This window comes from Numida meleagris, chromosome 1 (assembly GCF_002078875.1).
Source record: "Numida meleagris isolate 19003 breed g44 Domestic line chromosome 1, NumMel1.0, whole genome shotgun sequence".
Lineage (NCBI taxonomy): Eukaryota > Metazoa > Chordata > Aves > Galliformes > Numididae > Numida > Numida meleagris.
The window spans coordinates 191,473,635-191,617,813 of NC_034409.1; the positions used below are offsets into that span (position 1 = coordinate 191,473,635).

Genomic DNA, 144,179 nt, shown 5'->3' on the forward strand with positions numbered 1-144,179 from the left:
ACATTTTAGAATCTAAAAAAGTGATATGTAAGTACAGTGGTTTTAATGCACCTGTTTAGTCTTCTCATTGCCATTAGGGCTATTAGCAGGCTTTCTATTCTGTATTTATGCTGCATCTTACCCAGGGAGGCCTTAGCTCACAGTTGGGGTTCCAGTGTATTGTTAAAGAGGTCCACAGCTTGCCAGTCTCTTCTATTTACATTCCTTCAGCCAGCACACCTCAGTTTCCCTAAGATCCTTCATGGAATGGTTTGAAGCTCCCTTAAATGTATTTACTTGGTGTCCCCAAACCAAGATATGGGCCCACTGCTGCAGATTACATTGGAAAACTGTCTTTAAGAAGAGGTAAATGTGTGTCACTGCTCTGCTGGGAGAACTAGCAAATCCTTCCTAAGTCTTCCCACTGGGACTTCCATGGGAATGGGCCTAGAGAGAAAGCACTGGGCCCTCACATCACGCCTGGGGGGCGAATGGAGGGACCATGAAGTCCTGTGGCTTCTGCTGCTCTCTGCGTGATGGCCAAAAACTTTCCTTGTGGCACCTCCTCAACATCTGCAGCACTGAGCACAAAACCTTCCCTGTGGGACAGAGCATGGGGGCAGGGCTCTCCCTTTCCCCTCTCCCCTTAAGCCCTTCCACTTAATTTGTGTCATTTTGTTCAGATGCAGCTGGAAAGAATTAAAATGTCAGCCAGGCACAATTGCCTCCATTGAGATGAAAAGCTGCTGGAAGAAACAATGCTAACAAGCATGGCAAGAAGAAAAAGGAAAAGCCTGGTGCTGTTTAGCCGGTAATAATTAGCCCCAGAAATGGAAAGAGGCAAGATCCAGTATGTCTCCCATTCAGTTCAGGGGAGGTCCAGTTAGGACCAGATTGATGAGCTCTACTTAATTGCTGCTAATTCATTACTGGATGGAGGACTCTGGTCTCCAGGATGTGCCCTTCATGCAAAAGCATGTGGCCAACTGTTTGTAGAGGGCAGGCAGAGATGCACTTGGGACTTGCCTGTGGTGGGAAGTGACCTTCTTGGATAGAGTTACTTGATGACTGGTGGCTGTGGGGTTTGCAAGGTTTGGAAGATCCTTCCATATTGTTATCCCAAGTAGGGTGATGGAAGAAGTTTTCTGTTTTAGCTAAATGACTTAGTGAAATCTCACTTCTCCAGAGCCCAAAGCACCATGGATAAAGAATAACAGATGCAAGGAAATCACTGATGCTCCACATACCTGTACTAGAAGAAGAGACCAGACCTGGGAATTCTTGGTCAGGAGCATGCAACAGTTCTGCCAAAAATCTCAGTACATAAGCCTCCTGGCTACTTTTGGGGAATCAGAAAATGGGACTGGAAGGGTCCTCCAGGGATTTGAATCCTCCTGGAACACGTTATTACGGCTGAATTTCTGCAAGCAATATGGTTTCAACAGTCCTTCTTTCTCCATTATCCTCTTTCTAAACCTTCTTTTTCTTTCTGGACAGTGTGAGGACAATCCAGATAACCCTGTGCCCATTGTGCATCCAGTCTCAGTTTCCAGCTGTATTTGGACCCAACTGCAATATCTCCGTGATACTTCACGTCTTCCCAGAGCACTTTCAGCACAACACACACTTTATAAAGCAAACTCCTTGAATCAGAGCTTGGGGTCAGGGCTTCTTCTGAGCTGCATGAATGACTTCATTTATACCAAGAGTGCACTGGGAAATAAAGGATTAGAGAGTACTGGGAAGGCCATGACATCTGAGTCATAACAGAGGCATTTGCAAGCAAGAGTAGACTCCAGTCTACCCAACTCTTAAAATCTGTGACAATTATATATATAGGATTTTTTTTTTACATGCCCTGGAGTGGGTCAGCATTTGCCTCTGTCACTGTAATGAGATGCCAGCAACTCAGTCTGCATCCACCATCATTTGGCTGAAATGTTTGATGTGCCTGGGAGCTCCTTCTTTTTCCCCAGTTAAAGTGGTTGGCCTAATAAAAGATATGTTTCCTCTCTACAAATGTTGCTTAAGCTCAGCAATGAAGTCCACGAGGAAATATTTATCTCTGTGTACACAGAAAAAAGGAGCAAGATGGGAACTAGACAGGACATGTCCAACACAAGATAATGGAGGTGACAGGACACCCTGGAAATGGCTGTATGATGAAACTGAGGGCAAAGAAAGGAAAACATCTTAAAGAAATATGCAAATCAAATGTACATGATTGAGATCAAGAGCTCGTAGAACACGATTAAATGTTTCCCATGCCTGATGCTCCACATGCTCCCATGTGCTTCCCATGCTCCACAGAGCAAGCTAAGGTATGAGACTGCTGCTAGGCAAAGGAAGATGGCTATGCCACATGCACTCTGAAGACTAAAACTCTTTTTTTATAAAAAGCCTGGGCCTGTGCAAATGGGAGGCTGAGTTCATATTGAAGTACCAACATATGGGTGCTGTTCTTCGCTTTTTGAGATATGGGCTGCTCTTCTATCCCCTGTCTGGTTCAGTAGCTGTGCTTACAACTTTTTTACAACATTGCAAACTCCCAGCTCAAGCAAAGTCCATCACTTCTTGTTTCTGCTTGTACATGCCTACCTCTTAATGCAAACAGCAGAGCATTTCCCAATTTGGTGGGACAGAGAGCTGTGATCTGTTTTGATGAGTGTTTTCAAGGGGGAGGAAAGGGAAAAGAATGAGTACTCAGACAAAGCCAATTTTTACAGCCCAGTGGTCCAGCCAGACCATTGTTCCTGTTAATCCCATCTTCTCAGATAGCAACTGCTCATTGGGAAGATGAGAATCTTCCCAGGATGCAACCGGTGAGCTGTACAATACCCTCAACCGTGTGAAAAATGGCTTTCTCACCCTTTCATGTAAACTTCTTATGCTCTCTGAAGCATAACGATAGATTACCTGAATAATATTGTCTTTCACTAAGCCCTCCCTTTAGGGTGAGATTTCTTCAGTGATGCACTGAAATGAAAATCTCTTCTTGCTGGCCTCATTCTTTCACAGCATACACCCTCTGTCCTTCCCCTGTTTTATCTCTTGATTTGAAAGGGACATTTAAGTCATCAAGTCTAACTCCTCTGCAATGAACAGAGGTATATGCAGCTAGATCAGGTTGATCAGAGCCCTGTCCAGTCTGACCTTGTATGTCTCCATATATCAGCCACCTCTCTGGCCTTGGATGCAAGCATCACATCTACCACCAGCAGCATGAAGTTCCACTGGGTTCCTCTGCTCTCCAGGAAGGGATTGGAGTCCACAACGACCAACAGAATGCTGCAGCTCTCAGTACATAACTGATTAAAAGCAGCAATAACCTCCTGACCTGTTCTGCAGACTCAGTTAGGAAAGATTTGTATTGCTGTAGTGACATCACTTTTACTAGTGAAGCACCTGGAGAACCTCTGCATCAGGCCTATGATTCCAGTTGAAGAAGTTGGGCTTGCTTACTGATAATCCATCAGCTGAGCTTGAATACTGGTTTCTGAGGTTCAGTGGTGTCACTGCATTAGCTTAATGGTAAACCAGGCTCCAAGAAACCTGATCTACCTGTAGATGTCTGTGTTCATTGGAGGAGAGTTGCACTATATGATCTTTTAAGAGTCCAATCCAACTCAAATGATTCTGTGATCCTATGATAAACAGTGCATTATTCCAGCAGTTATAAACCCTCATACAGAGAAACTTGGCCCTTAGATAGAATTTAGATGCTGAATTTCCAGTTTAGTTCCATTTGCATATTAGAAAAACTCTCCTTCTGTCCTAAGTGGCAAAGGTCTGACACCCAGATTTGCTATGTCCCTATGAACCTTTACTTGCCTCAGTGTTCTCAGCAGTAGCTGTGCCCTGACAACCTCACCAGAGATAAAGCCACCTGTTAGGTGTATTGAGACCTCTGAATGCAGGTTTTGTCCCAGTTTCAGGTGGACTTTAATACTATCAGCATGCACTGTAATCCAAACACAGCAGATTTTCGCACAAAGGATCAAACGAGTTGCTTCTACAATATGCCCAGCACAAGAAACAGAAACAACTCCTGTTTCTAGCTTAGCATCCCCAAATGACCACTACATCTCATCCCCTTGCATTTCAAATCCTCTTGCATCCTCTTGTATCTTGCAGTACCGAGAGGAGGCTGCTGCAAAAAGCCTGCACTTCTCCATATAGTTGTGCTCTTTCCGAGGACCACTTTCTTCTCAGTGCTCCTCTCAACCCTTGAGAATCCCCATGGAGTCCCCTGGAAGCTGGAGAAGGAATTTCCCCTCCATTAGCAGCACTCTGTCTCATAGGGTCCCACCAGGAGGCCAGACAAGGAGGGCTTTGCCATCAAGGCGGTCTCTCTCCCGCTCTGCCAAAAGGCCCCAGGGTGCCTCATTAGTCCCTCTGCTCCCTCACTGTGATGGAGCTCATTTCCTTTTTAATGCACAGGCTGACAGGCCTGGAAATATCAAACCCGGCAGCTTCGTATCCCGCTCAGATCTGAGGTGCCGTGCGTCAGAGCTAATTAGCTGGATTTCAAATCAGAAGGGCAACTGGCTGCCTCCTCTGACAGCCTTGTTTCTTCAGGACCTCCCAGGAAGACTATTTTAAAGTTTTCCCTTCTCATGCTTGAAATGAAATCACAGGAAGCTTCTTTTTGAGAGGGTGAAGAGAGGGGGGCAGGTGTAACATGAGTTTTGTTTGCTTTGCCTCACCCAACACATTCAATACTTCCAAAAGGATGGGTAAAGATCAATTCACATCCATCAGTCACCTTTGTTTCCTGATGCACCAGGATGAGAGAAGTATGTTTTCCTCCCTACACCGTCACCTCCTGCCCCACAGATATCACCGTCATCTGTAGAGCTACCTTGGAAGAAAGTTGCTTTCTTCTGCACAATATGGGATGATCACCTCCAATATCTTTACTGGAACTTCTCTTCCTTCTCCTCTGCCTGCTGCTTTCCCTCTGAGAAGCCACCAGGACATATAGGCACCCACAGCACTTCAGATTTTAGGGCCGGAAGAGGTGAGCATCCAACTGGATATCTCAAACAGCATCCGATGTTTCCCGCTCTGTTCCCCATCTTAAACTTCCATTAGAGCCAGGCCATACCCAAAGTCAAGAGCAGAATTCACAGTTTTTGGCTTCTTATGTATTTGCCAATGTAAGATCACTGGTTATTTTGTGCTGATTAACTTTACATCATCAGAATAGATGTTGGTTTTAGAAGCAGGTGCTTTGAGCTTTCTGCAGACTAAGTGTTCATAAATGTTTAATTGCTGATAACTCATAACCCCCTAGTCAATCATAGAATCATAGAATTAACTAGGTTGGAAAAGACCTACAAGATCATCCAGTCCAACCATCCACCTACCACCAATATAACGCCACTAAACCATGTCTCTCAACACTATATCTAAATGTAAATCTGACGCCTCCAGGGACGGTGACTCAACCACCTCCCTGGGCAGCCCATTCTAGCACCTGACCACTCTTTCAGAAAAGTAGTATTTCCTGATGTCCAGCCTAAATCTTACCTGGTTCAACTTGAGGCCATAATGAGGGCAACTTGAGGTCAATGAGGGACTCAAAACTTCTACTCCTCCACAGCCCTCTCTGATGTGCAACAGAATTCCCCTAAAGGCTTCTTGTATGAATTGAAGCCCACCTGGAGTTGCTATTCCCTCCCCAAACAATTCAACCACTCTTCTGCCTTCATCTCTGGACCTTTCATCACCTCTGCAGTGGGTGCTGGGTTCCAACACAATATGTTGCTATGGGCAATTGGCAGTCTTAGAAACTACTACAATAAATTCCCACCTGAGCTCTCAGGCATCAATTCAGCCAGGCAATTTCTTCTTCCTCCCCTCCTTCCACATCCCCAATTAAAAGTAATATGTCATTAAATTGCCTTTACATTTTTGTTGTTGGGCATGTCAAATGCCTTCACAATACCTGCTCTTACAAAGCCTAAGACAAAGAGTCCCACACAAACTGGCTGCCCTCCATCACTTCACTACAAAACCCCTCATTGTACATAAAGAAAACCTAATGAGATGCTGGAGGGCCCCGGGGAGGGGAAAGGCGAGTACTCAGATCTCTGCAGTTTTAGGTAGCAGGAGTTATTTAATGCAGTGAAGCTGCAGCTGAGCTGAAGCAACGTTGCTGGTACTCTCCTCCAGGAAGAGCTTTCTGAGCCCCTAGGAGAAGTATTTCCAGTGCTGGGAGCTTGATATTTCCATCTCTGCAGAGTGATGCTTTTCTTCATCACATGTCTACAGTACATGGGATACAGCTCCACTGGAGCAAAGGAGTCAGAACGGGATTGTGGGAGGCTTTCAGCTGAAAGCTTTGACATGTCCTACATATGATGCCTTTTTAATTCCTTTCAGTCGTCCAGTAGAAGAGGAAAAGATTATTTATTCCCCCTGGACTGAAAGAATACTAAATCATGAAGAAGTTGTAGCAAGGTGAAGGCTGGCCTCTTCTCCCACGTAACTAGCAATAGGATGAGAGGTAATGGCTTCAAGTTGTGCCAGGGGCAGTTCAGATTGGATATTCGGAAAAATTTCTTCTCCAGAAGAGAGGTCAGGCTCTGTAATGGGCTACCCAGGCAGGTGGTGGAGTCATCGTCCCTGGAGGTGTTCAAAAAAGGCTTAGATGTTGTACTAAGCAACATGGTTTAGTGGGGAAATATTTGCGGTAGATGAATGATTGACTAGATTATCTTGGAGGTCTTTTCCAGCCTTTGTGATTCTATGATTCTATTCTATGATTCTAAAAGATGAAAGAGTACCAAAAGAAAACTTCTACACTTTTCTCCTCAATTAGAGCTGAATTAGTGAGTCTGGATGTACCTACATTGTGTGTGGAGATAGAGATGAAGTCACTCTCTTCACAACAAGATCTCCAGACACAAGCAGACCTAGAGCAGAGGCAGGGATCAGATGTTAAGAGTTGTATCATGACCCTGAGATTTAGAATCACAGAAACATAGAATCATCAAGACTGAAAAAGACTTTTAAGATCATCTAGTCCAATCTTCAACCCATCACCACCATGTCCACTAAACCACATCTTGAAGTGCCATGCACTTTTTACATATGGCTTAAAAGTGGAGGCTGCCCAAAAGCTGTTTGATCACAGCAGAGCAGCTTTGTCCTGCCTGTCCCCAGCTCTGCCAACATGTTCAATGAGGCTTTGCACATCTGGTGATGAATTATGGAGCATCTGTGGCAACCCCATGACTGCAGTCTGGGTGGAGATGACAGGCTGAGCACATCTACTGTGGGATCAGGATTCAGGGCCTCTCACTGGATTTGTGCTGAAGTCTGTCCCTGTAGAGGTCTCTAGTGTTGCAGAGAGTTGGGGGTGAGAGTTGAAGGTGCTGAGAGTGAACACTGGCCTCTTGTGGGCCAATGGCCATGGAAAACTCATGTGCTTTGGCCAGGCAAGGCTACATCCAGGATGAACTGAAACTCTTCTTTTCCTGTTAAACACACCCCTCTCTAATCCTGCTGTGCACATGTAACCTGATCAGTTCAGCCTTTGCCAGAGGCAGTGCTGTCTCTGAAGGGACTGTAATATGGGCTGCCTGATGCCACACATGTTGTCTGTGGCTGTGTCAGTCATTACCAATTTTTTCAATTTTTGAGTGGCAGAACTCAACCAGCAAAACTCTCCTACTGGAGGATCAGTAACAGCAATGCAGTTTGCTTGAGCAATGGCATGAAACATAAAAGCTTAAATTATGCAGTAAAACTGTCCTGGCTTTGACTTGCAGGAGCTGGCTATAGGGGCTTTAATCATCCCACTTGTTCACAGCAGAGGAAAGGATGGCCTTGTATTATGTGTGGGCTGTGATAGCTTCGTGACCCTCTTTTCTTCTCCACACTGAGACTGCCCTGAAAAGGAGGTGATGTGAATGCTTTCCCATATCTGTTCATTTCTAGAAAATGATAACTAAAACCTAGAAAGTCCCTAAATAGAAATGAAGGGAAATCCTGGTCCCACTATGTGGCAGATGTGTGAGGAACAGGAAAATTCTGGATGAGGTTGTGTGGACTTGCTTGCATTGCTGGAGTTTCTCATACAATCCTTAAAACGGTCCCCACATGGAAATGGACCAAGGTTCAGCTGGTTGTATAAAGTTACGTGGTGTGATGCTATCAAGCATCTCTGCCAGAAGGCAAGAATTTCAGGACTTCTCGCCCCGTCCCTGTTTTATGAATTAGTGGAGGACTGCATTGGCTTAGCTATCATGTTAAAAATATGTGCTTGCCCCACCCTAGTGTGGAGACTTGAGTTACTTCATCAGATTGAGGAGCTCTTCCTTCTGAACCACGTCTGGAGAAACCAGACTGTTATATCAACTTTACAGGGATGCTGCCAAGCCAAAGCAAGCAGCCAGCCCTGTGGTTTTTGGATATTGTTCCAGCCCAAATCCTACTTCTAGCAATGGTAGAGGCCGGTTGTGTCAAGGAAAGATGCATCAGTGAATGCCACACCCTTCTCAGTGTACTCAGTACATGAGGAGCTGAGCACATTGCAATTCTGGACAGCATTACACATCATAATGCTTGCTATGAGGCCAGTCAGTAACAAGCTCTGCCCAGAAAAACCCGATCCTCCTTCCCTCAGCATGCAGAACTGCAGATGTTTTTAACAGCTGAAGCATTTTGCAGCTTTTAAAACCAACATCCAGCATTTCACTCATCTCCTGCATCAGCTGGTAATCCAGTTAGTACAGATAACTGAGAATGAGTTGTCTTTTTGTTTCAAATCTACCTCCAGTGGCTGACCAAGACACCGGAAAATGCTCGTGGGGAAGGGAGATGCATCCTGGGACTCAGGAATGGAGCCTGGCAGAAAAGTTGTTTAGCTTTCAAGAAACTGCTGATCCTTGCCCCTGTGTGATAATTTCAGAATCTGATTGCTAGCAAGGAAATTCAGGCCTGGTCTGTTTGAAAAGCTCAGTCTTGATTCAGGTGTGATCAGATCTGGTATAAATACATTGATTCTTGCTGACAGAGGCATGGAAGTTTTGGTTCAGGGTAAGCTTTAGTTATAACTATGTGGAATCTGTTGGAGGACTGGATGTTCCTCATCTGAACTGTAAATCACCAGAAACAGTACAATCCACTGTACACGTTTGAAGCAAGCAGGCATGTTCTGCACAGCTTCACATCCCATTTGTTGCTTGTTGCCCCCAGACAGGTGCTGGGCTATCTAGAGCTTTGTCTCCAAGTCTATCCCAGTGCCCCATACAAGGACATGTTTCATTCAAGTGATGCTCATTCCAGAAATTTGGACGCACTTGTAACCCAGTCACTTAAAGGAAAACAAAGCCAGGCACCAAATAATCCAGGTAGTGCATCAAGAGGGACTTGGTTTTGATCCAGCCGGATCCTAGGACTAAGACTATAAGGAGAGACCAGACTGTGCCCCAGGGAGCTCATTTTCTGGCAGTCTGGACTTAGTCTGGAGACTACAGTCCATCAGTTAGTTTTATTTGAAAACTAAAATCTGAAGTCACAGCTATTTAAAGACTGCATCTATTTAAAACACACACACAAAAGGGAGATAGAAATAGCAGGGGCTGTGAGGAAGGGGGGCTGAGCTCAAATTCTTCCTTGTCTGAACACATGGAGTCTTGGACGGCTTCCATGGATAGCTCGCAGCTGCTGTGCCTGGACTGCCAGTGGCAGGGGAAGCAACATCTCCTGCACATGGTGACAGCTCTCTGCCATCACAGCTGGGTCCTTCTGTGTATTTTCAGGTTGTTTTCACGCTATTTATAGCTGGCACCTAGCTCTAAGCTGTCAGATGTACTTGCGCTTGAGAAGGGGTATTGCCACTTCCAGAGTCCCAGGCTCCAGGGATGCTTGCAGTGTGACATCTTTGAGGACAAGGGAACAGAGTGAAGAGAAAGCCTGACACATGATGGAGAGGGCAGGCAGGACATAAGGTATCTCAGGACCATGGCTGGCCTAACAGATGATATCTCCTTCCATATGATACCTACACTTGTTCCTATTTACTTTACAGTCCCATGGTGATGGGAGAGTACCAACCGGTGTTGTATAACCACCTTTTATTCTGTGATATTCTTCCCTCTGTCTCCTGACTTCTTGCTTCAGGCTATTTTTTCTCCTCCTTACCACTGTGCAGCTTTTGGAGACACTGGCTTCTGTCTCCATGGGAGAAACCTCTCTGCACCAAGTGGAGACCTAGCAGTCGGCATCCAGCACTCCATGAAAACTCTGGCTTCTGTCCGAGCTTTTCCCTGCCTGTTATAGCACAGCAGCTGTGAAATGCATTACTCACAGATGTCTATAGTTAGGGTCCAGTACTGCCTTCCAGTGGCATCTGAACCAAAAAGGCCAATGAAAACTGAACATTCTCATTTGAGCCAGTAAATCAAAGATTTATGCTCAGTGCAATTCTGTTTGAACTATTTCGCGTCATCCCAACTGTGAGAACCAATGGCAGGAATCCTGACTCCAAAGGGATTGTATCTGAGCTGTTTCCAACAAGAACTTCCCATGTGGCCAGGAGAGTTTATGTCCTGGAATTGCATAGGATCCTCAATGACAGAAGTAGGTCTCCATTGCTGCATTTTGAGATGATTATTTCTGCCATCCTGTCTACCATGGAAAACTAATTTGCATCTTGACTCGCACCAGCTGTTTGCTACTGTTGATGAGCTTCAGTCATCTGTAAGTTATGTCAACAAAATTGCATTTTGTGTATAGTGCATTTTCCAACAAGGGTCTACACCAAGAACCTTTCCAGCAGCCACAATATCATAAAATCTCCTATAGAAAGAGACAGCACCAAAACCAATAAATATCTTCAGAGTTTCCCTAAGTAAAACCTACTTAAAATGTTGTTGTCTGTGCAGTTTTTGGGAAAGCAGGCTGAGCTTGGTGAAGGCGTTGTGTCCACTGAAGATTGATATATTTCTGCTATGAGTCCACACATTTTCAGGAGACTACGAAGAGCAGCAGAGAGTCAAGCATACATAAAGAATGAGCAGTGAGGAAGAAGAGGTAGGAAAGTGCCAGCACAGAGTAGAGATGGTTAAAATGAGCTCTCACCAGGATCACACATCGGCAACCAGCAGAACTGAAACCAGAATTTGTCTTTGTGTTTCCTGCTCAGATCATCTGGATGCTTCTTTCCTCTCCTTTACTGACAATTTCCCTTTATTACTGCACTTTAGCAGAAGCAAAGAGTAACAGTGTTGGTTTATCATTATTATTATTATTATCATAATATTTATTAATTTATGTATTTATCTTTCATTAGTGTGCTGTGTTAATGTTATACTTGTGGATACTTCTCATTCGTAGCTCTCCTCTTTCCAGAGATGGGAATATCCATCATTCCTGGAGACACATGCTAGCTGACATTTTTTCTGTGGGCAAAATATAATTAGATGTGCACACACCAAGCACAAGGTTACAAAGCACGAAAACAAAAAACAACATTGCATGAACAGGGAAGTATATCTGGGAGACACATCAATCCATCTAGGGACCAGCAAATAGAAAATCTGAATAATAGATTGACTAACACAATGCTATCAGGGCCAGTGCCTGCTTAAATCTACTTCATCAAACATCATCAAGGACAAAATATCCCCTTTGCCCATCGCTGGATGAGTGATGATGAAGAAAAAAAATAATTGTGACTTGTTACACCTTGCTGAGTTTTCCTCTGTATTTTGCTTTCAGAGGGCACAATGCATCTTTGTGCTCTGGACATCAAATTGGTTTGCAAGTACTCCAGTTTCAGGGGTACTGCTATGTCAGATAGCACCTCAAACTGGAAAAATTACAGGCAAGCTCTCCTTTCTTTCCAGTCTATTGCACTGCCTGCAAGTAAATTGAAGGTTGAATAAGTGCTGAGAGTGCTTAATCCCCACATGGCATGCATCCTTGAAGCCATGCACTCATATTTACCTTCATGTTTTTGTGTTTAGTGTTTGTACAGACACTAAATTTAGTGTCCATGAAAGCATGAATCTGTGACCACTGATATTGTACTGCCTGGTCCCAGCCTCAGTTGAGAGATGTGTTGATTTGAGGTCAGTTCTAACCACAAGAAAAAAAAAGTCAAACTCATTCTGATTACAGAGAAAGGGAGACATTAAATCCAGTGGCAGCTGAAGGAAGACTTTGCCAGTTAATTTTAGCTGCTCTGGCAGCCAAAGAGAGCACCTGTACTCTCTGCCTCCTACCCAGTGACTATTGGAGGCTCTGCCTGCATTTGGCACATCCTGGACAAGATGAGCTGGCAGGTAGATTGGAAGTAGTAGGCGAGGCAATAATTTGATTTCTCTCATTGGTTCAGTGAATGGCTTTCAGTTAGAAAGCTTGTGGAGGGATAATTATTCTCCATCAAGGTGCCACAGGTAGACACAGACAGATGGTACACCAGTTTTCTCAAGGTGCTCCAGTAAAACCATGTAGTTGCAGACAAATCTCTGAGTCTGGATGTCAAAGGATGTATCAAGCATGTGAACAAAAGTCTGAGAAAGTCTCAGGAGGTGACCTTGATGAATTCTGATCCAGGTGGGCCTGCAGGAGGCCTGCAAGGTGTACAGACTGAAGAGTGGACACACACTGCAATATAGTACTGGACAGAAATTCAGTGCAAAATCTCTGCCCTTCAACTGCACATGACCGTGCATGGCTCCAGGGAACAAGATAGCCCTCTTTGTGGGTTGATACCATCTGCCCTCCCTCCTGTGCCATGCGAGATGGTCAGGAATCATTTAGTCCACGATCTGATCCATGTGCTGGGTGCTTAAGATAACCTCAGAAAATGAGAAGCTCTACTGATGACAGTCCTTGACGCCTCTTAAGCCAGTGATGTCTCAATGGAGAAGGCAAGAAATCTAAGTCCACGTTCTTTCTACTGCAGAGTGACCTTGAAGAAATCACTTCTGCTTTGCATGAAGGATGAGAGAAGCAGCACAGGCAAATATGCTTCTCTGTTTAGACAGAAGTTTGGAGAAGTCCTGAGGCTAGTTACACTATGAGTCAGCTCAATACAGAAAAAGAGCAGCAGCTTCAGCTTCTGTCTCTGTTCCCTTGGCTCCTTGCTGCAGTTCCCTCCTGCAGCCCAGGGCAGTACAGGTTTGTGTCACAGAGGATTCAGGCATTTTGCTAGAAAATACCTCCTTGGGAGACCAGAAAATCTTTATCAAAGCATTTCAAAACTGTCAGAAAAGGAAATTAAGAAAGGCAGATGTCACTTTCTTACCATTACCATGAGAAAGGTTTCTTGGATGTGAATGTTGTTTTCTCTTTAATTTTTTCTGCATTGTTTTGGCCCATCCTACTGGGTCAGTAAAACTGCATCAAGCACTTCTCAACAACCTCTCCTTTTTCAGCATGAGGTCCTGTCTCCTGCATGCTGCTTGTCATTGCCAAGCTATCCTGGAGCACAGAAATGTCAAGGAGCTCCAGACGGCCTTGTGGGGGTGTGCTGGGGGGGTTATATCAACAGACTAAATAATGGATGCCTTGTGTGGGCAGGCAAAACCAGGGCTGGGGATTTGCTGAGCTTGGTGAAGGAGAGTTTATGCTGACGTCACAGCTGGAAGCACTAGAATGGGCCACTTCAGATGTCTCACAACCATTTGTGGCCCCGCAATTGCTTGGAAGGGTTTGACAAAGAGCTCTTGGACAAAGTTGCGTGGACACAAGGAAGGGACTATCAGAAGGGCTGAACTGGGTTGTGGGGTCACAGAGCATGGGAATACTATGACAGAGGACTTCTTATGCAGGATGGATGCTCACATGAGACTTAAAGGATTGCTGTTAGAAAACATGCTCTCTTCTGCCTCATGACCCCCATTTCTTCAAACTGATGCAAGGAGTAAGGAGAGCAGCAATGTGATACTCTTGAGAAAGAGATGGAATAACAATATACATTTTTAGAGGGTCACGTGTGCCCTGCAAGTACTCACTGAGACCAAAACTCAGCACCACCCCCAAGGCTGGATTCAGTCTCTGTGTCACATACTGGAACCAGCAGGCAAGACGTTGTTGCTGCCTTGGAGGTAGAAGGCAGACACCATCTTGCTCTATAAAAGTCAAACCAAAAACCTAAAGAGTGTAACTTTACAGGAGTTTTAATCTACTGATTTATTACTATCTGGGTCAGCTCCAAGCTAGTATCTTTCTTCCCTGTATATTCACCTCTCACCTTTTGCCCAAAGCCTTGTTTTAAATTTCTTTCAGGATGGCAAGGGTTTGAAGTACTACCACAGCGTTGTCAATGAGTAATGAGTGAAAGCTCTTACATGTACCTCTGACTCCAGCTTTGTCTCCTTTGTAATGCCTTACCCATTAGGCTCCTGGCCAAAAAAAAAAGGCCCTTAGTCAAAATAGGGAAGTGTGTCTGCAAACTGTGCTGAATTTTGTCTAAAGTAAGTTAACTTGAATTAAGAATACGCCCTTTTCCCAATGGACTCATGTCCCACCAGTGTGGACCTGACTTAAAGACTGTGAGGTTGTTTTACTTTTAACTTGCAAGTTACATTAGAAAAATACTATTGCAAACTCAAAGGATGTTCTTTATCCTCTCCGTAAAAAAAAAAAAAATAAGCCAAGAGGTAGACTAGCAATTTTTAAGGTGATATTTAACATTCAAAAGCAAATGAGCACTTTGGGAGATGTGTTCCCATTGCCAGTTTTAGTAGTATGTCTTGGAATTTCTGGTATTTCTGTATTTCTACCCCTCACTCATATTCATTACAGTAACGTGGTGCTATAAAATGTTGCTCTGAGCACTGGGGTTACTGAAACCTACCTTCCCATGGGTCTCTGTCATCGATCCTCTAATGTCTAATAAAACTTGTTGCAATATTTCCCTCTGGAGCATCAGTAAAGATTTTCTCCACTGACTATTAACAGAAAATCTTTAACTGCGGAATACCTTCAAGGCTTCCACCTTCCTCTCAGAAGTGATTGAAATTGGACAGCATGTCCAAAAATTACTGGGTGAAAAAGAACATTAAATGGCTAAGTAGGCAAAAACACTTACAGAGAGGAAATCACAAAGGGAGAATGACTGCATTGTACTCATTTCCCTAGGAAAGTAGGACAAACAGTATTTTCACTGCTTTTGGTTGTGTCCTGCTGTGCATTGCCATCTTCAGTCTGCAAACATCAAAAAGCCACTGCTGTAGTAACTACACGTGACATAAAAAGTTGAACAGGAGGAGATGAAATAGCAAGTAACAGGGGACCTATTTATATCCAAAATTCCCAGGAAATAACATTAGAAAAATGTTTTATAAAATACATAAGGAAACAGGAAGATGAGAAATTATTTTCAAAAAATTCCTTTCTAATCCTCTCTAACAATTGCCATCAAATCTTGAAATTTTATTCTCCCTTCAATGAGAAGCAAAATAAGCTTGAAACAAGGTCCTGGTTATGGCTCAAATGAATCTGGAGATGTTCACATTCAGATCTCTCCCTGCATTGTTTGGAGCAACAGAGTTATGGCCTAAAACATGAGACCAGGCGAGTGATGTCACCAACAGAAGGGGACATTTCACAGCGCTGTCCTTAGACAGCCCCACATCCGTTCCAGGAATCACTACGAAACCTGGCAGACAGCAAGACGCTGAGCAGCACTGTGGAGGACAATGGTTGAAAGGGATTTCAAGGCAGCAGAAATGAAGTGATGGGGAATCATTCCTTTGACAGAAGGAATGATTGAGAGGGATGCATCCAGTCTGGTTATATGTGAATTGGCTTGTCACAAACATTTATGCTATATTTAGTCCCCCAGGTACTTTTATAACTTCCTTAACCAGGAAGTAAATCACTCCTTATGGCAGAAATGCAGAAATATTTTCTTTGAGTGCCACATTAATGGGAAGAATCAGCAGAGAGTTCTTGAAAAAGCCCGACTGACGCAACATAATATATTGTCTGTATCAACAAATCTTGCCTCTACCACTGAGGAATGCATGGATGTCACACCCTTTATGATGCTATGAAACGTGAAAGTCTGATTTGGTCTGTTTGTGCCCATTTGCAGCATTGTTGAGAGAAACAGTAAAGTTCTCTCCTCTTCCAAAATTCTTTCACCTTTGATTTGTTAGTAGCAGGACTCACCATTCCTGTCCTGGCTCAGATTTCTTCTTAGCTGCTCAGCAAAATGTTGAAGAGTTAGCCATCTCTTTAGGTGAATGATTACTTGCCTGGGCACAAGGTTTCCATCAGATAGCATGGGACAGATGATTGCACAGCTGTAAACACATCTGTGAAAACCCCAGAGCTGGAACAGAGAGAAACTTAGTGGCAGTGTCATGAACCATGACTGATTATAGGACCTGAAGGGATGTGTGTCCTGTAGTGGGGATGAACAACTCCCAGACAGTAGGGTGCAAACATGAATGTGCACAGCTTCTAGATCTAATCCAGTGATGCTACACTGAGCCAGGCTGGGCATGGATTTAGCAGGTCTTCGATAATTCGGGGTTGTCTCCAGACTGTGATGCTATCATGGTCTAATAGCCAGAGGATTAAACACAAGATTTAATATCCTTTCCCACATCTCTTGGCATTAATTATGATAACTGCAAACGTCCCTGACAGTCATGTGAATATCAAATTATTTGGAAGGCTGTTTATTTCCTGTCTCCTGAAAAGCACGTTCTCCTCCCTTATTAAGAAATTAAACCAGAAAACATCTTCTCCCTTTGGAGACCAAAGAGGCTACTTGAGGACAGAGACACTTGGCTCTTTTATTTCTGAAAGGCTGAAAGACACCATGTTACTCCCAGAGGGCTATATATGTCATACTGATCACTTTTCTAGAACAATGTCTCTGATTGGGTCAAAATCTGCACGTTTAGAGCAGCCAGATGTATTTGTAACAAATACCATGGATTTTCCCAACCAATTTGGCCACCTTGTCTTCAGCATTATTTGAATGTTCTGGTGGCTGAGGCAGCATTCTTTGGTGAATTTGGTGAGAGATCGAAAGCTCAGCCCACTCCGAAGTCAAGAGTTTGTGTATTCTGAAAATTTTAGGTGTTGTTCAGCCTTGTGAAATCAGCTCATAAGGTAACTGTCATTGCCAGCCACCCAGGCTGGCTGTCATTTGTTTTAATTCAATCAACTTTGACCTTTCTTCGTTCAGATACTTGGACTGTTCTCCTACAAGGAAGACGTGTGAAGATCCTTCCTCCAACATCTGAGGCACTGGTAGCTGAGGTAAGAGCATCTAAAATAGCTACAACCTTTGTTGATACATTGAGAACTAAACCTGGAATCTCCAGGAAGCATATAGGGTCCATCAGAGCAAGATAAGTCGTAACAGACTCACCTAGCTAGGGCTGAAAGAGTTCAGTTTAGAAACAGGCAGGGACAAGTAACCCACACCCATCTCATACAAACAAAGACATTGGAGATAGCAGTTAAGCTATAAAGCAATTAAAGCAACATCTAAAATTGCCAACCAGGGGATCAGGCCCAGCCAGCATGGGTTCATGAAAGGCAGGTCCTGCCTGACCAACCTCATCTCCTTCTGTAACCAGGTGATCCACATGGTGGATGAGGGAAAGGCTGTTGACATAGTACACTTTCAGCATGAGGTCCTGACTTCAAAGCTTTTGACACTGTCTCCCAGAGTATTCTCCTGGAAAGCTGGCAGCCCATGGCTTAACTCTTTCCTGGGTAAAAAATGACTGGATGGCCGAGCCCAGAGAGTGGTGGTGAATGGAGTTAAATTCAACTGGCAATCAGTCTCAAGAGGTGAGGTGTTCCCCAGGGATCAGTACTGGGACCCATGGTGTTTAATGTCTTTACTGATTATTTAGATAAGGAAATTAGTGTAACCTCAGTAAGTTTGCAAATGACAGCAAAAGGGGAGGAAGTGTTGATTTGCCTTAGGAAGGCCCTACAGAGAGATTTGGACAGGCTGGATTGATGGGCTGAGGCCAGTGGGATGAGGTTCAACAAGATCAAGTGCCAGGTCCTGTGCTTTGGTCACAACAACCCCATGCAACCCTACAGGCTTGGGGCAGAGCGGCTAGGAAGCTAGATGGAGGAAAAGGATCCAGGGGTATTGGTCAATGCTTGGCTGAACATAAGCCAGCAGTGTGCCCAGGTTGCCAAGAAGGCCAATGGCATCCTGGCTTGTATCAGAAATAGTACAGCCAGCAGGAGCAGGGAGGTGAGTGTCCCCCTGTACTCAGCTCTGGTGAGGCTGCACCTCAAGTACTGTATTCAGACATAGAGGCTCTGGAGTGTGTCCAGTGAAGTGTAACAAAGCTGTGACGTGTCTGAAACACAAGTCCTATGGGGAGCAGCTGAGGGAACTGGGATTGTTCAGTGTGGAGAAGAGGCTAAAGGGAGTCCTTATCATTCTCTCCAATTCCCTGAAAGAAGGTTGTGGTGAGGTGGGGGTCAACCAAATTCGGGGGCAGAAGTGTGAAAGATATTAACAGCCATCATTGTACTGTAGGTGCAGAGGGCTACAGGGAATGTCTCAAACCAGTCACACAGCTGAGAGGCCCAGCTGGATCATGAAACCCTGGGGCTGTTTTGCTACAGGGAACATCATTTATTTCCTGCTTTCCTGCTGTAAACATATGGCCATCATTCATAATAATCACTGATTACAACATTATCTAATTGAACACAAGACACTTTGGTATGCAAAACTAGATAAAAAATACGTTGGCTGACAATCTAAAAAGACAAAAGTGAGGATTATCTGTGTTCACCCAGGGATATGACGATCTAGAAGAGTGGTAATTTTCTGTAATGGTCACAGAATCACAGAATGTTTGGGGTTCTTTGGTTTGTTTGTCTCAGAGCAGAGCAGGCTGAGGGGAGGCCTCATGGCGGCCTGCAGCTCCTCGTGGTGGCCTGCATGGAGAGCTCCTCATGGCCCTACAGCTCTCCATGGCGGCCTGCAGCTCCTCACAGGGAGCTCCCCCAGAAGGCAGTGGGCATGGAACAGGCTGCCCAGGGCAGCGGGCACTGCCCCGAGCTGCTGGAGCTCACGGAGTGTTGGGACACTGGTCTCAGACATCGGGTTTGGATTTTGGGTGGTCCTGTGTGGAGCCAGGGGGTGGGCTCCATGATCTTTGTGAGTCCCTTCCAACTCAGGATATTTTATGATTCTATGATTTTCTGCACAGCTACTATGGGCATATTTTTTATGGATGCCATCTGGAAGCAAATTTCCAAATGAATAAGAAACATGCCATTGCTGTTTGTTTTAAACTTGAAACCAGAAACTTCTTCATAAGTTCCTTCAGCACAAAAAAGCAAATAATCCTCCATTTCTCTGCAGTGCTCATGGTTGTACAGATCAGCATTTGAAAAGACGCCGAGGCGGGTAATTTCACCTGTGGATTACCTAAGCAGGATTATGGTACTCCTTTTTCCCTCCACATGACTGTTGATATTTACGTTTTGATTTTGGTTTCAAATCAACTTCTTCATCTGATTTGGCAACAGCTTCTGTTGTGCTTTGTTCCTAAGGAAATATTTGAGTCAAACATAGCAACCAGAAGCTGCTGTTATTATTATTTAGCAAACAGCCCAAACCTTTGCTCCCCATCCAAGCATCCCTCTGACTTTGAAGAGTTTGGAAATCTAATCCCACACTGGGGCTTTACAAACAATCCCTCTTTTTAAAATGGGCCAAGCCACAAAGCCAAATCCAATCATCCTGAACCTTCGTTGCTCAACACTTAATGTGAGCTCCAATTGCTGCAGCTTGTTTCCATCTGTTACTCGTTACTGCTGTTACGTCATAACTCCTCCTCCCTTTATCTGTAGGAAAATACAACAGACCAAAACTAATGAGACTTTCTAATATTGTCAATGGTGTCGTTGCACAACTGTATCCATTAGTTAGCTCAAGCCAAACTTATCCATCAAGTGAGTCGACAAAGACCTCTGAGATCTCACCCTTTTCCTATGAGACAACTCTTAAGTTTCTTTTGTGTAAACAGATCTAAAACACCTCTGTTTCATCTGTAGTCAAACTATCACATATGAGATAAACACACCCCATTTATATTCAAACTTTTGCTTGCTAGCTTATTTCATTGTGCATTTTTGTGTTGCATTTTTTTTTCCTCCAGAATAGCACAATAAAAATTTAATGACACTCTGCATATATAATAGACACATATGGAAATCTGTGCTGCTTAAAAGTTAAGCATAAGTGTTCTCCTCATAACTAATTGCTGCAGAGTTTTACACTACCCATAAAAGTAGACTCAGCATGGGGCAGCAATAGCTCGGACTAGCACTTATCCTTTGCTGTCTGGGGATGTGACCCACTTTAACAAATCTTAAATACAAATCCAACCACTGATATAGGCAAGAGAGTGGAATCAAAAACATAATCAGTGCCTAATTCTTAGATAAGTGCTTGTTCTGGATTCTTCCAGCCATCTTGTTATATGACTTACTAGTCCTTGTGGCTTTCAGGCTTTTCTGCTGAAGGTTTTTGGTTTCTTATAGACTTCTGGGAAGCTGTGATATTTCATTGGTGTATTTTTACAAATCTATCTGGGCCCTACAGCCTCATCCGTTCTACTAAGAAATGTGATTGGACAAGTCAGATCAGTGTTAGAGTCTGTGCCCTGGCACAGGTTATTCTGCTGGGGCAGATTCAGACCACACCTGCTGTAACGATATGAGCTGGATGATCTCAGGGGTCCTTTTAGTCAAGTGCTCCTCTGATTTTACCTAAAGAAATTCAGACACTGATGAACAGATCCTTAAAAAATCAGTGCCAGATTCTATTAGTTTAGAGCAAATGTTGAAATAAGCTCCCCTGGACAACCAGCTGAGAGCAGAGCTTGCCATCAGCAGAGATCAAACAACTAAAGCTGAGGTACACTGAGTGATTTATTGCTCTACAGCTGAATTCAGAGCTGGCATTTCCTCCCACAAGAAGTTGACAGCAAACACAGAGCTGCACTGGGCAGCAGGGAACACTGTCCTGCATAGGTGAATGCTGGAGTGGATCTTGCTGCTCTTGGTGTCACTCCCTGCAGCGGTGACTTTGGCACTTCACCCTACAGGGTGACCAGCAGCAGTACAAAGTCAATGCAAAGGAGCTTTATCCAAGATACCACAGCTTGGAAGAGGGATGGTCAACAGAAGATGGCTTATCCTCTTGCACCCAGCACATTGTACTGTATGTCATTGGCTCAGGATAATTCAGGATGGTAAGTAAACTGGAGTCATCAATACCAGTTGTTGAAGTCAACTTCTCCAAGTGTAGCAGCCAGTTATCTATGGCAGCAGACTGTCAAGGAGCAGCAATGGCAGGAGAGGCCCTTCTCTAGCTCTTCCTGTCTTTCCTCATTCCCAACATCCAGGCTAAGCCATGTTCTAGCTCTTAATCAATCCTCAATTTGCTGAGAAGCTTGAGCCATGCCCTGTCTTTGATGCCTCCAGCACTGATGAGAAAGGACTCAAAGACCTTGGTCTAACCTGTTTGGCTTCATGCAACATTACTGAGCTCTGGGCCCTGAACTTTGTGAAGACATTATGTTTTGTTCATGGTACAACAAAATAATCACCCTTCCTTTTCTCCCAAACTAAACGAGCAGTGCCCCTAAGCTAAGTGAGCTTAAATACACAGCTTTCTGGCTCCATGACAGTGAAAATTGGAATTTGGCTAGCAATAAACTTTATTCTCGTTTGCAACAATACCTCAGCCCTGCTTAGTCACTGCTTGAACTGGTGTCAGGGGTTCATTCCCTGGAACAACATGTCTTCTGCCCTAGAACAAGGCTTTGTTGTGAATAGATGGGCGCTGTGAGGGGATTTGTCTGCCTGGAGGGGGGTTCATCTGTGGGTGAGGGCAGAAGAGATGCTTTGATACTGTCCTCTCTCTTACTACAAACGTTTATTCCATGCAAAATTTGGCTTTTTCTTTAGATACATATATTTTCTCTGACCTCCATTAGCATTGGCACAGATGTCCATTCAGGGGAATTGCTTGCTTTTCCTTTATTTATCTGTTTTTCTGGCAGACAATGAAATAATAGGAGTTAACATCCTTGACTGGATGTTTATAGCAAGCCAGTTCCAGCTAAACAAACTCTGGAAGGGACATGTGTATTTTACAAGACCTCAGAAATAATGAGAGCTGATAAGGTTAAATAAAACCCTTGCTAGAGACCATGCCCCATAGACAGGATGTGGTGACTACACTTTGTGTTCAGCTCCTAGGTGGATGCACAATGGGAACACTGGTGAATAAAGACCTATGTATAAGCGACTAGTGAATGAAGACTTACATGTAAGTGTTGAGCAGGAGACACAAATGCATTTCCATTATCGTTTCAACTTGACTCCTTCCACCCCTCTGCAATCATTCAATGACTCCTGTTTCCATGGCAATGAAGGGCCTCAACGTTTTCACACAGTTCTCTTCAAAACACCCCTGTGAGGTGAAGAGGTATTGTCTGCAAGCTGCAGTTGGGGAGATGAGGCACAGCATGGTGTGTTTTAATCCCTCTCCTTTAGCACCTGACTGGAGTGATAGGTTCATTTCAACCCCCACAGCTGCAAGCAAGGAGAGAGCCCAACACCATCACCCCAAAACCCTGCTATGCTCTGGTGTCTCCCTGTTTTGGAGGGGAAAATTACAGATGTAAGGAGTGTTATCCACAAAAAGATCAAAATGTGTTGCTTAGAAGCAGTAAGACTTTGCAAGGGAATGCTAGAAGGCTTCTGGAAAATCACAAAGTTGAATACAGATCCAAGGTGATCCTTCTTACCACATCTCTGATTGCTTGGGTACAGTGACACTTGCACTCCTGTTTACACATGGACCTGGAGGCACTTTATCAAAGGTACTAACATGGGGGCATTGTACCAGGGGGATTAACTAGTAGTGTCAGCCCTCTCATTAGCCCATCCACTCAAGCTGGGGTGCTTTGGGAGCTTCCTTATAAACCTTCTCTTTCTGGACTGCTGTCCTCATCTCAGCCTCTTGCTGAAGACTAAACCACTGATTGCTGTGCACACACACAAACCTCACCTTTCAGAGGACAGAGGATATTGCTTTGCATGCTCAGGAAGTTGGAAGGAACCTTTAAAGGTCATGTAGTCCAACTCCCCTGCAACGAAAAGGGACATGTACAGCTCCATCAGGTTGCTCAGAGCATGGTCTAGCCTGACCTTGAATGTTCACACATAGCCTGGAACAGGAGGAGAACGTCTGGATTCTGGCCACACACCCATACAGAGCTATCTTGTGGCATTTGAGATGCCATGGGGCACCTGAGACATCTGCGTGGGGCTGATAGATATGCCACACAGCCTATGGGAGACCTCTATATCTGAGAGGGTCCCAGGTTGGATGGTACTTGATCGCAGAATCATAGAATCATAGAATGGTTAGGGTAGGAAGGGACCCTTAAGATCCACCACACCAGACAGCCACCATCACCTTCACCCTGCTGGGTCTAAGCATCACTTTAATCACAGCTGAGGACATTCCTGTTCCATGGAGGAACGAGCCGGGTGTTTTGCAAGCATCACACTTCATTAAGTGTTTTTATAGCATTACTTTGCAGCTGCAGAGTGCGGTGAGTGGGGGGCTGCGTCTCTGACTTGCTCAGCACAAGGACTCTTATGCACTCAGCTTGATGAGACCCAGCAATCGTCTGAGCAGGAAAAAACTCAGACTGGCATAAAATGAGGGGTGGTTGCGATAAGTCTGGCATGTGGGGAGTCCTCTGAACTGCCTGTCATCCTCAGACATTCACCACAAGGGAAACTTAATTAAAGTGATGCGTTGTGAGAGGCTCGCCACTCTTCTCACCAGAACAGCTCATCACTTAATCAGAGAAACAAACCATGCTCAGTGTTTTACTGGAATAACTGAGACTCTTTTGGACGGGAGATCCCCAAATACAAAAAGCAAGGCTGAGAGCAATGAAATATATTTTACCAGCACTGTTTTCAGCTTGTCCTAAGGATGAAAATCCTGCTGGTGACGGTTTAGTCTGGATGATGTAGTGTTAAATCACACTTGCACTTGGTAAAATGTGTGGCTGGGAGAGCAGAAAACCCCTCCCTCATCAGGCCCTCCTGCTTTGCTGGTGAGTCCTTGAGTCCTGCAGAAATATATTTCCTAAAACAACCCTGCAACGTCTCTGACAGAGCGGACACTAATGCAGAGTGTCCGATTTCCAGAGAGCTGACTTTGTTGGGATTTGGGGGTGAGCAGGGGATTGGAGAGCAGCCATGAGACCAAGCCACCCCATCTGAGTTGCTTTCCAGTTTAACCAGTTGGAAAACTGTACAGACTGCCAGTGGGGGAGCACACTCTCGTGGGCTATGTGAGGCGAGAGTTTGTGTCAGTTGTTGGCTCAGGGGTGATTAATAAGGAAAAGAAAGGCTGTGGAAGAGGGACATGACAAACCAGCATGGCAGTGAAGCACAACCAGATGTCAGCTTGTTTTGATCTTCTCCTTGAAGAAGCAAGGAATAGGGAAGACAAATAAGCCCTCCAGTGTCAGAGCCACTTTTGGCACCGCTGTAGTGCTTGAGACCAGCTGAGATGAAAGGGAATGTCCAAGGCTGGGGGTTGTGAACTGCAGGATCATGTAGGACATCCTGCTGCAAGGCACAAATGCACTGGGTTTGCTCTGTCTTGCTCCATGTCGGGGCTTTGTCAAAGCCACCACCACATGAGGATGGTGGCAGGGCCAGCAAATGTTGGATATGTGTTATTCTATCAGTGGTGGTGAGAAGGGGGTAAACACAAAGAGGCAGAAGAAGGATGAGAAGAAGAAACTATATGGTGGTGCATGGCTCCTGGCTCAAGACATATGTCTCCTTATAATGTCATACAGCTATTTTTATCTCCCCTTATAATGTCATGCAGCCATGCTTCTTATTGCTGTGTGGATGAAATGGTGTGGCCTATCATCTTTAAAACACCTGTGACAAAGCAGGGAACCTTGAACCCACTGTCCTGCATGAGACTCACCTCTTTGGACATCCCTTGGTATCCAGTGAAAAAGATACAAGTTAGGGTGCTCCTATTGTACCCACATACCCATCTCTGCAGTGAGCCAGGCAGGAAATCCTTTGGCAGACCCTCATCTAGACACTCTAGTGCTCAGGAAGAGCAGTGTAAATTGCTCAGCATGGGGTGAAACATGGTTTGCACATATGTCTACAGTCTCAGGGAAGAAGCAGAAGCGAAAGCTTTCTGCCACACCTGCTGCATTATCTGCTTAGTATTGCAGTCACTGGCACTGATGCTGATCCAGATGCAGGCTTGGAAGCGTTTCATGCTTTCTGAAACACAGAAGAGTATCCCAGGCTCCAATATCATGTTGTGTAACGCAGCATGTTCTTCTCTAGTGACAGCTCCTTTAGAAGAAAAGAGGCAAGTGTGTCTCTTTTTCACAGCATTAATCCCACAGTATCAGTAGCAAAATGTAGGATACCTTCCCTGCATTCTTACCCATAATAAGTCCACTTGAGAAAGAGACAGCCTGAGGAGCTGGAAAAGGGATGTCTCACCAGACCTCTCTCTTTCGTCTGTCTTTGAGCACTGCAAGCCTCACAGAGATACTCTGGCATCAGTCTGAAATGTCAAATGAGAGCCTGGCCAGGGTTGGAGTCTGGTCTTGGACTGCATGTGGAACTTCGTGATCCTGTATGGGAAGTTATAAAGGCTAATGAAACTGAATTATGAAAAGTCAGGACAATCCCACAAAGACATGGGAAGTTTGAGAGGGATCTTTCCTGACCAATCCCTGATTGTCTTCCCTGAAGCTCTCTCTGCAGAAACCCGCAGACATCCGTGTGCCCTGGCCTCATTATTGGCAAGCCAGGTTGTTCCTAGGACAGCAGATCCTTCAGCGAGGTGTCACATAACCCAGTAGCCAGAAAGAATAGTCCCTTCTACTTCTCAGTACTGTTCTGCCTACGTAGCCCAGGAACCCCAGGCCTCAGGTCTTAGGGTGTGATTCTGAAAGCACCATCAGCAAATATAAACACAGGGAAGAGATGGACACAGTCAATGACAAAGCTTCAATCCCGGAGGACCTCATGTTAGTTGAGGTTTGGGCCAACAGAAACCTTGTGTTATTCAGCAAGGAGAAGTGCAAATTTCTGCAGTTGGGGCAGAGTAAATCCACACATGAGTGCAGGCGTGGAGGCCTTTGACTGGTAGGACTGAAGATCAAGGCTGTAATGGAGGCCTGTTTGGATGTGAGCCCACACCATGATTAAAGCAAACAGTTGCATTGGGATACACATGACCAGAAGCTCCAGTGAAGTTCTGATGCATTTCTGCTTTGCATGGGAAAAGCAGCTCCTGGAATAATCATTCTGAGCCCCCCCAGCTGCAATGAAAGTGGAGGTTATCTATGGAAGGCCTTCCTCTACAATCTGTTGAGGGTGATCTGTGGAGGCTTAGTCATGTTTTTCATGACATATGGGGAAACACTGGATCAGACGGGCTCATTTAGACCAACAAGGAAGAGACCTCCATTCAATAGCAACCAGCACTGTAAGGACGATTGGAGAAATGACAGGACCCAATTCTTAGGAGTGCCACATAATATATCAATGGGAATGAGATGCATCATGACTGGGAGGTGCAGGTTCAGGTTGCTCAGTAAGAGAAAGCTTTCTCTGTAGGACAGTAATGCAGCCCTGGTAGGTCACCGGAGAGGTGCTGGACTCTCTGCTCTTGGAGGATATCTATGCTCTCTGGTAGGAGCGTGAGCTGAGGATGGATGACTTAGCTCCAGCCATCCTGTCTGGACCCCACCCAGTATATCCACAGCTCTTCAAATCCCAAAAAATTTCCAAGCCCCAGGTCAGTGGATCTGTCTCCTCAGGAATGTGGCATTTTACCAGATGTGGCTATTTCTCTTCCTTTTTTTCTCCTGTGCCTCCAAGCATCTGAAGTTTCCATGCTGGCTTATTTCTCAGAAATAGGCACAAACATCTCATGTCTGCTGCCCATCCACAGCACTGCTGGAGGCAATGGAACAACACAAAGCCAGTCTGAGAGGCTTACCATTATCAGCTTAGGAGATGTAGGTCTCCGGGGAATTTTAATCAGCAGAGACACTTTCACACCCAGAGAGACAAAGATATTATCAATTCCCTTAAATGGGCCCCAGAAGAGGTGAGCTGCAGGACTCTCCCACCATTCATCCCATCATACAAATTGCTCCAAGGACCACCACAGTGCCATGCTGATTCCCAGCAGCTAATGCTGTGACTTTTCTGCCACAGATGTCCTTTTGCAAAGTTTAATTTCTCTGCCACTAAAGGATTTCCTTATCCACGTAGAATACCAGTTTCTCTTAAATGCACCCTATGTGATGGTAACTCTGTAAAGCTGTGCTGTGCCACAGCAGGCTGCTGCTATTGACTGGTGCCTCGCTGCCTATTTTCAGTGCCTATTTTCACAAGTGGTTCTGATTTGTTTTTTTTTCTCCTCCTCTCTGAGGGCACTTGGCCTACTGTAGTGTACCATGCTGGGCAGCAACAGATAATAAGGACTTAGTGAGGTGTTAGCCTGAATGTGCGTGTTTCAGATGGAGAGATTACTACCTGGGGGCTTGTACAGGACTGACTACTGGAGAACTGGGATTTGAAGTACGGCAATAGGGAAGATTTAGACTGGATATAAGGAAGAAGTATTTTATGATCAGGATGGTGAGGCACTGGCACAGGTTGCCCCAAGAGGTGGTGGGTGCCACATCCATGGAGACATCCAAGGTCAGGCTGGACGGGGCTCTGAGCACCTGACTGAGCTGTAGGTGTCCCTTTTCACTGAAGGGGAGTTGAACCAGATGGTCTTTAAGGGTCCCTTCCAGCTCAAACGACTCTATGATGCTATGGATATTTGCACTGGCATTAATCTTTTGACTTGTTTCAGGCAACACCCTTCATTAGACTCTCCTTGAAAAAACAAATTACGTGGCTGATGTCACCATAGATGAAAGCAATTTATCTTTTTATTTTTTCTTTTTATTTCTTCTTTCCATGGTTAAGTGAGCCGTAGATATTGCTGGTTATTTGATGGCTGGGTCCCATTTAGGACTGATTGTATCTATACCCTGTAGACAAGAGAAGAACCCGAAGACAAAGAGAAGGAAACACTGGGGTGTTTCTCTTTGTTATCTCAGATGTTCCCTTTACTGAAGAGTTAAAGTAGTGATTAGCAGATGAGCTACTCTAGCTGGATTAACTGAGTTAGAGCAAGGGTGTGAAATAACCATCTGCAACTGTCCATGTGGTTTGAATCATAGAATCATTTGAGCTGTAAGGGACCCTTAAAGGTCATCTAGTTCAACATCCCTGCAACAAACAGGGACATCCAGAGTTGAATCAGTGTCCTCAGAATGGACTTCAGAAACAGACATCTCAAGGGTAATCTTTATGAGTGATAATTAAAAGGCATTAAAAATAGGCGTGCACTGAAACAGTGGATATTGACCCTCATTAGAGTTCTGTGCAGGCTCTGGAAAAGAAGTGAAATCAGAAAAGGCTGCTTCAGAGAGGGTCCTCAGAAAGCCTTTAATAAAAATTCCTTCAGATTAGCTTTTCTACCTGTTTAAATAGGGTTGGTTAATTGCCAGCAGGCACTTGCCCAACCCTATGAACAGAATGGCAACGGGAAGGTTTGGGCAGACCCCTTGTTTTTCATGGGAGAAGACTTTGCAGAGAGTCAGGAGAGACAGAACTGCAAGATGCAGTCCCAAAAGACTTGGACCACAGGTGAAGCAGGATAGCTGAAAACCTGGTTCAGATAGCACAGTGGGGATGCTACATCATTTTCTCATGTCATGCTGTAAAATGGCTGAGGCTAAAGCTCGTGGAAGTTGGAAGGAGGTTGCTGCCCAGTAAGACCTTCCACCTTCCCTGGAAATTTCATGCACTATAGTTCGTTTTTTTTGTTTGTTTCTTTCTTTTTCCCTGGCACTCCCCATTATGGATGAAGTGGTATTAGCAAATGAAGACATAAGAAATCATGGTTCGTGTGCTCAAGAAACATTTAGATATAGTGTTGAGAGACATGGTTTAGTGGGGTTATATTGGTGGTAGGTGGATGGTTGGACTGGATGATCTCGTAGGTCTTTTCCAACCTAGCTAATTCTATGATTCTATGATTCTATGGTATATTCAACTGGTAAATTAATAATGTACACCGTGACAGGAGAGTTCTGATGTAGTGAAGATTGGGTGCTGGGGAGCCCAGATGCTGGTAGAGAAGGGAGTTGAGGTTGAGTCTACAGTTAATAGGGGGTATGTACCTCTTGGTTCTTGTTTTATCCCACACCAAAGAGAACAGAAAACTCTATGAAAAATGCACACTTTTCTTAAGCAGCCTAAACTAGGTAGCCAAATTGTGTGTATTCTCAGTTTCTAAACCTTTAAGTGATGATGATAGTCCTGTTCTATCACCAAATATCTTCTAGATGATTGGATAGCTTGTCAGCAGGATACAAAGGTGGGTATAATGATGTGCAGGGTTGGAGGTGGAGGAAGAGAGAGCACCAGTAGTGCATGGTCTGTGCTGTAGTTCAATATCTAAGTTAATGCTTCTCCAGGAAACATTTTAAAGTTCAGATGCATAGATAAAGTTGTAAAATGGGCTATTTCTTCAAGCTGCCAAATTGCCAGAGGCTAGGAGAGAGCTGCTGGGACAGAAGATGTTCTGGGTTTGTTTTCTCCATGGAGTTTGTAAAGCCTTGATGTAAACAAAATGCAAGTTAGTGTTGCGTTCAAACTTTATTTTAGGGAGAAATTCAATTTATCAGATCTGTCAGAATCTAATAAATGCTCCAGTGAGGTTATGTGGTTTCGGGAAGGCTTGCAGCATAGCAAAGAGTAAGTCATCATACAAAACGTCAGCCAGCCATTCATGAGTCGGTTGACGCATTTGGAAGTCGTGTTACCATTCACCGTGAACAGAGCTGGCCAAAACCCATCATTCTTTGTCTGCCAGAAGATTTACTGGGAATATATTTATTTATTTATTTATTTATTTATTTATTTATTGCTACACTGCACTGAAGCCATTCATTTCCAAAATATCCAAAGAACTGCAAACTTCGTGAAACTCTAGAAGTGCTGGGTGAGTTTGCTGTTCTCCTCAGGTTTCCTGTTAAAGCCATCCATGAAACTGTCATTGTCGCTGAGCTGCTATGGCTGTCTTCCAGGCTCCTTTGTGAGGGCTGGACTTGCAGAGTATATATCAAACACTCATTTTTGCTTTCAGCTACCCTACCTTGATGGTCCTTGAGGTCTCTTTCAACCCAAGCCATTCTACCCATGAGATAGACCTACTTGATATCTCTATTCACAAATAAAACTCCTGGCAGTTTATAAGGCCTCCAGACACAGCTCTAGACATTGCAAGAAAAACTTACAGACTCGCTGGGCAAGTGTTTTTCATGAGCTACTCTTATCTCCTACTGCACGTAATTTTAAATTGCTTAAATAGTCCTGCTTCATTAAGCCTCATGTAGAGAAAATGGTGAACAGTATTCACTTCTTAGTTCAAATCAGAGAGAGATTCTAAGATGTTGGAAATGTTCCCTGGAAGAGATTTCTCTATTTATTGCTAAATAATGAGCTTCTGGAGATGATGTTATCAAATTACATGCTCGGATTTTGATGCCTAAATAAATATATATATTAAGACCTCATCTGGTGTTATAAGGCTGTTCTCTGCCAGCTCTAATACCAACAGCCCTAACTACCTGCATTGTCATATATTCCACTAACGTCAGTGCCAGAGACTTCAGATCTTACAAGATATGAAAGCAGCATACAAGAAAGCCAATTAAATTGAACCACTTTCAGATAGAAGTCATTTGAGCCTGATTCTCCAGAACTCTTCAGGGCTGACAAATCTGGTGCAAAACCAGACAAACTGGAGGGATAAAAAAAAGAGCATAAAGGGATTCTATATACTGGCCTACAACTTGAAAACAGGGTAATATGGCACAGCAGGGCGTTCCCTCCCCAAAATACACAGCATTGCCAAAAAACACGGGATGTCAAACCCTTCTGTACCACCCTGCCAAGAAGCTGATGTCACATTGAGTTGATGTCAAGCTTACTCAAAGTCAAGGAAAGGACAAAATGGAGAGGAACTGGTAATGAATTACAGAACGAAAATTAACTAATGCCAGTCAGGGAGGTTGGCAAGGTAATAAATCTTATCAGCTCAATTTTACATAATTTTTTATTGAGTCACAAGTCTGAAACATGACATCAAGTGCTGATGTTGTCTTCTTAAATCCTGCAAGGCATCATCTGACTGAAAGGTGATTATTTGGGGGAGATAATTTGTGCTTCACTGTCATTGTGTCCACATCACAAGGAAATAAAAATGATTAATTGATATCTTGAAATAAAACACTGGATGAGGATGCCTCATTTGGTAGTGTTTTCTAGTGGAGCCTCAGGGGGATCTCATTTTTTTTCCCAGTGTTGTTCAATAGCTCTATCACATTATCTTGGAAGAAACAGAAAAGTCATTATTGATAAAACTTGCAGATTGGCCTGGACCTCTCATTAAGCAGACACATTTAAGCAGTGTCCTTTAAACCAAAAACCAAATGGGTTACACAGAATCATAGAATCACAAAATCGTAGGGGTTGGAAGGGACCTCTGGGGATCATCAAATCCAGCCCCCTGCTACGGCAGGTTCCCTACAGCAGATTCATATACACTGGAACAAAGAATTTGTGTTGTACTTCCAAGGCAGGCATTTGTATTAAGGAAAGCAGAATTGAGCTTGCAAACAGTGTTGCTGCAATGGTGCTCATGTGAATGACATTATTTTAGTGGGCGTGGTGGCGATGGGTTGATGGTTGGACTAGATGATCTTAATGGTCTTTTCCGACCTTAAGGATTCTATGGTTCGATACATGGAGAAAAATAGGTGACAAGCCATGCTATCACCTTTATAATCACCCGTGAAAAAGTGAAGCTTACTAATGGATACTATTTCTAATTTATCCAATAAAGAGATAAGGAAAAGTAAAAAAAAACAATGTCCAAAGTGTTATTAGGACAAAACCCTGGAAGCATGCTCTATGGCAAAAGCCTAAAGGAGATGTTTACTTGTTTTACACAGAGGATGACTAGGATGTGGGCTAATTATGGTTTGCAAATGCCTAAGGGGAGGTGATATTTATTGTGCTTCCTGGCTTTTTGTTTCTCAGGCAAAGGCGAACGAGAGCCTGTTGCAGGAAGCTGAAGCCAGACACGTTAGACATGAGGTGGATATTTTTATGTTGACAGTAATTAACAGTTGGAATAATAGAGAGGAGAACCTGACAGATCCTCCAAGGCTTGGGCTTTTAATTAAGGCTCAGAGGACCTGAACAAAAGCTGAAGCATTGCTATGCTGCTCTCCCTCAGTTTTCTCTATAATCATTGGAGAAGGAGATTTTTCAGCAGGGAGCGTGGTAATGGAAGCCAAGCATTCCCCATTTCTCTCTGCTGGCTGCAGAGGGTTCCAGTGAGATCAGCTGTATTCGGCAGCATCCTCTGGGATAAGCAGTTACAAAATGCATTTTACTTCCAGCATGCCTGGCCAGGCTGCTGTGAGAGATTAGAGCACCCTCTTCTGCTCTAAACACTTAAAGCAAAGTGAGACAGCTGCAGCTCAGGCTTCCCATGGGAAGCGCTATGGATGCATAAATACATACAGCTCTCACTCACTCCAGTGAACACAGAAGCACTGGGAATCTGATGGTGTACAAATAACAGCATGGCAGAGAAACACTGTGTGATGTGGGTGTTGCAGCAGCGATGAGTTTAAGATGTGGGGGAAAAAGCAAGCTTCGGAGGCATAGATAGGATCTTAAACTTTAACCAGAATTAACCATAATTCCAGACAGACAGATTGACTTATTAACATTTTTAAATTATTTTATTTTGCCTCAGCTGTGTGATTATTGGCACAGGCTGCCCAGGGAGGTGGTGGGGCCACCGTACCTGGAGGTGTTCAAGAACCATGGAGATGTGGCACTGAAGGACAAAATTACTGGGAGTGGTGGTGGGATGGGTTGGGGTTGGACTTGGTGATCTTAGAAGTCTTATCCAACCTTACTGACTCTATGATTCTGTGTAGAGCTAGCAAGGTTAAATCCAGCCCTGGGTATCCTAAGCATTGGATGGACAGGGCAGAGGTATAGGAGGTAACCAGCTTCTCATATAGAGAATTATTTGATTGCATGAGGGTCTGCTCTTTCACTGGCAATCAAGCAACAAGCAGAAGGGAGAAAGGGATGGAGGTTTCAATCCATTTGGCTATGGAAAAATATTAATTGTTAAGAGTCAGGGTAGGTATACTAATAAAAACACCTCTACATCAACTACTTTTTAATCTTCCATTGTTGGATGCCTAGCTCAAAACTTTTTCTTTTCAACATGAGATGTTTTAACGCTGTAAACATCCCCTAGAAGTGATGCCTGTGGTGCTACAGCAGGAGACTCTGAAACTGCTGACACGGAATGGAATTCACCTGTGCAGTACCACTGTCAATACAAAAATAGAGAAAACAGTGAATGTGTCACAGATCACAGCATCGTAGAAGCATTTGAGTTGGAAGGCACCATTAAAGGTCATCTAGGAACAGGTATATTTGCATATACATATACACATAAATTAAACTTCTATGTTCACACTCCTAGCTGCACAAACTTTGTATAATTTCATTCTTTGATCAAAACCTGGTGTGCAAGCTTAATTTACTGGTTGCACACTAAGCAGCATCCTGAGTCCGGGCTTGAAGTTCGTGTGCTTTTTAAGCACTTTCCAAATGTGAAGCGCTTTGGTAATTCCTGATAACTGTCTTGAGCTGCAGCGATCACCACTGAAGCAAGTTTCCAAGAACCTTCCTAAATCTGTGCAAGGAAATGAATGAGCAGAAGGAAATGAATGGAGTGAGGTGCTCTGCCCACTGCACCTGAGTGACTTTGTGGCTTCCCATAACTATTAGTCATAAAAGGAGACCTACTACTGAACACACACTGAGAGGAGACGTATGTAATTTATATGACATACTTGAAGTACTGCTGAAGGGTTGAGTTACAAATGGTTCTTTCTAGACCGAGTGCTGGTCCTATGACCTCAGCTAAATTATTGTAAGGGGCCTCGTATTGTAGCTAGGCCAGGTGTGGCGATGTTCAAGGTCTCTCCAGTTTGACATTATCATTGCCAGGTCCACTGGGGAAGGAATGAGTCTAGAGGGGGTTATTGAAGATTTCAGTTGCAGGGAGAATCCTAAAAGGCCCAGGAAAATAAGCAGTAATCTTTCACTGCAAATGTAAAAAGCTCTGTGCGTGTCATGATGGGTAGCAAAGCAAAAAACATGAAAATGTAAAACATCAGTAGCATGGTGGAGCCCAAAAACAAATATCCCACTTAACCCAGACCTGATATAGCTCTTAGCTCTGCTGCTTTCAGGGCACGAGTAGAGCTATCACTGCTGTGGTGCACAGAGACTGAGCTGTTCTGCAAGGGGCAGATCTCAGGAGCTAATCCCACTAATCCAAGGGCAGAGCTTTAAGATGCCATCTCTACAATTGCTGAGTTAGATACGAGTAAGTCTTTGCACAGAGACAGTTCAGAGGGAGGCAGCTTGGGAGTTCTGCAAGACCTTCACTGAGGGCCAAAGATCTTGGGATGATGCACTCCAAGTCATGAAACCGTGGAGGAGAAGCACGGTCCTGACCAAAGGGGGCACAGGAAACTTTTGAGATCGCATGGAGCATCCCAGCAGAAGTGTCCCATGCAAACCGTGAGCTCAAGGAGGTGAGCACCCAAGCACGTTTGCATGGAAGACTGACCACACATTGCCTCTTCCTGGGGCAGGAATCACATCCAAGGAGAGCCATCACCACCAGTGAGAAGATGCTCTGCTGCCTGGTGGCTTTTTCTGGAGACCTCTCCCCTTAAGGGATCGGCGGGTGTATTTATAGCATGTTCTGCACTGCAGTGCTCTGCATTGCATCTCTTGGAGGCTGGGGATCCAGGATAAAAATAATTCTCCAGAAATGAACAGGTAAGCTGGTAAGGGAGATAGTACTTCTAGAGCACAAACCTGTTTGGCTCAGCAAATTTTCTAAGCCCTGGGATGACAATGTCGATGGTTGAGAAACTGTTATGGGTTTGGGATTTCTGTGCCTGGATGTGAAGGGAAAGGTTTTTACTCCCAACAAACACATGGCTCTGAGTCTTTAACCAAGTGTATTTTATGCCAGGAGTGAACACTAAGCTTTTGCCATGGCAGTTGTTCTGCAGTTTTATCTAAATCAAATCATAACCCTCCTTTTCCCTCGTATTGTGATTACCTGTTAATGCATCTTTCATTTTGCCAAGTTTAAAAGACTCTGGCAAGTGAGACAAGTTTGTCCTTGAAAATCTTCTTCAGAAAGTTTTAATATCTTATGCACGTTTATATACACCTGTAAGTACATGCATATATGGATCAATACATGTGTGTATGTATTTATGTATATATGGGCCCTAGTATGTGTTCAAAACACACTGAGGATTTGGGATTGGTGAAAAGTGCTGGCTCAGTGCATTTCACCTTTGTGTGTTCTTACCTGTGTGTTTATCTGTGTGATTTGGGACTTATCCTTCCAAAGAACTGAGAAAATAGCATACCCCTGGGTTGTGCTTTCTGCTGCAAACAAAGCAGAGTCTCTCTTCACTAGCTCATTCCAAAATATATAGCAAAACATTTTAAAAAGTTTTTATAACTGTGCAGTTCAGGACGACAGCAAGTTTAATTGATGATTTGTATGGTTGTCTGTGTGGTACAATGGCTTTTGTGGTGCATGTCCGTGGGTCTGTGCAGGTTTTTGGCACCTCACACACTTGCACCTTGAGAACTGTTGAGTAATTTGGGCTGATTCTGCTGTATCTACATGCACTGAAGAAATCCGTATGCAGGAAGGCAAATGTAATCTGCTTTTCTTCCAGCAGCTGGTAATGCACTGCTTGGCTTCCTGAAGAACTTGATTTAAGTCTCCCCACTTGTAAAACAATGACATTTCTCCTACTGTGTCCTAACAGCTTGTTCTGGGGGCTGCCACAGCACATTGAATCGCATCACATCAATAATAGGAATCCAATGAAGATATTTTTCTGTGCTCTCTGGTGGGTGCTGTTGGGAATAACCATACTTACCTCTCCAGCACATTGCCTTGTTTTTAAGATTGGACTGCTCGGACCCTGGAACTGTGATCCCTTCTTTTCCAAAGCCTTCCCCCATGCAGCTGCCAGGTTAGCAGTGGAACGAATAAGCAAGGACCCTTCAATAGATCTTGGCCACAGGTTGGATTATGTGGTCCTGCAAGAAGAGTGTGAGACATCAAGAGCTTTGGTTAGATTCATTGACTTTGGAAAGACTTCATCAGCTTTCATAGGCCCTTTGAACCCTGGCTTCTGTGAGGAGGCTACATATTTAGCGGAAAACTGGAATAAAGCCATCTTCTCATGGACGTGCATCAACTACAAACTGGATTCTACCACCCGCCACCCTGCATTTGCCAGAACCCTGCCTTCTCCAACCCGAGTTTTGTTTACAATAATGAAGTATTTTCATTTGGCTCATGTTGGCATCATCGCTTCCAATCAGGCTGTTTGGGTGGACACATCCAACAAGTTAGCGAGTGCCCTCAGGAACCAGGGGCTACCAGTGGGCATCGTTACATCCGTGGGTAAGGGAGAAAAAGGCATTGAAGACACTTGGAACAAAATCAAAGAAGTCAGTGGCATTAAAAGTAAGTGCTTTGAATCTCACTCCTTTTTTTTTTATTTCATTATACTTTTTTCTCCATTGTTATCCAGTGAGTGTAGTCTAGAGAATGAAAGTTTGAAGTCAAGCAGAGTTTTGTCTAAACTTCACAGAGGCAGAGCTTCAGGTGAAAGAATGCTGGGCATTTTGTACATGATAGGGATAGACTAAAATATTCTTCTGTGTCATCAAATTTAGGGTCCAGCGTGTCTGAAAGGATAGTACTTAATATAGATGGGTGTTGGTGCTTGACCCTATCAAGTGTAAAGAGGGGTTTGTTGGAAAGCTTTGTACTGTTAGTGTTTTTGATTATGGATTATCAGAAATCTCATGCTTTGGAAATACTATGTCCTTGGTACCTGTGTTCACTGAGGTATTGGAGGTCAAATTCAGTGTTATAGCACTACAGCAATAGAAGAGTCCCTGCTGGTATACAACTCCAGTAGCAAGGAATGATCTGTTTTCTCTTGAGAAAAGTGAGTAGAAGTTTTCCTGGTTCAAAGATCCATTTAGGAAGTCTGTAATGTAGCTCCAATCCTGGATGTATACCTTTGCAACCAGCACTGCAAATCCAGATGATGATGCATTTTAGCTAAGGCATTTTAGCTAATGAAGGCAGAAAGTTGCTGTCTAACCTGGAATTTTATCAGTGCTTAGATCTGTAATGGAAACCAAATCCACCTTGGATGAGTTAATCTCATCACCTTCACAACACTCTATGTGAGTTAGAGATGATGGATTGCTTTCATAACCATTGGAAGGAACAAGTCCCACTTCAAAGATGATTCATCTGACCAGCTTCAACTCCCTGCAGCAGTATGTGATAAATCTCTGCCTAGACATATCTGTTTGTTTCCTGTAATTCAGACACCCAAGGGGGAACTGGAGTCTCCTCTTCAGAGATCTCCAAAAGCCCCTGGACGTGGTGCTGGGCACCCTGCTCTGAGTGTCTGTGCTGGGGCAGAGGTTAGACCAGAAGGACCCAGAGGTGCCTCCAGCCTCAGCCACTCTGTGATACTGTGCTAGAGCCAATGAGTACTTTGGAAATCCCATTATACAGATAGTTATTTCACCAGACACTGGGACACTGGCACCATGTCATTTTGTGCAGATAAAGATGTAGACTCTGGGATGGTCAGCCATAGACCGGATGAAACACAAGACAGCATCCAACCTAAAAACTGTATAGATAGTGGCAGGATGAATGGATGGAGCCTGAGCATTGCAGGTGCAGTCACCTCAGGCCACATAAAGGGAAAGATCGTGTCTCAGTCAATGAGAGCAGAGGGCCATCATTACACTGCATGTTAGCCCATGGCTCACTTCTGTCGAAATTTCTCTGCAGTCATCCTTCTGTACGACTCCAGGAATGGGTATTGCTCACAGCCTCCTTTGCTAGATGTTGCAGACCTGCAGAGATCAAACAAAATGAGCATAATTCCCAACTTCTTTGGCTCATTATGTGGGTAGGGGACCATTAGGATCTGACCTGATACAGCAGTTCAGACAGCTCTTTCACTGGAGGGAGCTATTTAATTTTGAAAAGCCCAAATGGATTAACAACACTGTCTGTGATCCTTATGTTTCAGTTATCCTTCTGTGCATGCATTCGGTGCTCATTGGAGGGGAGGAACAGGCCGCCTTACTCAAAAAAGCACAGGAAATGGGACTAACGGATGGAAGATACGTCTTCATTCCATATGACACTTTACTTTACAGCCTTCCTTATGCAAACAACTCATTCTATGTCCTCGACAATGACAGAAAGCTCAAGGAAGCTTATGATGCTGTGCTGACCATCACACTGGAGTCTGGAAACTGGACATTTTATGATGCATTCAGGGAAGCTAAAGAAAATGGTGAAATAGCCAGCGAGTTAGAAGATACGCAGGTAAATATTCTTTTTCTTGGATTTCCCTGGGGCGTGGTAACAGAACGCATGGGACAGACAATAGCTGTATAGAAAGGACAGTGGAGAGACAACCCAGATTGTGTGCACTTGTATTTTGAGAAAACTATAGTGAAGGTTGGATGTAGCATGCATTTGCTTTGAAAATGTAATTCTTTTCATTGTCTGACAGTCAATTAGTTCAACTGTAGAACCATGATGGGAATTCAAGAGAAAGAGATTGTCTTTGAGGCTCTTGGATTAGTTTTGCTACATGCTAACTGCAGTACACTCAAGATGAAGTGGTCTCTCTTAAAGTAGATACAGTCTGTGGATATTTTAATGCTCCAGAAGGAGAAGCCCGAAAGGCCTGATAATCTGTGTGAATGCAACAAACAAAATAATGGATGCACCTAGATGATAAATATCATTGCTGCCTCATTCTTCTTAGCACTGTTAAAATGAGAGGTGATGGCCTTAAGTTGCACCAGGGAAGTTTCAGGTTGAATATTAGGAAAAATTTCTTCTCAGAAAGAGTGGTAATGCATTGGCACAGACTGCACAGGGTGGTGGTAGAGTCACTGTCCCTGAAGGTGTTCAAGAACCATGGAGATGTGGCACTGAGGGACATGGTTAGTGGCACTGAGGGACATGGTTAGTGGGCATGGTGGGGATGGGTTGATGGTTGGACTAGGCGATCCTAGAGGTCTTTTCCAACCTTAATGATTCTATGAATCTGAGGTGAAAGTTATTTTTTTGAACATGCTAGGACAATTATCTCTAAGTCTATCTAAGAAAACACAGATTCCACCTTGTAGACCTCAGAAGGACAATTGGAGACTCTGTCATGCAGATGAGATACGGGATTCAGCTGTGCTACTCTTCAGATTTCATTATGATCTTTCAAAAACTGTAAGCAATTTTAAGGCACTGTTTATCATATCTGTGTGGATGTTACATCAGAAGCAGATGGTTCATGCCTTGAAAGCATCCATTTCTTTTCCTTCTTTGTAATAGGAGCCCAGGTTAACCATACTGATTGTAGGATTCTTCACTGTAGGTGAAATACCCAAGTCCTCTAATATATACTCCTAGCTATCAGTCTGAGGTTTCAAATGTCAAACCTGGAGAACAAAACCAGGTTTCAATACTTGAGTTTACAGCTAATGCAATGTGACATCTTTTGATGCAAATGTAAAACTAGAGGTTGACAGCACTATATCCTGACCTTAATTTCTCCTGTGTCTTCAGGTTTCTCCACTCTTTGGGACAATCTATGATGCCATTTACTTCATGGCACTGGCAATCAACAGGGCTCAGAGGAATGGAGCCTGGGTCTCAGGAGCTAATATAACAGAGCATACAAGAAACGTCAGTTTCCATGGATTTAGCCACTGGGTAGAGACAGACAGCTGTGGGAAGTGGCTGTGCAACTATGTGGTACTGGACACAGATGGTCACGGGAGCCAGCTCTTCCCAACCCACTTGCTGGACATGTCTTCAGAGTCTGTAAATCCCCTAGGCCAGGACATTCACTTTCCCAGTGGAGCCCCACCCAAGGAAGACTGCAGCTGTTGGTTTGATCCAGATGTTCTCTGCTCTGGAGGTAAGAAAGACAAAGTAGTATGGCCAGATGGCCCATGCCTCTTGTTCATTTCATCTTCTCTCTTACTGGGAGTGATTGCCACGTAAATCAAATCTCCCCAAGGAGAAAAGACTAATCTCAAGACATTCACGTGAATCTGTCTGGTTATTATGCTAATTGTAGTGGTAATCCTATGCAGAGATCCCACTATTGATCTACATTGTTTTTAGGTCAATAACGTTGTTGCCCCTCTTGTGTGCTTGGAAGAGTTTTCCAGATTTAACGGTCAACATCAATTTGACAGCAAGTAATGCCATATAGCAATCAATATATGCCAGAGGCTCAACCCAGCACTGTGTCCCTGTCCTGAGGGACAAAGCACTAAGAAAATTTGTGTTACAACAGCCTTCTTAGACTGCACATCTGCAGATGCTCTCACCATCTGCCCTGGCCCCAGTTTCTTTAGGCAGTTAGGTATGTGGCATTAAGGATTAAAACCTTATCAAGAAAAGAAAATAACCATTAGTCCAAAGAAATCGATTTAAAGTAGGCAACAGAAGTGGTCACTGAAGGCAAGACCTTCCTAGGTTTGCTGGACTGGGTACTAGCTTTTTTACTGTTATTAATATGAGACATTTTTGAAGTTAACGGGAAAACAACTCTCAAGGGAGGATACTTAGCCTCCACTTAACATATTTATTTATAATAACATGCATTTATTCCTGCTTTTCTGGGATATGACTTAGACAAACTCAACCACTTCTACAGAATTCTTCATTCAGAAGCTGAGAAAAACATTCCTCTTGGTTCAGCCATAGCTGGTTTAAATCATAGAATCATAGAGTCATAGGATATCCTGAGTTGGAAGGGACTCATAAGGATTATTGAGTCCTGCCGGTGTAGCTCCATGGACACTGGAGATGCACTGATCTTACAGCCGCTGACAAACTACAGAAGAGGCAAATACAATGCTACCATATATCTCATTCTACATTGTCTCTTGGAAAAGTATAGCAATTCAGATTCTTCTTGCGGTCTACAGAATATTCCAATTGATTTTTAGGGAGGTCGATTTTATGTTCATGCCTTTACAAAAGTATAAACCTCAAGGCATTTGTCAGTGAAGTGGTAATTTATTATTATGACTAATATTTCAGAGAGCAAATTTTGTGACTGGAATTGAAGCCAGGCCTCAGTCTGTCTTATGTAAGGTTTTAGGGCTGGAGGAGGTGTGGATGTGGAACTGCCAAGGTGCTGAGAGAGGGAGAGGACGTCTGGATCATTCACAGATGGCTTCTGAAGATCTCTAAGGAGGAGACTCCTCAATTTCTCTCAGACCCAGTGTCAGTGCCCTGGCAACACATGGCAAAGCAGAGCTGCCCAGGGCCTGACAGACCTCCTCTGGGCCCCACTGAGCAGAGCCAGGCTCCATCCTCTCTGCACCTCCTGCAGGGATTTATGGCCATGGATGGGATCCCCCATCAGAGTCTCTGGGGGCCACCTGAGGAAGTTTAGGAAATAGCACCTTTAAAAAAAAAAAAAGAAAAGCAAATACAGAAGGGAACACGAGCAAACTCCACGTTATTCCAACCACAAAATGGTCTTGCATACAGAATCTCTCTAAAACTCTTACAAGGCCATCAAGAGACATGAGGGGACAGACTGTTTAGCAGGATCTGTTGTGATAGGACAGTGGTTTCAAACTAAAAGAGGGGAGATTTATACTGGATGTAAGGAAAAAGTTTTTTACCATTAGGGTATTGAAGCACTAGAACAGTTTGCCCAGAGAAGTGGTGGCTGTCCCATCCCTGGAGACATTCAAAGTCAGGATGAAGAGGGCTCTGAGCACATGATTGAGCTGTTCATTGCAGGGGTTTTGGACCAGATGGCCTTTAAAGGTCCCTCTAAAACAATTATATGATTCTAAGGGATTTCCAAGCCCCTACACTATAGTACCATTTTGTCCAAAAGCGATTTGATCCTTTATCCAGCAAGAATGGCTTTAAGTTGTGCCAGGAAAGTTTCAGGTTAGATATTAGGAAAAATGTCTTCTCAGAAAAAGTGTTAATGCATTGGAACCAGCTGCCCAGGAAAGGCATGGAGTCACTGTCCTTGGAGGTATTCAAGAAATGTGGAGATATGGCACTGAGGGACACAGTTTTGTGGGCATGGTGGGGATGTGTTGGGGTTGGACTTGATCTTAGTGGTCTTTTCCAACCCTAATGATTCTTTGACTCGCATATCCTAATCCTTCTGGATGGGAGGCACATCTTTGGCAGCCCCTTTGTCTCCAAGGGGTAAACTCTTGCTTTCAAGCCTGCCTGGTGCGATCTTCCTCAGTCTCATACTCAAGGTGACCACCTCCTGTAGAAAGCTGGCCTGGTTTCTACTGCATGTTGGTGGAGTGAAATTTTGGTCTTCATCTATATACTGTCTGCAAGGTTCAAAAATGGTTGTGTAGCACTTCTTATAGTACCTGCATTTCTTCTCAGAGGGAGGTGCATAGGTCTAGTTCCAGGCTGGAACATGAAAGCAGAGTGACTTTTATGCATGATTACAATCAGGGACTGGAGCCTTGGGCTGAAGCAGAAAGTGAGTCCAAATCTGTCAGGAAAATTTCCACTAAAATGCTCTGTCTGTTCATGAAAATTATTCCAATTTCATGCAGCTTTCACTGGGAAGCTCTATGTCTCAGTGCTCCCAAACTGGGTTGTGATTTAGACGCAAGAGAGGCTTAGAGTCTTGAACTTTTTATCAACCCAAATTTCTCCATGCTTCTTTGTGTTTAAGGATCTCTGGACACAGAGAATAAAATAAAAAGAAGACAGAAGAGGCAAAGACAGCAAACACTTCCCACTGGAACTGAGCTCATCCATTCATGTCAGCTTCCCTCAGCACTCTAGCAAAGCAACTCATGAGCTAACTGTCTCCAGTACTTTCTGTCAATGAGCACACTGAGGAAGACTTCGGCCTCCTCTTCCTTCTCTTCTGCTTTTTTCAGCATTAGACATTTGCAGCAGGGAGTGAAAATCCCAGATGGACTGGTGGCTCACAGGGGCAGTCCATTTGGTACCACATGATAAAGCTTTTCCAGGGGTTCAGTTCCTGGAGAGAAGAGGGTCAAATGTTCAAAAGTTATGAACTTTGCAGAAGCTGTCTCTAAAACTTATCTCTTCCTTGCGAGTCCATATTTAATTAAAGAAAAACTAGGGCTCTGGATCTGGTATAGAAAAAAGTGCATGTAAGTAAATAACCAAAGTAGTTTCATGCGGATAAAGCCAACATTTGTGTATTCATGAACTAAAAACAAATAAGAATTATTTTCTAACATTCCTCTAGGTGAATATTTGACTTCGCAGTCTAATGGTCTAATGTTGGTAGTTTTAACGCTATTCCCTAAATCAAAGAGATTTTCTAATCCACTGATTTCTTTTTTTTTAACCTCTCTTTGCACAGGGATTGAGCCTACAATCATGATTTTGGGAGCAATGCTGGTATTTGCCCTGGTGCTGTGTGCTGTGGGCCTGGCTTATCTCATCAGGTGAGAACTGCAGAACATATTTGATTTCGTGCCAGTTTTACTTTCTGTGGGAGGCTTACACCAGCAGTTTGGAGCATGTGTTGCAGGTTTGAATGTGGTCTTTGCTCTCCAGAGAAACATCTCTTCAGTTTATTGATTGTGGCTTGAACGCTGTGGGCATTGGTTCTGCAGTCTCAGAAGGAGCCATTTCACACTTAATCCAGTCCAGATTGCTGTCAGCTGCTGGAAGGATTAAGTGGATGATAGCTTTGAAGCATCAGGAAGATTACTACCACTTAGGAAGTGCAAAGTATGGCACAGGAAGACAAGACAATATAATGCATAGATACAATAAGAATCTGCCTTGAGAACAGCAGGGTGGGGATGGAGTGGGCTGCCATGTTAAATGTCTTTCTTCATACTCCAGATCATTCTTCCCCGCTTTTCTGACTCTAATATGATTGTGTTTCCTACAAAACACACAGGCTGATCCTTTTTCCTTTTTCTCTACGTGTTAGAGAGAAAGAGAGGCTCCCTCTGGAGAGGATTTGGAGCAATTAATTAGAATACATTTTTATTATCAAGCCATTTCATTCCCAAATACGAGATGGAGCCCTGTTTCCTGGTTGCTCACATTTCATATACATCAGTTTGAGCATGAGATTTGCTCTGAAGCAAAAAAACAGTCAGCAGTTTCCACTGGTTATATAAATCACACTTGTGCCCCAGCTTTATGTCCAAGGTGGACATGAGCCAGCGTAGACTTGGTGGGCTGCTCCTTGGCAAGGACAGTGTTGCCATAACCTAATGTAGTCTCCTACTCCAAACTCTCCCATGGGGAAATCTGTCTGTCTGTCTGCCACTGGGGACATCTACATGGCACAAGACTGACATTAGAAGGTGTATACTCAGCAGCAATGATTTCAACAGAGCAAGGTTCCTGTATTAGCCTATCCAGCTCTGCCTGTCAGATAATCCCCAGACACATTTTCTCTTCACTCCTGAATCATCCCTCCAAACTCAGATGATAATAAGGCCACCCAACAAGCACACCCCAACAGCTCCACTGCTTACGACATGCAGCTGCTTCTGGTGCCTTGGCCACCAGCCTCTGCAATTACACAAATAAAAGACAATTTTTTCTGCCTACTCTATGTCTAAGCTGTTCTTTAAGTACCAGACTGTGCCTGGGAAGGCTTAGTAAAGATGTATGACCATCTGCAGAGGGAAATAAAATGTCTAGCATGACTCAGACAGTGATTTATGTCAGAGAAGGGCATGTCTGGGACTAAATTTAAACCACGGCAAGGACTGAGTTCAGATGGGGGAGCACTGGTCTAAGCTCTGCCAGGGATATGCTGCATGACCCTAAATGAGTCACTCCGCACTCTGTGCTTTGCTGTGGGACGTAGAGTGCTTTCCTCCATGCTTGGGGGAGAGAGGATGTGAGTGATGGAGCAAGGTTTACAGGAGGACAGCTGAAGGGTATGTGAGCAATGAGTTTTTTGTGTGGAGCTGACTTGGGTGGCTTGGAACAAAGCATTTAGAGAAGGGTGATAATAAACAAGCCAAAGCGATGTAGATGTGTGGATGAACTCTGAACTCCAAAAAGCTGTGCTATTCTAAAATGTCCAGAGTGATGCATGCAATGAGAAAGTAAATCGTTGTGATCTGTGGATATTTTACAAAATGAATCCTTCCACAATATGGTTAGTAAAAGGAATCCCACTGCCAAGAGGATCAAATATGCTCTTGGGGAATAGTTTTAGTTGTCTTAACAGATGATCACATATTTGCTGGAGCGTGAACAGAGTTCTCTGAACAAAAAAAAAGTGATAACAGGAGCAATGGGATGCTTTCCTTCCCTTTCTCTGTACCTGCAATTTTGCAAATCTAGAAGTCTATAAAGGAGTCCAGAGTCATCCCGTGGAAAACAGGCAGCAGCATCCTGGGGAGGTGCCAGAAGCACATTTGTCCTGTGCTGCACAGTATGCAATAGGCATCCTATCTGGCTCAGATCCTGCAAATTGATCTGAATCAGCAGTCTTCTGCTTTATCTAATCAGTCATGACGGAGAAGAAAAGCACTGGCTCAGCAATACTACTTCCAAGACCTTCACGCTGCACTGTCATGCACAGCAAACTGCTCATCTCTTCTAGCCTTTCCTTCTGTCTGTTTCTTTCCCAGACAGATAGGCTGGTCTGTTAAAACGTAATATTTTCTCCTGATGGACAATGAAAAAGAAAATTAAGCAAAACAAAGTATGCATTGCATACACATCCAGTTTACACTTGAATCATAGAATGGTTTGGGTTGGAAGGGATCTCAAAGTCCATCCAGTTCCACCCCCCTGCCATGGACTGCTCCCTCCCACAGCTGCTCCCTGACATGGGCTTCCCTCTCAGGCTATTCCTTGTTTTAGCATGGAATGCATCCTCCCCAGAGCTGAGCACCTTGCAGAAGAGGCCATTAGTGGTGATTTTTCCACCACTTGTAAGCAGATTGTACACAGATTGTAAGCAGATTGGCTCAAAATGTCTCTTTGTGATGAGAGTCTTTGGGATTATAGCTTTGGCCGTCTGTGATTTGAACAGCCATTGTTGCTTTAATGGGAGGCTTTCAGCCAAGTCAGAACATCATGCTCCCACCCATGTCCAGCCCTGTGCCACCATGCTGCACTTTCCCAATACTACGGTGAAGCCAGATATCCCTAGAGGCATTGAAGACCAGGTTGGATGGGGCCCTGGGCAGCCTGATTTAGCAGCTGGCAACTCTGCTCATGGAAGGGGATTTGGAACTAGATGTTCTTTAAGGTCCTTTCTTTGATTCTATGATTCAGTGTTGTAAGTCACCTAGCTAAAGGTCGTAACTGTGGCTCTCCAAATCTCCCAGGCATAGCATCCTGAACAGCCAGTTATTCAGGGGGCCTAACAAGATAATATTGACACTGGAGGACCTCATCTTCATTAACCCAGAGCTGCATAAAAAGGTAAGTCTGTCCATGCATGCAATTGATCTGGGAGGATACTCAAAGATAGGTTTGCTTATAGTACTTTCATGCCCACTTCTCTATGCTTCATTTCTTTCTTCATGTCAAACACCTTCCATTAGGCTGAGTGGTTTTGAATCTCAGGTTAGGTGCACAAAAAAAAATCAGAGCTGTTATAATGTAAGATAATACTCTTGGTTATATTTATTCTAATAGCTAGGGCTTATTCTCTGTTCCTAGGGTTGGAAAGTGTAGCATTGCTTATGCCTACATAGATAAACCACCTCACTACCTAAAACAGAATGTTTGCAATCAAACTGCTCACTGGGAACGGCTTCTGGCTTGCATTGTCTGGCTCCTTTCCAGCTCTGAGTACTGTTTGGGGGAGTGTTATTTGTCTCAAACCGGACCCATGCCAACCATTTGGACTGCTGTGAGGCCATCTCTCTGCTTAAGCTGATGACACAGATACAGACCTCTTGTCTATGCCAAAGGAGAAATTGCCCGGTGACTTGCTCAAACTGAAACCTCCCTCCTCACTTCCATCACCTAAAGCACTGCTGTAGTGTTTCCACTTAAGAACATTTCAGAGGTGATATGGAGAGTTTGGGAGTGCAGGAAACCTTTCTAGCATGGTGACATGGATGTCCTGAGCAGAGCTAGTCAGATTTACCTCTAGAGACGTTATCTGTCTTACATCTGCTTTCCTTGCATCCAGAGGCTAACCTTGGACAGTCTGACTGATGCAAACAGTGTAGCAGCTGAAACCAGAAGCCAGAAATCCACAGTCCACTCTGGTTCTTTGAAAAGCACAGCTGCCACCCATGAAACCTCCAACGTGGCTTTGTATGAGGTAGGTATGGACACAGTAAAACATCCCACCACTTTGGTTTACTGGGCTACTTAAGTGGGGAAGGTCTTGGGCCACAGTGCTGTAGATCCCAGGGTATGGATGCTGCTGATGGCCCAAGAGGATGAAATGTCTCCATCTCTGGAGACATTCAAGGTAAGGCTGGACAGGGCTCTGAGCATCTGACTGAGCTGTAGGTGGCCCTGTTCACTGCAGGGAAGCTGGACCAGATGGCTTTTAAAAGTCCCTTCCGACTCAAATGATTCTATGAGTCTATGATAAGCTTCTCCCAAGCATGGAGCTGCCGATGTTTGAGGTGACCATACCCCAGCCCACACACTGACACCTGTAGTTATGTGTGGTGGAGGTATTCAACAGGCAGCACCTCTGTCAAGGCATAGTGTTGCCAAGTCTGGTCCTTACTGAGATGTCACCACCTCAAGGCACCGTGAAGAAGCTTTCTTAGAAGACAGAGCCTTTAGGTGTTGACATCTCTAATAAGGACCTTTCCTACAAGACACAGTCCAAATACACTATACAGAATAAAGGCTATCACAAAGTCTTTTGGGCCACTAGGATTATATAGAGTTTAAGCAAAAGCAGTGGCTGAAAAAAAAAACCATTAAAAAATCCTAATAATAAATTCTCTCCATAAGTAAATACCCAAAGCTTTTTGAAAAATGGCGTGACATTTTTTTTTTCTGAAAGGAGACAAAGTACATTGACAAAGATTCTGGAAAGAGTTACTTTCCCCTCTAATCAGTGTATAATTGCTTATCAAATACTAATGCACCTTCCAGCTGTGAAGTTCTGACTGAGGTAAAGGAACTATCTCGCCTCAATTTTGGAGGCTTTCCCATGGGTTCTCACTCTTTCCATAGAAAGAATCTACCGCCGAGAATAACGTGAATCCCCAACCACTTTCAAACTCAAGGATCTGGAATTTTAACCTAGGTCCCAATGTTAACTGTTGCTCTGTCATTCACCAACCTGTATTGTGGACAGGGAGACTGGGTGTGGCTGAAAAAATTTGAGACGGGAGCAATTCACCACCTGCGGCAAAGCTCCACCAGCATCCTGAGGAAGGTAGGAACAGGGGCTGCCTGGGCATCTGGAGGGAAGGTTGTTTGAGGGGGCTTTGCAATGGCACTGAGTTTTTATTCATTTTGTCTCCTTTTTGTATCTATTGAATCACGTTGCGTGGTTGTCAGTAATTCTCACTTGCTTAAATCTATTGGAATGGACCGTGTAGGATTGCATCTGACAAACATAACCATGACCTCTGAGTGGCAGTAACCAAACCCCACCCTAGACCTGATACTTCACCACTGTCACCATTGATGGATGACTTTGGGTACTCCAGGCATGGTTTTGCTTTCCAGATCAAACCTGAGCTGAAGCAAGTCCCCATATGCTGAATTCAATTAACCCCAGCAAAGTCATTCTGTCCTGGTGAAAGATCCAATCCAGGTTGTCTAAAGAAAAACAGATTACTGTTCAGTTTACTTTTGCTATCTTGCTTTCTTTGTCTTAGTGGTTAGATTAAGATGAGCAAAGGTTTAAATAGATAAAAGCAAGTGGCAAAACGGTTGTGCCAGGGGAAGTTCAGGTTGGATGTTTGGAAAGATTTCTCCTATGAAAGAGTGGCGAGGCATTGGCACAGGCTGCCCATGGAGGTGGTGGAGTCACCCTGGAGGTGTTCAAGTCCCATGGAGCAGGGGCACTGAGGGATGTGGGTAGTGGGCATGGTGGGGATGAGCTGAGTTTGGACTTGGTGAACTTGGTTGTCTTTTCTAAACTAAATGATTCTATGATTTTATGATCCTGGTGTGAAAGGTTGTTTGGAAACATAGGAATGGTAAGAGCTCGTGATAATGCTAAGCAGATGTCTGGCTGAGTTGGTCTCCTGTGATTCACTGTCTTGTTTCAGATGAAAGATCTACGTCATGAAAATGTGAATTTGTTCCTGGGCTTTTTCTCTGACTGTGGCATCTTTGCCATAGTGACAGAGTACTGTTCCCGAGGAAGCCTGGAAGACTTGCTGAGAAATGAAGATATGAAACTGGATTGGATGTTCAAATCCTCCCTCCTGATGGATCTAATTAAAGTAAATCCGTTGCTCCTGCTGAGGCCTGACCTGCACGTGATGTTTATATTAGCATAGCTATTTAATCCAGGACTGTGGGATTCATAGACTAATGTAATGCAGGGAAAATCAATGTGAATGTAATTATATTGGTATATACCGGCCTTTAATGGAAACCTCTTGTTCTTTGTTACCATCTGAGAAGCACAGTTTAGGGTAATAGAATTACATCCACTCAACAGGATGAGAGGATTAAACTACCCATCAAGCTGGAACTGACTGCCTAGAACAACGAATTTGATGGCAGTCCTCCTTTCTGAAGCCCTTTTCTTGTCATATATCAAAAATGCTTCCAGCACAGAATGAAACCATAGAAATCTCCTGTCGTAAGATGGCTACAAGCATGGTCACTTTACAGGAGTGCTCACTCACTTCTAGACAAATCCCATGTGTTTATGTCCCATTAAAGTGAGCTAGGAGTCAGGCAAAGGTGGTTTGCAGAGGGTATACTTCCAGAACCATTCATGAAGCCTGTGATCTTCATTCTTGAGGAACCTGGGTCACGGCGTCCAGCTCTCATTGGCTCTGTATCTTCTCTTGACCTAATCATTGGATACCACTTGTGTCTACCTTCTTAACTTCATCTAAAAGTACGGCTTCTGGGCACAATTAGTCCTAAGACTACGAAGAAGGAGGCATCTAACTCCTAAAGGTGCTAGTCCTTTCCAATATTACAGCTAACTCAAATTCACTTTTCTAATCCATTTCTGAACTTTTTCCATTGTTTCTTGGGCTGATCAACACTGGTTGTGTAGTTTGGATTATTCCATAGGGTGGTATCTGAACTGACTTCTGCATTTGGTATAAAGTCAGTGTTGTATTTGATGCCCTCCCAGGTGACTGGTTGACTCAGTGGCTCTGAATCCTAATCGATAATACAGTCTCAAAGAACAGACTCAATCTTTTATATATTTTATAGGGAATTAGGTATCTGCACCACCGAGATTTTGCCCATGGACGTCTGAAGTCTCGTAATTGTGTTGTGGATGGCCGGTTCGTGCTGAAGATCACTGACTATGGTTACAATGAGCTCTTAGAAGCCCAGAAATGCCCTTATATTCAGCCACCCCCAGAAGGTAGGTGGCATGAGGGAAGATTTGGGGGAAATATTTGTCCATTGATTTAGCAGATGTTTGTCCTAGTGCAATTGAGAGCCATGTGAGGATTGTTGTGATCATTCTCACAACATTCAGGTACCTGTATGCAGTGCATTGTAGTAGGAAAGGATATGTAAAGTTTTTCAGACTTCCTAAAAGCTAATAGCAGAGATTTTGTTGTAAGCAATGATGGAGCTTAAGCTCGTTGTAGTTGGGGAAGAATTTAAGTGCATCTCAATTGTGAACCAATCCTGAATTGCTGTGAAAGGCAGAATTGGCTTCATGGTCTTGGCTCCAATCGTATCTCTGAAGTTTTAAGTTAAGCCATATGCAAAGAGCTTTTTTTTTATCCATCTGAAACACAGGATGATACCAGACTCTTTGAATTAGGTCCCCTACATGCCAATCACCAAAGGCTGCCCCATGACATTCCCAGCACTGATGGACTGCATCTCACGGGATTGGGTTTGGAGATTTTGACAGAATTTCCTTCCATGTGAGATGAAATTGGCAGCTGTTGCCTTGGGATCAGATGACAGCCTTGTAAGCTTGTTTGAGGTGGCACGTAGTGCTTCAAGCCTTCTATCACTGGATTCGTTTCCCCCATTTCCAGTGTCTCAGCTATAGCAGTTGTAAGAAGACCTCTCTTCTCCTCCCTTAGAGATGATAGAAATATAGCAGTACCTGAAATGTTCTTTATTCCCATTACCCACAGTTGCCAGGTTAACGATATCCCAGTTTGAAGAAGATTCACTTCCTGATGAGGCTGGCTGTGTTTTAACTGTGTTTTTCACCACTTGAACTACAGGTTTATAAAGATTGAACATACTTCATACTTCTGTAATGGAAACTGCTTTCATCTGAGAAGAATTAGTTAAAATATTTAATTAGCTGTTATTTCATTAAAGAGCAACACCCGTAACAAGCTTTAGCACCAACTTTTTGTCTGTGTGATGCTTTTTGTACAGAAAAGGAGTTAAAACTTGACACTGGTGAGATGACTTCTTACGTTGAAGTTCACGACTGGTGTCATAGAATGTAAATTGTTGGTATAGCAAAACAATTTTAAGAGACAGAGTGAAATTTGGAAAATTCACATCGATTGACTGTATGTAAGCTTAGTATTTTTAGCACATCACAAGAAATAAAAGACCTGATCTAGGAAACAGTGATGTATGTTCCATCCTCTCATCGAATGACTGACATGAAGCATGCAGTTCAGCACTGGGAGAATCACTGAAATTAACAACAGTATGGACCCAAGTGTAAAGAATCTGATGCTTTGATTTATTTAGAATTGCTCTGGACAGCACCCGAGTTGCTGAGGGACCCAGACATGCGCAGAAAAGGCACATTCAAAGGAGACATTTACAGCTTTGCAATTATCCTACAAGAAGTTGTTGTTCGGGGCCCACCATACTGCACTTCAGACCTCTCAGCTGAAGGTAAGCAACAATTTCTGTTCATTTTTAAGCACCCACAAAAGGTCTGGCCAAGCCCCTTGGATCAAATGTTGGTGTGGAAATGATGTCTCAATCTCATGACCATTCTTGTGGGAAAAAAAAAAAAAAGCTGTTTTTATCAAAACATCCATAACGAACATCAAAATGCATACTTCTGACCTCAGACTCCTTGCGTGACTAATCATTCCTATCAGGGGTGTTGGGACAGTGGGTCACCTCCCCAGATGCTTCAAAGCTGTTCAGCTCTGCTGTAGCACTTCCAGTGCCCTTTCACACTTCTGACTTTTCATCATGGTGTGCGGTGAAATCTGTCAGCAGAATTTTTCACAGCTTGGAAATTCCCTTGCTCCCCATCCATCGTTCCTTTTCTGTCTGTCATAAGAAGGGTGAGGTTTTTGAGCTTTTTGGCTTTTTCCTATTTTGTCCATCTATCCATCTAGTTTTCCTTAGTTGTTTCCCCATTTAAAGAGGTTCTCTCTCCTCATCAGAGATCAAAGGGATGCATCATGACTCTGGTGGCTTATGTTGAAGTCTGTTTGCATCAGAAATAGCATATAGGTGAATTCATTAGGAACTGCTCATGGTGCAACTCTCATTAGTTCAAACCTTGTTGAGAATGCATGGGAAGAGCAAATACACTCAATCAAGTTCAAGTCTTAAGTACTTGGATAGGGAGGGGGTGAGAGCAGTCAAAAAAGAGCTGATGTCAATGAATCCCCATTGTAAACCCGTTTTAGGTTGGACAGTCACCACGTGGGGTACAGCCATTAGTATCTGCCAGTTCAGTGCATGGAAAAATGGCAGAGGCCCAGGCTGCTGCAGCAATGCAATGACAATGGTAACTATGGTGCAACCTGCTCTGTAGTTCATACCTGGACTGTGATGAGATGTATGATGTAATTTGCAGGTGTTCTCCCACCTAGCCCCACTGGGCAACCTCCAGCAGATGCTGACCACAGTGCACTCTTGTTTCCTGACTTGTTAAAATGTTGAATTTCTACTCATTTATTCCTAATCCTCAAGGAGCTTTCACTCACGGTGTGAACTTTAAAACTGTCTGAGGAAGGCATTTCCCCTTGGCTGCCCCTGGAAATATTAAGGCCAAGTGTTTTGTTTAGTTCATTTGGTGGAGACTGGTGGGATGGGCTAAAGAGCTTTAAAGTAAACTGTCAACACTGAAAAGCTTTGAGTGCTCACAGTAACAGCTGTGGAAATGCAGGGTCCCTGCCAGAAAGAGGGTGGATTTCGCTCCAGATGACTGCTCAGCCATTTTACGAAATGAAACCTTCGGAAACAATCACAATTGTTGTATTTTAAGCAAGAAGATAGAGTTCTGCCTTACACTTTTTTTCAAGGCACAGTTAGCTCCCTGAAGGCAGCTCTCAGCCTAAATAGCAGAGAGTCAGGCTAAAAAGCAATAACAAAACCCCACTGCCTCTCTGAAAACCTCCTACATACTAGTTCCCAGTTAAAGATGAAGTGTCAACGGCTGGTATCCTTCCTGTCTGGGCTTGGCTGTAACCCTCTGCTGCCTTAGAGGACCACAAATCCTGATGGAGAGAGTCAGAGGCAATTTCATTAAATATAAGCCTGTAGGCTCACACATACCCATCTGTCACACAAGCTTCCCTCATCCAGCCACTTTATTGCTTGTAACCTGGCTCTCCAGGGACAAGAAGGCAATTGAATTTCTTGTCTTGTAAATCCTCCAAGAGACTCCTGACAGAGGAAAGCAGAAATCCCCAGGCTCGTTTGACACAGCCATAGGAGTGTGAAGAATAATAGCGCTGATGAAGGAATGAGCAAGAAACAGATGAAAAAAGCTCGTGTCTTTCACCCTCACCAAGTGCCTCCATCTCAAAATGTGCTTTGGATTCTTCTCTTTATCTCAGAAATTATAAAGAAGGTGAAGAAACCACCTCCCCTGTGCCGCCCGAACATAGCCCCTGAGATGGCCCCCCTGGTGTGCATCCAGGTAATGAAGCAGTGCTGGGTTGAAGCCCCTGAACGACGTCCCACCTTTGAGGAGGTATTTCATAAGGTCGGTGTACAGAGCACGAGGTGCAATCTTTTTTTCGTATTTAGCAGGAAAGTGTTTTTTCTAAGCAAGCTCTCAGGAAATGATTGAGAGAGCCCTAGAGCCCTAGTCTTGCCTTTGCTGTTGGGTTATTTTATGGATTGTGGTGTCTAGATGCTTGTTTTCATCAACTATGCCACGTCTTACACCATATTTCTGAACTTGGACTGCAGTAGGATTACAACATGGGGTGTAACACAGTAAAGACACGGGCCTGGTGTCTTCACATTAGTGGTATGCCTATCCTGATGGCCTCACGGTGATCAAAGAATGGCTGTGAATTATGATGTAGCTTTCAGATCAATCAGTTGTTTGATCTGCTAAAGTCTCGCAGAAAAACTTTTCATTTCTTCTTGGTTACAAGAGTTCCCAAAACGAATGAAAATAAATGACCTTCAGTGCCAAAGCTCTTTGGCCTGGAGAAGAAGCAACTGAAAGAAGGTATGAAAACCTTGCGTGATATCATGACTGTTATAGAAAAGGTGATTAGGGGGTAATTGTTTTCCGTTTCTATTGCATAATACGAGAACTAGAGGCATGGAATAAAATGAGCCAATGATCCAGACTCCAAGCAAACAAAAAGAAGTGCTTCTTCACATGTTACATACATGAAATGGAGAGCTTCATCAAGGGCTGTTAAACACAAAAATACAACATTTGGCATCAGAGATCTCTGAATTGCAAACTGGTGGATTTGGGGAACACATTCTGGAGAAGTATGACTGTACATGCGCCCTGTTTGAACATCTTTTCTGGACATCTGTTACTGGCCACTGGCAAAATAAGCCTTTTGTCTGATCCAGTAATGCCGTTCCCATGTTCTTTTAAGATCTAACTAGATAATCCGATATCCATAATTTGCACCTTCCAATTCTATGAAGCTATGATTAATTTCACACTCATGTCACTCTGTTATTGATCCTAATGAAATATCTGAAACCACAGATGCTCCAAATGGTCCCAAGGCTCATTTTCAGGTCAAGAGGAGCAAGCACAACTCAGTGTGGTGGGATGTAACAGTGCACATACATGCCTGTGTACAAAGGCAATTTAAGACCAGTAAGACAAAAGTAAGTATTGCCAGTGCCCTGGAATTTTCATCTCTGACTGCAAAAGGAAGTTGAGGGGAGACCTCATCACTTTCTACAACTACCTGTCTCAGGTGACAAGTGATAAGACGTAAGGAAATAGTCTCGAGTTGCACCAGAAGATGTTTAAATTGGAAATTAGGAAAAAATTCTTAATGGAGAGGGTAGTCAAGCATTGGGACAGGATATCCTGTGAAGCTCAGGAAAGCTGTGGAGTCCTCATCCCTGGAGGTATTCAAGAGACATATGGACATGGCACTAAGGAACATGGTTTAGTGGTGGGACTTTGTAGGTCAGGTTGATGCTTGGACTTGATGATCTTGAACATCTTTTCCAAACTAAATTATTCTGAGTCTGATTTTATCATAGGATCCTAGAATGGCCAGGGTTGAACAGGACCTCAAAGATCATCGAGTCTCAACCCCCCTGCTGAGTGCAGAGTTGCCAACCACCAGCCCAGGCTGCCCAGAGCCACATCCAGCCTGGCCTTGAACACCTCCAGGGACGGGGCATCCACACCCTCCCTGGGCAACCTGTTCCCATGCGTCACCATGCTCTGTGTGAAAAACGTCCTCCTACTATCTAACCTAAATCTCCCCTGTCTCAGTTTAAAACTATTCCTCCTTGTCCTATCGCTATCCACCCTTGTGAACAGTCGTTCCCCCTCCTGTTTATACGCTCCGTTCAAGTATTGGAAGGCCACAATGAGGTCTCCCTGGAGCCTTCTCTTCTCCAAACTAAATAAGCCCAGTTCCCCCAACCTTTCCTCATAGGAGAGTTGTTCCGGCCTCTGATCATCAATTATGATTCTACAGGCTAGTCTGAAAGAATTTATCATGGGACAAATGAGCGTGCAAACCTGAAGCACTGTAAGACTCCAAAAAATCTCACATACCTGCTTATCATCCCAAGGGAGGTGGTGCTTCTCCTAGCCTTCACAAAAAGATTGCAGAGGAGCAATTTGTCCCCAGGCAGCTTCCAGAGTTAGTCATACAAATTCACCATCCATTTTGCTTCTTTCTTTATTGCTGAAGTTTTGCCATTGAGGAAGCTAGTCTTTAGAATTTTGGCTTTAAAATGAAGTGCTTGCTTTTGTTCTTTTCCAGGCTTAGAGTGCTACAATGATATAATGAGATAGGGAAGTAACTCTCCACTTTGATTTTCCAGTTCAAAACCATCAACAAGGGCAAAAAGACCAATATAATTGACTCAATGCTCAGAATGCTTGAACAGTATTCAAGCAATCTGGAAGATTTAATCAGGGAGCGGACAGAAGAGCTAGAGATTGAAAAACAGAAGACAGAGAAACTCTTATCACAAATGCTTCCTCCGTAAGTACTGGTACTTCAGATGGCAAAAAGCCTTTGGTGTCATATAGCTAGACTGGACAAAATGATTCTCCCAAATTTGAGTAAATTTGCAGGGCAGATCTCCAGTTTTGACAAGCATCTTTCAAACAAAGCAAGAAACTTTTGTCAGTGCTTGCTGCAGCAATGTAAGTCCTATTTATTGGAAGATCTTTTAGGTACTCCAAGGAAAGAGAGTCTGAGCTCTTGGGCATGCCACAAGGGCATTTGCTCTGTCACCCTTCCTTGTGTTATCATTTCAGATCAGCATTTTGCCCTGTCACCTTTCCTAGTGTTATCATTTCAGATCAGTAGCAGAAGCCCTCAAGACTGGTGGCACTGTGGAGCCTGAGTATTTTGACCAAGTCACCATCTACTTCAGTGACATCGTGGGCTTCACAACCATTTCAGCCCTCAGTGAACCCATTGAAGTAGTTGACCTCCTGAATGACCTTTACACTCTGTTTGATGCTGTTATTGGAAATCATGATGTTTACAAGGTGAGGAGTACCCAGGCATGAGGACCAAACCATCCCTGACTCAAATCCTCCTACAGTTTGATTCTACTGCTCTTTCCCATCTTCTTTTTCATTGCTTTTTTGATTCTGTGGTATTTGCTAGGTAGAGACCATTGGAGATGCCTACATGGTTGCCTCAGGGCTTCCAAAACGGAATGGAAACAAGCACGCTGCTGAGATAGCCAACATGTCCCTGGACATCCTCAGCTCGGTGGGAACATTCAAGATGAGACACATGCCAGACATTCCCCTCAGGATACGAATAGGCCTGCACACAGGTAGGCATCTAGATGTCAAAGATCTCCTGCAATTGTATTTCCAGCATTGAATGCCTTCTCCCTGCTTACCCCAAAGCAAGAATCCTTAGAAGATGCTTAACAACCTTCCACAGCAACAAGGTCATTAAAATGGAAGTGCAAACCCAAAGCAGAAATATGGCTCGGTGTCATTAAGGAGAGAAATGTTGTATTCTGTCACTGTCAGGAGCTACATCAGAAATGTTAGTCCCAAAGGCTGCATTGTAAAGTGTGGATTTTTGATGTGCTTCAGGATCTTCACTGGCGTGACATGGAGACATCCAACTCTTTGTAACCCTGTTTTGAAATGGAAAAAAAAAATAGAAAAATCATTATATAGAATCAGAGAATCATTAAGGTTGGAAAAGACCTCTAAGATCACCTGGCCCAACCATCAACCCATCACCACCATACAAAGTGAAAGAAAAGATTGGGGATGCTTATTATAGATAGGATGTAACTGGAAGAACATGATACAGATATAAAAAAAAGTAGTGCTATAAAGTAAATGTTCTCTAATGCAGAAGTCATTATCTGTTCAATGAACAAAAAAAGAAGCTTGTTTAAGAAGAAAGGGAGAAGTTGTTTTGCAGTTCAATTTTTATTAAAAAAACAACAACACAAAAATAGCAACAACAAACCCAGCAAGATTGCAGTCAACATATACCTGAAAGTATGACTGCGATTTTAAACGAAGGAAAAGACATTAGCTGTTATAAGAGTCAGTATTTTTAGAAGAAATATGAACCTTCATAATTTTACAACATAGCCATCCGCTAATAAATTTTTCCCAGTTGTTCATCACTGGACTTCCTGCGTCTTCCTCTCAAGTACAAGCTATCAGCCATTGCTGGAAGCAGAATCATAGGATTGTAGAGTAGACTGCTGAGCAGTCTGATCTAGCATTGTTGAATGATATCCACATTTTCAGCTGTGGCACCACAAGTGTTCTACAGAAGTCCCTGTTGTACACACAGGGAAACAAGAACAAAGGAAGATTCTCACACGGAATACCCTAAGAACAGAGCTGTGACTTGAGCACAGCTAAAATCAATGCCTCATACCTGCTAGACCACGTATTTTCTTCTTTTGGAGCTGTCTCTGAAAACTCATTGTCCCTATTGTTTTCATTGCAATCTGGGGTTCTTAGCTGGCTCTTTACAGAAGTCTAAAGTGTTACGGAGTGACTGCAGACACACTGTGGGTTTTATACTGTGGGCTTTATAGTATGTTAGGAATCAGATGAGTCTGTGACCCAGAGCAAGAGTCTCTGGAGCAACAGCATTACATTTTCAGCACAAGAAGTGAAGAATACAGAGTGCAACATCTGCTGCTGCCCGTTGGCCACAGTTCTGCAACACGCCTTCCATGCATCCAGCCAAAAATCTATCCCTAGGTGACTGGGAGGGAGGAGTGTTACTTGTGTTTTTTTCCTTCTTTTTCTGAACTCTGGGTATCTGGAAATAAGTGCTGCTATAAGCAGTTATGTAGGGTGCAAGAAGAGGGAAAGGAGTGTTTTCTTTTTAAAGAAGCAGAAGCCAGACCTTCTTTTGCACAGACCTGAACCTCAAGGTGGGGAGTCAGGGGAACAGAATCCTCCCCCACTGTAAGAGTGGAGCAAGTCAGAGACTGCCTCATGAATCTGAAGATGTACAAGTCTATAGGGCCAGACAGCGTGGATCCCAGGGTACTGAAGGAATTTGATGTAGTTGCCAAGCCACTCTCCATCATATCTGGAAAGTTGTGGCTTTCAGGTGAAGTCCTCAGTGACCAGAAAAAGGGAAAAGTCACTTCCAAGTCTAACAAAGGGAGAAAGGAAGACCTCTGAGCCTGGGGAGATCATAGAATAGATCCTCCTGGAAGACATGTTATGGCACAAGAAGGACGAGCAGGTGATCTGAGACAGCCTTTAGCAAGAGCAGGTCATGTCTGACCAACATGGTGGCCTTCTATGATGGAGTGATGACTTTGGTGGACCAAGGAAGGGCAATCTACGTGGACTTGTGCAAGGCCTTTGATATGGTCCTGCATCACATGCTTATCTCTAAACTGGAGAGGTATGGATTTGAACTGTTCAGTGGGTAAAGAATTTGCTGGATGGTCGCAGCCAGAGAGAGTTGTGGTCAATGGTTCTATGTCCACTGGTTCTAAGGCCAGTGACAAGTGGTGTCATCCAGGGCCCCATGTTGGGACTGGTGCTCTTCAACAACTTTATTGATGACATAGACAGTGGGATCAAGTGCACTCTCAGCAAGTTTACTGATGACATTAAGCTGAGTGGTGTAGTTGGTACAAGACATGGACTTGTTGGAGCAGGTGCAGAGGAGGGCCACAAAGATGCTCAGAGGGCTTGGAGCACCTCTCTTACAAAGAAAGGTTGAGGTAGTTGGGCTTGATTTGCTTGGAGAAGAGAAGGCTCCGGGGAGACCTCATTTCAGCCTTCCAGTACTTGAAGGGAGCATATAAACAGGAGGAGATCTACTTTTTAAATAATCTAATAGTGATAGGACAAGGGGGAATGGCTTTAAACTAAAAGAGAGGAGATTTAGGTTAGATGTTAGGAAGAAATTCTTTTCTCAGAGGGTAGTGAGGCACTGGCACAGGCTGCACAGAGAAGCTGTGAATACCCAACCCTGGAGATGTTCAAGGCCAGGCTGGATAGGACTACTTGATCTGGTGGGTGGCAATCAGCCCACAGTGTGGGGTTGGAACTGGATAAGTCTCTTCCAACCTAAGCCATTCTATGATTCTGTGATGATCTGGAAATGTCAAACTATCACAGGAGCAGCAAGAAATTTGTGCTCCAAGGCAAATCAGTTCTCTGAATCACTAAGATGAGAGCAGAGTTTGAATAAACATAGATTCCGTTTCTCCTGAGGAAAGAAACATGAAGAGAGAATCACTAACATCATGAAGCAGGAAGACATTGAGGAAATTTTTGAGGAGAAGAGGTCTTGGCTATCACACTGTCCTGGAAAGGATGGAGAAGGGGTGTGAGCACCAGCTTTGTTGACCACCTGCTCTCTGGAAACTAGTGCCAAGAGGAGCACATGATTCCATCTCTGAAAAAGAAGGAAATACTTTATGGTGTGGGCTGCCCACATCCCTCCTGGCTGCTATGTCTTCTCTGACCACAGAGGAGAGCCACAGCTCTGGGAACATCTGAAGGACCATGCATGTGACCATGCGTGGGTAAGTTGGGGAGGACAAAAAGAACAATGTTTGGTCTGAGTTCCTCCCCTGCTTTGAATGCACCCTGGATTCTCCTTTCTCAACTCGACTGTCTGTCCAAAAGAACTTAGCTGAATCAGCTGTTTCCATGCTGACTGTGACTGGGTTGGGGCTGGATGGCTGAGGAGAGTGAGAAGACAAGCATCTCCATGGAGGCTTAAGGAGGTCTGTTTATCGGTCAGGCTCTCTGGCAGGCAGTCCTTCATTCCCATCGAGCTTGTTAACCTCCAAGGCACCACCAACGGTTGCTGCAGAGGCTCAGCCAGCATGACTTATTAACTGACCCTCCAAGCCCTGGCAAAGTGCCATTTCAAAACAAACTGGAGAACCTGTGTAATTAAACAACCAGGCCAAAGCATTCTCATCACAGGGTCTCCGATTTCCTTTAAACTTGTTACTGTCAGAGATTTATCTCTGGAAGTTTTTGTTATCTCTTTGCTGAGGCAGTCTAGACATGGGGGAACACATGCACAACCAATGAAGGCAGCAAATGAATTAACTCTTGGATGTTTTCAACACTGAGAAATTGTTTTGTCATGCTGACATTGTAACATTGGTTTTGAATTAATTCCTTTCTGCAGTATGATGGCAGTGCTCTAGAAAGTTATTATCTTGCCCTGAAAATCTTTCATAGAATCATAGAATCGTTAAGGTTGGAAAAGACCTCTAAGACCATCTTGTCCAACCATCCGCCTCCCATCAATATTGTCCATTAAAGAACATGTCCCTTGGTACCACATCTCCATGTTCTTGAACTCCTCCAGGGATGGTGACTCCGCCACCTCCCAGGGCACCCTGAACACAGTACAGGTGCAGAGCTTTGTGAGCTTTGTGGAAGTGATTGGGTAATTGCATTGACTGATCAGGAATCTAAATTTAGACGTCCATGTGGAGGTGTTTCCAAGAGTGTTAGGGGGGCCTGCTCTTGCTCTGTGATTGGTGGAGATCAGGTGAACACAATATGTTCACCTCCTCTGGTGCTCTCCTGAAGAGCTCAAACCAAACTAGAGTACTGATAAAAGTGAGAACTGAGTTAGAAGAGACTCTGAAGGGCAGTGAGTTATCCAAGGTTGCACAGTGTGCTTTTGGCAATGAAGGCAGTAAACCAAGTCCTCCTGGTCTCCAGCATTCCCTGCATGTTGCTTCAATCCAGACATGCTGTAGAGAAGTCCTTGTAACATTTTTGGTATGAAGCATTCTTCCTCTCTGTTTTTCAGTCTTTAAGCAAGTGATGTCTCATCAAGTAGGAGTAAAAACCTGTCTTACCACTCAATTTTAATCTTCTATATATTGTATTAAAATGCTTAGTCTGCAGCAACAGTTTTTCAGATGTCATAGCAATAGAGTCCTTGTAAAGCTCTCCATAGCTTTCAGTTTTACAAGCAGTATATTTCAGATTGTGGTTCAGTATCTACATACATGCATATATAGGTGAAGGTGAAAGTTAAATTTTTTGCATGCGTGTGCCTTAGTGGTGTTTCATTTTCCTTAATGTGCATCTGAAAACTATATGAAGAATCAGTTTTGTGACTAAGAAGGTAAAAATCTCAGTAAAATTACTGGCTTTTTACATTATTTGCTGCTGGGTATTTATGACAAGTAACTGATCTCACTTCTAAATTACTTTTTAAACAACAGTTTAATCTCAAAAAATTTGTGTTATGAAAAACCTCATATTGAACACATCTTTAAATATTCTTGATGTTGTACTACACTGACAACTCTTGTAGACTTGTGTGACAAAATATTTACTTGATACTGATTTGTGACACCTTAACCCAGAAAAATAATGAAATTTAAAAGGCAGGCAGAGCCTCATAGACACATATGCCATAAATTTATTCAATGGAGAATGCAAAGATGCCTTTTCTCTGCAGAATGTTCCATATCTACTTAGATTGCTGAGACTATTCATGTTTTTACCTTTTTCTTAACTTTTTTTTAAACTTTTTTTCCTAATATTTATTTTGCAACCTTGATATTTTAGAACGTGGGTGTTGAAATTTAGCAACCCATCCTTCAGAGCCCAGCCCAAACATTAGCTGATCCAAGTGCCCCAGATGACTTACAGCCATGCTGCTTGGCTGTCACACTTCACATTTTAGCTCTGTGTGTGTGCATGTTCGTGTGAATCCTACATGCATATCTCTCCCTGAGAACTTGGCACCAGCTCTTTGGGAGCTACTTTGGAAGGGAGTGGATCTTGTCTTTGGGATGAGACTGAGGAAAAATAAACAGCTTTTGGCTAGACAGGATAGCTAATGATGTCTTCCTTTCCAAGGAGGGGACACAGGGTGGTCCAGTGTGTTGCCAGCATCTCTTGACTTCTAATGCTGATTCTCAGTCCTGCTTCACTGGGACGTGTCCCAGAGAGCTAAGGTTGGTCGATCTGGAGAAGGGAAGGCTCCAGGGAAACCCGAGAAGGGGCTTACAGTATTTAAAGGGGGGCTGTAAGAAAGAAGGGGACAGGCTTTTTAGAGGAGTCTGTTGTGATAGAACAAGGGGAAATGGTTTCAAACTAAAAGGGAGGAGATTTAGACTGGATATAAGGAAAAAGGTTTTCACCATAAGGGTGATGAAGCACTGGAACAGGTTGCACAGAGAGATGGTGGATGCCCTGTCCTTGGAGACATTCAAGGTCAGGCTGCACAGGGCTCTGAGCACCTGATGGAGCTGTGGGTGTCCCTGTTCATTGCAGGGGAGCTGGACCATAAAGGTTTAGCTATAAAGGCCCCTTCCTATTCAAATGGTTGTATGATTCTATTCTGTGATTCTATGACACAGGATCTCAACTTCAGTTTTGTCAGAGAGAAAAGGAGGTAGGGGATAACTTTTTAAAATGAGATTTCAGTAGCCCTTAAGCTTTAGCGAACTCTGAATTTCTCCCAGATGACAGTGAACTGGGACTCAAAAGACCTTTTTTAGCCATAAAACATCACTGTCTAATTCAGAGAAATGCCTAAATTTTGACTACTTCTACCAAGCATGAAGGCCAGAGACATATTTAAAAATCCTTCTCTTGTATTCCCAAGTAGTTTTTTGGATAGCAGAGGAGAAGATGTGATTTGCTTGTCTGTGAACCCCATGGTTTGTATAGACACAATGGTTGGGTTATATGGGTGATGTGTTTTCAAAGCCTTGTCTGGGAGGCACAGTAGGCCTGACCATAGAATCGTAGAATCATTAAGGCTGGAAGGACCACTGAGATCATCTAGTCCAATCATCAACCCATCACCACCATACCTCTAAACCATGTCACTCCCTGTGACATCTGCCCTTGTCTTGAGCACCTCCAGGGATGATGATTCCACTGCCTCCCAGGGCAGCCTGTTCCAATGCCAGAGTACTGCCTCTCTGAACACATTCAACACTGTAACGCCTGTATTCTCATTTGGCTTTTGGATGTTGAAGGAGAAGATGAGATTTGTGTGTCGGAGAACTCTGTGATTTGTGCAGTGTCATCACTGGCTTATACAGATGCTGTGTCTTTCAGGGCCCTGTGTGGCAGGTGTGGTGGGCCTGACCATGCCTCGGTACTGCCTCTTTGGAGACACAGTGAACACAGCATCGCGAATGGAGTCCACGGGCCTGCGTGAGTACTTGGGGCAGTGCGTGGGGTGGATTACTGATGGAGTTAGAGTCATAGAATCATGGAACAACTAAGGTTGGAAAGGAACACTAAGATCACCAAGTCCAGCCCCAACCCATCCACACCATGCCCACTAAACTACGTACCTCCGTGCCACATCTACATGGTTCTGGAACACCTCCAGGAACAGTAACTCCACCACCTCCCTGGGCAGCCTGTTCCAATGCTTGACCACTCTTTCTGAGATGAATTTTTTCCTGATATCCAACCTGAACCTCCTCTGGTGCAACTTGGGGTCATTATCTCTTTTCCTATCACTAGTTATCTGTGGCAAGAGGCTGATTCCAACTTTACTACAACCTCCTTCTCAAAGGAGATGAAGAAATGTGCATCTTAAGTTATAGGCACTGTAACTGAATCAGCTCTCAAGAAAAGGGCAAGTCCAGAGACAAAATTAAAAGCAGCCTGAAGCCCTCAGTGGCCACTATTTAAGACAAAGAGATCATTTAGGCTTGCTCCTCTTTTCCCTGCAAAATCTCAAAAGAATGTTTAGTCTCGTCCAGTAACCAATGTGATTCACACCCTGCATTCTAACTACAGTCCTCTGATTTGGATTCCATCAGCTGAAATGAACATGAATCTTGCTCTAGATTTCTCCTGCATGGGGTTGTATCTTTCTTTCAGACTGCTGAGGACCCTTAATTCTGAGCTGTTCTTGTACAGTAAATAATGCACCTACCTGCCATGGCTAGTATAAGGCAAGTGGGGAAGAAAATGTGGGCATTGCTTTCCCCAAGGCAGTGGTCATGGCACCAAGCTGTTCAAGAAGTGGCTGGACAATGCTGTCAGAAATAGGATGTGAATTTTGGATGATCTTCTGTGGAGCCAAGAATTGGGCTTGATGATTCTTGTAAGTCCCTTCCAGCCTGGGATATCCTATGAATCTATGATTCTATCGTGCTACAGAGAGAGAACAGCAGACCACAGATAATAGTGCCCTGCACCATGAGGGGTTTACTGGTGTATTTTATGAGAGCTTCATTTATCAGCAATGGAAACTCTATGAACAAGTGTTGGCAGGTCCTAGCAAAATCCTTAAGATTCCCTTTTCCTTTGGGTATTCTTGATGTCTTTCTCAACGAGTTGGAAAAATGCTGTTTTTCCCTCAAGTTCTTGCCTTAATTCTCCTATGGCTTCAGGTAATAGAAGCCAAGTCTTCACTCCTAGAGCCAATAGGTGCAGCCAATAATGGAATACTACATCACAGCTGTTTCTTATTGTCCCATAAATGGAGGCTTCTAGACATGGAAAAAGGGTGATGGGAGAGGAGCATTTATCTGCATTTCAGTCATGATCATAAACAGATTTACTTTCTGTTGTGTCCTTGACTGAAGCATGGATATGTAAACCATGGTGGATGAACTATGAGTGATACAGTGGAGATCTAGGGACAGCATCAGCATGCTCAGAGCCCAGGATGAGTTTTGAACTCACTTTTGATGTTCAGTCCATCAGTGCAAGTTGATTTCCAGAGGCAAAGTATCTTGCATGTTTTAATCCTTGCTCTTCTCTGCCCTCCCTCTTGATGTTTTCAGTTCTAATAGATTGGTTATTATATCTACTTCACAAACTATAGGAATGTCATATTTAATACTGAAATCTCGAGGAATCGTCATGCTAAAATTAATTTGTAGTATGTACATAACATTTGAAATTTTCTGTTATATAACCACCACATTTCTAATTCCAGTGATTTCAACTTCACTAATTAAGACTAACAATTAAACTTTAATTAAACTTAAGCATGAATGTTTTCAAGGTTTAGAACCTTAGAAATGCAAAGCCCCACTAAGACTGGAACCTTCTAACACTGCAGATACAAGAAGATCTTTGTACACCAATAGAAACTTATACAGATACACAATAATAGGTAGACTGTAGCTTACTGCTAAACTGATTATAGCATAAAGCAAAAAGCAGTGTGGTGTTCCTCTGCATCCTTTCCTTTAAACCAGTATTCTTTTTTTCTAATCATTCTGAAAAAAAAAAAAAAAATTAATTAGTTTACCCCCACATACTTCGTGGGGGAAAGATAATGTGATTGAGACATTTGAAAAAAAAAATAATCTCAAGAACAACAACAATTAAACTGCTTTGGGGGAAAAATAGTTTGGACACATTTCCTGGCTTGTTTGCATCAATAGCACAGCAACAAATTTCAATGAGTTCCAGCAGTGGCTGCAAAACAAATTGGGGAGATGGGAATTTGATAAAGATTTGATAAAGATCTCTGCCTTTGCCATTTTTGTTCATAAATTGTTAAAGGCAGCTCTGGGTGGAATCAATTACTGAAAAATCCAGATGGATCTGCATGTACAGCCACATTCTCGTTATGTCTCATTGCAAACCCCACCTCTCTGCTCCTAATCCCAACACCTGTTTTTCAAATGATGCTGGCTGTCTGGCACAGGACTTCAGTCAACTATTGTTCGTTTCTTTCTTGCTGCCTAGTTTTACACTGTGGCAAAAGATATTAATAATGACATTTTTCATTCCAGCCAGCAATGTTGCTTAAACAGCACTTGTCATCTTTATGGAGAGCAAGGCTTCCCATACTTAACTGTGTTTGTTCTCCTCTCAAAGAAGTCCCCAGTGTAGATCTCCTCTCACCCTATAATTCTTAAGCAACTTCCAGGTTGCCTTACTTGGAAGGATCCAGTCCATTACCATTGTGCTCTACACAGAGGATCACCACACAGCTACAGCACGCCAGCATGCCTAGGAGAAATTTTCCTTGCCAATACAAAGTAGTGGGAATTCACACTGTGTGCTGTGTGGTGACCCAGCTGTTTTGCTTTCCATTCTCAGCTTATAGAATTCACGTCAGCCAAAGTACGGTGGATACACTTCGGTCTCTAAATGAAGGCTATGCAATCGTTCCTAGGGGAAAAACAGAACTGAAGGTAAGAAGGTCTGGTCTGTGTGAAATGCCTCATAAGGGAGTCTTTTTGCTTAAGTAATTTGCATATTTTGGTCTTCTTTGGCCTTCATCCATCACTCTTCCATGCAATCCTTGCTAAATGATCCCCATCGGTTGTTTCAATACATGAGGTAATTCTTGAAGGATCATGGAAAAATCCATGCTAGCAAGCAAAGAGATGTATGCTCTGTATCTATTTATTCTAAAAATCAGAAGGAGAGAAAGCTGTTGAAATATTTGGTAACAAAAGGGAAAGCACTGAACAATGCCATTGCCATCTGAAATCCTCTACCATGAGTAGATCCCTGGTGTAGAGAATGAAAGGAAAGGCAAAAGCCTTTTTAAAAGTTATTTTTTTTTCCTAGTCTTTGTTTCTGAAGTTTGTAATGGGAGTTCATCTGAACCATATATTAAATACCAAAATTCATACCCCTTCCAGCTACTGCCACACAGACAGAGCTCTGCATGACATCAAACTCTGCATATTCAGTCAAGTGCAGTCACCCTCTGTCTCGTTTTAACATTGTACTTGATTCATAGCATACACATAACAAGGAGCCACTCTTTGCAATAGGATTGCTCTTGCTCAGGGAAGATACCACAGGAGAATAAAGTCCTGAGTTGAATTTAGCAGCCTTTTGGTGGTTATCAGAGAAGTGTAGAACAGTGGCAGAAAGAAGGAAGAAGGCTCATGGCATGAAGCAACTGCATTCCTCATTCAGAAAGAGCTTAGGTTGATAAATGCTATGGGGAATAGGGGAGGGAGATGTGTGTTGGAACAATCCATTGTTCCAAAACTCTATTTTTTTGAGGCATTATATAATGATGAGATACTCACAAAATTATGAGGGATTTGTGGAAAAGACTCATATGAAGGCTCATTTGTTCTAAAGTCAATGTCTGTATGCATCTCCACTTGAGCTCTCTATTGTCCTGTCAGTGACAGCTGTAGATACAAGCACAGCATCCTTCCAAGATGGACATGCAGAACAACTCAGAGGAAGTACAATTAAATCTAGAAGTGCTGTCTTCTTCCTCGTGGTAGAAACATATATAAATGTCTGTAAAACATATATAAATGTCTATAAATAGACATCTATATGAATTTCTACTCAGTTTATCCATGAGACAAACTGCGTACCTTACTCCATTGATCAGCCACTCGCTGTATAAAATGAGGATTTTAATATTCAATAATATCTTTCATCATTCAAAATTTAACTACTTTTCAGCCAGAAATACTCCCAATATTCAGGACTGTATTTAATTCAGCCTTGCCAGAAGCTGCTAATTTTCACTGTGCCTAAATCAGACAAAATAATTCATCACTAAATAAAATATCACAAAACTAAATAAAACATCACTTATCTTCTTATAAAATCACTAGAAAGAAGTAGTTCTGCTTATCTTAAACATCTACAGTAAGAGGTATGATTATGTTCCCAGGTCTCTCAATAATCTTTTACATCGAAGAGGTATTTTGTCACCCAAGTTCATATGGCTACAATGGGATATCTGAGGTAATTACTCCAGGTTTAGTTTACGGAAAGAAACCTTTGCATAGTCAGTGAAGATAAAATGGCACTTCAGGAAATTATTAACCTGACTTACTTTCAGTGTCCAGTTTTTGTGAAGATAAACGTCACCCTAGAAGTGCCTGTTTTCCTGCACTGGCTCCAGACAAGGATGGTTGGCTCTGATGTAGTTGGCTGGATTCTATCAGATGCATCTCGTTTTAAAAGCTAAATTATTGATGTAGGGAAAGGAAGTGATTGTTCTGATATTCAGCCCAGCAGCAGTTGTAAAATCTCTCTATTATTGATGCCAGTGCTGCAAAATAAGATGATTAGAGATCCTCATTTCTCTTAAACTGTGTAGTTTCAATGACTCTGATTAGTGAAGGTCATTTGTATATGGCAGTTTGAACAAGGTCCGTTTTTTAAAGGCAGTGAAGTTAAAATTCTCCCCAAGTCACTGCAAAGGAGAGAAGAAGACTTCCAGCCACTCTCTGTGGATATATATGATGCCCTCAGAATGTATTGAGCAGAGAATGGTCCAAAAACTGCTCTTTAACTGGACTTTTGTTTTTATTTTAGGGTAAAGGAGTAGAAGACACATATTGGCTGGTTGGGAAAAAAGGATTTCTGAAGCCCTTACCTAAACCTCCTGAAATAAAACCAGGGTGAGTGTGACTTAATAATTGTTCAATATGTTCATTAAAAGGTCACTGTTGGAGCTCACTGCTTGAATAACTGTGTCTCTGTGGTGTCTGTAAGTCTTTGCATCCTTTGTCTTAGGCGACTTCCATATTTTCAGGCATAGCACTGGGACTCAGAAGTGGTGCAGGTGCTTCTACACTTCTCTTTAATCACAACCAAAATATGGTTTTCAATCAAACCATAAGAAGATATTTTGTTTTAGAGTTGTATCAACATTATGTAATTAAAGACTTAATGACATTGCCTCCACGCAAGAGGGGATGAGCATAACTCATTTTGCAGTTCTGCGATACCTGACTTTGCAGATTGAGTGTCCCTGCTCAGCTGTCATACGCTGAATGCCTGGAAATGGTGTTGTGGTCAGGTCGTGAAAACTAGGAGTGTGATTTGTTTGACAAGAACAGTGTAGTCACCCACATTGGAGTTACTGAACCTTGACTCTCTTTATAGTCAACAAGGAGAAATACATGCTGGCAGGATGTAATTAGACTGGACTGCTTGAACATCTACATTGGAATATGAAAAGTTGTACTTGAAAGCTGCTCGTTGACTATAAAGAGGTCCTGCAGTGTCTGACAGCAAGTAGCATATGTTTTTATTTCAACTCTGACTTCTCTTGAGTAATCTTGTGCTAAGTTTTGCCTCATTTCCTCTTAGTAAAATGGAAAGAGTATTAATCTCCCTTTGCAGATAGCATTTAACTACTGGACAGTGTTCAAAGTGTTTTCTTGTACCCCAGAGTTTTCTTGGGGTAACTTCAAATTAAAAGTATTTTGGGCCATACCTTTTAAGGTATTTGGATGTCAGGTTGGAAGACAGATGGTGACTGGAAGATAAGTGTGAGAGATGCACAATGTTTCTTAAACTTGGAAGCATTTTATTGTTAATATTTGATGGAAATGAGCTATTGATTAATGTGTCCTGATATCTTCGATGCATTTTTGATGAGAAATACAAAACTTGGAGGAGATTTGCCAGATTGCTAGGGTGAATTGTCTCTCCATGCTACCAAAGAAGTATTAAATCTGCTAGGTCCTTCTCATTCAGGTTTTACCATCTTAAAGTCAATTGTCAGGCCTCTGTTTACTGTTGACAGCCCTCAAAAAGTCTTCTGGTAATATATGCCTCTGTTTGGTCAGATTTATGCAGATTAGAGCTGTTTCTAAATATGAATTTTAAATGATGACAAATACATCAGGTCTGGGTAATATGACAAGGAAAAAAAATTGTCCTACATGCCCAAGATCAAGGGATCTTGAGAATCCTTGTGCCCTGATCTTCACTGTTCTTCTGCAGTATTTTTGTCCCCACAGTAGTTGAATGAATGTAAAATATGAGGAAAAAGCAAAGTTAAATGAAACTGAACCTGACCTTAAATGAAATTAAGGGTTCAAAATGAAAACTAGATCCTGCAGAAGAAAAGCGGGTATTTGGAGAACTGTCTCATGCACAGGCACTGCTATTATCAAGCAAGGTTCAGACACAGTGTCCTGTTTTTCCAGCCTTGTCTTGAGGTTCAATTTTTTATGCCAATTTATTAGAGGCTGATAGTTACTCCTCTGTAATAGCTGTGTCTTGGTAAATATGGTGGTTTCAAGCCACTGCTTGATATTCTCCTGAATTTCCTCATCTGTAGGCTTTTGAGCTAAGGAAGGATGTGCTGAACAAATTCCTATTCTATTCATCTTTTCACCTAGTCCTGAAGCAACTCCTCTTCTGTTTAGATCTTTCCTTTCCATGAGGTCTTATACAACCTGGTCCCTCATAACTGGTGGGATCAGTAGATTTTCTTCTTCTGTTCAAAAGAGTGCGGAATGCATTCCTCATCACTGCATTCATCACCATGGCTCACAAGCACTGCAGACTTTCAACTCATAGTTTGGCCTTCTGTCTGAACTCTTGACTTAGACCACCACAGGTCATGAAGTACCAAACAACAAGGAAAGGGGATTTGCTCCAATGTAAAGCTTCAGCTCTCGGGCTAGGAAATTCCCTTTACCCAAATGAGCTTGTAATGCCTATTTTAATGTAATCTGCTTGGCACCCTGGAGAGAGATTTTGCTTGAACTTGTCCTTTATTCCTGGTGCCTACTGCTCTGAAAAGAAATGAGTGCCCACAAGGCTGGATGAGGGTATTTCACACGCTGTATGCTCTGAGGAATTTCACAAAGCAGAATTAAATTGAACTATATGGCTTCACACTTTACCATATGTCAACTGGGTTATCTTTACTGCTGATGTCTGCTTTTCCCAGTCATCCCAGTTAAGAGATAAAAATGTAAACTGCCTGTGTCTCATGCTTTATTTTGCAACTTGAGTGGCCTAAACTGTCAGACAGACAGTTGTGGTGGTCTTGCTGAGAGTTTGTACTTGCAAAGAGAAGGTTAATAAATTAGGTTCGATCTCATGTCTATACTATGGAAGGGCAAGTCTGGGGCCATGGATTTAAGGTTCAAATCCTTGGGAAAGAAGTGCTGTGTGGAGATAGGGCACAAAGTAATCCTAGGAAGACTGATCTTGTCTTCATAAAAATGTGTGGATCTGTGTCTGACCCCATGAGTTATCATATGAACCTGGACAGCTTGATGAACTTAATCTCACTTATGGTATGTTAGTGCTTCTTGCTGACACAAGTCTATGATTTTTGTCCATGAAAATACTGTGTGAAATACAGAGAATTTCAGGCCTACATTGCAGTGTAACATCAAGAAAGTGCTAGCTTTATATCCCATGATGCAGGACCCATCAATCAAATGGAGCTGAAAGCCCAGTCTTTAGCAGGAGGATTTCTTTATATATGTGAAGTCAATTTCCTAGCTCTGGTGGGCAGTCATGAGCAGATCTACGATCAGGTAGCTCATATCGCTGTTCATAGATCTCTAGGGATCAATCAAGTTTCATTATCCTACTTCAAACTATGAGTGTGCTTGTAGTCTTGGCAGCCCTAGGTCTGGAGAATGATCCTGGGCTTACATAGGTGAGCCTGCATATAACGCAGGCTAGAAGCCAAACTTCAGCAAATGTAAAAATGTGGGAGAATATTAAATTATTTGACTTGGTTAATACTAATAGTCCCATAAAATACTGCAAAAACAATCCCTTCTGGTATCGTTGAAATTACTGAGAGAATATATCTGACTGTCTAGTAATAAACCTCAAGCCATATCCAAATGATTAACAAAGGAACCATTACTGCATCTACATAATTTGAATTTAATTGATATTCACCAACCTCTCTGTTTAATCCCAATTACAGTCTTATGGAGGCATTAATTGGAACATTATCATTGAATTCCATTGTCTGCACTAGGCCTTAATATATTTGCAGTCGTGTAAGGAAGTTCAGATAAACACACATAACTCTTAAAAGCCAGGAGCTGTGGGTGACATTTCTCACAGAGGACATGATGCATTTTAATTAAGAAGAAAGTAAATTCCATTAAAGTTCCTAATATGCTTCTTACCACCTCGACTTTCTTCCAACCATGCATAAAATCAAATGAACTAAAAGGCTATTCATAAAATTGACCTTATGTCAAGCTACTAAGGGTCTGTATGTCTGTTTTCAGAAGTAAAAAGCTTACTGGAAGTCAAGGAAGAAACATATTCACATACTGTTTGTATGGGAAATGGGTTGATGTTCATCAGTGTCCCAGGACACAGGGACATAGGGACTTAGGGACGTAGGGAAAGTGAAGGTTTAATGTTCAGACTGTAGTGCTACCCCCTACTCCATAGAGTTTTCTCTTTGAGGGTTAACCTCCCTCTTTCTGGATCTGGTCGAATGTTGGTTTTATCTGCTTGATGTGAAAGCTTAAGGTTTTCTTTCTATTACAGAAAACAGGGCTTGCAGTAAAATAGGCTTCTTGGTCCTTTCCTTACTCCAAGGCAAATTCGTACACCTTCCCTGATAGATGTCTACCTTGCGATGTGGATGTTATTTCCCCTCTTTTCTGGCAGCTCATTAGGATTTGTATTGCTTCATCTCAGGATCTTGTAGGTTGGGACTCCATTGTGCAACAGCAGCATAGGACTAAGAAAAAGGCTCTCTACAAAAGTGTTATACCTTACTGCAGGAAATAATAGCAGATTGGGTTGGGCACAGAGAACGTGTACCAAGATGATGAGACAGACAAAGCAAGCACGCTGAGCAATTGAGCAGCAGCCTAACTGTGCACTTGATATTTTTTGGACACTTCAGATAGGCTTGAAGGAAAGCTGGGAGGTTTCTTTGGGGGTACACCAGGAGACAAGTTTGGGGGCTAAAGAGCAGCCAAAGAAAAAGCACAGAGATGTTGAGATACTGGAAATCAACATGCTGCGATGCTCTCCAACAGGCAGCCACTTGTCAGCACTGGTGGGGCACTCCACTTGCCCCAAACAGAAGGAAGGAGGTTATAGAAATCTATCAAATGCAAGCCTGCTGCATTTGGCACAGCACTGAAAATTATCTAAGACTAGGAAATATTCAATAACAATTGAAATTCAGAGAAAAAGAAAACAAACAAACAAACAAACCACAATCAACAGCAAGAGATGGGATCATACCCATCTGCAGTTCCAGGGAGTTGAGTGACATGATGGCACTTAAAACTTTCCAACTTCTACAGTCCAATTTCAGAAATCTCATGCTTTGCCACTGAACACAGTGTTCTCAAGCAGCTGGAGACTTCTATCCCAGAAGGCAGTTTTATCTGCGAGCTTTCCCTTTCTAATCCTATCTTAAATTAAATAGAACGTCAACAGGAGAAAAAAATAGATATATAATTCAGAGATATTGGATATAGACCACAGATCTTCTCAAGGGTTTTTAACCATGAACACATTGTCTAGGAAAGGAACATAGAAAAGTTTTGTATTGCTATCATCAAACACCGAACCCTGCTCTTGTATGAAATCATGTAGAAGTTCTTAAGTCTGGAAGAGCCCATAGAGCAACCAGTCCAACACCATCATAAGTACTAAGCACAACGTGAAGTGAGAAATCACTAACAGATGAAGATGCAGCCAGGAATTGGAGAAAGCTTTGGGACTTTCCTATCCTCCCATACGTGAGGATCTGCCTTGGAGAAAGCACCAAGAATTTAACTGAAAATGAAATGGGTGAGAAGCAGTGGAGGATGCTCAAAGAATCCAGTTCCAAATACCAGATGAGAAACACCTCTTTGTGAGGAAAAAGGCATCCATGAGGATGACATGACTTCTTATTCTACCCAACAGAAAACTCTCTCATTCTGCATCTGTATGGAGGCACTCTGTTGGGAGAGAATCTGTTGGGGAATCCTTCTTGTTGCTGCTGATTTATTTCTTTGGGGGTCAAGTGAAAGGATTTCCATTCAGGATCCCACTTGAAGTTTTTTACCCAATGCACATTTAAACTTGAAATAAAGAGCTTGTAGAGCAAATAGCAGTTAAAAAAAAAAAAATTCTGTCCTTACATGGCTGGACTTATACAACAGCATCACAAGATTTCATAAATGATCTTTATATAGCATATGAGATAAGTTATTTGGGGAAATCAAAGCACATTCTGGCTCAGAGTCTTGGTCACTCAATGTCAGGACAGACTTTTTTTGCTTTGCAGTCAATGTTTGCTTTTCAAATGATTTCTAAACCCCCTATACAACAGCTAAATGAAGAAAAAGGAATGTTCTGCCCACATCTAAGCCATAAATCAGGTGAGAAAGAAGAATTTTTATCTGAATTCTGATTGTTTTAAAAAGGGAAAGGTAAAGAAAGCCAGTGACTCATCTCCCTTTGAACAAGACTCTGTGAGTTGGAATGTAGTTTCTTCTGCTGACTTATTTAAACAGGCTCTTTATGAGCAAGCTGAGGCTTCTGGAATATTGGAGAATTGCTGTAAGAAACTCAAAAAGAAGTGTTCAGAAAGGAAGCAAATTTAGGTAGCAGCAGTTTTTGACTGTGATTCAATGCACTGCCCTTTCCTTTGCAGATATTTGTATGGATTAAGGGAAGGGCTAGTTACCTGACTGTCTTTGTCCACCACATTCTAGTTTGCAGCTTTGGCCCCAGGCGTGGCTGAGACATGCTGAGATGCACCTGGTAATTTCTCCTGTCCCCCTTAGGCAGGCTGGAAGGATGCTTTTGCAGTGCAAAGTTCTTTTATGAATGACATTGCTGAGAGGCAAGAGGAAAAAGTACTGAGAACACTGGGAATCAATCACGTAGTAGGCTCCAGGGATGGCTGGAGCAGGACCACTGAGCTGAGATGTAATGAGTTGCCCAGGATACCTGGCATTAGATCATGTTTTGCTCTAGTACAAGAGTTTGTATGAGATGGGAATAAGAAAAGAAGACAATGTCTTCACTCATGACTGAGGTCCTGAGGCAATTTGACCATAGTTGTTCTTAGTGAAGGGTGCAGAGTGGCCAAGCCACAATGATGCTCCATCTATGAACCTCATACAACCATGTGAGTTGGAAGGGACTTCTAAAGGCCATCTGGTCCAATTCCCCTACAATGAAAAGGGACACTTACAGCTCAGTCAGGTTGCTCAGAGCCCCATCCAGCCTGACCTTGAATGTTTCCAGGGATGGAATATCTACCACCTCTCTGGGCAACCTGTGCCAGTGTTTCAGGAAGATCCTGTCCAGGGAGCTGGAGTGCAGGACCTCACACGAGCTTTTTTCCCGCTAGCTTCAGAAACAAGGTGGAGGGAAGAAAAGATCTTGGAAAAATAACAGACGATTTCAGGCAGGGTGAGTTGGAAGAGATTAGGATGGAGGATGCAGAATCAGCAGTCTGCAGTTGCTCAGACACTAACAAATTCAGGAGATGTATCAGTGTTGTTTATACTGGATCTTTCTTATTATTGTTCTGTGAGTGAAGTCCAACTCATAAGCAAAAGTTTATTTGATATATATATAAGCAGTGTTTAGAGCTAGAGCTTAGAAAATCTGATACTGGGCTTGGACCACAAAGACCCTGGTCAGGTCTTGGCCTTCTGGTGGGTCACAACCTGCTGCACTGTTGTGCAGAAACAGGCAACAACATCCTCCATTGCCCTGTGGATGATGTTCAGTGGGGTTATCTCAGGGATAAGTTCCTCACACTTAGCCTTATGTGACTGAATTTTACAACTGCTTGCATAGAGATGCTGGAGTCTAAGTGTTCCTCCTCTTGGCCCAGCTGGTAGTACTTCAGCTAATATAAAGTTATTAAGCTCTGGCATAGCCATGTCCTTCTGAACTTTGCAACTTACACAGCTTTTAGAGTCAATGTAGAGATTTGGGCACTTCCAGGTGCTGCTCTTTTGCCCTGTGGAAGACATCTTCTTTGAGATAAACACACGCTCTCATTCAGCAATTTCTTTGTCCCTCAGAAGAGAGCCCAAAATTTTTTATTCCAATGGAAACAGCTCTGTTGCAGGTAGTGGGATGATTCTCACCTGAGTTGTATATTCCCAGAAGAAGCTATTCCGCATTCAACCCATCAGAATTGAGTAAATTGGTCTTCCTTGTCTTCAGGACCCATCCCTGAAGGCTCCAACACTCACAGGAAGGTTTATGAATAGGAATTAATGTTTCTATGAGAAAGAAAGTTGTTGCAGGAGCTGAGGATTTAGGCAAGACATGAAACGACATGTGGTTAAATTATGGTTTAGTGGACATGGTGGTAATGGACTGGTGGATGGGCTTGATGATCTTAGTGGTCTTTCCAATCTTAATGATTCTATGATTCTATTATGATAATTTCTAAGATAGAGCTGGTGAAAGAGTTGAAACCTGATTCCTATTTCCCTCCAGAAAGTCTGATAAAATTTGCGCTAAGCTTTCAGTTACAACTGACAGACTCAAGGGACAGCCATATAGGATTTCCATTTGGAAATATGTCCATAACTTTGAGAGATGAGAATTGCTGAAACCAACACTCCACGTGTGAGCAAAAGGCACTGAGAGAGGAACTACACTAACTAAATGAAAGATCATAGAATCATAGAATATCCTGAGTTGGAAGGGACCCTTAAGATGACTGAGTCCAGCTCCTGGCTCCACACAGGACCACCCAAAAACCAGACCATAAGATCTTCACAGAAGTCTGGTTTTGTTCTTCCTTTTGATGAACTTGGGGAGGATCAGAGGAATAAAAGAATAATTATCCCACTGTTCATGTTGTCTAAAAGATCCAGGATGCAGCCGTCTAGCAGAAATCTAATTTGAGCTCCTCAATCAACAAAGTCATTCATCTCATCCTGGGAGAGGTGTCTAGGATGTGTCAAGAGCTGTCTGGAAGTGCTTAGCTATAGAGATTACAAAATATGCCTGTCTCAGCAACTGAAAATTAAATTAGCTAACCTCGCTCTTTGCAATAAGTCAAGCTGAAGGCCCAACATTTGTTTCCTCTTCTCGCCCAGAAGACACTTACATTTTCACATAGTCACCAGTATGGTCTGTTCTTTATTGCAGATGAAATTGAATTGGTTCTTTCTCTAATGGCCTACATGTTCACTGCAGGTGTAAAGCTCATGGGTTACCCTCGGAAGAAATTGCAGAGTTCAAAAGGAGGAAAGCTGCAAAACAACTTGGCAAAAAGGCCTAGATCTGAGGTAGTAGCTATAGGACAGTCCTCACGTAGCCCTGCTGTTTAGTGTCTGCTTGTGTGTCATTTGTCTGCACATTGCTGGTTTTAGTTTTATGCCTTTTTGGTTTTTTTTTTTTTCAAAATTATGTATTATTCTTTTTAAGTGTCTCATTCAAAAGGTGCTGGGAACTGCACCAGGGCTGTCTAGAAACAGTAGCAGCCTTGCTGGGTGATCTCCTAGTAAATTTATGACCTGCTTTCCCATTCATTCCTGTAAGACATACGGTACTACTGCATCTACTTGCAGTGTATTATTGATCCACTTGATGACAATGCTCACTGTGCCAGGAAAAGCCCAGCCCCTGGTAAACTCAGATGAAGCTGGAATTCAAGCATGGAAGAGCCCACAAGGCCTATTGCTGCTTTCCTTTAGCACACCTCATGAGAGCAGCTCTGTTATTCATCATTATTCTACCAACTGGGATGAGAAGTAAATGCGTAGTTAGGATGATTTGGCTGGAAACTGGAAGTTATGTGGTATATCAGATGGTGTATAGTTATTTATTTATTTTTAACTTCTCCTTCTGTTTTGATGTCTTCATCTATGAGCTCTGCCCAGTAACAGTAGACCTCTCAAGGTCCTTTAATGTCTGGAAAAATACAGTAGCTGCTTCTTGCCGGCCAAACCATAAACTAGTGAGATGTGGTTGATCAGAAGTTAAGATTTGAATTTGAGGTCTGAAATATGATTCAGCACAGAGTATTTGATAAAGATTCACTCAGTACTTGAAAGCAAAACCCGCTTTTACACAGAAGCCCAATAAAAGTACAGCTTACTATTTCTCCTTCAGCCCCACTGTTGGGATAATCTTAGATGATTTTGCCTGCATGATCTCTGTAAATGTTCAAAGCAGAACTTCAGAAACCAAGCGCTCACTTCTATTGATTTCTCTCCCATCACATCTTTCTTCTCTTCCATCTGCTACTCTGCATCAGTTACTTCTTCTGTCTTGGCATGCAGAGGCATATCCCAGCAACACAGTAGAAGGCAAATCTTTGATTAGTGCCAGGAAGGCTTAAAAAAAAAACACCTAAGGAAATTTCTTTTCCATGACTCCTTAGTGGTTGCACAACAGTTCTGATAATTTTTTACTAAGTCATTAGGTCTTTCTCAGAATTTTGAATAAATGAACTGTCAGGGTGAATCCTAAGTCACATTGAGTTGGTACATTTGCAGTTTCTTAAGATTCAGGAATATGCCTTTAGATATCTTTACAGTTTCCTTACACTTGGCTGTCCTTGGTCTCCCACCATGTGTGAGAGTGAAGAGACCACAGTATAGAATCACAGAATTGTTAAGGTTGAAAGAGACCACTAAGATCATCTAGTCCAACTGTCAACCCATCGCCACCATGTCCACTAAACCAAGAGCCACATCTCCACTGTTCTCAAACACTTCCAGGGACGGTGATTCCACCACCTCCCTGGGCAGCCTGTGCCAATGTCTGACCACTCTGAGAAGAAATTTTTCCTAGTATACAACCTCAGCCTCCCCTGGAGTAACCTGAGGCCATTACCTCTCATCATGTGTGCTGAGAATAGGGAGTCCTGGCATTTTCTTACTTCCAAATTGAATAGCCAATCCTCAGGGGCAGGTAACCAGACCTTCAAAGACCATCTGCAGAACCTTAGATCAAACAATAAAACATAGCTCCCCTAAATGACAACACAGAAGTGGTAGAGGGTGTCAGAGTGGTCAATACAGTTCTGGTTCCAGCGTTATTACTATTTGTATATGCTTTGTATATGTTGTATATCCTTTGAAAATAGCTTATCCTGTGCTGTCATTGAGGACAATTTCATTGGGCTGCTAAACAATACTATACTATTAGTTGGTCATTAGTGTGAATACTTTATGGGCCTAATACCATCCTGTTCCTCTCCTTTCAAGGCCCCTTATCTTATAATCTTGGGACCCTTGCTTTATATAGTCAGTTTTACGTGTATTTTTCTTCTAAAGTAGTTGCTTGTTCATTGTTCACAACAGTGAGATTTACAGTTTGAAACCTTATGTATCTGTGTATGTACAAAATAGTTTCTCACATGATTGTTTTTAGTATCTGTATAATGATAACTGATATTGAAATGTGTTAGAATTTGGTACTTTTCAGCTTACAACCCGAACATTTTCTTCTACTATACAGAATGAATTTGATTTCATGGGATGCTTGATGTAGGACAAGTCATAGACAGAGTTGAGAACTAACTAAAGCTCAGCTTCTGGCCTTTGACAAGTCCTTAATATTTGGTTTGCTTCAGAAACTCCCACTATATTACAGTAACTCTGTGCCTGTCAGGTCTTTCTGTTTTACTGTGCCTCCTGTGTCAGACACGGTGGGATCGTGGGGCTATCAGAGCGTCTTGGCCTTCACATTTCCCATAAGTGTCAGTGAATGACCTCAAACCCAAAGAAACCCACCTGATTAACAAGGAATCTCTGCTGCTAGCAGACAGAGAATTTATCAGGCTCATGATGTACAGTTAGAAATGTTCTTCATGAGCAGCTGAAGCCCTTTGGTATTTTTATGGAAATGATGTTTACCTTTATGAAGTACATATCCTTGATTGAAAGCTCTGCATATCTCACTAACCCACACAACTCCAGTGCTTTTGTGGTCTCTTGGGACCACAGCGTCCCTGTAGTTCTGTACCAAAAATCCTCCCTGCTTGATCCTTCTTGATGGCTTTGAGAAAATCTAATGTTTCTGCTTGGTCTGATGCAAAATGATGTAAAATGAAAGGCTGTTCTTCAGTGAGCAGGGCTGCTGACTCCTCCTGTCTTCTGTTTTACAGCCACAACTGGTCAGGCATGTTGACCAGGAAACTGAAATTTGTACTGAGGAACACAAAGAGAACACTGACCAAAAGAACCTTTAAAGAAATGCGGAGCATAAAGGAAGCTGAGATAAGTATTGAAGAGGAAGATATCTAAGAAGAGCACAACAAAGAACTAGAAAGACTGGGATGGATCCTCTGAAGTCAAGCCCAGCAGAGAAGCCCACGCCCTCCATTTAATTCCCTTGAGATAAAGCAAGTAGAATTGCTACAGCCTCATAACTTTTGCAGGTGGATGAATCCTGACCATCATTTTTTGGTTGAAACTGGGCCCTGGTTCATCGTGATTTCACTTGTGCAATTTTGGAAAGAGAGAAATGGTGGTGGTAGTACCACTCCTTCATCAGCGTTCCAGTTAGTCAGAAATTGTAGAACAGGCTAAACATTTTGCAATAAATAGATTTGTTGTTGCTGTAGGAAACTCTGGTTTCATGGGGATCAGTACAATTCACAAGGAAGTGTTTTTCACAACAATGACGAAAAGATGTTTTACTCCCCCACAAAGGCAAATTTTGAATCAAAATATTTTGGTTGCTGTATGTCAATTTAAGCTGAAACAGTTTCTTTTAAATTGACATTTCAGTGGCAAATGCTGTTTTAATGTTATCTTCAAACTGAAATGACAGTTTTGAAACTAAGCAGTTTGGCATGAACCAATATTTGTTTCCAAATGCCAAAATGTGATTCTGATCAAAATGTCAAAATGTGTCATCTTTGCAATTCCAGATCTAAACTGAAAGACCTTTTTTTTTCTTGCTTTGTACACACGCCTACATACTATACCTAAAACATTTTGTGCTCGTCATCCCAAAGGAGGATGAAGAGAGAATATCAAGGTATTGGAAAAATGAGACGCAGAGAATGCTGTTCCGCATTCCTTTAGGTGAGTGATTACAAAGAGACGTGAATTTTCTTAACTTAAAAAGTGAGGCTGAGAGAAGGACAAGTCCATCACTTAATCAATAAAAAAAGCCAGAAGCATCACACTCTTTTTCCTCCCCATTCTCTAAGTAGTTTCAAAGCCACTGGTGTTCAAAGTAAGCCATCAGAGAGCAAAAGCAGCTTTTTGCCAAGGGCCAGCACTTGGCTAGTAGGCACTGCCCACAGAGCACTCTTCATCATTGTCAGATACTTTTGTTGTTGGCCACTTCTCTGCCCATTTTTTTTACTCCTGTTCAGCATCTGGCTTCTAACAAACTTCTGCGAATTATTAATGTCTCTCTTGCCAGGCTGCAGAGAACTGCAGATGTGGTAATTTAATCAATATTACCACCAGAAGGTGCTCACTGAAAGCACTGAGACCTTCCTCAAGCCCAATTTAAGCTCTTCTCAACAAAGGACCCAGGACAGGTCTCTACCAGTTAAATGATAAATAACAATCAATGACCCTCTTAGGTTATTGAAGATATATTTATGAAAGAAAGCAAGCCTGACACACAAAGCTAGAGTTACTGTAAGAGCAGCTAATTCTCTACAGCAAGTATAACACATGCATTGTCAAAGTTGTTCATGCTATGACTATTAGTGAAAATGGGAGGAAATTTCATTCACGCACTTAAAAATCCAGATTTTACTCTGTGGCATTGGTCTTTCTGTCAGTAACTGTTGGCTGTTTTGGATGAAAGCTGGTATTCCAGGTGGGAGAAGCTGGCACTTGGAAGATAGCTGTCAAAGGGCTGATAGGGCACTTCAGTTGTCCAACATTGCTGAGGTGAGCCTTTACCTTCTGAGTTCTACTTGCCCATCCAGTCATAAATTCATCCAAGAATAACCTGCTGTGGAAGGAGGCCAAGCAATTCTCTTTCAATGTACCTCGATACACATTTCCAGGGAAGGATATCATCTGTGTTGCTCAGTGCAAATTTGAGTTGAAAATCAGCTCATGTATATTTTTCATAATTTTCTCATGTTAAAAACATTCATCAGAGCTGTTCTGTTACACAGTGGTGTGGCTTACACCAACTTTCCTCTTGTCTAAAGACACTTCTCAGATGTCATAGACAGAAATGCATGTTTTCTGTGGGAGACTGATGATCTTCTCTACCCTTGCTCTTGATGTGGCATTTCCTTCTGAGTAATAGCTGGACACTGGGTTTGCCTTGTGTATGACTCTGTGTATTCAATCCTGGCCTCCCAATGAAGAGAAACACCCACGGGAACATGACAAAGTGGGTGGCTACCCTGCCCATGGTGGGGGGTTGGAACTGGATGATCTTTGAGGTCCCTTCCAACCCAAGCCATTCTCTGATAGGAAAATTATCTAAATATAGCTCTGTAAGGTGCAGTCACATATTCGAGATACCTGGGAGCTACAGGAATATGCCATCATCCCTCCTGAAAGATTTCCATTGATCCATTTATATTATATATATATATATATATAATATATATAATAATATATATATATATTTCTGATATATGTTAAAGATTGTAAATGCATGACGAAAAAAACCCAACGCAATAAGAACTATAAAACAACTCTTCAGATGACCACAATGCATATATCCCACCTTTAAATATCTACACATATGCATGGATACATAGATATGTTTCAGATTTGGGATATCCTGTTTTTGGTTTCATACTTACCCACTAAAAATGATCTTCTGAGTGATTTTTTTTTTACTGCAAGAAGAGATATTTTAAAGAAAATACTCGACAGCTGTAAACTTTTTCCAGCTGAAGAGCGTTTGTACAAGAAGATTTCGATCTGCCCTTCTGCACCCAGTTTTTGAATTCTTTCTTCAGTCTGTTGTCTTCAAAAATAAACAGCATTCTTTGAATTAATTAAAAAAAAAAAACATTCAATCTGTGGGAAAAGGGAGCAGAAAAGCAAAGTTATGGTCACTGACGACTTGAGTAATCCCAAGATAATTCTGAATTCACTTTGAAGCCAGTAGTGTTTTTTTAACTCTTAATTCCAACAGGAAGAGGCCAAGGACTCATCCCTAAGTGTGATAACCTCTGCTGTTAAAAGGCTGTAACACACATTTATAATTTCCTGACATTGTTCTGCTTAGACTAAGTGTAATTATTGCATCACACTCTTTTCTTGTTATTTTGCTCCTAAAATAGTGTTTGGATGTTATAAGAGGAAGGCATTTGCTGGAAGTAGCAAATGTAAGATTTCTGGCTCTGCAGCCAACATATCAGGTGACTGTGGGCAGATCACTTGGTTGATTTCTTGGACAGTGAGGCATGCGCTCAAGAAACCATTCTCAACCAGTGACTGCAGGAAGGTTTACTGTTCATGTTATAGGATAAATGTTAACGTAGTCATGCAAAGCTGCTGACAGCTGTAGGAGGTACACTTGTGTCCAATATACACCGTCCAAAATTAGTTTATATTTCCTATAGGATCTACAGTATTTTTAACAGTGAATTAAATCCAAATGACAATAAAAATCTTTGGAGACCTATCCCTCTACATGAAAGTCTTGTTCTTCTTTCTGTCTTCTTCAGATTACTTCTCAACACTCGCTGCTGATAAATCCATATAGAGAACCCCACATATTCACTTAACTACTCAAAAATTTAGAGACAGACCCCAACAAAGTCTCAAAACACCCAAACCAGCACCAACACAGTGGAGTAGTGGAGGTGATATGCAGAAGGGCATGGATGAGTGTCAGAAGAGCTGCAAGGAGAGGGCAGAGTTAGATTAGACATCAGGGAGACATTCTTCATTATGAGGTTTGTAAGGCTCTGGTACTGCTGCCCAGAGAGCTGTGGGTGCCCCATCCCTGGAGGTGTTCAAGGCCAGGCTGGATGTGGCCCTTGGCAGCCTGAGCTGGTGGATGTCAACCAACCCACAGCAGGGAGTTGGAACTGGATGGTCTCTAAGGTCACTTCCAACTCAACCATTTTATGATTCTGTGATTTTATGATTCTATGATTGATTCCATGATTCTATGATCTAGGAAGGTTTCCCATGCTAAAGGATGCTAACGTGTGTAGGGAGTCACACCACTCCCTGCAATACATTTGTCACTGGAAAATACCAAGATTCTATGCTGGGATTTGGGTGAAGGCAGGAGAAGGGCTTAGAGCACTTCTGCATTATTACCCCTCTTTGAACTCATGAAACTATGCTGTCTCAGATATCCTCATGCAACAACATCCGCCTTCCCTGAAGCTCTGGTTATTTACCTTGGCATTATAGGGATTAGCCCTTCAGTGGTGAGGTCGGGGACAGCATGGTCACTGCAGCAGGAGCCCTCCTTTCTCTACAACCTTCTGTCCTCACATCAGCAATGGATTTTCCCCTCTTTTGAATGCATGGGGTTCATCACGTCAACCTGCCCCCTTCTAATTGTGCAAGGTCATATGCACAGGAATAACTTTAAAGCTCCCTCTCCCATCTACTCACATTCAGTAGCAGTGGTCAGCAACTGGATGAAAATCCATGGGCATCACAGGTGAAGCTGGGCTATGGATTTTTTTCCTCTGTAGTTGCACATACAATCATAGAATCATAGGATTCTGCAACATGCAGCCTGCAGGCTGTAGGCACTTTCAAAGACCTGTACAACAGACTCTGAAAAAAAATGCATTCAATTTCAAAAAGCTAAATGACTGAAATATTTTTCATTAACATATGTGGACAAGCTCAAGGAAAGTGAAGGACCAAGGACCAAACCTGAAGTATAGAGTTATAGAATCATAAAATATCCCGAGTTGGAAGGGACCCATAAGGATCATCAAGTCAAACTCCTGTATGTTACACCTATTTAGGCCTGATGTCCAAAGGAAGATCACGATTCAGTGCATGAAATTCCAGTTGGTCTTGAACAGAAAACATTTATTAAGGTTGAAGTTTTTCTGTTATTGTTGCTAGAATTTGGCCGAGCTGTGATTGTTCTGCAGATTCCAAATGGAAAATGGTCTGGGTTTCTAACAGCTTGCCTGCCAGACACCTCAGCTGCCTGTCTGTTGGGCCTTCTCTCTCATCCCAGCCCCACTGCAAAGCAGCTCTGGAGGCAGATGTCTCAGCTCCAACCTCCGCATCCAATTTCCTTCTCTATTTATTCATTTTCTTTGTTCAGGAGCTGGAGCTGAAACAGTATTTCAAAATCCTGAAATCCTACAGGAAACCAACTGACCTTTCTCTACAGCAGTCAGAAAGTTGTAGGCAGGAAGAGAAGACAGCAAACAGACTGTGTGCCTTGAGCTCCGGTCTTGAACCTTTTGCTCACCGGGAAGATTGCATTGTCTGTATGATGCATAGCAGAGAATAATATCTAATGGCAGATGTACTACAATTAACTGCTTTAGAAATCAGACCAGATTTCATTATTTTTTCAGTATTTCTTAGGCAGTGGAACCAGAGGGCTTTACTCATGAATTGAGAGTGTACCTGCAGTCTCTGCATGTGATAGTAGCAATATTGGTAGTGAGTGGACGGTTGGACTAAATGATCTTAGAGGTCTTTTCCAACCTTAATGATTCTACGACTCTTTGATCTTTGCTCTGACATATCATTGCTTTAAAGCACAAACCTGAGATTTGTTAACCTGAACAACTCTAAGTTTAAAGGAAGTTCAGGCTTGGATCTGAGCACACGTTTGTGACTCAGGGCTGTTTGTAATGAGAAAGCATCACAGGAGCAGAGCGTTCCTTGCCAATCCTTGTTCTGAGCTGTCTGTGAAATCTTGGCACCGTGTCCCGAGAACACTGTGTGGAAATAAAGCTTTTGTTTAACCTACTTGTGTGGGCTCTGTGCAGAGGTGATCGTCTGCCTGGCCAGATGTGTAACTCTAGCTCTCCGGACACCATCACCACTCAGAATACTCCAGAGAGAATAATCACAGGTTGTTATCCAAGTAAAGTGCCAAAATTTATTCACAGAGAGATGTCATCGAGGTTGCTCTGCTTGACTGCACCTGTTGGGGCTGCAGCACAGCTGGGACGAGAAGGAGCTATGACATAAAACTCATGGTGGATCCAAGCTTAGACTCAGTGTGCAGAGGGACCAAATGAATGCTGCTTTGGGGGCTATGGAGAGCAGGGATCAGCTTGAAAAGGGCAAATATTGCACTGAGTGACATAGTCTCAAGTGGTCACAGGCATGGTTTGACAGTGGGACTAGAGGATTTCATTGTCTTTCCATCCTTAATGATTCTATGATTATTTAGGTGGAATGAAACTGCCATCATTTCATGTTCAGGCGCTGCTGCCCATATGTGTCCAGCCAGCAGAAGATGGTCAGGTGGAAAGGTACTGAGTGAAGAACCGCCTCAGCTAGTGAGCCCTCTGGCTGTGGTGGGACAGTAGGTTTCACATCCTGAAAGATCTTCAGCAAGTCATTCATCATATCTGAAATTTTAAATTTCTTCCCCTCTTGAACACCCGGAATACCCGGTAGGAATATTCTTGCCCCCAGAGATAGAACCATAGAATAATACTATGGAAATGTCTTGAGTTGGAAGGGACTTCAAAGATCATCTAATTCCAACTCCTCTGCTGCAGGCAGTGTTGCCGACTACTAGATCAAGCACTAGATCAGGATAGAGATACCCTCAGATTGTTTGGGATGGGTCTAGAGGACCAGTGGTAGCAATTTAACAGCTGAATCCAGAACCTAGGAATTGATCACTGGCTCAGACAGAGCTACCATGATGATTAGAAAAACACAGACATGTACTGCCACAGTCAGTATGAAGTGTACACTAGTGGGTTTGGTCACTATGGACATTACATCCATGTTGCCTAGGCTGTATGAGTGCAGTGGTGGTGTGCACTCCTCCCTGTGCATGGCCTTGAAACATGATCTAGGGCAAACACAAAGTCATGAGCATAGTCTACAAAAGGATTTGCAAATCTCAATGGCTCCAAGAGCTGGAGGTTGTTTTCCCAAAGGGGAAAGATTTCAGCTTCACCCAGAAATGCGGAGTGTCAAATCATAGAATCCTAGAATGGCTTGTGTTGGGATGGATTTTAAAGATCATCCAGTTCCAACCCCACCGCTGCTGGTTGACACCCACGAGATCAGGCTGCCCAAGACTCCATTCAGCCTGGCCTTGAGCACCTCCAGGAATGAGACATCCACAATCTCTCTGCACAGCCTGTACCAGGACTTCATCATCCTCTGAGTAAAGAATTCTTTCCTAACATCCAACCCTAAATCTCTCTTATTCTCCCCCTTCTCCTATAGCTATCCAACTCAAGTCAAATGAAGGTGTATAAATGAGTTTTTCTGGTTCACATCCCAGTAGACTTAACCAACCTCCATCAACATGAGTAGAGCCTAAGAAGTCACCATTGCCACTCCTCCCACTTTGGGTGATCCCAAAGAGAAAAGTCTGGAAGCATCATATTTAGACAAAGCCCTTTAGATTTATATGTGTCCTGAGAGCTGCTCTGTTGAGCATGCTCATCCTCGCTAACACATGCTCAGGTGCTAGAAACATTAGTACCAAGAGCTATTTCTGTTACATTTGCTGGAGGAGTGTCCTATTGCAGGTCCTCCTTTCTCTCTGTCATCCAACCAAAGGAAAGCCAAATTGGTGAGAAAATAAGAGACAGATTCCACAGCCACCTCAACGGGGAAGCATGACTTTATTGCCATCCAAATTTTCCTTTTCTGTAGGACACAATTCTTCTGTGAACTCTATTGCTTTTGCTCAATAAACATGCCAGCAGGAGATTCCTTTTTCCCAGTATGCAGGTGCCAAAAGGCATGCAACAAATCCCTCTGCTCTTTGCAGCTACGAGGGGAAAAGAGCAAGAAAATGATGTCGAGCCCTCGATGAATTGACAATAAAACCCACAGAGAGGCTAAAGGAATATATCTCCTCCCAGCACTCATGGGCACTCTGCTTTCAGCCCAAAGCCACCTTCCTCCCTGCACCCTCTTGGTCATCCAGACTGGTGTTGCATAAGGAAAAGCATATCCATGCAGTTATTTTTATGCAGTCCTGTATTTGCTGTAAGAAAAGGTCCTGCAGAAATATTTTGCTCTTAATTTTGTGCAGCTGACTCAGTTCCAGCAAGGTTTATTTATAGAGAAGGAAAGGACAGATGAAGAGCTCACAAGTCTCTCCAAGCTGGTAAAAAATATATATATTAGCTATACTTCTGTTATTTTCATGCTGATGTTTTGATGGAGCTAACTGTTAAAACATTCTCAGCCAAGTGTAAAATGTTCAACATGAAAAAGACTGGTGACAGCCCACAACAACTGCTTCTCACATCTGCAGCATTCAGATTGAGGGTGCAATTTGGATGACAGCATTTTTTGCCATATGTCAACACATACACATGTTCACAAATATGTGTACAGAAATACTCATCTGCATGAAAAAAATTAATCAGCAGCCATTCACCACCAGAGGGCAGACAAAGTATATGTAAATCAGCTGTCCTACGTGCTCCCTGCACGTCAATGAGCAAAATGTTCAGTGGCCGGGAAGGTATTGCCAGTGTTTACTTTGACATCTCCAGTGTCAAAGGAGGTCATCACCAGTGACCTTCTTATTGTGAGCCTCGAGTCTTACAGCAGCCTCATGTTGCACAATGTGCTGGCTGTTTTATTACTTTTTTTTTTTTTAGAAGCAGGCTGCATTTATCAAGGATGAAAGCTGGGAGTGGTATACCATGGGGTAACCACAGGGAGCTTCTAATCAGGGAAGTGCTGGAGTCACCATCCCTGGAGGTGTTCAAGAACCATGGAGATGTGGCTTTGAGGGACGTGGTCAGTGGGAATGGTGGGACTGGGGTTGGGGTTGGACTTGGAGATCTTAGATGTCTTTCTCAACCTTATTGATTCTATGATTCTGTGGTCATGTGAACAGTGAGAAGACCGAGTTCCATGGCTGAAAGAGGAGTGGAAAATGTTCTATGCATGTCTGGAGAAAGAGGTAGGTCATTTTTCAGCCAGTGTAACCTAAAATTACTCCTTTGCAATCACTAGGTATTCACTGATGCACAGTAGAAGAATTGGTCCTTTCTGAGGTGTATCATACATTGATCAAGAGCGTATTACTTGACAAGAGAAAAGAAATGAAGTCTCAATCCAGAAAGGATAATATGAAACAATGAGCAATATGGCCATTCCCACAGGCCCCAGTGCTAAAAACATCCTATTTCCAGTATAGACATCCCATATAGAATATCCGAACTGAAAGAGAGTCCTACCCCTGGCTCCATACAGCACCACCCAAGCCCACACCCTATTCCTGATAGCGGTGCCCAAATGCTCCCTGAGCTCCAGCAGCTCAGGGCCATGCCCACTGCCCTGGGGAGCCTGTTCCATACCTGATCAATATAGATAATATAACCCATATCAAGTGCAAGACATCATACAAGTTCAAGAGAACCTCTCTGATTCAACAAAGAATCAATAGAAATGGGGGGAAAAAAAGGGAAAAAAAAATGAAGAAGAAGCATTCAGATGCAATGCATGGTAGAAGGTATACCAACCTTCTGGATATGTAAAAATAGCTGAAAAATTTTATTCCCTTTGCACCCATAATATGCAGAAAATAAAAATACAGTGGTCTAGTCACAAGAAAGTCAATCCTGAAAGTAAATCTCCAAACAGGAGATGATTATGATACGTCATGAAAAGGCAGTTACTTCCTAGATGTGATGGACCATGATCTCTATAAAGACAAGAGCTAATGGCTTGAAGTTGCACCAGGGGACATTCAGGTTGGACACTGGGAACAATTTCTTCTTTGAAAGAGTAGTAGTTCATTGGAACAGGCTTCCCAGGGAGGTATTTATAACACGTTCAGAAACTTCAATCCCTAAGTAGCTTCTCCCAAGTAAATCTGGACAGTATTTTAAGTGATCAATATTCCAGTCTGGGCCGGAAAGCCAGGATTTACACCAGCAGCAGCTATACCCAAAACCAGCAACAAACCCAGGTGGTTCTCTGTCTCCTGCTGTGAGAGGGATTCATTTCCTTTCAGTTTGAGTCTGTTTCTGCTTTAGTCACTCTCTGTTCCTGTTGTGTTTGCAGGAGAAAGTAGGAGCTCTCTGTGGGTGGTTCATCACAGATATCTTTGATATCTGCCAGATAATTAAAAGAGTCACTGACAACAGGGTCTTCCATTTCCCTCCATGAGCTGCGGAGTGGATTGAGATGAGCGGCTCATTTGATAGATGTCAACCTTGCAGATGTCTTCATTTAATCAGTGATATCTCACCTCTTCTGTTTATGTGGAAATCCTGCCCACGACAGGGGAGTGGAACTGGATGACCTTTAAAAGTCCCTTTCCACCCAAGCCATTCCATAATATGATTCTAATATATCATTCTGAGGTTACTGATTTGTATAAGGAAAAGGAGATCAGGAGTTTACTCAGCTCTTCGTTGTTACTCTTATAGGTTCTACCAATTGTGCTTTAAGAAAAATTGCATGTGCTTCTGTATTCTCCATATTTCACCTCCTACTGGAAATGCAGCCACATCAGCTGTAAAGTTTTTGCTGGGAAGAGTTCATTCTATTACTCAGAAAAGGCCAACATTTTGCACAGAAAGCACAGACGTGTTGGAGATAATCCAGAATCCGCTAGTGGGTTATAAAATAAAAAGAAAGAATTCAATCAGTGATGACGTAGGGATGGATCAAGGGGCTATGGGAAGGATCAAAGGGTTTAAGGAACATGACAGAAATAGAGTATTTCTAAGTCATTTCTTCTCTCCCTAGGATCATGATTGCGAAATTCTTTTTTTTTTCAGGGTTTGCTTGAAAAATCAGCAAAGGACAGGTCAGATAATTAGAGCAAAGGACTGATCAGATCACACTCTTGATCAGCAAGAGTTGAAAGATTTTCATGATCACCCTCAAGACCTTGCAGATACAATGCCAACAATTCAACGGCGGTTGATAACTTAATGACATTTTGGCAAGATCTGAGTCAATAGTGGGGACAAGAAACACCAGGGGAAGAGACCAGCTTTCCTCTTGTTTACTCTGCTCAAAACAAAAGGAAAAGAAGGAAGAAGAATGCATCTGTTCTATGCCTTGTTTGGCACCACTCAATTCATTGATCCTCCTGTTACTGCAGAGGTGTGAGAAATATTTGCAAGAGAAATCACATCAGTCCCCTCTTGGGGAGACATTTCAAGATAAACCAGATCTGTCCCATGGAGCACAGTTTCCTGTCTGCTGAATAGAGTGGACATTGCAAACCTCTTCCTGATAAGTCACATCTTGGTGCATGGATGAGTGTGGAATGTCCCAGGAGAACTGGCCATGCATTTTTTACTCTGATTTTCAGATTCATTTTGCAGCTACTTGGGCTTCCAGAGAATTGGTTACTGGTTTATAGCTAGATAAGGTATAATAAGGTATACCTGCATTACAGTTGCAAGTCAAGCTGTCAGTGTCTTGCAATGAGAGTGTCTTCATGGTCCAGGGTCAGGTTGACTTGAAGAAGGTTATGGTTGGTTCCAGAGGAGACTAAACCACTAAGTTTGAGGAGATGCCGAGAATAGTGTATTCCTCCAAAATAACTAATGGCAGTGCCTGAAACCTGCAGCTACCACACAATGAAGCCAAAGACAGGAACCACAGCTAGCCTGATGGTGAGGTCAACCTTCCTGTCCTGCCTTTTACCAGTGTTGGCACCAAGGCAAGCCAAAATCCCAGCATGTAAAACATCATCATCCTCCCAGTGGCAAAATTCCCTAAAGAGCCAGAGGAACAGAAAAAGAGAGACTCTCTTTCTTCGTGCATTTTTTTAAACGAACAGGCTATAATCGGAGCTGGAGGAAACGGAGCAGAAATATCAAACTTTGTTTAGTCTGGGGAAATATCATTTATAATTAGAGATGGGCATCCTGTTGACATGATACAACCTATTTTAAGCATGAGGTGAGCACATGGTCAACTGTTAATCTTTTGCAAGTGATTAATACTGCCAGTTCATCTCTGACTGGCTGGTTTCCATTATTTTTTTTTGTTAATTTGTAGTCTCTGAAAAGCAACTGGGCTAATGCCATTTCAAGATAATGGTGCTTATACTGGCAGTGATGCCTTGGAGCATCTCGGTAGCGGGAAGTTTTGGTTTCTGTTTATGCACAGCTGTTCATCTCCATGCCAGCTCCACCAGCCAAGCTTGCTCTTTTCTCCCATGGAAGAGTGGGAATCCCATGAGATCTGGAGGGGTTGAGCCTCTGGCAGAAGATGGTCCGTGGTTGACCTCATATGACCACGTACAGACCAGTGGTCCTTTTTCTGAAGTGAAATTTGCTCGTTGACACGTCCTGCTGCCTGAGTGTGAGGCTTGCAGGATTTGTGCATGGCAGATATCAGCAGAACTGATTATTCACAGCACTCTGAAGGACGCGTAACAGTGAAACAGTGACCTTAGGGCTGTGGAGACACCACACAGAGCTAGAGATCTGAATGCTGCGTAACGTAGCCAACTTTCTCTAGAGGAGGACCAGGTCTGTGCAGATGGGGCCAGGGTTCTTTCCTGGGACAAAAGTCATTATTGTGTGAGAGATAACCAGAGAAAAATAATCCCTCAGGTGTCACCTGGAATCAGCTATAAGTTGACCCAAGTCTTCTGAGACCCACACACCAGAGCTGGAGGTACAGCAGCAGTAGAGTCTGTGGGAATAATTTCTTCTGTTTCCATAAGAGGATGAAATTTATTTTTGGAAGACTTCTTCCTCTTTCCCATCACCCAGTGATGGATCACTTTCCTATTCATGCTCCACTTGGAATATACAACGGGACTCACTTCTCTAAGTAGCAGGTCCACATGGCTTGCCATGACATCAAATTGGCCATCAGGTCTGCCTGGCATGGTGACAGGAGGTGAAACAACATTTCCTTGTGCTTTAGTGAATTCTCTCAGTGGGTAATTCCTAGCTGACTAAAAGAGCATGGAATTAGAGAAGTTTCGGCTTGAGTGGCAAGTATACCTCAACAAAACAATGTTGATCACATGCCAAACCAAACTGTGCAGCCATTCACTGGGGATGATGTCACAGGAAGAAGCAATAATGGACAGTTAGTTCAGGCATTGCACAAAATGTCCAGGGCCATACTACTTTCAGATCCTAAGCTCACTTCTTGGTACATGCTGTACACTCTTTCTTAAGGAGTCAACATTCTTTAGACATAAATAACAACTGTGTTGTGAGCCATGACTTTGTAGGATGCTCTTAGAACATTAAAGTTTCTACAAGGGCACAAGAGCAGCCCCATCCTTTTATTTGCCATCCAGGGTAATGTTTCTCAGGGTAAGGCTGAGAACGTTGGGATTGTTTAGCCTGGAGAAGAGGAGGCTCTTGAAAGATCTTATTGTAACCATTCGGTATATAAAGAGTGGCTCTTGAGAAAGATGGAGAAAGACTTTTTACCAGGATCTGTAATGAGAGGACAAGGGCAAATGATTTTAAACTGAGAAAGGGTAGATTTAGATTGGCTATAAGTGATGATGATGAGATTCTGAAACAGTTGTCCAGAGAAGTTGTGGATGAGCCATTCCTGGAGATGTTTAAAGTTGTGTTGAACAGGGCTTTGATCCAGTGAAAGATGCCCCTGTCCCCTGGCAGGGGATTGGACTAGGTGATCTTTTAGTTCCCTTCCAACACAACCATTCTATGATTTGGTGATTTATGAAGAGGGTGAATTTATTGTTTGCAAATCATGAGCTCCAGGAGTTGGATCTGTATGAATAATTGACATCCATCTCCATACTGAGGAAGAAGTAGAGGAAACACCACCTGTGACATTCTGAGGATATCACTAAGCTTTTGGGGCTGCTGCACACAAGCAAGTTTCTCTGTAAGATCTACCTCTATTGCTAACAAAAATCAATGATTTCTAAGTGTTCACTGTTACTAATAGTTAAGTGACTTTGGACTTTATTAAATATAAACACAGATATCCATATACAGAGACAATTGCTATTGCAATAACAAAACCATTATTGTTTCTTTTCTATTATACACTCATCATTATTTATTATTTTTGTTGCACACTTACTTAACAGCAACATGTGTAAAATATATTTACTGTGCTAATTAATGAACCACATCTCACACATCTGTCAATGTTTTAATCTAGAGCCTCCCACTACATTGCAGATCTGGAAAAACTCTGACTCACAAGAGCTGGTGTGCTAGAAGAAACCCATCAGCAATCTGTTGTGGAGAAGCAAAGGCTGTATGCTGGCATATGTTGAGCAGAATCCCCAAAGCATTTTGGCACGTAATACAAAAGGATTTGCCTTTTATCTGACTTTATTGAGGGATATGGTTTAGCGGTGTGGTGGTGATGGGTTGATGGTTGTTCTTGATGATCTTAGTCATCTTTCCAACCTTAATGATTCCATGATTTACAAACGGATCCAGGCAAGCAGGACAGAATTGATGCTATCCAGGAGAAAAGAGTCAGCACTACATTTTTACTTCTTTTTTTTTTTCCAGTGGAAATCATTGCAAATCATGGTCTAAAGGTGGGAAACGCCCAGTGCTGAAGCCAAACTTCTCCTCCAAGGGCTTTGCTCAGCACAAACGTGTCCTCAGCACTCATCCCTGGCACTTCAGGGTGTCTTCTTTGCGCAGGGGAAGCAAGGTGACTAACATCCACCAGCACCTGTGACATGCTTCCAGAGTGCACTGCACATCGTCTCAAAGGAGAAGGTCTGTGTCTTCACAGACACACGTGCAGCACTGCAGCTCAGTACCAGCAGAGGCAATGCTGGAGATGCCCCCCATACGCGTAGGGTGTGAGGTTGGCAGTGGTCCTCAGTGCCTTTTGGGACTCACAATATGATGTGCTGGTTCAAGTGAGGTCAGAACTCAACTAACAAAGCCAATACTCAGTTTGCCCCTAAGACATTCAGTCTTAGGAGATCTTAAGGATCGTAGAACCGTAGAATGGCTTGGGTCAGAAGGGTCAACCAGTCTAGAGCTGGCAAAACCTTATTAGAATTGGTATCTCTGCAAACTGGTTCATGGAGCCAGTGGACATCAGCCCAGTGACCAGGGCACTTCTAAGCAGAAGACAACACGGGCAATTCTCAGCTCTCCAACCCATCTACATGACAGCAAGGAAAGAAACCAAATCAATGACCAAGGAAACACCAAGGGAAAAAATGATCAAAGGAAAAGAAATCAAGATCTGCCTAACTGCCCTTTTCAGAAGGTGTTTGTGTTATTACCCATTCAAGCATGAAATTGAGTTTACCCTTTCCCCAAGGGTACGTTTGGCCATATCACCGTTGTGCCACAGAGAGACACTGGAGGGCAAAGTGTTGTGCTCACCCTACTCCAAAATTACCCTCTCCCCCCACGCCCCATCCTACACAGAAGTGGTGAGTTTGTACTTTTGGGGGGGTATGTGGGTCTGTGACCCCTGAACGATCCCATCTTGCTTTTGGGTCCGTAGGGCTGTCCACCTCCGCTTTGTCCCCACGATTTGCCCCAGCCCAGCCCGTGTCACCGAGCTCTGCAGAGGGGATTTTTGTGGTGCTCACAGATTGTTCCATGTGTCAATACGAGAGCAGCGTAATCACCAGCTGAGAGACTGCAGGAAATAAGCCAAGGTTGAATGAACGAAATGGAAAATAAAGAGAAGCGCAGCGGACACACACATTTTAAAACTATTACGGAGGTATGCGTTCACGTGCTCATGGGAGCCTGGGAATATATAAGAGCTCATGACTGCGAAGGAATGAATTCAAGGACCGGTCTATGGGGAGCTTTTTTTTTTTTTTTTTCCCTGTGACTTCAAACTTCTCTCCGAGCTCGCGGAGTTTTAGTCAGCTGGCATGCAACAGAGGTACGACTTCCCCAAGGAAACTCTTCCCCGGCTCGCGCTGGGACAGCTGCTGGGAGCATCCGGGAGGCAGAAGGCTGTGGGCAGAGGCGAATCCTCCTCCTCCTCCTCCTCCGACCCCACATCAGGTACGTGGAGCAGCGCTGGGAAGTTGAGCTGGGCGCTTCTCGGCTGCGGGGACGCAGGGCTGCAGCCTTTAGAAATAGCGCAGATGGGGAAGGTGCTGTATAAATAGCATAGCTGTGTTTATGCGCTGGTTAAACACTCGATGTAAATGTCTCTATCCACACAGCTGTATATTTAAGTTTTCAGGACGTGAGCTGCTGAGAGTTGCACTCTGTAAGTTAAGGAGGCACCGGTTCATTTATGGCAATACAGTCATTAACTCTGTGTCAGCGGTGACAGAAGACGGGGAGATGCGTTTTTGCCTTTCTTCACAGCACTTTATTCTATTTATGGTGTTACTGCATTGTAGTGCTCTGAACTGGGAGTGCTGCAGAGATCGGCACTGTGTGCACTGATTAATGCTGCTCTCTAAGCTCTCTGACACTGCATCCTCATACAGCCTTGGGCAAATCACACCGTCCTGGGCTGTAATGAAATGAAATGCTGCTTAACTTGCTGCTTTCCTTGCTATCAGTGCTGTTATTGGGCTCTCCCCGTTGGAGCGTGAGGTGCAGGTTAGCAGCATTGGTCTATTGCTCCTATCCTCACAGCTTGTATGTCACCTTGGGTGAACAGTGACTTAGTGGTAGTGGCTGTTGTGTTGCGTCCAAACTCATGAGGAATTGATGTTTAGAGGATATTTGGAAATAATAAAGTTCTACAAAATCTCAGTTTATATAAAAGCCACAGACAACATTTTAAAGCCAAGTTCTGTTGTATTTTTGATCAAAGTACACATATGTTTCCCTTAAACAGAATCCAAAGTTTGGCTTTCCAAAAAAAAGAAAAAAAAAGATCTGATTTTTTACCAAGATGTAATTTTTCCAGATTTAAAATAATCTTGTTGACAAAATTCTTTGGACTTCAACAGCAAAAAGTTATGATCAGTCTTCTCTTTCTAAAGCAGATTGGTGACTGGATTACTGCTTGGCCTGTATTAATACAATGATGAATGAATTCACAGGAGGGTATCAGTGTTGTGCAAGTCAAATATACCAGAAATAATTTTCCTCACTTCATTTTATCTCCTGTTGTATTGAGTATCCCCTGTTGTACCATATAAATTGAGTACATCTTTTCTCAAAGACTGACTCCACTGTCAGAAAAATTACTGAATTAAAAACCAATTTCTCACTCTATTTTACTGTGCATAGTTTAAAGCTGGTGAGAAAATGTTATGGTTTGGTTTGTGGGTTTGAGTTTCTCCAAGAATTTTGCTCTCCACAGGGAGAATTTCGTGTTCAGATAGTTTCATCTTCAAGTGCCAGCTCATGTCTCTTTGGGTAGATGGAACTTTTTGCCGTCCCTTTGCCCAGCTCTTCTCTTCCAAAGTCTTGGGGCTGATGGTTTCATGCAATTCTCATTCATGTTTTATTTTTTCTATTTAAAAAACAAAAACAAAAAAAACAGAGGTGAATAAACTAGGGGAACTGGTTAAATCTCATGTGTATTTGCTGTCCACGTGGACTGGAAAGGCTGATGTCTCCCAGATAATCTTTGGTGGGGAAATGCTGTTGGCTGCCTGGCCTGATAGAGATACGTAAAGAAAGAGGATTGTGTGGAAGAGAAGGAAGGAAGGCAACAGACAGGGGAAAAGCCTGATTTAAGTCACGCAGGTGTTGGAGGATTGGTTTGTGGACTTGACACTGGAGAGACAGGAGGTTGAACCTGTTTGTGGTGCCTGTCATCATAGAACAGAATGGCTTGGGTTGGAAGGATCTTCAAGGGACATCAAGTTCCAAACCCTCAGCCACAGGCAGGGTTGCCAGCTGCTAGATCAAGTACTGTATCAGGCTGCTCAGGGCTCCGTCCAACTTGGCCTTGAACATTACCAAGGAGGAGGCATCTAGTTTTTCTGGGGAGCCTGTGCCAATGCCTCACCGTTCTCTCAGTGAAAAATTTCCCCCTGACATACAACTGAACTGAAGCAGGAGAGATGCTGTAGGGTCTCAGGAACTGGAGCTGTGCCTCCTTCTGAAAGTCTGTGCCTGAGGATGGCCTGAGCTATTTAGTTTTTAATAGGGTTAATATTACTGTTGCCCCCAGCTCCTTGGTGGGATGAATCACCAGGGAGCTATTCTGGCCGAAGGGAGCGAGACGTGTCCCACTCCTGCCCTTGCAGTTCAGAGCCACTTTCTAAGGCGGGAGTTTGTTTTGTTTACTTCTCTGGAGAGTTTGATTCATGCGGCTTGACATAGGACTCAACCCAAAAGCAGTGCCTTAGAAAGCAGCAGCACTGTGGATGGACGAACTCCAAAAGGGCTGAAAGTTCAAGACACATAATCGTCAAGATATATTCTTGTTTATCAGAAACCCTTGGGAACCTGCAGCAAATTGTGGGCAGACTCGTGAGAGCCAAAGGCTGAGATTTGCTTTTCCTACTGTGGGCCATGCTTGGAAGAGGTTTTGGAGGAGAGGAGTGATTTGAGAGACACCCGTCTCTGTGTTGTGCTGGATCCCTAATTCATAGAATGATAGAATCATTGAGCCACAGAATCATAGATTCATAGAATCATAGAATGGCTTAGGTTGGAAGTGACCTCAAAGCCCACCCAGTTCCAACCTGGATGGGGTATCCACAACAACTTTGAGCAGCCTGTTCAGATTTTCCAGTCTGTTTGATGGAGGTGACCCAATCCATCTGATGGATTCTGCATAGAATCATAGAATCATGGAGGTTGGAAAAGATCACCAAGTCCAAACCCAACCCACCATGCCTATTAACCGTGTCCTTCAGTGCTACATCTACCCTTTTCCTGGACACCTCCAGGGACAGCGACTGCAGATGCAGCTACACATGGCTCAAAAGCTCTGTAAGGTGGCAACTGCTGGGTAGAAAAAAGCATGAAAAAATTCAAAATAGGAAGTCATCTAAAGGCTCCAGAATGTGAAACTTTTTGTTTTCTGATCCTCTTTATGAAAGAAGGCAAAGACAGTAAGGATACCACTATTACTGAACAATCCCAGGGTGGTTGCTGTGCCTCTAAGGCAGTGGTTTTAATGAAGTAAAGCCCTGAGCAGCAGAATCAGTGCATGCCCTTCCCTCCTGCTTTGCCATTTGTTTCTGTCCAGGCTTATCTTCACAGTTGAGCTGACACAACTGTGTGGCCACTCAGTAAATCAGCCTGAGGAACAGAAATGCAGTGAAAACCTGCTATTTTACCAGCACATCCAAACTTCCTAAAGTACTCTGACAATTTAGGTGTCAGAGAATGTGAGGCTGCAGTCATCCAGGACACTCGCCAATCTTTGTTGCGGGTAGACTTGTATTCCATCTCCAAATAGAAATCAAATTTAATCATAGAATCATTAAGGTTGGAAAAGACCACTGAGAACATCAAGTCCAACTCCAGCCCATCCCCACCATGCCCACTAACCATGTCCCTCAGTGCCACATCTACCCTTTTACTGGACACCTCCAGGGACAATGACTCCACCACTCCCTGGGCAGCCTGTGCCAGTGCATTACCACTCTTCTGAAGAATATTTTTTTCCTAATGTCCAACCTGAATGTGCTCCTTCAAAAGGAAAAATATTTGATATTTTTGTTTCTTTTTTGGGGGGATATTTGATATTTGACATTTTCCTTGCAAAAGTAGTTGCATGCTGCAAGCACTGTTGCATGATGCAAATGATGCAACCCAGAGCATCCAAAAGGCATTGCATCCTCCAGACACCACAGCAGTCCTCAGGTCCAGGTTAGTGACACTCTGACTGGCAAGCAGTTCTGTTGAGAGTTAAGCCTGAGCTTTTTTACCTACTGTACCTAATTGAGCCCCTTCCCACCTATACACATACTGACGCTTCTTCATAGCATTTAATCTCTCATTTTGGGGTGTACTGCAAGCAAACAATTTGATAAGAGCCCAGTTCCGGTGTATTATTCCAGCCACAGGAAAAGTGCATTGCAACAGTTCAGGCTCCTGAGCTTGGGGGACAAGGGTGGTGAAATCGGTGTAAAGGTGTGTTTTCCAGAATCAGTCCATAATTAGCCAAAAGAAGTGGCAAAACCAGCAATTAGACTGATGCTCCAGCCCTAGAGGGCAGCAGAAAATAATGAATGAAAAGCAGAGCTCGCTAACATCACAGCAAAAGCGTCCCTTTTGCAATGGGATTTTTTACAAATAGGACCGGCACACTGAGCACTACGTACAGAAGCTTGGACTGCTCTGAATCCATTGATCCCCTGAAGTCTTACTTTATGCCAGGAAAACCCCAATAAATCTTCATTTCAGGTGCATTGTAGCTGACTAGGTAATGGATTGGATGATCATGAGTGGTCTTACTCAACACTAATGATTGTAAGATTCTATGACAGAGAACGTCCATCCTGCCATCAGATCATAGGACGCTCTGGGCAGTGAAAACAAGAGGGGGAGTTCAGGAATCAAGATCACGGGCTTTCTGTTTTTGAGCCATGATTTTTAAACCTTTAACCCCCAAGCAGTTGTTTTCATAAGTGTGATTTAGGTGCAGAGGCCAGAGGCTGCAACCCTTCAGGAACGAAACACGCAGACACAAAACCCTAAAATAAACACTCCGCCCGCACCGCGTGCCCAGCCAAACAATAGCATCAGTGACAATAAGTCACTTATTCCCCACGGCTCAATCCCAACAGCTTCCCTGGCAAAAATCCCTGTTTCCTCCCCTGCCCCGCTTGAGGACCTCAGGATGCTGCACAGGGAATGACGCTGCTCAGAACGCACAGCAGTAGCTGTAGGACCCAGCAAGAGCATGCAGGAAGACCAGAGACTAATTGAAAGCAGACACTGACACATATAGGGTTATTTCCCTGAAAATGCCTTCAGTCCAAAGTTTTCTCTTGTTGTCTCAAATGGGTGAAGGTGAATCAGAAGAATAATTTCCTTCTACCAGAGCTGAATCTTTGTTGGAGAGCTGGATGTGCTTTTTAAAGAGATGACAAGCAGTGTGTGGAGATGGGAGAAGCCCTTGGAATGAGGTAAATGTAGAATATTCGCTCTTTTTAACCCTGAGGGCTCTTTTGAACTGTGAGGGCTCAGGTTGGATATTAGGGAAAATTTATTCTTAGAAAGAGTGGTAATTCACTGGCACAGGCTGCCCAGGGAGTGGTGGATTCATCGACCTTGGAGGTGTTCAAGAACCATGGAGATGTGGCAGTGAGGGACATGGTCAGTGGGCACGGTGGGATGGGTTGGAGTTGGACGTGGTGATCTTTGTGGTCTTTACTAACTTTAATGATTAAAAGATTTTATGATTCTAACAGAGCAGCAAAGCTTCTTGTATAAGAAAGTACCAGACCTGGGGAGTTTGGTTTGTACTTGGGGTCTCCTCTAGGAAAAGTTGAACTTGACGAACTTTGTGGGTTCCTTCCACTGCAGGATATTCAATGATTCTGTGATTCTATGATTCTGTGATTCTAGGATTCTGCAATTCAAATATAATCCTGCTTTGCCACAGGAGAACATCACTGATAATTCCCTAAGCAGCAACAAGAGTTACTTTTAGGGAAAATTTGGAAGGTGCTGGTTTTGATAACTGCAAACAGCATCTGTGAATGGTCTCAGGTTTAATACTGTATAAGAGAGAGAGGTAAGTGTTGGTCTTCATTGGGAACTGGATGAACTGTGATTAAATCTGACCTCTTCCTTGATTTTCAAATATGTTTTATGGAGCAAATCACTGCCTTTATCCTCCCATTTCTTCAGTGGACGTGCTGACCTGGCAGGAGTACCATGTTTTTTCTATACACTTTTTCTATTGACCCACTTGATAAGAATCCTCAGGAGAGTCACTCACTCAGTCCATATCAGTATTACACCTGTAGATGGGACTGGGTAATTCTGACACATGGAAAGCTGTGTGAGCAAACTGGCAGTGTGCATGGAGCTGCTTCATGCAGCAGGATTGGGTCTTGATGTCATCCTACAGTGGAGCAATGAGGCTTTTGTGAACCTTCAGCAGAGAGCTGAGACCTGCCAAGAGGGCAGAGACATCGGGACACAGCACTGTGTCACACGAAATGTTACTGAAGTGGGTCTAGAAGTTGTCTGGAAGAAACCTAAGCAGGAGAAGCTCCTCAGCTGGGCAGCTGAGAACTGAAAAATGCCTCAGGAGGAGAATTTCTGTGAGTGTTGAGGCTCATGCTATTCAGTATCTTTATTGATGATCTGGAGACAGGGATTGAGTGAACCCGCAATAAATTTGCAGATGACACCAACCTGGGGGGAAGCATCGATCTCTCTCAGGGTAGGAAGGCCCTACAGAGAGATCTGGACAGGATGCACCGATGGGTGGAGGACAATTGTATGAGCTTTGACAAGAGCAAGTGCCAGGCCCTGCACTTAGGTCACAACAACGCTACAGGTTTTGGGCAGAGTGGCTGAGAGGATGTATGGAGGAAATGGGCCTGGGGGTGTTGGTTGATGCTTGGCTGAACATGAGTCAGCAGTGTGCCCAGGTGGCCAAGAAGGCCGATGACATCCTGGCTTATGTCAGAAATAGCATAGCTGGTAGGACTAGGGAGGTGATTGTCCTTCTGTACTCAGCTCTGGTGAGGCTGCACCTCAAATACTGTGTTTGGTTTTGGGGCCTTCACTGCAAGAAAGACAGTGAGGCCCAGGAGTGTACCCAGAGAAAACTAACAGAGCTGTGAAAGGTCTGGAGCACAGCTCCTGTGGGGAACAGGTGAGGGAATTGGGATGGTTCGGTTTGGAGAAGAAGAGGCTCAGGGGAATCCTTATGGCTCTCTACAGTGACCTGAAAGGAGACTGTGGCAAGGTGGGGATGGGCCTCTGCCCCCAGGCAACAGTGGTAGGATGAGGGGTGATGGCCTTAATGGGACGGCTCAGGTTGGACATTAGGAAAAATATACTCTCAGAAACAGTGGTAATGAGTTGGCACAGGCTGCCCAGGAGGCAGTGGAGTCACCGTCCCTGGAGGTGTTCCGAAACAGTGGAGATGTGGCACTGAGGGACATGGTGAGTGGGCATGGTCAGGTTGGGTTGAAACTGGATGTGGTGATCTTAGAGGTCTTTCCAACTTTAATGATTCTATGACTCATATTTGTAGGGAAACATCATGTCCTACAGCTTCAGGGCTCCAAGGTGACAGCCACCTCAGGAACACCTTGAGGGGCAGTGTCCTTGATACTACGGATCTGTTTTACATAGCAAGACATTAAATCAGGTTCTTGCATTCAGATGCTTCAATTTCCAAGTTGCTTTATACATTTATAATTTAGGAAGTTGTAGAACACATTAAGACATGGATTTTGCCAGGCTTATCCTTTAGAATGAAAAGGGCTCATTTTCTGCAGTGGTATCATGACAAGAGAGGACAAAGCAAACTGCATGAGTTTCACATTGTCCATCAGGCTGGTGCCTTCTGTAGATGACATCCATGGAGATTTCATCAGCTTAATTTGTTGGATTTAAATGGAAATAATTTCCATTTGAAGGCTCTGAGTAAAGCCTTTTAATTCACACATCATCAGTGTGTTTGTCTTTTCTCTCAGTTTCAGCAAACCCAAACATTAAACATCATTTTCTCCTCTCACTCCCACGCAACCCCCCTTGCACAGAATCCCCAAGCACCCACCCGCTGTAGTATGGGTAATGGAGAATGGAGCAAGAATAGCAGAGACGTTATAGATGGTGGTATCAGCAATTCCTTCTTCCATGGGATGATTGTGGAGTATTTTGCAAACAGTAATTAAAAGGCTTAAGAATGAGAATCCTTGGTCTGATTTTAGGATGAGGAACAGACTTCTTATCCTCCTGCTGAGCTCCAAAGACAAGCTCCAAGCTCTTTCACCTTGGGGTCCCAGATCATTATTCATCACTAATCATCCCTCTAAACTGGGAGGGATATGCAATCTGAAAAATAAAGCATAAATTAAAGATCTAGACTTCTCTAGTTCCCTTCTTCCCAGCACACTTTTTTCTCTGGCTGGTAGGAGAAAGGATGTGCACTGCTTCACTCAGAAGTTTATAGAGATATGCCCAACTAGGACACAGTATGCTAAGAAGTAGAACCGACTCGTAAGGTCTTAGTGTGCATCTCCTGAGCAGAATTTACTGCCATGGGGTGTTGAGTACTGACCTGACAGAAGCCTCAGGAGATTTATCCCATAGCCAACCCACTGGCGTCACTGTTGAACAATTGCCATTGCTGCACGGAAGCACGGCTCTCAGCTGCATCCCTCAAGCAGTGATTAAGTGGAGGGATCTCCACCAGCTGGGAACTATCCCATCCCCTCTCTTTTGTTTCCAGCCTCATGACATTTTGTGGGTGGAAGCCTCTGAGTAACGGAATGTTTGCTATCTTTTGGAGGCACGTGAGAATGGGATTGGGGTACAGTTGGAGCTTGCTGGATGCAGGCTCTCTCCTAGAAAGGCTGAAGAGCCGTGCTAGCTAAGCATTGCTGTGCAGCTTCCACTTGGGAGCTGGCATGTGTCTGAGTGGCTTGAGATATGGACAGGACCAGTTTAGATCTGTCTGTGACGGGTTGCATGAAGAGGCTGTATGAATGCAGACAGAGAGAGTGCAATAGAGAGTGTCATAAAGAGGTGATATCTGGAGCTCACATCAGTGGTGACCACAGCTTCGGTAGAATTTATTCACTTTAAATGAGATAGAATCCCTGTGCCTACAATTTCCCCATCTAATAAAGCAGACATGAAAGTACTTTGACAGGGTCTGGGAATCTGAATTCCTACCAGATTGCTTTGGATTGAAGGTTTTGCCATCTCCAGCTTCACAGGACTGTGCTTTCCATAACCTAACACCTGAAGCTCTTGCACAGGTTGCCCAGAGAGATGGTGGATGTCCCATTCTTGGAGACATTCAAGGTCAGGCTGGATGGGGCTCTGAGCACCTGATGGAGCTGTGGGTGTTCCTGTTCAGTGCAGGGGAGTTGGACTTCCTTCTTGTTTATAAGTTCTTTTCAAATATTGGAAAATGATCCTAACACTAGGTTGTTACTTTTTTCCTTCCCTGAGTATCATTAGTTAAAAGGTAAATGACTCTTTGGGATCCTTGGGACTGAACCTTAGCAGCTCATACTACTTGTTTGCTGGTGAACCCCCTGAGACATGCAGGTCCTCATCTCTTCTTGAAAAACTCTTTCCTTAAGCATTTCTAAATGAGCTGTTGTGATGTTGAAGTGATGTAGGGGCCATCAGCCTTTCGTGCTTGAGCTCATAGAACTCACTGTTGTCCATCTAGAAACTGTCTTGAGGGATGAATGCTTTTCCTTGGCCTTGTTTCCATTTTTCTCTCAATGCCGACTGACAGATCTTCCAGATCTTGTTATTCTCTTTGCAGTTATTTCTGTGCTCTTTTCTGGAGTGCTTTTCAGACAGTTATTTCTAATGAATTCTTTATTTCACACAGATCTGTTCCATTTCATGTCTGTCTCTCTTTAAGTCATCAGCTTTCAAATGTATTTTAATGCCCATACCTGTGATGTGTAAAATGGAAAACTAACATTTGGACAAAACGTTCTCAGTCCATTATTTATTTAAACTGTTTGTATTAACTCAACAAAACTAGATGCGTGGTGACTAATGTGTGTAAAAGCTCTTTGACATTGTGGGATGAGAGGAGTGGAAACTTGTGGCTGGAAATGGAAAGCTCCCAACTCTTGTTTCTGAACGACAGCCCTTGACTTCCATCAGGACTTGGCACCTTTTACTCCAGACCAGTTGAAAGTACTGAGCTGCCTCTACGGTGAAAAGCAGGTGGTTTTAAGAGGTCACTTAGTCTTGTGTAGTTGTCTTTCTCTGTGACACCAGAGACACTGTCCAGCTTGGGCATCTGGACTTCAGGAGGTGACCTGGGTATCATTGAGGTAGCAGCTGAAATCACACCGGGGCAACCCCATGAGATGCCTTGAGCCCTTCTTTCAAGTCCTTATGTAGCTCTCTCTTTTTCCTGCTTATCTCAAAGAGACACAGATGCACGTAGGTGGGCTGTAAAAGCTGTAGTCTAAAAGATGCGTTGAATTTAGGGACGTAGTTGAGAAGGGTCAACTGTTAATGGTCTTTCCCAACCTTAATGATTCTATGAGTGGACATGGTGGTGATGGGTTGATGATTGGACTCAATGATTTTATTGGCCTTTTCCAACCTTAATTATGTTATGATTCTTATTTGTTGTACTGCAAATGTGCCTTTCTGTGCTAGATGACGTTCTGATGCCAGCTTTCACTTGCATGCATGTGCTGACTGTGGTGCCATGTTTGACATCTAACTATAACTAATTTCCCTGCAGAACCATGAGACTGTACATCGTCTTCTTCCTGGCAGTGGTGAATAGAGGGATGTCCAATCATCAGCCTGCTGAGGGGATGCCCTGTGAAATGGTAAGGCCACCTCGAGATATTGGATTAGGTTGGGACTCCCCATTACAGGTGCTGCCCAAATTATGATGCTCTCTGTGAAGAGAGCTCTGTGAACAGGCTTTCCCTGTTGGCAGAAGTGGGCTTTGCTGGGTTAGTAAATGCTCTAAAGACTACTCTTGGGTTACGACCATTTCTCACTGCAGCCACAGTACATAAAAGAGGGAAAAAAGGGAAGGGCATTGTCTCTGTTTTTTCTAAGGGGGAGCTGGTTGGAAGAAATTTGACCTGATTTCCCCAAGGTTGAGACAGAGAAGGAGCTTAGACCTAAAATCTGCTTCTTTAGATCAGGCCTGAGTTCTCTGTGCTCTAAATAAAGCCTCTTCTGTGAAATACATCTACAGCAGCCTTTGTAATATCATTGTGTCTGACCTCTGCCCTGACACAGCATTGCTGTCAGGGAGTTACACCTGACTTCTAAAAAAAGTGACAAAGCCTCTGGCTCCTGTACAAAATTTTCTCCTTGAATTTTTGCAGGCACCTTGTACAATATTACAAATGTTATTCATAGCTGAGCTTGCTCCCTTCCCTTTCCAAGCGCTGCTGACAGTGACATGCCATTTAAAAATACTTTTTATTTTTTTTTTAATGTTGAAGCTGTTCAGCACAAATCCTTGAGAATTTCCAAAATAGGGAAAAAAAATAATTTGCTAGCTGTACACATCTCCCTTAGGGGACTCATTCCATTCCTGCCCACTCTGCTGTATTGCTGCACTTCCTGAATTCCAGAGAAATTAAGACCTAGTATATATAAAAAGATCTTGGGAAGGTGTCTGGATAGCTCAGCTCATTGGCTGCCGAGGGAAGACTGATGAAACTGCTGTAAACATGACAGCTTGGGTCCCATGTATCATAGTCACATGAATGCCAGGCGAGACATGCAATAATCCGAGCAGATTTCACCCCGTCCCATTTCTTGATGGGTCACAGATCAGGCTGATTGCTGAGAAGTAAACACATGCTTGTTTCCACCACTCCACTGTAAACTGCTTCCAACAGGCCAACTGCACAGGCCAAAAACCCAAGGCTGTACGCAATGAGTCTGGGATAAATTCAGCCCCAGTTGCAGCTGGGGGCTGGGACGCTCATCTGGTATAAATTAACAGCTCAGCATTGCTAAGGTCAGTGGAGCTTTGCCACTCTTCATTTGCTGAACATTTCATCCAACAGAAGGAGGAGGGTGTAAATCTAAACACAATTCCACACAGCTTAAAGACATTCCTGGGCTTGTTGATGTGCCCACTGGGAGTCCCACTTATTTCATAGGATGGTTTTTTATCACGGCATCATTTTTTACATGTTACCTTCCCTGTGGTGACACCTTTAAGATAAGAAAGGCTCAGAAGTGGAAACTTTCATCCCAGGTCTCCTGGAAGAGAGATGACTCAGAAACCTGGGCCCCTCATTGCTCATGTCTTTGCAGGTGCACAGATCATGTGAGGCTTTAGGAGGTAAAATGTCCATTAAAGCCATTACCTTTCTACTGAGCCAGGTCAGAGCCAGCCATCGGCTCCCTTACAAGACGAGAAGGCACAGCTTCAATGTCAAAAGGTTCTTCCTAGCAAATACTGCCTCCCAAGAAGAGAGCTTTTCACAATTTTTTCCTCCTAAAGAAAAATGTGTCTGCTAATTCATGTTAACTGACAAAGGAGGATCTTCCAATAAATCATGCAAAGGAAAGGTTTTCATAAAATTGTATATTACTTTGCATTGAGATCTTGCAAGAATGTATCATACTAGTTATCATGGGTTATCAGCCCATACACGGTGCTTACACAAATCTCTAAGACTTCATTGTGCGTTGAAGCCTTTACCTGGACAGCACTTCTAGAGAACGTGCAAGTTAGCTCCAGGTAGCTCCAGCCCAAAGTCTTTGGCTCAAACACTCATGAGAAGATATGGAGGAACAAGGCCTTGGATCCAAGCTTTGTTTGCAGGGCAGTCACTAAGGTGGGTGACAACTTCCACCCAGTGAAGGACTGGAGTCAGAATTCAAATGATGGTCAACTTTTGAGCTGTGGGGTTGTTTTTTCAGCAGAAGGCAAACACGGAACGAACCAAGTCTTCCACACTCCTCCCAGTGGGCTTTAAATAATCCAGTGGCAGCACCAACAGAGCTGATGAAGTGGGAACGTGAGACTGTCACAAACTTTTCCAGCCTCAGGCTGCAAACTCATTGAGCTATATGGGGAGAAGGGGAGATACGCACACAAACAGACACTGTTTGCTCAGTCCCACTGAGATGTGCTTCATCTTTCCTTTCTGTTGCTGATGAGAATGAGATTCATGCAGTTTGAGCCCAGGGGGAGAACAGATGGTGTAGAACAGACTAGATAAGAAATTCAGCCATGATCAAAATAGTGAAAACCAATGAAAGTTTAAAAAACTGAGCGGGGATATGTTATAGGAACAAATGTCAGACAGTGTGAGGTATAGATTTTATCAGCCCCTTTTATCGCTGGGAGAGTTTGATGCATGCAGATTAGAGGCCTGATCCTGCAAGATGCGTGGTGAAATGGTGAATTGGGACTGAGCTCTCCCTCATGGAAATGAAAACCTGAATGGCGTTGATGGGTGCTGGATGGTGCTGGGTGCTCAGAGGGAGCAGAGGGTGCTCATCCCTTGTTGAGATCTGGCTCAAAGTGTGGGATTTATTTCAGATCTCTAGGAAGGTTATACCATGGGACGGTCTGTAGCACAGTCTGTATGCATCTGATGTTTGTATGAGCACTTACATTTCTCTGTCACATTTTTATGTGCTCTTCAGAACTCTCACGTTGCAAAAGTGAGTCACAAAATGCAGACTATTGCCCCACTTCTCCTAAGCAGATCTGTCACTTCATTCAAATAGAAGTTCACGTGAAACAGATGGTTTATAATATATTTTTTTTTAATTAATGTTCCTGTGATGTCAGAAAAGCTAATGCAGAGCTTTGTGTCATGGAATCTGGATTCTTCTTCACAGAAGTTAAGATTCATCAGATTTTTTTTTCCTTTCTTTCTGATCTTTCTACAAACAGTACGTGACCCGGTCACCCATATACATTCATAACAAGAGTTTTATTCCAGTAGATTAAATGCTGTCTAAGCCTTTTGCATTCCACCTCCTCCCACTGCTGTGTGTTCTCCTTAATAACAACATACAGCTTGACATTTATGCAAGGATGATTATCTCAGTGTTTCCAGGGTTCCTTATGCACACAAATTCCAAATTTTCCTTTGGACATGAATTCAACCTTAGGTGCAATTGAACAGGCATGTATTTAGGAGGTTAATTAGATGAAGTTGAATTTTTTTCCACCCTGCTACTGCCGAGAAGTGGGTAGGAAAAGTGTGACCATCACTGCATATCATACCTTTTTCTCCTCAAAGCTGGCTTTACATGATATGTCTTCTCTGTCACATTCATGCAAACATAGAATTGTTAAGGTTGGAAATGGCCTTTAAGACAAACTGGTCCAGCTGTCCAGTATGGATGATGCATGGGGATGGAGCATATGTATGGAGCATAAGGCATGCTCCCCATGAGAGGAGATAGGAATTATTGCCTTAGGAAAAGGATTCCTATGTATAGTACAAACAGGAAGAATTTGAAGTTTGCATCAGTAGTGTATGAATAATTGAACGGCCCATTTTTAAGGGCACATGGTTTATCGAAGCCATGGCTCTAAAGGCAGGCACAATCAAATATCTGAGGAGCGCGACTAACAAGGAGAGACCTTATGATTTGTACCGTAGCATCCTTATCTTCCATGTCCCTGCTTTGGAAGCTATGCTGCCAACAGAAAGGAGCCATTCTTAGTACCGCTTCTATTGCATGTCGAGTTTGCAGAATCTTACTAGAGTGATTTAGAATAAAGATGAGAAAGGCAAACATCAGAAAAAAAAAGTGAGGAAAAAGTGCTTGATTGCAATGGAAACAAGGGAAACACATTCACATGTGACTACTAAAATAAGCCTGGGAAAAAAGAGAATGTGTAGTAGATATATCACGTGTAGATACAACTCTATTGGGTTAAGTTAGACAGATATATGAAATGAAAGGAGTGCTAACAGCTGCAAAGAAGCATTAGGATGGTTGTCCTTGCTGTATGAATGTTCAAAGAAAATTGGAAGGACCTGACTGGTTGTTGAATGTTATTTTCTTGAAGTTTCATGCAAATATGTTTTCTATCTGTCAGGTGACCTCCCCTTTTCTCTTTTTTTTCTGGCAGGCAAACTTGCAGGCATTTTGCCACAACAAAGACCTTCACCAAATCCCTCGTGAGCTCCAGCCAAATGTAAACAAAATAGACCTATCTGGAAATCTGATACAAAGCATCCCTGAAATGCCATTACCCTTCTACACTTCCCTCCAGTGCCTCGATTTAAGCTCCAACCAGATAAGCTTCATCACGCCTGGAGTCTTTGCACACATGACAAGTTTGCTGGAAATAAATTTAGCTAACAACAACTTGTATGAGCTTGCTCAGACTGGGACAGAAGGGATCGGACTTTTACCCAAGGTGGAGATACTGGACTTGTCTCACAACAGTCTCTACAATGGGATGGCTGAATATTTCATTAAACGAGCTCCAGCACTGCGGTATCTTTCGCTGGCAGGCAACAGTATTATAATGATATCACACAAGATGTTTCAGGGATCTCCCAGTCTTGTGGAGATAGATCTTCAGAGTAATATCATCATGGAAATTGAAGAAGGTGCTTTTGACACTCTACTGAATCTTTCCAGACTGAATCTCTCCATGAATTCAATTACTTGCATCTCTGATTTCAACCTCAGGCAGTTGGAGATACTTGACCTCAGCAGAAACAGCATTGAATCCTTCCACACCACGGAGTCAGATGATGAGTACAGCTTAAGATGTTTGGATCTGAGTGAAAACAAACTGCTTCGCTTCCCAGTCTTTCCCCAGGTGAACAAGCTGGTAACTCTGAATTTATCAAAGAATTTAATTCAGCTCACAGCTGAATCCTCTTATAATAAAATGGACTACATGGAGAATGAGTGGTTAGATGCTCCTTTTCATCTTCTTGATCAGAAGCAAAGTAGAAACAAAAGTTCTCTTAATTTATCCCAACTTGTATACTTAGACTTAAGCTATAATGAAATCAAATCAATTCCGGATGAGTTCTTTGAATCGATGTTGTCTCTTCACACCCTTAACCTCAGTAAAAACTGTCTTCAGACTTTTGAAGTAACTTCTGACAGTACATTGGTCTCCTTAACTGTCCTTGACTTGAGCTACAATGCTTTGCAGAGCCTCCTCCTGCATGCTGACACACTGTTGAATTTGAAGGAGCTCTATATTCAAAACAACCATCTTCAAGCCCTGCAATTTGATATCTTCTCAAGACTTCCAAGCCTCAGATGGCTCAATCTACAGAGCAACAACATCACTCTTTGCAGCATGTACTCAGGATTAGCAAAGCAAAGACTCGCTGGAGAGGAAAGTGGTTGCATATCATTTGTTGATGCTCCTGCTCTTCAGCACTTGTTTCTAGCTGACAACATGCTGAGCATCCTACCAGCACACACTTTCTTCAAGACTTCTCTGATTTTCTTGGATCTCTCCATGAACCCGGGACTGAAAATTGAAGTTAACGCTCTATCCGGACTGGAACAGTCACTTGAATACCTGCATTTACATGGCAATAGCCTGATAGAATTAAATATTGACTTGCCTTGTTTTAGTCACCTTAAACATTTAAACCTCTCTGAAAATCAGCTGAGTTGGCTGCCCAAGTGGGGCAGTGGCTCTCTACTGGAAGTTCTGGACCTACGGAACAATAGGTTTAGTACATTACAGAACAGCAATATTTTAGCATTAGAAAATTCTCTTAAAAACTTGTATCTCACTGGTAACCCACTCAACTGCTGCGGAAATATTTGGCTCTCATCAATGATCCAGAACAAAAACGTCCAGATCTCAAACATAGAGCACCTAACATGCCAATACACCCAGAACTTTGGGTACCAGGAAGAAATGCACATTGGGAACATTAGACCAGAAGACTGTGAAAAAGAAGATCTAAAGAAAATCAACTTCCTTATTATATTAACGGTTGTGTTGGTTTTATCTGTCATCATCATTGGAGTGGGTTCATTCTTTTGCTTTCGCAGGCAGAACTTTAGCCAACAGTTTAAAGCATAGCACAGAGTTTGCCTTGAAAACCAAAGAAATCAGGTGCTACACTGCCACTGTGTAGAAATGAAGGGTAAAATTCTTCTCCTTGACTTTTAACTGTGGATTTTAAGGCAGTTTCACAGCTCCCCTGAACTACCCCACCACAGGGTTGCAGGGAATAGAGGTAGAATTTATCACATTTTGCATTTGTTTTATTCATGAGCAGATCTGCCTAAATGTTCATAGAGCTGCAGGAGACTCTGTAAAGCCCTGCATTTGTGAGGGAGGTGTGATTCAAACCAGACCAAAAGAGAAAGCCCTCTAAATCAGGAGACATTTCACTAAACTCAGAGGTGCTTTGTTGATGTCACCTCCATAGAGAGGCTTCATATATATATATATATAACACTATATATATATATGTATATCACTATATATTTAATGTTATAGGAATCACTTTTTTTATGCCAGTTGCTGATGGCATCAGTTGAGTAGAAAAGCCCTTCTCAAAGTGGTGTAACTCCGTGAGATGTTACTCCTTACACGGAGATCTGTGTGGTGTTTTTTTTTTTTTTTTCCCCCAAAAAAGCTTAGAAATGAGATCTCCTAAACGTTAAAACAAAATCACAAAATCACCGGGGCAGCCCAAAATCTTTCACTGTAACAGAAATCTCAGGTGTGAAACAGCTGCACTATGTATTACCCAGACTTGCTCAGAAGGTCACAGGTCCACAGTTCAACTCAAAGAGGAGAAATTTGCCCCTCGCGTGCAATACATATTTAACTGGGTTTAATGTGAAGAAATTCATCTCTGGGGTGGACACTTTTAAAAAGAAAAGTCTTAGAGAATGAATTTCAACCAGCTATCGTTGGACTGAAGTGTTCATATTTCTAAGGAAAACTGTTGGGAACTCACTGCATACAGTTGCATTTCAATGCAAAATGATGATGTTAATATCTCTATTTTTAAAGGTCACAGGAGGCTAGACATGTTTTAAAGATAAAAGTGTGAAACAAGATGCAGGGAAATGAGTTCTGGGCCATTATTCAGATCAGAGCTTCATCATCTTTCCCTATAGAGGACTGGTTGCTAGAAAAAGTCTGTAGATCTTCAATCTGTGATGGGTTTAATATGATCAACCCATTGTGTCGCTAAAAGCAGACACTGTCATATGTTATGTCCTGTACTCTGATGGCAGATTCACCCTTTTGAAGTGAAAGAAAAGCTCACCAACAGCAGGAGCCTGACCTACGTATGGGACCCAATGGCTTTGAAATAAGCCACAACAGGTTCTCTGTTAATGCCAAGAAATGTACATTTTGGCACATAAGAGAAATAGAAGTCAAATCAAACCCTGTTCAGGTAAATAACTCAGAGTCAAACTGCTGCTCCTCTACTTTTTCCTCTTGATAGTGAATGTCAAAATTAACACACTACAGAAGGATGTATAATTCTATTTTTAAAGCAGATGTGTAAGTAACTGGCTGGTCGTTTTTGTTGCGGGATTTTGTACAATAAAAACACCTTTGAATTTTGTAAAATACACAGGGATGTGAATATATTAAAGCACCAGCTTGGAGTACTCCGCAGATGAAAAGTTATGTCTTCCTATTTTTTCTACGGTGTTCAGACTTCAGGTCTATATCTTCTGATCCCAAATCAGGGACAGCCAGGATTTATCTTAGAGTGCAAACAATGAATGTCAAGTAGATCTACTGAAGATGTACGCAGATGATGTTGGAATCATTCATTGGCACAGCCAGTTGGCAGCACCATGCACTAATGATCTAAGATCTGTGAATCGCTAAATCACTGAATCACAGAATCATAGGCTGGTTGAGGTTGGAAGGGCTCATCTGGTCCAACTTCCTTGCTCAAGTAGGGCCATCGAGAGCACATTACCCAGGACAATGTTCAAACAGGGAAAAGCCAATGAGAGCCAGCACTATGCATTCTCTCAAGCTCTAACTCTTTTAGGAGGAAGTTTGCACAGGCAACAATCTTTAGGCTTAGTTGGAAGCCCAGTGCTGGAGTCAGTGAGCTTTTCCTTTGATGTGAAAGCAAGCTCTGCTGTGTGCCCCGACATGGGCAATTTAGCCATACTCTGAGTTCATGCCTTTCTTATTGAGCACAGAAAGACAATACCTCCTTCTGAGACACAGTATTAGCTTGACTGCCATGACTGGAATTAGTTAACAACCTGACGACAGAGCCAAACCCATTTAATTAACAGTTTTAACACTGCTTTTGTTTGGCTGTACCAAAAGGAAGTGCTTGTTATTCCTAAACATCTGGGACCAATTAGACTTCCATTGACTTCCATGGGAGCAGAAAAGCTTTCTCTAGGAATAGGCCCCAGGAGTAACATGTAGCATGGTTCATTTGGATTTCTCTCTTAGCAACATAAGCAAGTGAGAAGTGACATGAGCCTGCTCTTGCCAATTTGGTTATTTTAAATGAGATGAGGAGTGTGAGGGAAAGGAAATATGAATAAAGGGGTTAGAAGAGGGAAAACAGGGAGAAATTGAAGAATTCAATGCTCTTCTTCCTCAAAATAGGGGAACAGATATGTCAGCCCAAAATCTTGAAGCTCAAACATCGAAGTGCCTGTTCCTACACCAAATCTAGCTATTACTCACACATGACACAACTTCCACCACTTATCGACGTTGTCTTAACACATTGGAGAGAGACAGGTAAGGTTTGATTTTGTAATCTCAGTCTACACTAGTATAGACTCTTTCATTGAGTCCCTGCAGCAACATCTGCTAATGCAAAGGGAGTTTGTACTTACAGAAGGAGTATCTTTCTTGGATTCCGGGATGTGTAGTACATAACGTGGGATTTATGCAGAAAATGCAACTTTTTTTGCTGTTGCAAGCAGCAAACAGCTTCTTTTCTGAGTTTGCTTGGGGCAGGACAACAGATCTCCTTCAAATATTTCCTATCACACAGTTGCTACACATGAGACTTTAAGTAGTTCCTGTGGTTTGTTCCCAAAAATGATTCTCTGCGGTGGGATCAGGTAGATGTAAGCGCTGGGAGCACTGGAAAACTCTCAGAGTGGGACACTGAAAGTTCAGCAAGTCATGCTGCATTTGGTCATCCATGGAAAGTCAAGTCCCAGTTTCCAAAGGCATAAGCTTTTCCTGCAAAGCTGAAACAAAATAACACCTGAGCAGAGTACAGAGCCTTTGGTTCTAGAGCTCTCTGGTAGGACCCCAGTCTGCCCAGAACAAGCCACTGTGGATTAGTATCAAAAGCAGTAAGTGCCTCCTAATATTTAAGGAGCACAGAGCATTATACGTTATGCTCCCATTTATTTTCCTACCCATTCAGTACCCTTTTACTTGCCTGGGAAGAAATAAATCAAGTCCACAACTTGAATCCTTCGTATCCCTTTATAAGAGAAAGACATGTCTTACCTTGTGTGGTAAAGTATCCTCTGGTCATATCCATTATTTTCCATAAATAACTGCTGATTCTGTTTGCACACACTGTGCAAATGCAGAAGCACACACAGGCCAATATCAGAAATACATAAGGATTAGAATCACAGATTCATAGAATCATAGAACCATTAAGGTTGGGAAAGACCTCTGAGGTCATTAGGTCCAAGGTCATCAAGTCCAACCATCCACATACCACCAATATTGCCCACTAATCCATCTCCCTCAGTGCCCCATCTCCACCGTTCTTGAACCCCTACAGGGACAGTGACTCCACCACCTCCCTGAGCAGCCTGTGCCAGCGTTTGACCACTCTTCGAGAGAAGAAGTTTGCTTAATCTAAATTAACAGCCTTTACTGAATGATCTTCTTCAGTATAAATAGCTTGCAGTACCAGTGGCTGCAGATTCCTGTTTCACGCTTGTCTGTGTGAAGAAATTTGATCGAGATTTTCAAAAGTGACCAATGATTATTTCAGACGGTCGCATTTTCATCTTGCACCTGGCCCATTCTGTAAGAAGCCTAATTTTCCAAAAATCTGGGTCTGTTTCATGGTCAGACAGCGTTAGGACAAGGAGGAATGGTTTTAAACTGAAAGAGAGGAGATTTAGGTTGGATGTTCGGAAGAATTTTTTTACTCAGAGAGTGGCGAGACCTTGGCACTGCTGCCCAGAGAAGCTGTGGATGCCCCACCCCTGGAGGTGCTCAAGGCCAGGATGGATGGGGCCCTGGGCAGCCTGAGCTGGTGGGGGACTACCCTATCCGTGGTAGGGTGGGGCTGGAACGAGATAACCTTTAAAGTCCCCTCTGACCTAAGCCATGCTATGATTCCAACTGAACCGTTCTGTGATTCCGCGTTCTCCTCTCAAAACCAGACCTCTGAAGTACGTCTTACACATTCCCCAACAAAACTGAAACTGTGCAGGTTCATACATCCTTCATTCATTTGAGATTCTCTTTGCTAATGATAGTTGCCCACCATGTCAGTGTTATGATGAGTATCTGAAGAGCTGAAGTACAGCAAAGCTACTGACTAGTGGCTCCTCTGCCCCGTGGTCTGCTCTCAGAAGGGCCAAGTTAAATACCCCATCACTTACAGAGCGATTACTCACCTAGAGTTGTGGCTTCACTTGGGTGAAAGACAAGTATTAACCACAAGGAATGAAGAAAAATGAAGTTGAGGGTCTGCAGCTTTCTGGCAGTGTCACAACTACCCAGCTGCAGCAGATTTTAGTCTCACAGGTCATGGCTTGGTGAGGGGCCAAACAGAATTGGCCAAGAAATGGGAGGAAATGGGGATGAGGGGTGCTGTGAGACTTTGAGGAGGGAACAATGGGAAAGAGAAACTAAAAAAGTGTTGATGTAATACTCTCCAAAATGAAAAGCATCATGGAGAGCTGAAAGTATGTAGTACTTACCCAGTGCTCCTCAACTCAAGATGTTAGAGCAGATCTGTGAAGCTTCAACCCATCTCTTGTGGAAAAGTGATAAGAGATCCAAGGACATGGACAGGAGAGGAAGAGAAATGAGAGATGATAAAATAAGCTGATGGTTGGGCTAGAAGATCTCAGTGTTCTTTCCAACCTTAATGATTCTGTGATTCTAAGTAAAAGATGAAAGGGAAATGGAGTAGAGAAAAGGTGGTTTAGTACAAAGCAGATCTCCACAACAGGAAACTGAGAGGTGCTACTGGAAATTGACAAGCATCGAAGTGAGAGGGATGGGAAAGTCTTGTGTGGAGGCTATCAGAGTTGAGCTATGTGGAGCAAAGGGAGACTCGGTCAGGCAAGCTGCCCACAAGAATGTGATGCATGTAAACATCACTACATGAGGGCTGACAAAGAGGAAGATGTAGTAACTGGGGGAACGAGGTGAAACTGAAACAGAAGGAAAAGGAACTGAATAAGCAAAGGAAAGCTTTCCAGGAAGACTGTCAAAATGAACAACTTATTTCACATGCAAAGGCATTTCATGACTGATGTAACATGATACTAAACAAAATATTGGTAAATATAAGGAGACAGTTCTGCAACTTAGAGAGGGAGAGTCACTTTTCTCCCATGATATCGATCATGGCAGTTTTGTTGTGATGCAGTGCCAGGTTAGTTCCACAGACGTTCTCCTCCTGTCCTGTTATATCATTCATTACATCAAAGACAGGCACTTTCCAGGTTCAGAAGTGGCATCCAGTGTTCCTTAGATATCGTGACCATATCCAGGAGAGTGAATGAATTTTGCAATAGCAAACAGCAAAGGTGACACCAAGAAATGTACCTTTATGAATAAACATTCTGGAAGGTGAAAACAGAAGAGATGAATCTCTACTGTTTCTGACTTCTCTATAAAATGGGATGGCAAGGAGAGTTCAGGGACCTGAAGACAAGAGGAGAAAAGAGAAATCCATATTCATGCAGGAAAGCCACCGGGGAGAAGAAGGTTTGGAATGGGGGGCTGAAGAGGACTCATGGGGTGGGGAGAAAGGAAGAAGAATAAGCACTGCTAAATCAGGAATTTGGAAGAGGAACAAGGATGGAATGGTGAGGATGAAATCATGAATGAGAAGTAGAGAGTGGAGGAATAAGGGCAGAATTAAAGACAAGGCAAGCTGCCCACTGCCTCAGCTAAATTTCTGTATTCAAGTTGTATTTTGTTATTGTGGGGTTGGTACTGGGAGAGTGACATTATTTAACCCTTCATTTGTGATTTGGGTGATGGGACAGAGCCTTCACCATGTTTGCAGATGACACCAAGTGAAGCAGTGGTTGACATGCTGGGGCAGAGCTGCAATTCAAAGGGATATCCCACGTAAGAGGAATGATCCTACAGAAACTTCATGGAGTTCAGCAAAGAGTGAAGAGCTGTACTTTGGACAGAACAAACTTGTCCTGTCTGGGGACTACCTAACCATAGCTTTGCCAAAGTAGCTTTGCCACAGAGGTCCTGAGGGTACTGGTGGACAACAAGTTGTCTATGAATCAACATCATGCCCGAGTGAGAATGAAATTTAGCTGAATATTCAGCTGTATTCACAAAAGTTGAGTTGGGAAATCAATGGATGCTGTTTTTCCCTTCTATTTGGCACCTCTAACACCACATCTGGATACTGTGTCCAGCTGTGGGCCTCCCAGTGCAGAAGAGATACGGATGAACTGGAGCATGTCCAGTGGGGCCACCAAGATGGGGCTGGAGCATATGATATCTGAGGAAGAGACAGAAAGAACAAGATTTTTTCAGCCCAAAGAAGTGACCATGGGGGAAAATCTTTTGGCAATACTGGAAGGGCTGTTAGAAAGAAGACAGACATTAGTCAGCACCTAATACTGGAGTTGATCCTCTTCTGATCTGGGATATGGATTGGAGCCCTCCAGAGGTCCCTTCTGGTCCCTTCTAACTCGAATTATTTTATGAGTTTCTGCAAAAAAAAAAAAAAAAAAAAAAAGGAGAATGGGTCATGTTTTTATGAACTGGGAGAGAAAATTCTGTGCACAGCCTCTTAGTGGTATCTGCTTCCTACACTGAAGCTGTAGAAGGGATTCAGCAGTAGAAGCATCCTCAGAGTTGGTAAAAATTGGTCGTAGTGTCAGAAGCAGGTCTTCTGGGAAAACCACAGCCCAGCTTCCCAGTTAGCTGAACCTTTCCTCATCCATCAGCTGTATTAAATATTAAATATATCTCCACCAGCTCACATGGTGATGCTTACATCTAGACATCCACACTGAAGTATCTTAACCCAGAGCTAAAGGCTCAAGTCATTTGCCTAAGCAATATAGGCAGCAGGTTTAGTCTTTGGCAAGAGACTGGTGCCATTTAGGATGTTCCTGATGTTTGGGCTACAAAAATACAGAATTTTCAGGTGCAAAATAGCATCCAGAGGAAAACTTGCTATTCCAGCTGGCCTCCAGCTAGAGGTCAGGTAGCATACACCAGGGTATCTCAAAGGCCACCAAACATGTTTCTGGGCATCCAGTCAAGCCCAGTTGGATAAGACAGTCCAAGTCTGTTACATAAGAAGTCAGAATAAATTTGAAGAACACGTGCTCCAAGTCTTTACCTACCAGCTTTACCTGCCTGTTATGTTAGATCTGCTCTCCAAAGTTTAATGTCACTTCACTCTCAAAAACAGGAATCAAGACTGGTTTTCAGCCAGGAAGGGTTTACAAAGTTTTCTGCGTTTTTTGTCTTTTTCCCATGGTCTAATTGCTTTTCCAGCCTCCTACTTCCTTAGGCTGCTGACGGGGCGGCTTTCTAGTAGATACAATAAAGTGCAATGACATCATGTGTTTGAGTGCTACAGAATGTGTCACTTCATTTGTTTTGCATCATGCACTTCCTAGTGCTCTTCAGTAGACCTTTGGGCTCACCCAAATGAGATACTCTCAGATGTCTCCTAGCAGGATACCCGAGTGCTGTACAGTTAAACAAATCACTTACTGTGGTCTATGGAGCAATGAATCAGCATGCCCAGAGAAGTGGCGGATGCTCCACCCCTGGAGACTTTCAAGGTCAGGGTGGATGGGGTTTTGAGCGCCTGATCAAGTTGTAGGTGTCCCTGTTCATTGCAGGGGATTTGGACCAGATGGCCTTTAAGGGTCCCTTCCAACTCAAATGATTCTATGACTCTGTGATCTGAAGGCCCAAATGTTTATTTTTTTTTTTCTTACTCTTTCTCATTTCACAGCTTGCCTGGAGAGATTTAGGTCTTGTGCAAGAGTTGTTATGGGAATAAAACCTTATCTTAAAGAAATATCTTCGTTTATTTGGATCAGATAAAATGAGTTGATTTCCCTTATTTTCCTTCTTCTTCCTCCCAACCTCCCCCTCCCCAATATAAACCATTAAGAGAAGTCTAAACATGTAACTAAAGACGATAAGTTTTGGAGAAAAACACACCAAAGACTCTTTCTTTTCCATGCAGTGCTTCACATCCCTCCACAACTGAGAAGCAAAGACACGACGTGATAGTATCTGAGTTGTGACAGCATGGCAATCATTTTGCTGGTCAAGTCAGTGCAGCTTTCAAAGACAACTCAGCCATAACTGAAAGAGATCAAGTTACACTCTGATCACCAGCCAGACCCCATTAACTATCTACTCCTCTCCCATCTTGTGAAGTCACGGAAACCATCTTCGTGTTTTGCTTGACAACTGGGACAGGTTGAGACAACATCCAGTATCAATTACATCCTGGCTGGGGATAATTTATGCTGCCATGAGACCCAACTCCATGGCAGCTGCTATTATCCCCCTTCTGCTATCTTTGCTATTCCAAATGCACTCCTCAAGATCGCTGTTCCTTTCTCTCAGGAATGAGGTTACAAAATCTGGCAAAGTTTTCCAGCCAGGCGCTGTGAGAGAGTTCAGAGGGGATGCAGCAGCCACTGGGATAGGTGTGAAAAATGGGACCTTTGCAGAAAGGTTATGAGAATGGGTTCGCTGTGGAAGGAGGAGAATTAAAGCACATAAACAGAAAGGGATGTTTTAAACATTCTGGATCAGCAGGGAAGGGGGAAAAATAAAACCACACAGAAAATATAAGTCAAAAGTTGGGTAGATTTTTTACAGTCTTAGTGGTAGCGTAGATGTAAATGTATGTCGGGATCGATCCTGAACCCCAAAGACTCAGCAGAGACTCCCTCCTGAAAGAAGCTGTGTGCATGGGAAATGGAGCAGCTGTTTTCCCATCAGTTTGGACCTAGAGATATTGGAATGTGAATTATTCAGGACTTCTGAGATGACTCTAACTGTCACATCAGTCTGAGTACTCAAATCCTGCTTGTTTTGTGAATGAAAAATGTGTTTATTTCTATAAGGGCAATTCAACTGGAATATCCATACTCCTGCTTTGAAGCAACCCTTAGGTGGCATAGTTTCATTAGTACCAGAAAAGGTACTGCTGCTGTGGACATTCTTTTTTTGTTCTAGAAGTGATACTAACAAACAACACATATGAGATTGTTGGTGACATGAGGTGATGTTCATCAGATTTAATGCAAGAAAAATTGATGTAAACAGTGGTGATTTCAGCAACTATGGACTGTGCTCAGAGGACAGTCTAGGTCAAAACTGGTGCCTCCTTCAAGAATGGGGCTCTGTACACAGTATTCTTTTTTTTGATGCATTTCTTGCTTTCCATCCCTAGCTGTTCTGTTTACTCCATCCTGACCACAGCCTTCCTCCCCTCTGCTCTTCAATGGACTCTTCTTGTTTGTTTCAAGATGTCTGTCCCAAACAGGACATAAACCCAATGATGCCTGAGCCCAAGCTGAACTTTTGAACTGTACTATATTTGAACAGACTGGAGATTAGGTCAAAGGAATTTACGACCCATCTTTCATCGAGAGACAAGGTCTCTCTTCCTTGTTTATTATTCCTATAACGTTTACATTTTTAGGAATAATATTGATCAGAAAAAAAAAATGTTGTAATTGGAACTGTCATTTCAATGAAACTAAATATTATAACATCAGCCAAGTCTGTGCTCTAAGAGATGCAGAAATGCATGAATTATGGGCTGGCACTGTGTCAAAAATGCAGCTATTGTTCTCAAAAACAGGATACAGACCAAAGGGAAATGATGTCTAGTCTTGACTGTTCATAGTATAGGCATTAAAAAAATAAAAAAGTCCTGTTGAAAAAGTAAAAGGTCAAATTTTCATGGGAGAAACTTCATTTTCCTGAGTCTGTTGATTTCCGTTATGTAAGGATTTGAATCACCAAGCATAGCTGAAAGTATTTTTTCCATCAATCAGCATGTGGAGTGCATTATCCATAGCACATAAAGAAGACTTCAGAGCAACAACCGATACTTCATACACCTGGAAAGCAAGATTTTTCACCTGAACCTGTATAAAATTCACTTAAAAATCTATATACTCTTTAGATCTAGGTGGAGGAAGAAGAACAATTTTCTTTGCATTCCTCAGAGAGGCACTTGTCCGCATTACAGACGAACAAGTCAAGCATCAGGACTGCCTTGTGCTAAGTGTGCATCAAAACACAGCAGGAGTTCTTCCAGTGCAACTCAATCAAAAATTGGTCAAAAGAAGTACAACCTGGCTCCTTCCATAGATGGAGAGGACCTAGAATCATGGAATCAGAGAGTCATTATATTTGAAAAAAGACTCCTAAAATCGCCATGTCCAACCCCAACCCACCCTCACCATATTCACTAGCCATGTCCTCAAGTGTTACATTTCCACATTTCTTGAACAGCTCCAGGGAGAGTGACTCTACCACATCCCTGGGCATCCCGGGCAGTGCATTACCACTCTATCATCTGAGAAGAATTTTTTTTCCAAATATCCAAAATAAATATCTCCAACGACATGGAGAAGCTATGCAAGGTGACAGCATTTGGAATACCCTTATCCATTAAATATCTGCTTGCACCAAGCCTCTACTCCACAGCATGTGATTGTCATTTGTATCCCCTTTTTACAACAAAATGCACCTTGCATTGACCAAGGGTAAAAATGCACACAAAGAAGGAGCCCTGCAACAAACCCAAGGCATCTATGTCTTTGATGAGTTTCCTCGCAAATGACATTCTTCTTCTCCCTAGGTCCCCGGGGACTGGAGCTTAACTTGAGGTTTCCAGTTTAACAAGAAGTCTGGTTGACTCCTTGATCAGGCCCATGCATGGCTCTCAGAATGGGGCTGGACTCATCCAGTGTGAGAGACCACCTACCTGAGGTTTAGCCACACTGGGGTAGTATTTTAGCACAGCTCCTCATCGCAGTGGAGGGAAGGAGAGAAGGATGATGCTGTGTGGTGAAAACAGCCCCCAGGGGGCTCAGCAGCAGGCTTTTTGCCTCTCCAGGATGCACTTGGATACAGCAGCAGGGAATAAATCATGCTTTCTCTGGGCCAGGGCTACTCGGTACTACTGTTTTCCTTTCATGCTGTAACACGCGTCACAAATCATGTCCTTTTAACTCAACACTATATCAGGCTATGAATACATACCCCCATTAAAGAAACAGCCCCCTGAGGAGGGCTGCTTCAGACAATTCCTGTGCCAGGGAAAATGCTTCTGGGGAAAGGCACTGGAAAACCCTCCGAAGCAGCTCCATCTTTCTCTTTGACCTCCCCAAGGGTACATCTCCACGGACGAGTTCAGACAGATGTATGTTTGCTCTGCCTGAGAGCTGAGCTGGTCAGCCACAAGCCAGCCCTGGCTCTGATCTGCCTGGCTTCTTGTGCCTGAGCTCCCAACCTCCATCATGGACATTTTTCAGGAACACGGCCCCCAGATATGGATGGCTCATGCCCTACCAGCTTCCCTTAACACTGAGAGCCTCAAAGTGAACTCAGTGGCTAAAGATCCAGGAGGCAATGCAGTTGTTCAATAGCATTCTCTTCTACTAAATTAAAAAAATGCCTAACGAAAGTGGAACCAGCCAGTCTACTTGGTCTAGCAGTGATGATTCAATAGCCAGATGGTTATTGGTGTTTAGTGCTGCTTTAATCCAACTTGAAAAAATCTATTACAGAACAGCCATGCCAGGATAGATAACTGTATCTAATCTGGGGAATGATCCAACGATCATGGCTGATGTCACAAGCCCAGAATATTTGGTCCAAAAGGCAACTGGGATGTGATGAGTCTTTGCTATATAAACTGCATGGTTAATCAAGGCAAGTAGTCTTATTTCATAGAATCAGAGAATCATTAAGATTGGAAAAGACTACTAAGGTCATCTAGTCCAACTGTCAATCCATCTCCACCATGCCCACTAACCATGTCCCTCAGTGCCACATCTACTTCTTACTTGAAGTCCTGATTTCCTTGTAGGGTCCTGCAAAAAGCCATAGCTTTTGCATGATAACAGCTCTCTGGAGAGGAAATACATTTGGTGTCTGTGGATAAAGGAGCAAGCAGTCATGGAACAACTTTTACAATTAAATCACATAAATTGGTCGGTGTACCATCTGAGCAAGGACTACACTGGGTGTGGCCCATTCCTTTCCAATGAAGAAGAGTGGTCTGGGTCTTGCCAGGATTTTTGTTGCCTCTGCAATATTATGGTCAACCTCCACCAAAGCCAAGAGGAACATGGGGCAGAACTGAAACTCAGGTACTCCCTGGAAGCAGACCTTAGCTCTTTGCTCACTTTGTGTCCTCGAGAGGGAAGATAGGTTGGGAGGACATAGAGAGGCTGTAGAGCAGCCCAGGGAAGGTTTTTGGCTGATTCAGCAACATTACTCATGCAGACTCTTCGGCTGCCAGCTCCTGACTGGAGCTATGAACAGATAAGCAGTTCCCTGATTATCAGCTACAGAAACGATAGTTGATTTAGTGAGCCAAACATCACATTTTTCTCAGGGTGGGAGGATTGTCCCTACTGGAGAGGCTTGGAAAATAGCCAAAGGGGCATGAGAAATCAACTGAGGTGTGAGCAGAAGTCATAGAAAGTAGCAGATACTCTTTTCCTGGGGTATTTTAAGGTCTCAGTCTCCACTTGTGAGGTCTCAGGTAGCACAAGGATGATCTCACTGGCCTGGGGAACACATGGATATGGTGTTCAGGACTGTGGTTTTCACTCTTTTCTGTTGTCGCTGTTTTTTCTCTACCCAGTTATCAATAGCAAATTAAAGGGAAAATAAATGAACTTCCTGTTGGCACAGCTTTCCTTTGGCTGTGTCCTCACTCCCCATACAGGTGACTCTTGCTTGCCGCAGTTAGTGAGGTTTGTGCTGTTCAATTATGGCACAAACTCTGTTTCGAATCACAGGTCACAGGAATTGAATGGCCAGGAGGGCAGAGGTCTGAGGGAGAACTAGTAGCTTTCATCACTAGGTAATAATGGAAATCAATTCATCCTTATTATTCTTGATTTACAGTGTTTGAGTTAATTACCACTATATGAACATCTAAGCCCCTGTCACCTAAGGTGGCCCAAAACACTCCTATGTAATCGCTGGACTCTTGTTAAGTATTGAAAACAAGCCTTGGAGGAGTTAATTGAGTGTAGAAGTGTAGGTGGAAATTGAATGTAGAAGTTGTGACTCACAGTCACTTACTCGTATCCCAGTATTGTTTGCATTGCTGGTACAGTTTGTAGAGCTCTGATTTCTGAAAACTGGCAGCTTTAACTAGCCCAATTGAAATAAACAACAATATGGAATTAACATCAGAGAAACAAACACTCTAAGGATTAACCAATGCATATAAATAACAGTTACCCACCCAAGAATGAAAGGTTACGCATGTTGGAGAGGTTGGTCTTCTCAGTAAGGTTAATTGATGGCATAACCAAAAAAGGGCCACTGGGAGGTTTCAGTTGCATATCCAAACAGAGGGTGGTGAAACTCCCGCCAGGAGTTTCCAGGGCATCGCTGCCAAGTCAGACGGGAAACATGAGAACCTGCTAAGGAAGCTAAAGGAGCATGAAGGGAACTATAAATTAAAACCAGACAATAGGACACTGTGTGCAGAAAACTTCTGAAAAGTTCTTGCATATGCACAATATTTATTTAGGATTTCTCAAGTCGCTCATGCTGCTATGGCAAGAAAATATCTGACAAACTGTTACAGAGTCCAGGCAGGACAGGTAGATATTTCCAGACCTTTCCATCTGAGAAAGAAAAATCCATTTTCTGTGGATTATCAGCCTGAACTTCAACTGCAAAAGGCAGTTTTCAGTGGGACACACATCATTACTGCGTAGAACAGTTTTGAACAAGATGTCATATACCTTTGAGTTACGTATGGTCCTGAAGTATCTTGAATCATAGAACCATTAACGTTAGAAAAGACTACTAAGATCATCTAGTCCAACCATCAGCCCATCACTCACCATGAACAGTACACGGGTCTTTTATCCAATGGGGAAGAGGTCATGATGCTGCCTGGGTTCTCTGTCCAACTCATCAGTGCTGAATGGCTCTTACCACCAAAAACAACCCCAAAACCTTGGAGTGGGGCTGCCTTCTTTAGAGGACTCTCAAGGAGATCCAGATACTTGATCTTTATTTCAGGAATTATCAGATTCTGTAGGGGGAATATTGAATGATTCCTACCCTTCTATCTCATGAAGGGCTTGTAAACCTAGCCTTGATTTCCATTTGTTTTTAATCCAAATATGTCATGTTGCATTGCTCAATCTAATTGTTTTATTTAAATGCTCCATGAGAAAATAGCTTGAAAACAACATTTCAAGTTGATCTGACCTATCTGTTTAGTCTTTTTTTGGTGACTGCAACAGAAATATGTCTGAAGAGTTTAACCTGCACAAACCATAGCTCCACCAGCTCTACACAAAGGCAGTCACCATTCAGAGCAGTACACAGAGCCTTAGCTGGGCCTGAGAACTGTTCATTAGCTCATAAGCTGCCACTTACGTGTTTCATTTTCTGAAAAAATGTCACTGTGAATTTATAGCTGAAAGCAATTTGCAGTAGTCCCAGTGAAATATAAAACAGATGCCTTTAAGAAGCAGAAACAGACCTGAGCTGACTGATGCCTCAGTGTTGCAAACAACTTTGATCCACATTTCAAAGACTGAACACTTCCAAATTTTATTTTTTCTTCTCTCTTAAAGGATTTATCCACTTAAAAAGAATCATATTTAGTGGTTTTTTTTGTCTTATAAACAATAAAATAAAACCTAGTCATTGTTCCCTATAATCTCTTTCCCGTATTTGGCCTGTTGTCTGTTTAGAAATATTTGTCCCCACTTTTGACTCTTAGCAGATTTGTCTTCAAGACTGAGCTAAATGATTTCAGATTTATTACGTTCTAAGCCTGAGATTCCAGTCTCAATATGTGACATTTGACACTTGAAATATTTCATTTACTTCCATTGCATTACTTGACAGACTGGAAGGTCTGAGGCCCACATACGTCCAGATAAAGCGTAAGTACATCTGGTTGAACACATCAAAAGCACTGAGTCTTAAAAGGATCCAGTGTAAACCATTGCATCATCGCTATTGGAAAACTGGGTCTCAGAGTTTTCAGAACGTGTAGATGGCGTTCTGACATAACGAGAGATTACAAACACGTGTTGGGGATTGAACAGAAAACGGGAAAGTATCAGAAATATTGGGAAAATTAGTTTGATTCCCAAAATTATAATTCTCATTGTAAGTGTTGCCTGCTTCATCATGTGTTGAGCTGGGAAAGACATCAAAAAGGAAAAAGCTACGTGTGTCATTAATGGGTGCAATACCAGCAAGAGCAATGATGCACTGACACTGGTAATTAGAAACACTGCCAAGTGCAACAAAATGGACTAGCATCAAAGGAACGGTATATTAGAAAAATATGCAGATTACAAAAGGAGACTGTTAACGATATACAGAAATCACATATTAATCTAATGATTAACAAACAGTCATCTGAAATCCTGTCTTAGACACTTAAGTAATTCAATTATTTACGTAGCAGTTGTTCTCTTTTTTCTTTCCATAATATTTACTTCCCTACTTTCATATGCACATTTCTAAGTAAGTGACGAAACTTGAAGGTTTTGGACTGAACATCACGTTTCTGTGTACCTCTGTTATTGAAAAGTCATGTAAAAAAGGGTTTGTGTTTTGACCTGGCAACTCTGAAAGCAGAACGAAGCATTTACAGCACTGATGCAAAGCAAACAAGCCCAACAGTTTCAAGGAAGTGCCACTCACTATTTGATTATTGTGGAAATGTGGTTTTTCTTTATTTTGTTTTGGTTTGCCTTTTCCCCATCTTCACTTTTTACCAGAAATCAGCAATGCTATTTGAAAGCAGACAATTCAGCCTACCCAAGTAGTCCCTTTAAATGCCCATTAAAGGTAGCCACACAACAATTGCAGCACTTTTAATCCTCCAGCATCTAGAAAGTATTCTGATGTCAACTGCAAAGGACAGAAACACTCTTCTTCTTGCAATCAAGGTGGAGTGCTGAAATTTTAAGATGCACTTTATCCATCAAGCCCTGATGGAAGGATAAAAACAGCAGATGGGAGGGAAGAGTGATGGTCATTTCCCTCTTCCCATTCGGCTTCAGCTTTGCAGTAATCTTTGTGTCACCTCTGAATCAAATTCCGTATTCAATGAGGTCAAATTGTCACTGGCAGATTTTTCTTTTATATATATAAAGTCTCTTCCACCTAAGGCTCACATTTTTCACAAGCACTTTTAAACACCTATGAAGGCTTCTTTTGTGTAGAGACTGTTTTGTTTTCTCTTCCTAATATCCTGAGGTAGTGAAGGTAACCAGTTAATGAGACATAACCAGCTTAGACAGTGGTATTGAGTTTTGCCTTGATTATTGCCTTTCCCTCATGAATAAAGATAGAAATAAAGAAGTCTCAAAAAAAATTGTTTTACACTTGACTGTTAAGTTTATAATGCAGTTTAGATATGAAAAACAAAACAAAACAAAACAAACAGATGCCTTGAGAATATACCCTATATACTCCAGACATAGGCAATTAGTTTGCTTCATTGGTCAACATTGGATTAAGCCACCTGTGTGTGTCTTTTCTACTGAAGTCAACAGCATACCTGGTCTTTCCCTTTGATTGGAAATAGCCCAGACAAACACTTGCTAAGGAAATGCTTGATCCGCCCTAGGAGACTGGGTGGGGATGTTTTGGTCCTCTTCAGTACCATCCCAACCCATATCTCTGTGAGGTTGTATAGAATTAATATCAGTTGTTGAATCAGGCTCTTCCAAAAAGAATTTCATCTGTATGTCTACAACCAGCTTTTGAGAGTGTCTGTTTCTGTTAGCTATAAAAGGAGCTCAGATGTAAACATCTACATTACTTAGATATATACTTAATCTGGCAAATCTCACTAGTATGATGCAGATAGAAAACATACCTTGTGAAGTTCAGTCTCAAATATTAATAAAAGTTACAGCCTTGATGATGCAGCTGAATATCTCCTACTTACTGGCAAAGTAGAGATATCTCCAAAGCCATTTCAGTGCATGTGATGTTTATTAGAAGGAAAGCATTTATGTTATCTGCTATTGAGTGATAATGTGCAAGGTTGGAGAGCATCCTCACAGTTTATAATTCAGTACACTTTCTGGTGCTCTAAAGACCAGATGTTTTAGCAAGAGGATGATGAACACCGAGTGGGCAGAAGGTTTGAGGCCTGGATGATGTAGAGCTAGAAATGGCACATTCTCCAGAATCTTATGTGATAATAAATCATGCTGGGCTCCTTCAAGCTGCATCAGGAGCCAAATTCCAGTTATGCCCTCCAGCAAGATCAAGATTTATAGCACTGAGAATAGCTACGGTCTGCCTTTGAACAAGCAGGAGTTAATCAAGTGGTGAGATGAAAGCAAATGTATTTGCATTTCAAGGTAGCGTGAATTAAAAAATCAACTGAAGATCAACTTCTGCTTCTGCCATATTGTTTCAGTGAAGTTGAATGGATACAGCACGTAATATTCAATGCAGTTCGTAGAGTTATTCTTTGGAGGGGGCAAGGATTTATTCCTTTGTATATGGCAAGGAGTTAAACATCTGACTGCCCATTCATCAAAATGTAGAATCGGGGGTTAATACAGAGAGCCTCTTCTCTCTCTTTTCTCCACAGTGTTATGCTAAACAGGGCTCTCCAGTCCATCTCTTTAAAAACCATAAGTCTGCTCTGCCAGTTCCTGGTGGATGGTGCCTCATGGGTTACTAATATCAGCCATTTCTGGGAACAACACCCAACTCTTCAACCCAGCTTAATGGAAATTTAGCCTCCATTCAACCATACTTTTAAGTTTGATGCCTTGCTAACTTTACTCTAGAAGAGAAACAGGCATCTTGACACTTTTTTTTTAAAAAAAATAAAAAGCCCAAAGCCAATTGCCAGTGGTAAAATTCTGGTGTGAATAAGGGCAAGGGATTTTTATTTGAATGTGGCAAAAGTTTGAATTCTGGACACTTCTCCCTCACTCTGCATAGTTTTGATCCAGATTTAGAGGCTGTGTCTGGAACTTTACTTAGGACTGACTGGCTCAGGCCCTCACACAGTGTCCTCCAGCAGCATTTGTGTCCCACAGGAGCAATAATACAGTTGGCCAATAGCAGAATGATGTGACGAGTTTTTCATAGAAGTTGGATTTACAGACCACAGATATTTTTTCCTTTAGAGATATGAAAAATATAAGCAGGATCAAAGCTTCTTTCTTGCAAACATTTACACATAATCTAATCTTAGTTTATCAGAGCGGGCTAATTGATATCAAACTTGAATACATAAAGCTAAATATGTGTATAAATAGTATCAGTGTGGGGGGTCGAAAAGTAAAAGGAAGCCCTGAGGCAAACAGTTAAATATCATTAAGGGGGTGGTTAAGGAGTTATGGCTTGTCAGCTCAGCCCAGACACTTGGCTCGTTGCACGTCCTTAATGCATTCAGATACAAGAGCTGAACTCAGCTTGGACATGGATGGTGGAGGAGAGGTGTAAGCACACTGTGCAATATGCACAGTGATGACAGTGAGCAGCATTTTGGTAAAGGTCAGCAGAGACATGTGGCCAAACCTCTGAGCCACCCTTCCTGAAATCTGCTTCACAAGGGTCAGCTCCTGCAAGTGCAGGGGGTGGTTGGACAGGGGATGAGGAGCATTTCCAGCGGAGCTCAGGGAGTACTGGTGAAAGGTCCTGCATCCCCCCTTAAAAAAATAAATCTTTGCTTTATCTCAGCAGTGTCTCTTTCAAGAAGGAGCAGATTTGCAGTCAAAGTCACTCTTGACATTGCTCAGAAGCATTTACCCCAAACACAGTGCTCCTTTACCAACAGGAAAATCTGAAAGCAACGTCTTAAGAACTTCTTCTTTATAAATCGCTATTTTTTTGCAGTTCCAAAATTGAGAAATAGCAGGAAAAAAAATCAAATCTGAGTGCAAGGCATGTTACAAAAATATGTCAGCTTGTCTGGGTCTCCTCCATCTCTGAGAGTAAAGCCAGCCAGCTTCAAAACAAGAGCAAGCCACGCAGATTTTTGTAAGATATAGGCTGTCGTGCAGAGGAAGGAGAACTGTGTTACTCAGCAGTTTGTTGATACAAGAGGTGTATGTGGTGAAATAGCAATATTCTGTGATTTCCTATAAAAGGTCTGTAAGGGCATAAAACCAATAAACAATTCTGACAGCATGCTGAATAAACCTGAGCCACATGAATTGCAATAGCTCATTTGTCAGAAACATGGGCAGAAGGGAAACAAGAACCACTTACATGTCTCGGCACCATTGGGAAGCACAAACCAATCCATGTCAGGATAAATTTAATAACATTTCTGTAAAAGAGCATTGCAAGGTTGGGAGGGACCTTAAAGAGTATTGAGTTCCAACCCCTTATGATGAGCCTGGGGAGGAACTTGCTGAGTTTGAGCTGATCCAGTAAAATAAATCAGAGGCTTATTTCAAATGAGGATGTGATGGTCTAAGCATGGATCTGTTCTGTTGGTCCAGATTCCTACTCAAACTCGCTGGAATCAGTTTTCTAATCCAACTTGCTTCTTCAAGATGCAAAATCACAAATTGGTGAGAACTCTCAGAACACTACCACATAGAGCTGAGCTACAGTTGTCTTCAGCAGAACTGGGACAAAGAAGAGATTCTATAGCCCCATGCCAACATCTTAACAAATTACAAAATAGAATTGGGTGCTTGCACGTTTTCATTGATCATTCTTAGAAAAAAAATGTGCTTCAAGAACCAAGTGTTTCTGGTAAGGAGGGTAATACTATTTGTCAGGAATGAGTTCATCAACACACGTAATCTCTGGGAAGAGGTTGTTACCTTGCCATTGAATGGCAGGAAACAAGATTTCCTCTTTCTTGTGCAGTTTCACAGAGATAAAGCTCATAAAATCTTGGTTCTAATCCTGATTCCCGCTCCTCATATTGAATAATTCATTTCACCCTATCTATACTCAGTTTCTATATTACCTGCTGATGCGGAGTGTGAGATTTTCAGAGAAAGTCTTTTATTGTATGCATGAAAATGATAGTTTTGCAATAGCATAGATATAGTAAACCAGTGTCTTGTTACTTGATGTGCAAATTCTGCCTATTTGTGACCTCGAGGGTTAAGTTCATAGAGTCATAGAATCATAAAATCATTTGAGTTTGAAAGGATCTTTAAATGCCATCTGGTCCAACTCCCCTGCAGTGAACAGGGATACTCACAGCTCCATCAGGTGCTCAGAGCCCTGTCCTGCCTGACCTTGGGTGTCTGCAGGGATGGAGCACCCACTACCTCTCTGGGCAGCCTATGCCAACATTCACCACCTTTAAAGTGAAAAAAAAAAATTCCTATATCCAATCTAAATCTCCTCTCCTGTAGTTTGAAACCATTTCCTCTGTTCTATCCCAGCAGACTCTACCAAAGAGTCTGTTACCTTCTTTCTTATAGCTTCCCCCCCCTTTAGATACTGGAAGGCCACTCTCAGGTCTCCCCAGAGCCTTCACTTCTCCAAGCTGAACAGCCCCAGCTCTCTCAGTCTGTCCTCACAGGAGAGGTGTTCCATCCCTTTGACCATTTTTGTGGCCCTCCTCTGGATGCACTCCAGCAGGTCTACATCTCTCCTGTACTGAGGACGCCACATCTGGACACAGTACTCCAGGTAAGGTCTCACCAGCACAGAGCAGAGGGGCTGGATGGCCTCCCTTGACCTGCTGGCCATGCTTCTTTTGATGCAGCCCAGGATACAGGTGGCTTTCTGGGTTTTGAGGACACATTGCTGGCCCATTTCCAGCTTCTCATCCACCAGCACCCCAGGTCCTTTTCAGCAGGGCTACGCCAAAAAGGTTGTTCAGCAGGAGGCTGCAGACCATGCCTTTAATTGCAAATGATACTAATGATGCTCAGTGCCTATCTATTTTTATTGTTGGCTACCAAAATGAGAAGCGCATATCTAAATTAAGAATCAGAACTTATTCCAACATCAGGTTTGTTAGCTTATGTGTTTCGGTTCAGATAAATTACAAATTTCCCATAACAGAAAACTTGATGTCTTATTAAGAAAAGTAGCCCAGCAGCTGTTTACAGGCAGGGATGAATGAGCAAGGGCTATATTCCTTCCCCTGTGACTCTGGACCAGCTTGTTGCCGTCAAACCTAAAAAAACGCTTACACACCTAAGTCTCTGTTGATTTCAGAGAGCACCAGACTTCTTTTGTGCATGTGATGCCTCATTTTTTTAAACATAAAATAACAAATTCTCTCCGTTGTTCAGTGTTCTGCTCTGCTGACAAGTAGAATGAAGACAACGTTTTGGTCAATACGTAGTATATTTAGTATACAGCTACATATTTACAAAGCTATACATTGCTCCTCCTTCTTAGTGTTTCATTAATCGGGTATAAATTAACTAGTTTTTGCAGAAGAAACCAACAGCAAAGCTGGTATTGTACTCTCCCTTTCACATCACCCAGAGATGACATTTTTAAATCAGAATAAAAGCTGTTGTCCCAGATAAATATTTTTCCCCTTAAAAAATAATTTTGATTAGTCACATCTTGGATGTCTGAGGGTGCAATAGTTATCTTTGGCTGATTTCAAGTGATATTATGAGCGATCTTAATGTTTTAAAAGTGAATCATAAGCCTTGGACACCCATCTTTCAACCTTTGACACAGTTGGTAGGGCCAACACTATCCCCTTGGCTAGCATTGCTGAGTCAAACGTCACACATTTTCTGTGAAAGGAAGGCTATGGATGAGCAGAGGATCCACAGAGATCTTCCAAAATAGCAGTCGGTTATCCTTCTGCAGAGCCCAAAGCACCACAGCAATTCACATCAGACACAGATGCACTGCCTATCCTGTGCACAGTAGTTTCTTGCAGCTCAGTGTCATAACCTTGCCCCATAAGAGTTTAAAAGCTTTGGCAAAGGAATATCCACAGCTCTAAGACTGGAAAAACTCTTCTGCCTCAGTGAAAGTTACTACCAAGAGAGTGACAAAATACAGAGTGTTCTCAGGGACCTGCACAAATATTGCAAATCTCTATTCCAAATACACCACACATTTCTACCTCCTTTCTCAAAATTAAGTACAGAGGAACGTGTATACTCAGAAAAAAAGGAAAAAGAGAACCTACCAATAATCCTTCCAAAACAAAACGTTGCACCGCATCCCCTTCGCCCCCAGAGAGAATGAGAGAACAAACACCTGACACATTAGTCATAGACTGGAAGACCAGAGGAGACCCTGGTGATCGTCTTGTCTGACTACTTGCGTAAGAGGCTGTTAGGCTTCTGAAAATTAATTCATGTTTAAAATAGAGAAAAATGTACTTGAATGATGTAGAGAATTGCTAGCAATGGAAATTCAGCCACAATCTCTACTCCTAGCTATTTCAATGCCTGTTTTAGATCTGAATTTACTTAATTTCAGTCTCTAGCTTGTAGAGCTCATTCTGCTTTTGGCTCTGAGACTGAAAATCTTCCTAAATCAGCTTCTGAAATAAGTACTGTAAGAATATGATTAAGTCATTTTTTTCTTGTAGCTTTGACCACTACACAGCCTGAGCACCTTGTGACATTCACTTCAAGGCAAGTTCCTTAATATCTCAATTATTCTTCATTCTTTCTCTGAAATTTTCCAGTTTTGTTTGTTTTTTTAAATGTATACACTGAAAATTGGTACCTCATTCTAGTGAGAGTCATTTTTGAATGTCAGCTGGTGTAGGGACATCATTAGTGTGTGGTGATGCGTTGATGATTGGACTAGATGATCTTCCAATACTTGAAGGGAGCATATAAACAGGAGGGGGAATGATTGTTTATGAGGGTGGATAGAGATAGGACAAGGGGGAATGGTTTTAAACTGAGACAGGGGAGGTTTAGGTTAGATGTTAGGAGGAAGTTTTTCACTCTGAGGTTGGTGAGGCACTGGAACAAGTTGCCCAAGGAGGTTGTGGATGCCCCGTCCCTGCAGGCATTCAAGGCCAGGCTGGACGTGGCTCTGGGCAGCCTGGTCTGGTGGTTGGCAACCCTCCACTCAGCAGGGGGGTGGAAACTCGATGACCTTTGAGGTCCTGTTCAATCCACGCCATTCTATGATTCTGTGATTCTGTGATTCTGTGATTCTATGTAGGATTTTATGATTCTGTGTAGGAGAACTGATACTTGGAGAGACTGCGGAACTTCCATCACTGGAGACATTCAAAAGCCATTTGGATTTTTGAATGTCTCCAATGAGCAACTGGCTCTGGGTGGTCCTTCTTGAGCAGGAGTTGGACATGATGAGCTGCAGACTTGCCTTACATCCTTAGCCATTCTGTGCGAAAGTGTGTGAGAGAGAACACAAGCAGAGCAGAGTTCCCCCCACTTTATGCACTCTGAAATGTCATCAGATTGTCATGTTCATCTGAGCAGACAGGCTCTCTTCTTTCCATAATCTTCCTCATCTTTGTAAATGCAACTTTCAATTTAGATCTTTTGCGTACGATTTTATGTTTTCCTGTATTACAAATTATCCCCTTCCGTTTTTGCCTTTTTCACAATCTTTGTGTCATCTGTAAAGTAATGATTATGACTTTTAGGGCTCTGATAAGATTGTCCAACTGTATGTATTCAAGAACCCAGAACACCCAGAACCCGGTGTTCACCAAGAAAATTGGGATTGGACTTGATGATCTTTCAAGGTCCTTTCCAATCCCTGACATTCCGTGATTCTGTGACACTGTGTGAAAATGAGCATGGAATGAGAACAGAGGCAGCAGAACATGGAAAGGCTTATTTCTATTGTTCGTTTATTTCTAATTACCTCTGGAAACTGATGACGTTATTCATATGCAGATAGAGTTTCAACATTTAAATTTGCATTATGTGGAACATATATGTCATTTAGTGTTGGTACATTCTCATATCATTTTTACATCAACAGTAAACAGTAGATGACCATCTCAGACATAATATCTTTCTTTCCTTATGCAAAATCTCGATGGCTTGTTCATAGTCCACTCTTCGCACAAGAGACAATCCTTGTGCTAGTCCTACAGGTCTGGTTCCCCTTGGAAAAGGCACCAAGGGCAGCTCTTAAGATGACTGTGCAGAGGTGTCAGAGATGATATAGTCCTGTCCTTCATTCTCTGCTGATTCTGGATCTCTCCACAGATGAGCAAGGCTTTATGGGCTGATCTAAATCTGAGCATGAGCCCAAAGTTGCCTAAACCAGGATTGACTTCTGGAAAGTGAAAGAGGACAGCCACAAAGTGTATGTTCCCAGGAGCACAGCCTCAGACACTGTGAGAGCAGCACCAGATGCCTGCTTCTGCAGGCACCCAGGCAAAGCCATCAGGGCACAGAATCTCAGCCCCACTGAAAACTTTGGCCCACCCTGTCACACATGGGGACACAGTTTTAGAACCCCATCATCAGTGGGAAGAGGCAGCCTTTTGGATTTGTAATGCTCTCCTATGGTGTCTTGACCACATGGTATCAGAAGTCAGGCCTTCTCCATGTCTCTGCAGCATTTAGGTGGTTACCAAGGTCCCAGATCTTCTTCCACAGCCACAGCAGCAGTTGCTAGCTCCACCCAAAGCAAAACAATGATCTCTCCCTCTGTTACAGGATCTGACTCAGCTATTCCAGACACACGGCTTTATCATCCTGCAGCCTTATTTAAAGGGTTTATCAAGTTCAGCTGGCACAAAGCAATCTATTAACACTTATAGCATTGATTAGGAGGAAGCAAAAATAAGGAGAAAGACAGATGCATGAGATTTGTACTTCTTGTAGGCTCATTTCCAGCAAATGTCCTCAGATCTTTTTCCAAGTTATTAGAAGCAACACCATTTTCTTTGATCTCAGACCACTTCAGATCTTGATATGAGGTGGCCTACCACATAGCCCTCTTACACACACATATCTCTGACCTCAAAACCAACCCAGTGGTTTGGTCATTGAAGAGACAACTGACATTAGCCCCATTAGTTCCCATTCGACAATCACATGGGAATGTACCCAAACAAAGTCTTTCATAGTCCCGAGTCTGGGGTGTGACACAGCAGAGAAGCTGAACAGAAGCCAAATTACCAGCTTCCCTGAAATAGACACACATGCAAAGCTTATTTTGAGAACAGTGTCCTAGCTTTCAAAAAAAGGACAAGGTTTGTTAAAAAATTAGCTACATGTGCAAACAGTGGCAACGCTGCTCTTTACATTTCTTGGTGGCTATTAACTAGTTAACTGAGGACGTGGTATACATGTATACACATAAATAACCAAGGCAGATAGCAGAATTCTGATAAAAACTGATTGATGGCTCCTACTTGACAAAAAAAAATAATTACAGGGAGCTTGAGTGGTGGCCCTGAGGGTCTAGTATGTGATTTGTTTCTGTGAGCCAAGGTAGAAGCAGTGCTTTCGCATTTGGAAACCAGATGGCTGTAGAACTCAATCCAGAACATTTAATTATTCTTGGCTTTAAATCCTAATTTGCCTCATTACAAGAGAAGACACATCAGAAACACGCAGGTCAAACTTTACTCCCATTTATACCAGTTCAGCCCCAAAGAGGTCAGTAGAATTCTCCACAAGCTCTTCCGTGGGCTTGCCAAGATTGGGGGTGTTGAGCACAAATTGACCCCAACAGCCCAGGCCTGTCTGACTCATTTGCCTCTTTAGTTCCCTGAAATCCCAGACACTCTGCCTACTGCCAAGAGGAAGGCCATTGTGAGGTGCTCTTCTTCAGATCTACTTGTCTTTGCTATCACAGCTTGTTCTCTTCTGTTCCTTATAGGACAGTGTGTTCTTGTGGAATTTATACTTGGAAGACTCCTACTGTTTGACCATGGGCTTCACTGGCAATGCCAGGAACTGACGTTTCTATAGAATTTCACCTTTAAATCATTGCCCTACTTTTTGTGAGAGTTTTATTAGCTCTATTGAACAGAAGTTTCAAGCAACTGGGCCATCTCTACTTTGCCTGGAAGAGCATGTATCTGCTTGCTCACCTAGGAGGACTAGGACAGGCTACAGAAAAAGGACAAATGTCTGCTTATGGTCTGGTGATGCTTGCTCCCCTCTCCTTTCTCAGTCACACTAGCACAATTGAGTTTCATTCACGAATTATTAGTCCCGTATGGACCAGTTTGGTTTTTCAGCCCGATTGCCTGTATCATGCAGGTAACAGGCTTGCGTGGACAACTTTTCATTTGCATGCATTCAAAAAAAACCATTCTGTTTTGATGTAAACATGGCCTTGATGGAACAAGTTACGTACAATAAATATGTTTTTTTCCTTTTTTTTCCCCGCATGCTGTTAATTATGTATAATTTAATTAGTGCTATCATTAATTTAAAAAAAAAAAGATTAATAAGGAATGGTCAGATCTAAGGTTACAACTTATAGTTGGTTCCTTCTGGGGAAAAACAAGCTGCTAGCTCACGCCCTGGGCCAAAATGTTTATCCTGTTTGAAACCCTAGAGAAATCAGGAATTTCAGAAGCAAGGACACACTGCTCCATCTCATTCTTGAGTTCATGGTGACCTTCCTCCAAAACCAGCATGAAGATCGGAATGGATTCAGCTTCCCTTCCCTGCTTTATGAATGTTATTCCCAATGTAGGATGTTTATGCTGTACATTTTTCTGTCCCAGTTATTTCTGTGAGGTCGATGCAAGCCAACCAGTATATTTTGAAGTCCTCAGGATAGAAGAACTGGGAGAATTATGTATTGGTTTTATTAGCTTCAAGCATTTCCTTTGTACTTTGTATCATGTATTTCATCTAGAGGTAACATATTTGATTCTAAATGTAATGAAAAATAAAATAGAATCTGCTGCAATTAAACTCACAGAGCAAGGGAAGGACATCCCCTTGAAGGGCAGTGCTAGCACAAAAGGTGAAGTAGCTGTGTAGGGGCCTGAGTCCCTTGGACAAAGCAGAGAATGCATCTCCAGTCTCAAATCCCGATCAAACCATTTCATTTTCACATCCTGACCAAAACATCGGACAGTCATGTCTTGGCAGGGCGGTAGTGCAATTGCCTTCTCATCATTGCCTTCATCCCTGCCCCAAGCTTCCTGCTGAAACTATCCAGTAAACTCACTTAAAATTCAGGATCAGTTTGGAGATTAATAAATAATTTTGTCTTGAGCTTAAAATTATTGATAATAATTTAATTTTAATTGGCAATAACTCATCCTGTGGCTTGCCATCATGAACCAAGCTGAGGAGTCAAAGTCCAGTTTCCAGTTTGGTCTATGGGACAGCTATCCTATAGGTCAGCAAGAACTTCATTTAGCATTAATTGGCCTTTCAGTAGATGGTATACACCCTATTATATTTTATAATCATCTTATCTCCTCTCACTCCATAATAAATGTATTTTTCTCACTGGCATGTTAAATCATTTGTAATCTTCATGGGAGAAAGACTATCACTGCTAACATCTTTCTGCAGAGCCTAGCTTAGCAGGATCCAATTTGATCACATCTCTATATAATGCAGTGGTCAATTTAATTGCAGCTCTGCCAGCAGGTTATACATGTGCACAAATCAAAGGAAAAGTGATATTCTGTCCTATCTGCTCTTTGAGGACTGTGAAAAATCAGAAATAACATGCATGGAGGAGAAATTCAGAGCGGAGGGACTGCACACAAATTTTACATTTAAGCCTACAAATGCGGTTTAAAGCAAAACCATTGTGCAGGATGTTTTTATTTTTGCTTTGAACTGTGGAGCCAATGGTATTTCCCCTCCGTGTTCCATATTCTCTGAGGATTATTGGGATTTTCTGCCAGACTCGAGACTCTCAGCTTCTTTTCCCAAAGAGCAAATATTCTCTGTGAATAGCAGTTACTGAATAGTGCTACTCTGAATTCTCCTTGGGAAGGAAAAAGAAAGGAGTCATCTCCTTGCCAAACAAGTTCCTGGCTTATCTCTTGGAGCTCATTAGCTTGGAAACACTTCGCCTTCTCCAACCCTGCCAGGGAACCTCTCAGCAGGTATTTTGAAGGCAAAGCTCCCAGCAGAGGAGTGCTGCTGAGAGAGGAAGAAAACACTGTCATATTTACTGCTATTAACGCGTCCTTCTCTTATTTCAGTTTTAATTTATTTCTAAAATTTCTCAGTTCACCAGCTCAATACACCAGTAGGTCTCAAAGAAATAGGAAAAAGAAGCTTTCAGTGTTTACACACTAAATTCCACATAATGTTTATGTATCTCATTGTTACATCTGGCATTTTCATAATGCCAAAACCTTCCAATTAGCTTCTCACTAACACTAAAGATCCCTAAAGTTGCATTTGTCTGTGTTCCCAGTAGTAGCATTCCATAGTGGCTTATGATAGTGGTGTGAAAATTACAGCCTAAGTTTTTGTATCAGCCTTTCAACATCCAACTTACTTCAAAAATTGAGTTCCTAAACCAGATGTCTCTCCATCTCCACCTCAGGGTCTGGTCTGGTAAATATACCCAGATGCTACCCTTCCCAGTATGGGGTGTGGTGTTGGGATGTCCTTTGGTATGCTGTATGGACACTCTTATTTAGGGGAATGAGTTGTGTCTTCAAGTTACCTGAGAGCAAAGAGAGACTTGGATCCATCCTTTTGGTATCTAAATGGGGACTATGACAAAGAAGGGGCAGACCAGCAGGGGCTGTTGTGATAGGACAAAAGGAAATGGTTTCAAACTTAAAGAGGGGAGATTTAGACTGCATATAAGGAAAAAGATTTGTGTTAAGGGTGGTAAAAGTGATGGAACAGGTTGCCCAGAGGGGTGATGGATGCCCCGTCCCTGGAGACATTCAAAGTCAGGCTGTAGATGCCCCTGTTCATTGCAGGGGAGTTGGACCAAATGGCCTTTACAGGTCCTTTCCAACTCAAATGATTCTATGATACTATGACTCTTTCATGTCTTCCATGAATGCTTTAAGGACATCTTGTTTAAAAGGGAGAACATTTTCCTTGAAGCACATTGTACGAGAAAGGGTTCAAATCATTATATGGTCATTACAGCTCAATGAGATGACAAGTGGAAGAGACAAAGACAAGAAGTAGGATTCCCAAGGTTGTCAAACAGACAAAAAAGTCAGGGAGAGGACCATGGCACTCAGCTGCCGAGCCGGGGCTCTATTCCGTGTTTTATTGTGATTATCTTGCATGATTCAGCATCTTATCTAAAAATGAATTGCTCATTTAATCCTCACTCTGGGCATCCAAAAAATGCATCCTGTTTCCCGAAAGCTATGCTGACCTTCTCTTCTGGGCCTTATCCCATTTGTACTATATCCTCTTGGCTCAGTAAATAAACCCTCGTTTCCTTTTATGTTCACATCTCAACTGACCCCTATCTTATGATCCTCCTTAATCCTCTCCATGCCAATCTTCACATATCAACCTCTTTAATCCTTCCTCACATGTCTCTAGCTATCCAAGGAACATGTTTCCCATAAATGAATGATATGCTCATGTGGAGATATACCAGTGCTGTACAGCACATCTGCAATGGCAGCATATCTGCAGCTTGGGGAAGGAGTGCAAGCACAGTTCTTCTTAAGCCATCTTCATCCAGTCTTCATTACACCACTCCAAGCATGAAGGCCACCTGGAAATGCCTCCTTCCAACCTTCCCTCACAGGCAGGAACAGTCTGAAACTTCCCTTGAAGTTACAGGCAGATTTTAGAGCTGTTTTATAAAACTAGCGGTGCAAAGGTTGTACCTCTGCCACTAGGTAGGGAGTTGTAATTCAAGATAGCAATTGCAATTGTTTAAAACATAATAGATCCTTCAGCTAGATAGAGAAGATAAATGGTGACCATTAGCTGCTCCTCAAAGAGCAGAGAGGCTGTCACTCTATCCTGAAGTAATTCATTTAAACTTCGAATTTTTCGTAGAGATAGAAAGAGCAAGAATGCAGTACTGGGAAACTCAAATAAATCATAGAATCATAGAATCATGGAATCATAGAATCATGGAATCATAGAATCATAGAATCATAGAATCATAGAATCATAGAATCATAGAATCATAGAATCATAGAATCATAGAATGGCCTGGGTTGGAAAGGACCTCAAAGATCATTGAGTTTCAACCCCCTGCTGAGTGCAGGGTCACCAACCACTAGACCAAGCTGCCCAGTGGTGAAAGGTGAGATCCAGTGCAGATGTCAGAGTTATCAGCCTTTATATTGATATAAAGAAGAATACACAATGATAAGGTAAAAACCATCTTCTTCTTCAAGAAGATATGGAAAACAAGAAATTCAGTCTTCAAAGTG

General features: G+C 42.8%; 2 protein-coding genes across 11 annotated transcripts; both read left to right on the forward strand.

The window, feature by feature from the left end:
* GUCY2F (guanylate cyclase 2F, retinal) lies at window positions 20,680-84,550 on the forward strand. 8 transcript variants are annotated; one of them, XM_021383393.1, is made up of 21 exons: window positions 20,680-21,209; window positions 22,215-22,291; window positions 35,997-36,799; window positions 38,403-38,704; window positions 39,953-40,307; window positions 43,743-43,827; window positions 46,699-46,795; window positions 47,514-47,648; window positions 48,651-48,731; window positions 49,576-49,752; window positions 50,711-50,867; window positions 52,184-52,333; window positions 54,244-54,392; window positions 56,684-56,847; window positions 57,170-57,362; window positions 57,484-57,658; window positions 64,401-64,499; window positions 67,365-67,459; window positions 69,573-69,658; window positions 78,171-78,262; window positions 81,091-81,222. In XM_021383393.1, the coding sequence occupies exons 3-20, from the start codon at window positions 36,061-36,063 to the stop codon at window positions 78,253-78,255; spliced, it is 3,324 nt and encodes a 1,107-aa protein (XP_021239068.1). In that variant the 5' UTR covers window positions 20,680-21,209; window positions 22,215-22,291; window positions 35,997-36,060; the 3' UTR covers window positions 78,256-78,262; window positions 81,091-81,222. The 8 variants fall into 8 exon arrangements, 6 of the variants coding, with proteins under 6 accessions (XP_021239068.1, XP_021239074.1, XP_021239039.1 ...); XM_021383364.1 differs by lacking the exon at window positions 78,171-78,262 and adding an exon at window positions 34,881-35,070 and having other exon boundaries at window positions 20,681-21,209; window positions 81,091-84,550; XM_021383385.1 differs by lacking the exon at window positions 78,171-78,262 and adding an exon at window positions 34,881-35,070 and having other exon boundaries at window positions 20,681-21,209; window positions 36,090-36,799; window positions 81,091-84,550.
* LRRC32 (leucine rich repeat containing 32) lies at window positions 96,801-115,146 on the forward strand. Of its 3 annotated transcripts, XM_021383415.1 has the most exons (4): window positions 101,680-102,005; window positions 102,448-102,616; window positions 107,300-107,390; window positions 111,641-115,146. In XM_021383415.1, exons 2-4 carry the CDS (start codon window positions 102,582-102,584, stop codon window positions 113,579-113,581), a joined length of 2,067 nt encoding a protein of 688 aa, XP_021239090.1. In that variant the 5' UTR covers window positions 101,680-102,005; window positions 102,448-102,581; the 3' UTR covers window positions 113,582-115,146. The 3 variants fall into 3 exon arrangements, with proteins under 3 accessions (XP_021239102.1, XP_021239090.1, XP_021239095.1); XM_021383427.1 differs by lacking the exons at window positions 101,680-102,005; window positions 102,448-102,616 and adding an exon at window positions 96,801-97,008; XM_021383420.1 differs by lacking the exon at window positions 102,448-102,616 and having other exon boundaries at window positions 101,682-102,005.

Coding starts and splice junctions, on each gene's coding strand:
- GUCY2F (XM_021383364.1), top strand. CDS start 36,061: ATGACATTTCTCCTACTGTGTCCTAACAGCTTGTTCTGGGGGCTGCCA. Junction 47,649..48,650: donor CCAACGTGGCTTTGTATGAG/GTAGGTATGGAC, acceptor TATTGTGGACAG/GGAGACTGGGTGTGGCTGAA. Junction 49,753..50,710: donor TCCTGATGGATCTAATTAAA/GTAAATCCGTTG, acceptor TATATTTTATAG/GGAATTAGGTATCTGCACCA.
- LRRC32 (XM_021383415.1), top strand. CDS start 102,582: ATGGTCTCAGGTTTAATACTGTATAAGAGAGAGAG. Junction 102,617..107,299: donor ATACTGTATAAGAGAGAGAG/GTAAGTGTTGGT, acceptor ATTTCCCTGCAG/AACCATGAGACTGTACATCG. Junction 107,391..111,640: donor AGGGGATGCCCTGTGAAATG/GTAAGGCCACCT, acceptor TTTTTCTGGCAG/GCAAACTTGCAGGCATTTTG.